At 44.7% G+C, this 116,951-nt stretch overlaps 1 protein-coding gene across 1 annotated transcript; it reads left to right on the forward strand.

Moving 5' to 3' along the window:
- Positions 1-13,947: 13,947 nt before the first annotated feature.
- Ercc6 (ERCC excision repair 6, chromatin remodeling factor) lies at positions 13,948-91,194 on the forward strand. Its single transcript, XM_059274118.1, has 21 exons — positions 13,948-14,039; positions 19,688-20,120; positions 21,739-21,859; positions 24,043-24,154; positions 31,059-31,788; positions 48,099-48,227; positions 53,862-54,020; positions 59,345-59,480; positions 68,427-68,597; positions 69,023-69,199; positions 71,779-71,895; positions 73,335-73,430; positions 76,200-76,415; positions 76,772-76,882; positions 77,484-77,603; positions 78,029-78,123; positions 79,653-79,798; positions 79,878-80,567; positions 87,151-87,355; positions 87,904-87,979; positions 88,941-91,194. Exons 2-21 carry the CDS (start codon positions 19,702-19,704, stop codon positions 89,355-89,357), a joined length of 4,443 nt encoding a protein of 1,480 aa, XP_059130101.1. The 5' UTR covers positions 13,948-14,039; positions 19,688-19,701; the 3' UTR covers positions 89,358-91,194.
- The last annotated feature ends 25,757 nt before the right edge of the window (positions 91,195-116,951 follow it).

Genomic DNA, 116,951 nt, shown 5'->3' on the forward strand with positions numbered 1-116,951 from the left:
TCCATCTCTTTGGTCCTCCACATTAATTTACTTCAAATGACACCAAGGGGCCGATATGTTGCACACACACCTTTACTTTGATGAAATTTTTTGCTTTCATTTCTAATCATTTGTATAAAAAGCTCTAGTTTCAGTTTGTTTAGACCTTTTGGGCAGGGAATTGAACTCTTCTAAATCACTTCCAAATTGCTCCCACTCTGAAAACTTGCTGAGGCCAGCATTTTCTCTGCTGGACCAAAAAAAGCTTCAGTTTCTTTATCAGTCAGAAAACACCACACACCACACAGGCTGTGATTCCCAATTCTCACCCTCCACCCCCACCTAAGGCTTTAAATCAGTGGTTCTCAATCTTCCTAATGCTGCGACCCTTTAATACAGTTCCTCATGTTGTGGTGACCCTAATGATAAAATTACTTTGTTGCTTCTTCATAACTGTAATTTTGCTACTGTTATGAATTGTAATGTAAATATCTGATGTGCAGGATATCTGTTATGTAACGCTGAAGAGGTTGTGACCCACGGGTTGAGAACCACTGCTTTGACTATTTTAATTAAAGCTGTGGTTCCTGGTGTTTGAGAGGACTTTGTGTCCTTTCCTCCAATATTGCTGATGCAGTTGGGGCTTCCCCTGGGATATCTGCTGGTTTCTGCACCCTGACTCCTGCTTCCGACCCGGGCCACTGCCATATTGCCTCATGGGCTAGAACAGCTAGTCACAAATATAAATGTTATATTTCTCCAGCGAGAGATGTCTTGAGGAAAAAAACTACCATGTCTAAACAATAACTATTCTGAAGAGTAGGACAGGCCAAGAAAGCAGTAGAGAAAAGTCAGGAAGTGCAGAGAATGTGGGGAAACATTGGACAACCAGGGAAGACATGGTGTGGATGAGCAAGGAAAAGGCCCTAGAGGACAGAGCCAGGTACCATGCCACCTGGGCTGGATTCTGGGGGCCGCCTCTCAGTACACCAGCTCTCTAGAAGAACTGGGGAGCAAGGCCTTTACCTTGCCAACCCTGGGGATTCTGGTTCTAGTGGCCTGAGGGGGCCTGGGAATATGTATTTGATGGTAGCAGTATAATGACTGATATTTTATGACAACTTTGTACCAGTCATCATCCTAAGAATTCATATGGAGGTGGTGCCTGACTTGATTTTCAGCTTTAGAGTTGAGCAGGCAATAACTTATACTTCAGGTTTTGAATGTTGATCTTTTCTGGAGCTAATAATGCACAGTACCGCTTTACTGTGCTCTCTGGGAGCTGTGGCTGCCAGGCAGCCACATCATCGAAGGAGTAAAGCACTGGTTCTGTACAGCACACTATGCGCTAAGCTAGGCTGCCCATTCAGGATATTAGTCGTACTAAGCACGTTCAGCTTGTGATGTCTTCTATTTGTGATTTTTTTTTTTCCGACACAACCCCATCAGGAGTTAGGACTTGTGGCGGGCTAGTAGCCTATGGTTAACAGTGATGTATCTTCGGAAGCAAGCTCTTGGGAGTCCAAATGACTGCTTCTCTGATCCATTATGGCAATGGTGATGACTGCAATGACTGTGATGTAAGATGGTCCTTTAAAAGAACAAGAAGTTTTTCTTTACTTTCCAGTTCTAAAGACCTTGCCATATGCTGGCTCACATCTCCTTCGTATTCCTGCCTGGATAAGGAACGCAATGCACTGCACTGATTTTAAAGATGAAGGACAGAGGTGAACTGCCCAGTGCCCGCCATCGGGAAATTTGTAATCCTACATTCTCTGCTGTGACATGAAAGTACTTATATTTTCCAAAGTCTTTATTCTAATGCATGTCTTTCAAATTATGCACAGTATGATAGGCACGTCCCCAAGAAGGTAATAGATGCTAGCTGTAAAAATTATTCTGCCATCAAGTAAGTTTAGAAACACTGGAACAGTGTTGCAGAGGCCACATTATGGCAGGAACTGAAGACATCTCTCATGTGCAGATGGTCATGGCAAATCCCGAAAGGGCTTTATGGAATGGAAATCCCAGTGACCATGTCTTACTCCATCATTTCTTTTCTTTAAAAAAAAAATCTTTTAAATTGATAAGACATAAAATAAAAATTTAGCCCTGTTTAGTATCTTTTTCCTGAATTTTTATTTTAAAAATATTTTTGATTAGCATATGTTCATTGTACATGGTACTGGGTTTCAAAGGGACATTTTATGCAGATTTAGAATAGTATAGAATGTACTTTGAGCATTTCTTCTCCTCTCCCTTGTCTCCCCACCCACTGGTCCCTTTTGCTCTCCAAGATAGTTTTGCTTCTACTTTGATATCAAATATACATACGTGATAGACTGTATGTAATTTGCAAATAAAAAAATGTTTGCCTTTCTGAAACTGACTTAATTAATTTAAAATTATTATCCCCAGTTGACTCCATTTCCCTTCAAGCAGCATAACCTTCATAACTGAAAAAAGAATCACACTGTGTATACAAATCACACTCCCCTTTCTTTCAAAACATCTTTTAAAAAGATTTATTATTTGTGTGTGCGTGCATGTGTGTGTGCATGTGCAGAAGTGTGCACATGCACGTGTGCTTGTGTGTGTGCCTGTGTGTGTTGTTGCCAAGTAGTCTCTCCAGCTCCTACTTGAGATGATTATAAGTTTCTAATTTTTGTAGGATTTTACTTGTAATTGCAGAGCTAATATACCCTCTTCAGATTTTAAGCACCAAGTTGGAGATGTGGCACAGTGGGTGAGTAGTCAGCTTGTGTGAAAGCCTGGGCTTGGTTCCCAGCACCACGAAAAACTAACAAAAAAGGTCGATGGGTTCAAAGCAAAAATGGGAGACACGGGATTGTCTGCCTGGTTATAAAGTGCTGTAAAGTGCGCTCGGTTTACAAGATGAGACCCTCAGCCGTCCTTCCCAGGGCCTCATTTATTTCACTCAGGAGTGCTCATGAGCATGTCTCTGCTGAAGCGGCAAGGCAGTTGGGGAGGACAGCTATCGCAGTACCTGGAGAGGCTGCAGGGGCTGGGGCAGTGATCCCAGGACCCTAAAAGGGTCTGGCCCTGGGGGGCACAACAGGCCCCACTCAAGTGACTGGAGCCCAGAGGCTGTGATCACAGGCAAGGTGCCCGGGGAGTCACAGCCCAGTGCGCGGTTTCAAGCAGCATGCATGCTCTCCAGCGGCAGCTTGCGGTGACTCTATGTAGACCTGGTACAGTCATGAGGTTGCAGTCCGATGTGGGCCAGCTCTGCCAGAGCCGGTGAGAGACCTCAGGAAAGAAGACTGTGAGCCACATGTGAAACAAGGGCAGTTCCTCTCTTCCCAGTGATGGTAAAGCTGAAAATGGCTTTTCCACTTTTCATTTTGATCAACCATCCCAGGCGGCCTGAAGTGCCCCACACAGCACTTCAAGTTCCTTATCCTATTCTGGATGCTTCTTCTCGGTTGGAAGCTGGGTGGCTGCTCTCTAATTCAACCTTGTCTTTATTCAACAAGCTGGCTTTCAGGTTGGCAGGGTTTTTCATGGTGATAAACGTGAATCACTGAGGCATTCCCTTTGCAGGATTAATTTGGGTCAATCAGCTGCATTGTGCTTAATTTTTCTTGTACCGATAGATAAGACAGGTGTTCTGGGTAGTGCATTTCCAAGAGTCTTTGCTTCCATGTAGACCACAGGTAGATCCCAAAAGGAAATGAAGCCATGTCTTCTTTATCAATTCTTTTAAAGCCTTTTATTATTTTACATGTTTTATCTGCTAGCCCAGAGCTAGCCTGAAATATCAGCATGATCCAGCTGTTTGTTTCACATCATCGTGACAGCATCTCTGAAGGAAGAAACAGGTGGGGAAGGATTTATTTTGATTCCTGGTTTCTGGGAAGGGAGTCCATCAAGGCAGGAAGGATACGTCAAAGAAGCTTGATGTGTGATAGGATCAGTTGGACCTTTCCCGATATCTTGCCCAACCAGGAAGTAGAGATAGGACCTGGCAGTAAGGTCAGGGTTGTATCCTTAAGAGCCTACCTCTGGGCGGTGGTGTCACATGCCTTTAATCCCAGCACTGGGAGGCAGAGGCAGGTGGATCTCTGTGAGTTCGAGGCCAGCCTGATCTACAGAGCGAATTCCAGGAAAGATGCAAAGCTACACAGAGAAACCCTGTCTTGGGCGGGGGGGAGCTACTTAATAATATAAATACTCATATTTGTCAGTTTCAAAAAAAAAAAAAGAGCCCACCTCTAGCAACCTTCCTCTACCCAAATGTTCCATAACCTCTCAAAACAGTGCCACCACCTGAGAACCAAGGGTTTCAATATGTGAGCCTGGGGGAGTATTTCACTATTTATATCAATCCACATGAGTCTATTAAATGTGTAACAGAATTTATTAAAATATAAATTGAAGAAATACACTCACAATTACAGAATGGACTAGACAGCAGAAGTCGTCCTCTGATCTGACCAGGAGCAAATCTCGCAGGCAGGAGCAGGGAGAAGGGGCATGTGACCCTTCTCCCTTTCCTTATAAGAGGTCTCATACAATGTACAATGGCAGGAAGTATGGCCTCCTTTGGGCTGTATAGCCCAAGGTCATGGGCAGAGCAAATACCACTACATTTCACACCCAAACAACAACACACTCTCACCCTCAAATAGCTTACACACCAAAAGAATTCCAAGACTTTGGTAGTGTATATCTTCAGAGGCCTGGAAAAGGTGCAAGTGACCCCAAAGGATGTTAGACAAAAGATGGGGATGTGGCACTAGATCAACTCTAATCCGTGGATGCAGCTGCATAGCAACAGGAGTGATACTTACCAGAGAGTCTTTCTCACAGTTTTTCCTTCGGTTGACTGAAATATGGATACAATACTAACCTACATTTAATGAAGACAGAATTCTACAGCTTCCCTATCATGATATAAAGATGGGAATGCAAAAGCCAGGGAGATAAGATTTATCATGTCCAAACTGTAACATCTGCCCCAACTAATGCTCCCAGTGAAGGCCCCAGAAGACGCGTCCTCCACAAAGGCATGGACAAATGCATTATTGAACAGGACACCTGCCCTCCCAAGCAGCTGTGTGCTTATTCTCTTTGTAGGTCAGCCATATCCATAGGGGATGTCAACACGGCAATGAGTTCTCTGTTTTCAACTGAGAGTCCAGAACAACAGCAGCCAGGAGTCCTTTGCTGTAAGGGGCAGCAGGAGTACACATGTGGTCAGAATTCCCCGCTCCCAAGAGATCTGTGGCAGTGGCCAACTTGTCATGGTATTCCTAGAAATTAAATAGGCACACAAGTTACTATAGTATTATTTAATGATATAAAATATTCTATATAATAATGATATAAATATTCTAAATATACATAAGAGTAAATCTTATGCCAGACCTTCTCCAAAAGGTCCCATTTATTAGAGTGGCAGCCTTTGAGAAGAGGACATTTCTAGGGCTTCCTAAGATTACTAGACATTAACCCTAAGTTGACTCTGATTCCTGGGGACCTGAGATACCATGTGACCCACCAGTCAGGAAAGGGGTTGATGGTAATTGGGAGGTGGAATCTGACTCTTACAGTGGGCCTGGTGAGTCCACAGACACCAACTCTAACACCCCATTTCTTGCATCGATAACTGCAACATGTATGCAGAACACGTGAAAATTTCCACAGAGCTCTGGCCCATGAGATGAAGATCATTATGACAGGAATTGTTGCCCAGTCTCTTCACAATTGGTATAAGCTGATGTACCATAATCCCAGAGGACTCTATATCCTCCTACAGAGACACTTTGACGTTTATGTTTATTGTTTCTCTTTTCACAATAGCAAGGCAATGAAATCAGCCTAGATGTCTATCAGCAGATGGATAATGAAAATGTGGTACACATACACAAGAACTTTTATTCGGTTGTAAAGAAAGGTGGAATTTACAGGAAATGATAAATATTATATTAAGTGAGATAACACAGACTCAGAAAAACAAATACCACTTACTCTTTCTCATATGTGGATCTTTCTAATTGCTTTGTTTATATATTTAGGTGGGAGTAAGTGTTGTTAGAGGCTATGGAACTAGAAAGGACCCTCTAATGTAAGGAGGGAGTAAGGAGAGACTAGAACATGTGTAATATGAAAGTAGAAAGGGGAATACTGGGGGCAGAAGGGTGCAGTGGGGATAGGGGACAGGGAGGTAGGGGAGAGGAGCTGAGGAGTGGAGAGGATCAACCAGAACTATGTATAAGAATGCCACAAGAAAACCTGTTACACTGTATGCTAAATAAAAATTAAAAGGAACGTTCTACTGAATACAGAACGTTATGTATAGGAAAAAGATAACAAGCTGGAAGCAATACTACCCTTGGGAGAACTTTAGAGACTGATGACATTATATAATATTGAAGAGAAACAGGAGTAATGATGGTTCTCACATTCCCATGGAGCTTTCAGTTTGACCTAGAAAAAAGTCAAAACGAGCCAGCGGGGTGAGTGGCACATGTCCCCAGCCTCAGCATTCTAGAAGCTGAGGCAAGGGTGATTGTGAACTTCAGGACAGCATGGGCATAGAAAGACCCCATCTGAAGAAAAGAAAAGGGGCTGGAGAGTGGATGAGACTGGTGGATTGCCGTAAGTTACATATAAATTAATGCCATTTTCCAGATACATGGCTCTACTAGACAGTAACAGCATCTGGTGGTTCTAGAGCTGTCAACTTAAACTAGTACCTCTGACCCCATATTTGTTGCTATGCTTTGCCTACAGTCTGACTGTCTGAAAATGTCCTTGTGGAAGTTTTGTTTCCCAGAGTGCTGCTGTTGGGAGGCCCTCAGGAGGTTCCTAGTCACAGAAGCGTCGTCTTGAAGGTACCGTGGGAGGGACCCCAGCTGTCCTCTTCTGTGCTTCAGTTGAAGGTGGAACCGGATGTTCTGGCATGTGCTCCTTCTACCGCCATGTGGCCCTCACAGGAAGCGGCAGACGCAGGGCCCTTCAGCCTCCGAAACTGTCTTCCCAGTTGCCACAGTTTCTGCACTGCAGTAATGTGAAACTTACAAATGTATTTACTTATTGGAATCAACAGAAATGGTTAGCTATTAAGTACCAGGGCCAACAGCATACATACTTAGACTTTCCTCTCAAAACTGTGTTAATTCTGCTTTTCTGCCTCGTTGACAAAATTATTCTAACTAGATTTGATGATGAAGAGCCAGCAGTTCTTTAAATGTTCTCTCTATCTATCTATCTATCTATCTATCTATCTATCTATCTATCTATCTATCTGCACACACACACACACACACACACACACACGCCTGGGAGTCAGAAGCACGTGGATCTCTATGATTGCGAAGCCAGTATGATCTGTGTAGTGAATTTCTATGTGTAATCTTCATGGCAACATCTGCCCAATGTACCTATTGATAGAACAAATGTTTCTTTTCATACACACACACACATATACACACATAGACATACACAGACACACACACAGAGAGAGAGAGAGAGAGAGAGAGAGAGAGAGAGAGAGAGAGAGCAAGAGAGAGAGAGAGCAAAATCAGTACGATGACTTGGCTGAAGAAAATAAGAGGGAAGCAACTAATAATAAAGAATATTAATTTCAACACTTACGTGCTTGCAAAGGCCTACATTCAATGATAAATGAGTAGCAAGTAGCAGGTGCCTGTGTGTAGTTATAATGAGGTTGACAAGCTCCAATGTCGACTGATAGAAGTGAGGAGCTGTAGACACTAGGAGGGATGCTACCACTGCAGCTGTGGTTTTAAAATGATGCCAATGGTGGTGTATGCTTGTAACCCGAACACTTGGAGGTTGAAGCAGGAGGGTTGCAAATTCCAGGCCAGCCTGGGCTACTTAAGACACTGCCTCAAAAAACAAAAAAGAAAAAAGAAAACATTCTCCCTGACTTCCAGATCACCTCCATTCATGGTTTCATTTCTAGAAAATTCATTCCATACTAAAGCTGTGCAGAATGGACTCCATGCTTACAAGGACTTTAAGGCTACACTTAGATAATTATAAACATGTTTCCCACCTACTAGTAGCACATTTAAACATCAAGCAGGATACAAGATAATTCTTTTGGCATCCTGTACATTGGGAAAATTAGAATTCCTGATTCTTGCCCCCTAAATGTCTATGGTGTGGACCTATCATTGGATGGAGAATGGTGTCTTGTGTGTGACCTTCCTTTTGGAGGGAGGAGGGCTAGATTGTGTATTTATTACAAAGTTAATCACCAGTGCAGTAGTGTGGAGCGGAGGGAGGGGGGCACTTAAATAAGCTGATTGGGTCACGGGAGCTCTTCTCTTATGCATGGACTGAGGCTGTGGTTGGAGGAGTGGGTTAGTTATGGCCAAGGTAGGTTTATTATAAAAGTGAGTTTGGCATCAGAAAGCCATTGCCAAATGCTGCTTTTGGACTGGATGACCCAGCGTCCGGAGCTGTAGGAAACAAATGTCTGTTTTTTAAAATAAATTACCCCGTATGTGGTATTCTGTTATAGTAGCACAAGACAAAGGCCAACCAGCAAACTGGAACAGTTCCTGCAGAATTAGTTACTAAGAAACATCAGAATGGGGATTTTACTAGCTTGCAAATTACACCCAGGAGGAGGAGTGCTCTGTGGCCTCCTTTCTGCTGCCCTTACACTTTGCTAAAACACATCACTTGATGTGTGACACTTTCATTATTTACTGCTCTGAGGCTCAGAGAGCAGAGCAGCCAAGCTGGTCTCCGCTCACTCGTTCATTAGTTTTAATTAAAGCCTCTAATTTTATTTATGCTGCCACAAACTGATTAACAATTTGCCGGTACAGAGCAGGAAGCCTTAAAAAGTACCTTGAGGAATCTGTGGGTCTCTAACCACAGCCCTTACAGAAATGAGGGGGTCTGTGGAGGGTCTCCTTGACAGTACAGCGAAGCAGTACAGTGCAGTTCTGGACAGAAAACCAGGAAGGCTTCAGACAGCCCAAAGGTGTGGGAAAGCTTCCAAAAGGCGAGTCATGAGGAGATGAACCATGGAGGACTCTCGGAGCATCCCAGACTGACAGCTTAGCTGGAAGAAAGTGAGCAGAGACGAAAACATTTATCCCTTCACTCTCTGAGGCACAGGCACTGTGCTAGCTCCAGATGTTAGGGAAAGAAAAATGAACGGGAGAATCAAACAGGCTGAATTGGGAAGTTTTAATCCAGCCATATGCAAATGTGGCTATGTACACATCCTGAGTTGATCTGGTACCCATCGGGTGATAGAGGTGACTTGGCTCATTCACATGGAGACCATCACATAGAGGTGACTCGGCTCATTTACATGGAGACCATCACAGAGAAAGCTGTGGCAGTTCTTACAAAGCACAATTGATCTGGTTTTCTTTCTCTGGTCATGCTTTGGTGTCATATGTAAGGATCCACTGTCAACTGCAAGGTCGAAATTGCTAACTCCTAAGTTTCCTTTAAAGGTCTTATGGTGTTATTTAGTACTTACATTAGCTCTTTGGTTTCTCTTGAATTATTTTTTTGTAGTGGGAAATAGGGTCCCAAATTCATTCTGTTTTGAATATTTTTCACTCCCCATTATCCTCTCTTCCATTTTCAATTCTTTTGCAAATGAACATCCATTATCTCAGCACCATTGTTGAAGAGATTACCATTTCCCCATTGAATGAATGGGTTTGGTATCTTCGCTGAAACCCAGTTGAAAACGGATGTATTAGTTCTATTTTCTTGATCTATATGACTATGCTTATACCAGAATACTCTTTTCTAAATGTAAATCCAATCACATTTCTTCATTACTTAATAACTAAAGTCAATCTAAATTCCATGTCTAGCTTACAGAATTTTAGATTTTGGTGTTTCCCGATCCTGGCCTCAGTCAGAGGCCAATGCCTAGTCTTTAAACATGCCAGCTTCCAATGCCTAGTCTTTAAACATGCCAGTTTCCAATGCCCAGTCTTTAAATACGCCAACTTCCACTTGTCTTGCTTCTTTGCCTTGCTGCTTCCTGTTGAGAATCCTTTCCATCCAACCCTCTCATAGCTGTCTTGAGGAATTCCTGTCACTCAAACTGTTGAAGTGTCTCCTATTTAGAAACCATTTCATACTTGCTGTAGTAGTGTGTACATTTCTCTCAAGTTCATGTGCTGGGATGTTAATCCAAAGGCAACTGTATTGAGAGGCAGCGTCTTGGAGAGGTGATCAGGATGAATTAAGAGATGATGGATTAATGTTTCCCAAGGCATGCGTTTGTTACAAAGGCAAGTTCATCTTCTTCCTGCCTTCTTGCTCTTCTGCCTTCTGCCATGGGACAACACATCAGGAAGGCCCTCACCAGATGTGAGTGCTGTGATGTTGGACCTCCTCTACAGCCCTAAGAAAGCAACTGGTATTGTTTGTAAATGATCTAGGCTCAGAGATTCTGTCATATCAGTACAAACCAAGCTATCCACTAAAAGTTAGCTACTCACTGTGGTCCTGTCTCGTGGTCCTCAGTAGCATTTTTTACGTAGACTTTTCAGCCTTCAGAACTTTCAGAAATACGTGTCCAACAATGTTGTGGAATAATCTTTTTGTACACTGTGAAGATGTGCTACTCTGATGGGTTAAATAAAAGGCTGAAGGGCCAAAAGCTAGGCAGGATTTCTAGGCAAAAAGGATGCAGGGAAGAAGGTAGAGTCACCAGCCAGATAGAGAGGAAGCAGAATGGGGAATACAGAGTAAAGATAACTGAGTCACATAAAAGAATATAGATTAAAAAATATAGGTTAACTTAAGTTATAAGAACTAGTTAGGAACAAGCCTAAGCTAAGGCTGAGCTTTCATAATTAAAAAGTCTCCCTGTCATTTTTTTGTGAGTTGGTGGCTCAAAGAAAAATCCATCTACACATCAAGCCACTGAGAAGTGCACAGTGGCATATTTAGGAGTTGTGGAAGAATAGCAGAGCTCGGGACACTCCCTGGCTTATCCCATTCCGGGTTCCAGGCTCAACACTGGTAGCCACAGGTACTTTGAGCATCCTGGTCCTGAGTCATGAACTTTTCTCAGTCCATGTTCAGGATAGACAAGGGCCCTGGATCTCCCTAAACTGTCCAGGAAGTTCAGTGTAAGGGAGCAAAGCACACACCTATGTCTCCAGGCAGTTAGTAGTCTGAAGACAGAACATGTGATTCAAGGTAAGTATTGCTAGCTGTCAAACTATGCAGGGATTCCTAAGCTGGGTTTAAATTGGAAATCAGACATGTCTGAATAGAAAATCCTGTCTCAGACCCCACAGTGTCATTGGTGAGATCCTCAGGAACTGCCACAGAAGCAAAGGATCATGGGGTACATGTACATGTGCGTGTGCTTGTGGAGGAAACGGGCACGGTGTCTGCCCTGTGGGAGACACATTTTTGTGTACGAAGCTAGAGGTGGGCACAGATCTGTGGGACTGAGGATACACGCAGAAGTGCTGTGGGCTAAGGTAATAAAAACAGTGGAGGTCAGTGAAGACCTCAGAGAAGGCCAACTAGAGTGGCTTTGGCAGAGTTCCTGGACTCCCACTAAGTGACAGGCAACAGGACCCGACGTGGCTCTCACAGGAGTGTCCAGCCTGCAGCATTTACAGTGCATAAGCTCCAATCTAGCTGTGAATGTGGCCCAACACAATTATAAACTTACTTAAAATGTTACACATTTTTGTGACCTTTTTTTTGGTAACTTGATCACATAGTTCTTTCATGAACTTTGTAAATAACAATGTCATGTCACAGTGACAAAAGATTGACATGCCTAGTGGAGCATGTGTGAATGACAGGCGAAGGAGGCCTGAGCAGACAGCGAGGCTGTGACACCCAAACTCCAGACATGACAAGTGAGATTGACAGAGAAGCCAGGAGTGACGATATTAGCAGTTGGGAGGGACAGACAGGACGCTTTCACATTCTGTGCTATAAAGACATACTCGGATACCATACGCATAAAGCAACAGTCAGTACATCACACACTACTACATAACACTCCACAGCGACTGGTTCTGAGTTAACTGCCTCTCAGCCAGAGGCCCCGGAGGAGTTCAAGGTTGATACCAACAACATTGCAAGAAGTTATTGAGCCCACACTTCCAGAGTGAGGGAAGAGTGCCAGGGATGCTAATGAGCGAAGCAGAGACATCACAGGTCTCAAAAGCCTGCCTCACCACCTGGCCTGAGGGGCAAGTCCAAGCTCCAGAATCATTAACTGCCTTTGTTCCGCCCCCCCCCCCATTCCTCCCCATATAATTTTCAGGCTGGAGAGTAATGGAAGATAGATCTCTATGACGCTAACCTCCAGTCTTCTCAGATGGCTGGCTCTCTGAATGGAGCACAACTTTAAGATTACATTCCTGTCTCTGCTTATTGGCAGACAGGCAGCACAAAGATGTCTGTAGTACTCAGGTGGGCACAGAGTCATCCTCTTACCATAAACAATCCTCCTCTTATTTTGTTTTTTTTGAGACAGGGTTTCTCTGTGTAGCCTTGGCTGTCCTGGAACTCTGTAGACCAAGCTGGCCTTGAACTCACAGAGATCTGCCTGTCTCTGCTTCCCGAGTGCTGGGATTAAAGGCCTATGTTACCACCGCCTGGCTCAGATCCCGCCTTTTAATGTTGGGTAGGGTTATCAGGTTACCCCTCCATCAGACCTATCTAAGGAACCTCATGAGTGCATCCGTGGTTCCATTTGTGCGAATATTCTGGTGCAGTTAGGAACGGAAGTCCTCGACTGGTGCCTGGGTAAAGACACGAGGAGTACCAGCAAGAAAAAAGAAAGAGTACCAGCAAAGGAGAAGTGGAATTGGAGCCAGCTGAGCAAGGGAAATGATTCCATCCCTCTAGGAGAAGGCAGGAGTTTATATAGCCTAATATTACAAACCCTAGACAGAGCCCAGGAGGAGGAGAACAAAGATCATTTTAATACGTGGCGGTCAGAGGACAAGTTGTGGGAGTCGCTTCTCTCCTACCACGTGGGGCTTGGAGACAGAAATCAGGTCCTAAGGCTTGGTGGCAAGAGTCTGTACTCCTTTGGTCTCCTGGTCAGCTCAGACTCCTGTTTTTACTTTAAGATTCTATCCAAGGCACCTCCAGAGTTACCCTATAATCTCGTATACTAACTGAAAGGGGGAGGGGAGAGAACTCGTCGCCGCTTTGGAGATGCAAGATTTATTTGGCTAATACTAAGCCAATCACAGCTCGTCGAGAAGCCCACTTATGCCCTCATGCGGGCCTTGCTTTCCGAGAGCCTCTCCTTTTCTTAAGTCTTGAGCTTAAGCCCTTTACAAAATATCATTAACAAAGGCTTTCAACTCTGCTTCATCAACGGGCTAGTTCTAAAATTCCTTTCAGCACTGAAGGCACGAATCTTAGTTTAGCCTGAGTCTAGGTGCCTTGGGTTGCTGAGGATGGCAGTACGCAGCCTCTCACTGCTGACATTCCCCATTCCCAAACATCCCTCCCTCAATCACGTCCCCTCACACAGGACTTTGTGCCATGGACCCTGACAGTTCCACTCTCTTCATTGTTGGCATGCCCGGGATTCCCAGTTTAGCACCGCTACTTCACGGGAAGCCTCCTCTTTGTAAATTCTCCAAGCCAGACTTCTTGGTTGGGCGAAGAATTCTCCTTACTACCGAGATTCGGGACAAATATTAAATGAGTTAATGCAATCAAGTTATCTATGTGTGTCCACTGTGCCTGAAATGCACGCACTCAGGTGCCCTGCCCAGGTGTGTGTGTTGGGGTAGCGGTGGTGAGCAGTGATAAGGGTTCTTTTACTATTGTTAAAAGATATGCCAGCACAGTCCCCACTCAGCCCAGGGGACAAAGGCCGCGGTGCTGCTCTCCGGGGTCAATGCACGTGGCACGCCCTTGCTTACAAACAAACAGCACGACCGGAGCGCATGCGCTGTTGGTCTCGCCGGCCTTAGGGGCGGTGCTTATCGCAGACCTAAGGCGCGTGCGCCGAACTCTCCACTAACGCTCCCAGCGGCTGTGGAGACTAAGCTTTCGTCGGGGCAGCCGCGTGGTCCCGGGTGAGTGTTCGGCCCCCGGACTGAAGGTCCGGTGGGGGTGCCTGCCCTTCGGGCTCCCCATGCGGCCGTGGCCTCGCGCCGTGGGCTTCTAGCCTTCTGCCGCAGAGCCCACCGGAGCCGTGCTTTCTCCAGCCCTCGGGCCGGCTGTCTTCCGGTGGGCTCACCTGCAGCCGGAAGTGACGCGTGGCGCACGCTCTCACCTGCGCGGCGGGCGGGCGGGGGGCTGTCGCGGCGCCGGGCCGGCCTCGGGGTCTGTGAATGGGGCCCCGTGTGCAGGGCCGGCAGGGCCCGCAGGGCCCGCAGGGCCGGCAGGGCGCTGTTGGGTCCGGATTACGATAATGGCGTCCCTTGAGAGTCGGGGTGGTGCATGCCCGGGCGCCTTCCGCACTGATGCAAAGTTGAGTGGGAAGGATTGAGATGTGAACGCTGTGACCTGGATTCCCTCGTGTGTCATCTTCACTGCGGTCGCCCTCTTCCAAGCGCTCGTCGTTTGCCTCCTGACTACTTCGTCTCAGCTGTTTTTGCTAGACCGCCTCCTATTAGCACTGCCTTGCTATTTCTCCATTATCCGTACAGTGGTCCAACCCGTCTTTTACGACTATTCATTGGGTCCTGCCGTTGTCGCCCATCCCGAAACTCTTTGAGAGCCGTTTCAGTGCACACTTGAAATAAAAATCTTTTTTACAAGCACCTTTTCTCCCAGACCTGTGGGACTTGGCCCTTCTTGCCTGCCCGTTCTCAAAACCATGCTTACTTACAGGTAGCTCTCCAGACCCTAATCCAGCTCGATCGTGGGCCACAGAACTCCAAGACGCAAGTCTATTTTCCTAGCCTTGTAAGTCTTGGATGTATCTGAAGCGATTCTGTAAGATTTACATAGTAAGCGAGACTATAATCAGCTATCTAACTTGGTTACAAATAAGTTCTAACTGTGTCCCATCCTCTTCATTATTTCGTTGCAAGATACTAACTGCTTTTGACCTTGATTAAATCCCATTCATACTTTAGAATGTTACTTTGTCAGAGAGGCCACCTCTACGTCATGCCTCCCTTCACAGTTGAGGTCTCGTTTACTGTAGAGTTCTGTACTTTCTTTTTATAGCCATCACCACAATTGCACTTTTATGTATCTATACTAATGCCATTTTTTTTTTAAATGCCTGACCTCCCAAGAGACTAAGCTTTGTGCACAAAGGAACTTGTGCGCCTAATACCTGGTATAATTGAGTCAGTAACAGTTTGTGTGTGATTTATTTTACCTCTGAAACCATAGCACTTTGATCAAAGCCTTCAAGTTTACATCCCCTCCACTAGAAGCTAATGGCTTGTGCCCTCTGCCAGTTTCTTTCTGACTAAAAATAAAAGAAAACAAACCCCCACCCCACCGTGAACTCCAAGCTGTTACTTCAGTTGCTTTTCTTTTTTTTCCTTTTTTAAATTTTTTTGGATTTTTTCGAGACGGGGTTTCTTTGTGTAGGTTTTGGTGCCTGTCCTGGATCTCGCTCTGTAGACCAGCCTGGCCTTGAACTCAGAGATCTGCCTGCATCTGCCTCCTGAGTGCTGGGATTAAAGGCGTGTGCTACCACCGCCCGGCTTCAGTTGCTTTTCTTCAGCTTTAATACTTTGCTCTCCAACTCCTACTCTGCCCATCCCAAGAACTGACACTTCCCCAGGCCTGCTCGCTCAGGAGGGGCTGCACAGTGCTGGAAGTGTTGGCCAGCCACAGTTTTGGACCGCACGCACCCACAGTATTCATTTCTCATCACCGGCTGTCCTTACAGGCATTTGTTCCAGACTCTCATTCTTCTCTCACCCTGTCCCAACTGTGACTGACTGAGGAGACACCCAGGCTTCTTCCTTATGGAGTTATTTTCTCTGTAGTCCACCTCAGCTTCCCTTTGCATCTGTAGACTTAGTTACGCCAGGAATCCCTCTCCAGCCAGAGGCAGATAGACTTGAGCTGCCTTCTGGTCACTTCTATTCGGACCGTCCCTGCTTGCTGCACAGTCTTCTGTTCAAGTCATCCCTTATGTTCTCTCTACCCATCACATCATATTGTTTTCTACCATCACGTTATATTTTTTCTCTTCACTTTCCAACAAACCATGCATTATTTTATCACTCTGTCTTTCTCCCTTATGTAGCCAAGGTCCTTAAGGGTAGGTTGCCTCCCTGTGTCCTTCTTTGCCCTGTTGCCTGCTGACCTTGGACAGTCTGGTGTTGAGTTTTTGTGTCTATTGCTTCACTGATTTGTTCATTTATTTTCCCCTTTTCTTCTTGTTTTCAAATGGTATATATATATTATATTTCATGGTTTTCAAATGGGAATATACATCTCATATATATATTCCCACTAACAGCATGATATATTTATATCTATATCTATATCTATCTATATATATCTATCTATATATCTATATATCTATATCTATCTATCTATCTATCTATCTATCTATCTATCTATCTATCTATATCTATATCTATATTGTTCGGGCTGGCCTTAAACTCACTGTCCTCCTGCTTCAACATCTTAAGTGCTGGCATTCCAGTGTGGCCGCCATGCCCAACCAGAAACTTCTTTTCTTAGCATCCTCCTTGAGCTACCAACGTCCTAATCTACTGAATCCTGCTTTCCTTATGGAATCTACTCAATTCATTTCTCTTAATCAGTACTTTATTCTGTTTAAAAATCATCAGTTTCCTTAAAATTTTTTTGTAAACTTATCTTTGACTATAATAAAACTATTGATAATTTTTGTTTAATTGACATTTTAACTTAAAAACAAATCCCTTTATACATAAAAGTTGAGCGCCAGGCGGTGGTGGTGCACGCCTTTAATCCCAGCACTCGGGAGGCAGAGGCAGGCAGATCTCTGTGAATTCAAGGCCAGCCTGGGCTACAGAGTGAATTCCGGGAAAGGCGCAAAGCTACACAGAGAAACCCTGTCTTGAAAAACCAAAAAAAAAAAAAAAAAGATGAGCAAATTTCTTTAAGCTCTGAGTATGTGTATTTTGAATTCCAGCTCTTACAAGGCTCTGAACCAGAATTTCACCCTTGTGTTGGAGGGTGACTTTTCCTCTAACTATAATCAGGAAGCCCCCAAAGGGAGGAATAGTCTCTTTTCGATGTTAACTTTTACCATTCAGTGTTTAGTGTTAGTTTCTTCTTACCCTCCTAAGTCATGATCTCTGGCACTGTCAGAGCTTTGGGACTTCTGGGGCTTCTTGCTCTTAGAACTGTGTCCGCATCCGCCCAGCCCTTTCCCCTTGAACTCGGAATTGCATTCAGACCACACAGTGTCTCCGTGTTGTGACTTGGAACAAACTCAGCAGCACACACACACACACCCCAGCTTCCTGTCTGAGAGTCTTCTTGTGATTGAAGTCACTTGTGACTTGGTGGCCTAGGCCACTCTTGTTTTGGAGCCCTGTCTAAACCTTCTTCCTTTCAGCAGATATGGGGTGTCCCCTCACGTTAACCTCTGGCCGGGGATTCAGTACCAGAGATCAACTCATCTCTGCTCTTCCTGGGTCCTGGAGAAGCTCCCTTCCCTGAGCTCAGGTGGTGTCGTCTAGTCCGTACTCCCACCAACTGGCTTGTACTGATTGGATTCTCCAGTAGAAAGTGAGCCACCAAAGGCAGAGGCTGCTCAGTTGTTGGCACTTTACATCCTAGCATTTGATTGCTGGGATATTTTATCCCATGAGGAATGAGTGGGTTGTGCTTGTGGGAGCAGAATTTGTGATCATTTCTTAGAAATAAAGTTTCAATGCCTAAAGAAAGTTTATTAGTTTTCTACAGCTAAATAGAAAGTATGACTGTCTCTTGGTTGTTTTTTAAATGTGTCTATTTGGTATTATACCAGTAATACGGTGAGTATGTTCTTTTGTGAGAAGTTCTGAGTGTGTGATAAGATGTGAAAGTTCATTTCCCCCTCACTGCTCCTGAGGCATCATCCAGCTGTTGCAGGTGTTGAGTGGTCTTTTCAGATGTTCTATATGCATCCCCCACACACAGATGCACATCCTCTTTATCGACACTGTAGGACATAGTTGGTATCGTCATGTTAGACTAGGCATTCTTGGACCTGTGTGTGAGTAGAGACAGTCTCTGTCCCATAGCTTACACCCCATTGATGTGATGATGGGGTAAAAGCAGAGCATGCTTTTTGAATTTGATTCTTCTCAAGCTAGTGGTATGTGGTCCAGTCCTCTCTTAATGATGCTGGGCAGTGGCAGCGAACTGCAGTTCCCAGGCAGTCACATGATCACTGAAGCCAGCAGAAACAAACTGAAAATAGCATTTTGTGTTTGTCTGAGATAAATGTCTTTGGGAACTGGAATTGCTGAGCAGAGGTTAGTTACGTTTAGACGTTTGACTGACATTTCTAAATTGTCTCTGAACAGACCTATACTAATGTATAGTCCCACTAATAGTATGCGAAGTGGGTTCTTCTTACTTACATTAGTGTCTGTTGTGCCTGCCAACCTGACAGGTGAGAAATTATATTGTACACGGAAATGGAGTTAGTTTTTAAATTTGTATTTAAATTTGTTAAAATCGTGTATATTTTGATACTATTTTTCCCTCTTCCACTTCTCCCCATCATCCCCACTTCTCTACCCTCCCAACTTCATGTTCTTTTTCTCTCTCAACAAATAAAACCAAGAAAAACATCAGAAAATAAGAAACAAAAACTGAAAGTCAGACTAGACAAACTAACAACAACAACAACAACTCAGTGAGCCCAAACAATTACAAGACATAACAAAAGTGCACAAAAAAACATGGGGTCAGCTGTATGCTCAGCAGCTACTCCTGGGCGTGGGGCCTGCCCGGAGTGTGACTCATGTCCCAGGGACTCTCCGTTGAGGAAAGCGGAGTTCCCCTTCCTAGCAGGTATGGTTGCAGATAGCTTCTTGGTTAGGGATGGGACTCGTGTCTGCTTCCCTTCTTAGAGCTGGGGTTTTGTCTGGTTTTCACCCATGCAGACCCTGTGCATGCTGTCAGTTTGAGTTCATATGGGTCAGGCCTGTTGTGTCCAGAGACACCGTTTTTCCTGGAGTCATCCACCACCTCTGAGCCAATCAATCCTCTTCTTCCACATAGATCTCTGAGCCTTGAGGGTAGAGATTTGATGAAGACATCTGAAATGGAGTTATCTTTTGAGGATGTTTTACTTAATCTTTGAGATTCTGATATGTTCCATTTATTGGATGGGTGTTCAACTTTGAAGTTTCTATTGTTATTCCCATAGGAGTTCTCACATTACTGATGCTGTTGGCCATGCCACTCCAACATAAAGCATTCGTGCCACTGCCCAGTGAAAATGCTAACTGGTGAAACAGCAGCTGGGTCACTTCACCTGTCTTAGAACGTTCTGTGGATATCACTCAGGATTGGGCCGCTGACTTTCTCAGCTGCTGTCTATGTGTCTTTTGTTGCTGTTACTGTATTTATTTTGGTTAGCTTTTCTTGTTTATCATAATTTGTACTCTTTAAAGAAATTAATACTTAGAAACTTGAATTTATTTAATTGGAAAGTTATTGATGTTTTGAGAAATCGTGCATTTAACATATTTAAGAAATTGTATACTGATAATTCTGTAAACCAAAAGGCTCATCAGTGTTTTTCTTTTCCTTTTAGATACTTTGTAGAGGATGCCTCATGACGAAATCCCCAACTCACCTCAACCTCAGGAGCAAGACTGTTCACTAAGTCAGCATGTCAGTGCTAATGAAGACATGCTGGTTGGGCAGGAGAGTGGTGGGGACTCAGAGGCTGGGGAGTACCTCTCTACTTCCTGTGAGTATGGGCCATCCACATCTGCTGAAGCTTGTGTGTTGGCAGCCACAAGGCGAGGGCCAGCCCTGCTACACATTGATCGGCATCAGATCCCCTCAGTGGAGCCCAGTGCTCAGGCCCTGGAGCTGCAGGGCCTGGGTGTGGATGTCTATGACCAGGCCGTCCTGGAGCAGGGTGTGCTTCAGCAGGTGGACAGTGCCATGCATGAGGCCAGCCGTGTGGCCCAGGTTGCTGATGCGGAGAAAGATTATCAGTCAGTCCTGGATGACCTCATGTGAGTGTGGGCCTTGTTTTTTCAGAACTTGAGTTGAAATATGACAGGGAAATTCAGGGAATAGAAAGCTGAGATTTGGAAACAGTTGGTTAGGATAGCCCTCCATTTGCATTTTGAGCTCCAGTTCCTTCAGGAACAAAATTGCCTATAGGTGGGTGATCGGATCAGCTCCTAAAGTCCTGTCCTTGCCGAGGGTCTGGGAGAGAAAGGCTGTCCTAAAGCACATGCTGAGTGCTCCTAGGAGATATCCATGGGAGTTTCATGCTCGAGATACCAGAAGTGTGTCACCCATCAGCACCTTTCTCTCTTCTGTAGTTTGTAGTGTGCTCTTCCCAAACTTAATGTTTATTCCTTTGGCAGTTTTTCAGATTCTCATTTATAAAAATATTGAGAATAAACTCCCTGCCCTTCATTTCCTTTGTCCTATTTTTGACTCTAAAGAAAGATTCAGTCCTGTAGAGACTTCTTTTGTGTTGTAGAGGAGAAAGACATGGGTTCTGCTGAGAGCAGTCCTCCCGTGGGGAAGGTGGTAGGCCAGCCTGGGGGAGAGGCCAAGAGTTGGGAGGTAGTGGAGTGTGGAGCTCACTTATGCTCCTGGGGGATGTCTGGGTAGGGTCAGCCATAAGGAAGAGCAGCGAAGGCCTGGCTTGGGGGAGGAAAAGACGACCCCGGTGCATGGCTGGGGAACGACGACGAGGCAGGTGAGTGGCCTGATGGTGGTGCTGCCCAGCTGGAGAGGCCGGGAATAGGTTGCTACAGACGCTTAAAGGGCACCTTTTCTCTTAACACTTCCTTGTCTCTAATTGTTTGATTTGTTTTAGTTCAAGTGATTATTATTGTTATTAGTTAGTTTTGGCCCCCTGAGTAGCGCATCTTTTTGCTTAGTGTTTTGAAACCGTTAGTGTTCCCTGCAATGATCCACCTTCTGTGATTGATCTTGGAACTATGTCTGCTTTCTATAGAGGTGTCAGAGGAGAATGCTATGGAGTTACTGCCTTAGATAGCTAGTAACTTGCATCGTTACCCTGAAATCTGTAAAGAATACAAACAGCAAATTATGACATTGATTTTTTCCTTTCAAAATTAGAAGCAGTAATTTTGTAGCATTTTAGGAGCAACTAATTTTCAGTTGTTCTTTTCTCTTTACACCATGAAGTTTATTGTTATGGTAGAAGAATTTCCAGTTCTGTGAAAGGAAAACATTTTCACAGATAAGCGATTCACTTAAGGAAAATGATTAAGCACTTTTAGGACTTTGTCAAACTTTGGGAGGCTTCTGTGATGTGTATGAGTTTCTTCATATATAAAGGAAACTTAGATGGAGTTCTGTCCTTACCCCACTGTCTTGAATAAAGTAGACACTAAAAAAATGCTTGTAGAAAAAATGAGTCATTTGCACACAGGTGTGATAAGTGAAGCACCCAGAGAAGAGAACAGCATTAGTACTTATCTTATGCTTCTAATCTATTTGTAGCTATGAAGAATGCATTCTGCTTTAGTTTTGTTTATATTTCAGATCATAAGAAGTAAAATAGATACATTTTTATCATTTTCTCTACTTTATGCTATGAAAATGTTACCACGGAAAAAAAAACAAGCAATTCTTCTTACTTTTCAGGTCATGTACAACATCCCTGAGACAAATCAATAAAATTATAGAGCAACTTAGCCCTCAAGCTGCCACCAACAGAGATGTCAACAGGAAACTAGATTCTGTAAAACGTCAGAAGTATAACAAGGTGATGCTAAATGACATGCTAAGTACTGCATTTAAACAAAGTTACAGGTCAAGATCATTTACCAGCTTAGGAAGTGTTCTGGAGAGAACGTGTGTTATGTGAAACAATATTATAATAGAAAAACATTTTTTTAAAAAAGGTGTATTTTTACTTTAAGTGTATGAGTGATTTACCAGCATCTATGTATGTGTATCATGTGTGTGCTTGGTGCCTGCAGAGGCCAGAAGAGGACATTGGATCCCTTGTAACTCGAGTTGTGAGCCACCATATGGATGCTGGGAACTGAACCCAGGTCATCTGCAAGAGTAATAATTGCTCTTAACCGCTGAGCCACCTCTCTAGCCCCACAATAGAAAAATTTGGGGTGCCTTTTTTTTTTTTTTTTTTTTTTTAGTTTTTTGAGACAGGGTTTCTCCATGTAGTTTTGGTGCCTGTCCTGGATCTCGCTCTGCAGACCAGGCTGGCCTCGAACTCACAGAGATCCACCTGGCTCTGCCTCCCAAGTACTGGGATTAAAGGCGTGCGCCACCGCCTTTAATTTGTGTGATCTGACAGCTCTGCTATATAGTATTTTTAATAACCCATACACACAGATACATATCCATATATATATATACGTATGTATATACATGCATGTTTCCATCCATTCATCCATATTTGTGAGTAGTTCTTTTGTGGTTTTGCATGCTTCCTCACTTCTGTGTTCTTTCCTGGTCTTCCCTGTCACCATGTTACTCTTCCATTCCAGCCTCTGACTGGGATGTGGCCTCTCACTCAGTCCCTTTGCTTTGTCGGCCTTCGCTGTCCTGCTTAGGTCTTGCTGAGCCGAGAGTCTCCCTTTGTTTCCTGTGGATGCAGCCATCACCCCTCACAGGCTCCGTCTCTGCTTTGGGTGCAGTCAGCACAGCCACGTCGGGGCTGCCTCTAGAGGCAGAGAACTCAAGGGGAGGAAGATCTGTTACCTAGGATCCTGCTTTGCTCAGGCTGGAAACTTTGGAGAGTGGGATTTATCTACAACTTTGTGGATTTGCACACCTCCGTGTGGAAAGGAGTGGCAGTAGCTAGGAAGGACGGCATTGATGGTTCAGTTCCTGGGCTTGTGGCTGACTCGTTGCAGCACATGAAGTACTTACGCTTTTAAGTGTAGGTGAAGGCTGAGGGGAGACTCGGTTCTTGTGGCCCTCCTTTTATTTTCCATGTCCTAGTCCGTTATTTCACCCAGATGTCAGAGCTGGCGGTAGTTCAGTGCAGAGGAGTCTTCATAAATCAAAAAGGGGGCATTTGGCTTCTTGGGGATTGGGATTTTAAGGATGGAAAAGACCAAACTTTAGGTGACTGGGTCATGGCGTGACCTAATTATATTTCCCCATCTTTCTTTAGCAAGACCTCGGTGTTTGGGATTTTCAGAGGGAAAGTGTTTTAAGTAGCTATTCTGGATGAGAGGAAGACTGAGAAAACAACAAATTAAACGTCGTGGTAGCATGCTGCTGTTTGCGTTCACCCTTGTTCCCCCCCCCCCCCACACACACACACTCCAATGCTAAAGGAGGGCCTTGTGTGCTAGGCAAGAGCTCTTTTCTCCATGAAGATAATCGAAGCACTTTGGTCTGGTTAATTGAGAGGCTTTAGAAAGGCCACACATCTGAGTTCTGATATGCCAGGGGAGACAAAAAAGGAGTCTGAGGTACATGGAGGAAAAAGGCACAATGTCTCTCAAAGCTTTTGGTGGGGTAGGGTACTGTAAAGGATGCCATTTCTGGGCAGTTCTCAGTGGGCATGACTTTAACCATTTAAGCTCTTGTGTGTTCACCACTCTAGGCTGTTGCGTGCCTTAGCCGTTTGGCTGCCGAGGTCAGAGACTGAGTTTAGTGATGTATCCAGAGTGTAAAGAGGGACCCAGAGAACGTTTCCACCTTCCACATCAGCGCACGTGATCTAAGTGCTCAGGCCCAAGGGTGAGGGCAGCCTGTGGGCATGGCTGGCTGCCTAGGAGCGCTCAAGCCAGTGTGCTGCAGGGCAGGGAATTGCTCAGATACGGCTCTCTGGTGGTGTTACCTGTGGGCTTTCCATTTCATGTTTATTTTACTCTTGACTAAAAGTTTAAAAATTTTGTGGTACAATCCTTTGTATTTGACAATAAATCACTGCATTTTATGTCTTGTATTTGGGGTTTACAATTCAAGGAACAACAGCTAAAGAAGATAACTGCAAAACAGAAACGTCTCCAGGCCATCCTTGGAGGGGCCGGGGTCCAAGTAGAACTGGATCATACCAGCCTGGAGGAGGAAGACACAGGTGAGGATGCTGGGGACAGCTTGCCATGCTCTTAATTGATGCTTGGTGCCTGTATTCAGGGGAGGTGTTGTAGAACACATTGCTTTCCTTAGTGTCAGATGGGTCTGGGGAAATCTTGTCCTCCTTCAGAACCAGAGCTCTTAAGTGACACAAGGTTTTTAGAGACTGAAATAAAATGTTAACCTAGTTCTCTGGAAGTTAACTGATGCACATTTAGTGTTAGGCTTAACAAATTGGAAATTTAAACATTCTTATGCATTTAACTTGATAAAGAGAACTAGCATCGTGATTAAGTCTATTTTGTAATCCCAGCATCATCAGTCAGCCTCTGTAGATGCTCACACTGTCCAGCATCATCAGTCAACCTCTGTAGATGTTCACACTGTCCAGCATCATCAGTCAGCCTCTGTAGATGTTCACACTGTCCAGCATCATCAGTCATCCTCTGTAGATGTTCACACTGTCCAGCATCATCAGTCAGCCTCTGTAGATGCTCACACTGTCAGCATCATCAGTCAGCCTCTGTAGATGTTCACACTGTCCAGCATCATCAGTCAGCCTCTGTAGATGTTCACACTGTCCAGCATCATCAGTCATCCTCTGTAGATGCTCACACTGTCCAGCATCATCAGTCAGCCTCTGTAGATGTTCACACTGTCAGCATCATCAGTCAGCCTCTGTAGATGTTCACACTGTCAGCATCATCAGTCAGCCTCTGTAGATGTTCACACTGTCCAGCATTGTCAGCCAGCCTCTGTAGATGTTCACACTGTCCAGCATCATCAGTCAGCCTCTGTAGACGTTCACACTGTCCAGCATCATCAGTCAGCCTCTGTAGATGTTCACACTGTCCAGTATCGTCAGTCAGCCTCTGTAGACGTTCACACTGTCCAGCATCCTCAGTCAGCCTCTGTAGACGTTCACACTGTCCAGCATCATCAGTCAGCCTCTGTAGACGTTCACACTGTCCAGCATCATCAGTCAGCCTCTGTAGATGCTCACACTGTCCAGCATCATCAGTCAGCCTCTGTAGATGTTCACACTGTCCAGCATCGTCAGTCAGCCTCTGTAGATGTTCACACTGTCCAGCATCGTCAGTCAGCCTCTGTAGACGTTCACACTGTCCAGCATCATCAGTCAGCCTCTGTAGATGTTCACACTGTCAGCATCATCAGTCAGCCTCTGTAGATGTTCACACTGTCCAGCATCATCAGTCAGCCTCTGTAGATGTTCACACTGTCCAGCATCATCAGTCAGCCTCTGTAGATGTTCACACTGTCAGCATCATCAGTCAGCCTCTGTAGATGTTCACACTTATCTTTAAGGAACATGGTGGGCTTTCCAAGTATTCATTCTGTTAAGGAAAGACTTTCAAGTTAGACCGTGGCCAGTATTCCTTTCAAGTACTCTTCAGGGTGGTTGTGCTTTGGAAAATCTCTTGGGAAAATGTATAAGCTCTGGAACTAATTCTTTCTTTGTTTCTGTATTTACACACTGTTGGCGTTGCTTGGCCAGTACCTGCTTGAAATGTAAAGACTGAAGCATCTTAGACTTTAGCTGATGAAGCAAACATTCTCTTTTAGCTCCTAGAATGTTTTCTTCATGTAGCCTGGAGGACTAGTGTGAAGATTATAACAATGGACAACAGAAAAAATAAATGTGTTTTCCTCCCCTACCCCAAACAAGATCTCACTTATAACTCAGGCTAGCCTCAAAATTGTGATCCTCCTGCATTGTGTGTATGTCTTCACTCATGACCTTAGATTTATTTTAAAGCTCAGTCTCGTGTGCTTCATTAATCTTACATCGGTGTTTTCTGCCGCTTGGGCTCTGGCTTTCCCACTAGTAAGGGAAATCTATTCCTGTCTGTTTGTCTAAAGCCGGCTGGTCTTTGGTTCTGGTGATGCTTTAGTAAAGCTTGGTGCAGAGTTCATCGGTACCTCCCTAAGTCCTGCAGCCTCTTTTCACCTCTGCTGAGTCAGCCTCTTGACAGCAACTGGTACTGCCTGTGCCTTGAGAGAGCCTCAGAGGCTCGCTGCCTCCTGGCTTCTTTTCTGCCCTCTGATTAGTTCTGGTTAGTTATTTTGGTTAGTTTATCCAGCAGTATATCAAATGCTGATATTGCTTAGGACTTGTGTAGTGCTCCTGTTCTGTTTTCTCTCCCTGAGTATCTCATCCCATGGATCTGGTGTCTTACAAATCTGTAGTCCCCTTTTTTCTGAACTCTTGGTTTGCAGGATACTTCTCCATCTGACCACTAGCCATCGCTGCAGACTGGTTCTTCTCTTTGTCCTTTGCCCTTGTCCTGTCTGCAAAGGCCATAGAGCTGAATGCCAGAGTGGCCAGGCTTTGGGGACCCAGCTCTGTATTGCTGAGTGTGGACCTCTCTCAGCCCTTCAGGGGTCAGGGAAGTATGCTGCCCACATGCTTCCCTGAAGCCTTTCCTGTGGTGGCTATGAGGTTAAGAAGTCCTTTTCCTGGGTGTAGGTGGTATAAAGAGAGACTACAAACACAGTGAGGCCTGGCTTTGCCAGTGTGACCTGGAGGGTAGCAGGCGTGCTTACCACCTTCTCTGTTCAGCAGCGTACTGGGTACTGTAGGGATAGAAGAAGAGAAGCTCGAAGAGTAAAGGTGGGAAAGAGAATCCATCGTTATTCATAGCCGTGTGATGGTTTATATAGAAAATTCAAACGATTGATGTGGAATCATCCCATGACTTTTAGTAAATAGCATTGAATACATATACATAAAAGTTAGTCACTTTTGTATGCCAGGAGAAACAAAAGATAAAGTTTAATAAAGGTGCCAGTTGTAATCTAAATACCTAGAAACAAATCTTAGTAAAAAAGGTAGTTCTACAGTATCTTATACATTTAAAACCTGCAAAATGTTATTGACAAAGAAAAACCTAAGTAAATGGGAAGATATACTGTAGTTGATAGAGTATTATAAAGATGTTATTTCTTGCCAGTTGTGCAACTGTAAGTTTCTCCAGTCCTACCTGGTTCCATGGTCACATGTTTCCACGGTCCCGCTCTGGCCCTGTGGTCCCACAGCCACTTATAAAATAATCACTCAGAGACTTACTATTAATTGCAAATTATATGACCTGTGGGTCAGGCTTCTTGCTAGCTCGCTCTTATAACTTAACTCAACTCATTTCTATTAATCTATAAGTTGCCATGTGGCCATGGCATTACCGGTCTGCTGGCATCTTGCTGCTCCTTGGGCAGCAGCTGGCATCTCCCTTTACTCTCCTTTCTCCTTTCACTATCTTGGATTTTCCCACCTGGCTCCATCCTGCCCTGCCATGGGCCAATGCAGCTTTATTTATTAACTAATGGGAGTAACACATATTCATAGCATACAGAAAGACATCCCACAGCACAGTTGTAGTTTCAGTGCTACCCCAATACAAATCTGAGCCTTTTTTTTTTTTTAAAATGGCAAATGGCATGTGTAAGACATGTAGGCTGGAAGTAAAGGTCATTAACAAGCTGATGCTAAAATCTGCCATCCCAGCTCTTGGGAGGCTGAATCAGGAGGATTGCTGTGAATTTGAGACTAGCTTAGCCTACAGAGTAAGACCTGTAGTCTTACCCCTCCTTATTGAAGAAAAGAGAAAGAACACAATGCCAAACTCTATTATAAAACTGTAGTGATTAAGACGGTGTGGTGTTGGGCTCAGGGATACTCAGACAAGCCAGTGGATGGAAGAGAAGACTCAGGAAACAGGCCCACCTATGTATAATCACTTGATTAGGACAAAGATGGTAAGCAGTGTTATGATGAACAGTCTTTTTATCAATAATACTAATCTACATGAAAATAAAATGAATCTTGATCTGTTACATTGTGTATAAAAATATATCTCAAGCAGATCATAGATCTGAATGTAACGATAAAAGGCTTTGAGAACATAACACAAGGAAGACATTATCACAATCCTGGGTGTAGGGGAGACAAAGACTGAAGCAAGAGCAAAAATGTGCACATGGAAGAAAATGGTTTGTTAAGTGGACTCTAATGACAGCCAAGAGCTGCTTGTCGAGATGGTGTTTAGACTGGGAGAAGGGGAGCTGCAGAGCAGGTGGGGGAGGAATCTGTAGGACATGCAAAGGACTTGAATTATAGTGCATTAAAAAAAACCACACACACACACACAAACCCAGAAAAAAGGGTTTAAGACAGACTAAGAACAGTGGGTCCAGGATTTTGTCCACAAAAGTAGTACATGAGGTCAGTGAATCTGAAAGGCCTTCTATTTTCAGTGGGAATCAGTAGAATGATGTAATGACAAGAATGTGGACCAGCTAGAACTCTTCAACACTTTTGAAACTTAAGCTAGTACCACTTTGCAAATCAGTGAATCGGATGCACATTATTATTAAAGGATGTCTACCAGAGTATTCATGGCAGCCTTGTTCTAAAATCTAGCAGCCCAAACTTGGAGACTACCCAAGCTACATTAATAGTAGAAAGAGAAAATTGCCGTACAATCACAGAATAGTAGCAACATTAATTGAATAAAGTTCAGCTCAGTTTAGCAAATCAGTATGGATCTCACATGCAGAATGCCAGGCATGGCAGGTAGACATGAATGCAGCCAGCATGAGTCATCCTTAGAGTCAGGCCTGCCACTATCTTGGGAGGCTGGAAGCTGAGAAGTGGCGTGGAGGGTGTTCCAGGAATACTAGTAATTTCTGTTACTTGGTCTGGATGCTGATATATAATTGCAGATCTTGTTTTTGTGTGGATGTTCACAGAGCTTATGACTTGTGTACTCTGATGTATATTTTATTTCGGTGCAGGGGTAGTGAAAAACTGACTGGTGACATTGCCTCGTAGGTCTTTTATTTTCTGACTACATGGTAAAGTATCTTGCTGGAGGTCAGCTTCAGTTAGTGAGAGGGGTGTTTCTGGGTGACTATACTTGGCATGTCTTCATGTTTAGTTCATCTGTTCGTGTTATTCACATCACATGTCTAGCATGGTGTCATCCAGTAGATCTGTGTGTGTGTGTGTGTGTGTGTGTGTGTGTGTGTGTGCATATGTGGAAGCCAGAGGAGGTATGTGTGTGTGTGCATATGTGGAAGCCAGAGAAGGGGTGTGTGTGTGTGTGTGTGTGTGTGTGTGTGTGTATGTAGAAGCCAGAGGAGGGGTGTGTGTGTGTGTGTGTGTGTGTGTGTGTGTGTGTGTATGTGGAAGCCAGAGGAGGGGTGTGTGTGTGTGTGTGTGTGTGTGTATATGTGGAAGCCAGAGGAGGTGTGTGTGTGTGTGTGTGTATATGTGGAGGTCAGAGGAGGTGTGTGTGTGTGTGTGTGTGTATGTGGAGGTCAGAGGAGGTGTGTGTGTGTGTGTGTGTGTGTGTGTATGTGGAGGTCAGAGGAGGTGTGTGTGTGTGTGTGTGTGTGTGTGTGTGTGTGTGTAGACCAGAGAGGACATCAGGACTTGGCCCTGTCATTCTCTACCTTATTTCTTGAGACAGAGTTTCACGTGAACCCGGGGCTTGCTGTCCCAGCTAGCCTAGCTAGGCAGCGAGCCTACAGGATCCACTCGACTCTGCCCCTAGTGCTGGGGTTACAGCACTTTGTGGCCATGCCTCACTTTCCACGGGTACTGAGGAGTTAAACTTCCGTCGTCATCGTGTTTTCACAGCAGGCCATCTTCCCAGCTCTCTGATGGCCCTTTCTGCAGTGAGGGGATCTCTTGTCGTTGGTCAGTGTGCTGGCCATTGGTCACATCTAGCTGTTGAGCACTTCCATATTGGAACTGTGGGATTCAGTTTTCCCCTATCTGAACTGACCAGGCATGTACCACCTGTGTCCTGTGGGCCACATGTGTCCTGGGATAGCTATGAATGCAGCCCAACACATCTGTAGATGACAGTGCCTTGTGGCAATGTCAGAGGGTTAGACAGCTGATCTAAGTGACTGGTAGTGACATGACGGCAGTGCAGAGTAAGTACTTCATGTCTGTGTTAGCTAGGCATGCTGACCCCGTGAACGGAGGTCATCTGAATGTTGGGCAAAGCAATGATATGGAAACGTGGGGGATCGTTCCTCATGGACCGTTTCTTAACTGATGAGGAAACACAGCTAAGTTTGTCTATTTATAACCAATAGTGTGTAGATAAGCCTGCCTTTGACAGGGAACAGGACTCTAATTGACACATTTTTACTCAAATTCAAAGGTAGACAAAAGAACTAGTGTATAGTAGGGTAAATATATTTAGTGTATGTATGAGGCGTTGTGATTTCTCAATGATATATATTGTGTAGTATGTAAATTAGGTTAAACATGGCTGTTTTCTCAAACATCATCATTTTTTTTTATGGTGAAACATCTAAACCCTTATTCCACTATTGAAACACACAGGAGTTCTTGTCTCTGCACTCCTCCTGCTGTGGAGTGGCGCCACAGACTTCCGCTGCTGTTTAACTGGGATTTAGTCCCATGGATCAGCCTTCCCTGTCCTCCCGATGTTCTTCTCAGCTCTTGATGGTCCCATCCTACTCTCACCGTCTGTGAGATCAGCTCTTCCAGATGTACATGTGAGGGAGAGCACACAGTGCTTGCCTTTCTGCGTCTGCCTTGTTTCAGTTTGGTCTCCATTCTGTGTTGTCACAGGTATAATAATTTCATCTTTTAAAAAATGGCTGCACAGCGTTCCGTGGTACCTACGTGTACCACAGTTACATAGTGTCATATTTTGGAGACAAGTTACTGAGAAAATACCTTTTTAAACAGGAATATATTATATAAACGCCATAATAAACTTTGCTCTGCTTCAGTCCACTGATTATTTTGTGAGTTGTTGGAAGTTCTTACTGTCTGTGAATGAGTGGTTGTTTCCTGTGCGCTGTCTCAGAGTTTACTGGAGTCTTCCTTGTTTCCTTTTCAGAGGCGGGGCCATCATGTCTTGGCAGTCTGCTCATGCCCGCCCAGGAGGCCGCCTGGGAAGAGCTGATCCGCACTGGCCAGATGACACCATTTGGTACCCCAGCCCCTCAGAAACCGGAGAAAAAGCCTAGAAAGATAATGCTCAATGAAGTATCAGGCTTTGAAAAATATTTGGCAGACCAGGCACAACTGTCTTTTGAAAGGAAGAAACGAACTGCTAACAAAAAAGCAGCTAGAAAGGCCGTGGTCATACCTGAGTCAAGCGCAGGACCAAATGAGACCAAGCCGGACCAGAGCAGCCAAGTCCTCTCCCAAGCAGATAAGCGGTTGAAGAAGCATATCAGGAAGCTCCAGAAGAGGGCGCTGCAGTTCCAAGGGAAAGCGGGATTGCCATGGGGGAAGAAACGTCTGGAGCCTGCTGTGAGGCCAGAGGCTGAGGGAGACACCGAGGGGGAGGAGTCTGGGTCCTTTCCCACCGATGGGGAAGAGGAGGAAGAGGAGGAGGAGGAGGAAGCGGTGGCCAACCTGTCTTCTGATGACATCAGCTATGAACTGAAGCCTCTGCGGAAGGGCCGGAAATACCAGAAGAAAGTCCTAGTGCATGAGGTTGATGATGACTATTTCCCAAGTTCTGGGGAAGAAGATGAAGCTATGGAAGGAAGAGGAGGAGGTCGCAAGGTAGCGAGGTGCCGAGATGACGGCGATGAAGATTATTATAAGCAGCGGTTAAGGTTAGTGTGCAGGGGCTTGTGCCCCTTACAGGCTGTTAGGAGGAAGCCCTTTGAAGACCTTAGCACTCCAGATCTACATTGCACTAGACACCACATGTGCAGAGCTGGACTTGCTGCCGCAGCCCACAAGAACCTGCACAGGACTCCTTAGTGGAGCTGGCCCCAAAGACTTCAGAGTCTTTATTCTAATTCAGAGGCAAGTCTGGGATGAGGAGCCGAGGGGAAGGCTGGGCAAGAGCTGAGAGGACTGCCGTGAGGTGCGTTGACTTGGCTCAGAGTGGCCACTCTGAGCAGGTGCCAGGAGAGGAAAAGGGTGCCTTTGGTTTTTTCCCTTCTGAGGTAGGATATTCATTTTAGAGAAATTTCCTTTGGAAAAAGTTGGAGCTTGTGCTGTGGCATACAAGCAACTATACTCTCTCTCAAATTTCCCCTTCCTTGATTTTGAGAAAATAGTTGTCTACAGAATTATAGACTGCCGTAATGCTGAAGATAGATTGTGTGCACAGCACACATTCCCCCTCGCTGCCATTGGGCATTGCTGAGACTGAGTTGGCTTTTATCTTCAGGACTTGGTCAGCACTTGGTGTGAGAGAAGAGGGAGGTGAGTGTCTACATGGAGTTACAGTCCTATTTCTGGGTAGTTTCTGTGAGCCAGGAAAAGCACTCCACACACCACAGGCACAAGGTTTCTACGTGAGCTGAGAGGACTGACGTGAGGTGCGTTGACTTGGCTCAGAGTGGCCACTCTGAGCAGGTCCAGGAGAGGAAAAGGGTGCCTTTGGTTTTTTCCCTTCTGAGGTAGGATATTCATTTTAGAGAAATCTAAAAAATCTGTAGGAGGTCTGTAGAGGTCAGAGGGGAAAAGGAACCCCAATACTTTTTAAATGTTTACCATTGAGGTGGCTTTGGCCAGTCAGCAGTGCTTTTATTTGCAATGAGAGGAGACCTGATTGATAGTATTTCCAGTAGCTTTCCATTGGCCGTCCTGGGTGGAAGTTCCTACTGATTTTCTTTAGCTCAGAAATGCTTTTAACTCTAGTCCAAGCTCCACATACATTGCATAACCTTTTCAGAGTTTCCTTTTTTCTTCAAGACAGGGTTTCTCTGTGTAACAGCCCTGCCTGTCCTGGAACTCACTTTGTAGACCAGGCTGGCCTCCGGCTCACAGAGATTGACCTGCCTCTGCCTTCCCATTGCTGGGATTAAAGGCGTGCGCCACCATGCCCAAGTTTCTTAAAGATAACTTAGGCCCAGTGACACTGCCATCCTAGTAGCTCCTGTATGGTAGTACATTGATGGGGAGGGGCTTGTGTTTGTCTTTTCCCACTCTGACATTAGTTATTGTGCACTCCTAATAGCTGTAATGTTTGAGGAATACTGCTCGATGCTTTTAAACAGTGAATAGTGTCAGTCTTTACTGTAGAAAATTAATAAAAGTGTTAATCATAACATATTGATTATAAATGGAGCAATATATAGTCTTCTCATTAAACTGGGTCAATATTAAATGTATTTTAAACATAGCAATTTATTTTGATTGAATTTTAAATATGGATATAGTTTAATTTCATGGCAATAAGTTTTTCTTAATAATGTTAAGATTGTAAAACAATTTATTATTTCCAAAGCCATATCATAATCCATTTTTTTGCTAAAGTTACAGTAAAATCTCAGATGAATTTCAGAAATATCAATAACTCTTAATTGCCACCAAAATACGATCGCTCTTAAAATTTTATAGCTAGTTATTAAGGCTGTTAAGCTGCAGATATACACATTGAAATGTTTATATTACATCTCCTTTGGTACTCTTTTGATTGGGAGATGTTAAAAGAAAATAAAATGCTAAGTATTGAGAAGCATATTAATGTTTGAAATTTGCCAGTCACCGAATTCTGTTATGTGTTGCTGATCTTTTTAGACAGATTGAATTGTAGTAGTAGTCCTTGGAATGAAAAAGAACTTCAGGGTTGTTAATCATAGAATGACCAGAATAAATCCATACTTTCCAGTATAGAAAACAGTTTTTAAAGTGTTTAAAATTAAGCATATGTAACCAGGCTAAGAACTTTATATAGAACTTAACAAGTACAGATTGATTATAGCCTGCTGGTTACGATGCTCTTTTACACTGTTGAATGTGAGGGTGGGAAACTCCTGGAATGAAGATCCCAGGACTTAGGTTCTCTCAGCTTGAGAGTCACAGGCTTCTCACTAGCTCAGGGCTCATCTTTACAAGGTATCTTTGTTTAGTGCAGTGGTCCTCAACCTTCCTTAGTGCTGTGACCCTTTAACACAGTTCCTCTTGTGGTGGTGACCCCCAACCATAAATGATTTTCACTGCTACTTCCTAACTGTAATTTGGCTACTGTTGGAATCGTAGTGTAAATTCTGATATGCAGAATATCTGCTACGTGCCCCTGTGAAGGGTGGTTGGACCCGAAGGGTTGCCGCCCACAGGTTGAGAGCTGCTGCTTTAGTCAGCTGCTCTGTGGGAACCTGTCGGCCGGCCGTTCCTGCACCTGTCACCTCCTCCAGATTGGACAGCAACAGGCACAGTCCTCCTCCTTTCTTGGATTCGGCCCAGGCTCTCAGCTCAGTCTTAGATGTTTGACTGTTTGTCAACTGTGTCTCCCTCCGCTGTCCCCTTCCGTGTGTTCTCATTCCTTCATGCACTGAGATCCTCAGGTGGGACCCAGGAGCTGCTGTAGATCAAATCTCTGAGTATTCCTAAGCTGGAGCTTCAAAGTCGGTGTTTGTGGGCCCTTCCTCTTGCTGGATGTGTGCAGGTATCCATTAGCATTGTCTTTCTTCACATAGTGCCTGTGCTTCAGAGAGCTCCAAGCTAACTAGACTTTCTGGAGCTGATACACAGTCCACACTTTAATTACTGTGTCCTCACAAGACGCAGATCCTTCCGCTTGTCTAGTCAAGGCTGGAAGCTAGCACCAGATGGTAACTTCTCCCAGCACAGTGGCCAGGTCAGCTGTACCTGTGCCTGGCACTTGCTACCTAGGTGCTGTGTGCTCGTTTCCCAGTTGTGATGTGAGGTTAGCTCCGCTGCTTGGTCTTTGCTTCCACGTTCGAGTGTATGTCTGCATCCTGGGACTGGCTTCTTGAGTTCTGGCAAAGAAGCCATAGGCTGTTAGTGGACATGAACCGATACAGAACCTGAGTATGAAGAGGGCAATGGACACAGACCAGGGATGGAGGAGACTTTCTGGAGGAAATGCATTGCAGTGCAGGGCCTTGTCTATGCACTAGCTCAAACACGTTGGCATGGTCCTTGTGGGATGTGTAACATTTGCCTCTGAGTCTCACATGTGTTCACTGGAAAGGAAATACTTCATGCCAGCGACAATAAGGAGGTGCAGCCCAACACTGCTACCCCTCAGATTATGCCACAGGAAAGCATTTGAGGACAAGTCAGTGAAACAAAGTTAACATGTTTAGAGTGAAGATGAGGGATGGTACACATTTCAGCATGACGGACAGAGATGTTTAGCAAGGGCATATGCACCCGAGACAATAGAGAGGAGCACTTGGGGGTCTCTGTGGTTTTTATGCATGTGATTTTGTGGCTTTCTAAATTACATTGTTCAAAAGATAAAATTCGTAAGGATTAAAGATTAAGTAGTTTAAAAAATAAGTAAAAACACATGAATTGGTTTACTTATTTATGGTAAAGAATTTCCACTTGTAAATAAAGTTGTACTCTAGTTTTATGAGGTGTACTTTTTGTGTTTAAGGATGAGAGAGGAGTCAGACATTCTGGCCTTGAGGAAGCATGGCTTATTTGTTGTTTTACCACCCCATTAGCATCTTTAGGAACCATAGAGTTTCCTCTGTAGGACTTTTTTTCTTTTCTTTTCTTTTTTCTTTTTTTCTACTTTTTTTATTAAGAAAAATTTTTTTATTCATTTTACATTCCAATCAAAGATCCCCCTCTTCGCTCCTGCCCCTCCAGCCTCCCCCTCCCAACCCCCCCCCCATTCCCTCCTACAGGAAGGTAAGGCCTCCCATGGGGAGGTACATTTAGTAGAGGCAGGTCCAAGCCCCTAAGACTCTTGGTTCTGCCAAGCAGGAAGGACAGCTGAGAGCCCAGCCTGAGGGGCTTCTTTCCTGTCTCATGTCCTTGTAGTTTATTTTCTTTCTGTCTCACTGTGTGCTCTGGAGGCCAGCAGTTCCTCAGGGTCTGATTTGTGTTGCCTTAGCGATGTGGGTGATGGTGGTGATCTGTGGAGAGGCCTGACATCCAGGCTCTCCCATCAGAACAGAAACTCAGCATCTTCTCCACCTGCCAGCTCCAGCTTCTGGGACTGGTCTCTTTTCCAGGAGATCCAGGCCTTCTTGGCGGCTGGGGATGTCCCTCAGTGATGTCCATCCTGGTTCCACAGTGTGGGTAAGGGACATCAGTCAACAGCGTTCCCACCAGCTCTTTGACCTTGAGATGGTAAAACAGAGCTTCTTCCCCAGCAGTAGTCATCACTGCTCAGATAGGGCCGAGAGCATGGATTTCCAGACTTTCTGTTGTTGGTTTCTGTCGGTGAGAGTAGGGTTAGCATTTACTGCTTAGCTTTAATTCATACCCAGAAGCCCTTGCTTCTGGTTCTGTCCAGCTGTTCTTTAAGTTGCCCAGTGAACTGCCTGCACATCCTTAGTAAGTAGCAGGTGCTGCAGCAGGACTTAGCAGCACAGACTGGTTTTGCACAACCTCTGGGAACTCTGCTTCCAGCGATGACTGGACAGGTTAGGCATGGAAATTCCCCCCAAAAGCTTGTCCAGGTGTGCTGTGGCACTGGCTGAGTTGGAAACTGCTAAGTTGTGTATGTTGGTTGCTGTTTCCCTCCTGAGACCATAGCTTTTGGCTGGTTTGGTTTTCCTAAAATCTTTCCTAGTGTGCCTTGGTAATTGTGCTTATGTAAGAGAGGGCCTGGGGTAGAGGAGAGTCTCCGCCTTTGAGGCCATTGGAAAACATTGGTGAGGACCATGGGGTCTGAGGTGCAGTGCTTTCTGTATTCAACTCTAAAGCAATATGGCATTGCTTTGGAGGTAGCCCTTCTCCAGTCAGTTAAACCCAAGAGAGGCCAGAAACACTGTTTCAAGTGATGGGCTCCTCAGACCATCTGGCACACAGGGCTGAATGCTAGGTCTGCAGCCTGAAACTGGTTCCAGTTTATCCTGCTGCCGGGCTTACAGGCTTTCCCTCTTCTTCCACTTGTTTTTAATTGTAAATGTATAGCAGTATTAAGATGGGAAAAACCTGTACATATTTTTCTTCATTGTTCCAGTCTTTGAGCTTGTACAGACCTGCTTTTGCCTTGTTACAGTTATAGTGGCCCTCACAAATATGTTATAGTCAACTTGCCCATGGTCTCACCACTAAGCTGAGGCCGGAAGCTGGGAGATGTTGGAAATGTTTCCTTCCTTTGTGGGGTTGGTGGAAAGTACAGTGTCCACGTGTGACCACAAGGTGGTGCCAAGAAGCAGCGCATAGCTGCCTCTTTGATGGCCTCAAAAGCAAATGGGAAACCTGGAATCTGGGAGTTGGAGATGGTTTAGGGCGATGGTTTCTTAAACTTGGCTCACTGTCAGCAAAAGATATAGTCTCACCTCGAAAGAGCAACAGAGGCCCAGAAACAGATTTAACTCACTTTAGTGCATTTTTTGAATTGTACATTTTTATCTTCTTGTGCCCTATTTTTTACTTTATTTTATGTGAATAAACTGGAGTTGAAATGGCTGATATAGGCTCAATTCCTTGTGTAAATGTTACCAAATGTCTTCTGGTTGTCTCAGGCTTTATCATTTGGGAAGCTAACGCTCCCCACTGCCCTTCACTGCGGCTGGGTGAGCTGGACCCTAGTATGGAGATTTGACATGCACATGGGCATCTGGTGCTGCCAAGGATCAGATCCTGAAAGGGTTCAAGCTGTGAACTTGGAGGAGTCCTCTCTGGTTTTCAAAAGGATAGCATCTGATGCGATAAGAACAGTCCAAGTAGCGGCACTCCACCTCAGCAGTGCAGCCCTGGGAGCCCTGGGAAGGAAGGCCGGGAGAAATCCACCTCTTCTGTGTCTGCTCCAGAGGACTCACAATTTTGTCTCCTAGATGGGTTTTCTCTTCACTAGGGGCGGTGTGTAGGGATGAGGGGCAGTCAGCTCCACCCTGTCTGGGGTCCAGTTCCTGCTAAAGACAGTGCTCTCTTGAAGGCCTGTTCTCCCAGCCTTCGTGCTTGGATCCTTTCTCCCCATTTTGCCAACATCCAGGTTGCGTTGGTTTGTCTCTGTTTGTTCCTCAGTTGGATCCTTGCTTGGATGTGGGGGACATTCAGCAGTTTTAGACTGTACATACTTAAGCAAAATCCAGTTGTTTTACTTGTAGAAAGGTGCAAGTAAATTTGATTTCTGGAAATCTAAGATTAAAGTTTAATCTCCATTTGTTCTAGAAACCTAAGTATAACAATTTGAAGATTGTTCTTTGCGTATTTCCAGGAGCTCAATTCTTTGTCAAGGAAATAAGCTGGGGTTTTTTGTTTTGTTTTTTTGTTTGTTTGTTTGTTTGTTTAACTTTCTTTGTAGGAATCTAGGTTTTAAAAAGAAAAGAAAGTTGATCCTCCCGCCCCCCCCCCCCCCCCCCCGCATGTTTTCTTAGAGAGCATGCTGGCTTTGAAATGACAAAACCGAGACACAGATGAAGACTAATTCCGCTTTCTGCTCTGTGCACACCTTTCATTCTCGGCTCAGGGCATAATTGTCAGCATCAGTCTTAATTTACCCCGTGAGGTCTGGACTCCTAACTGAGGGCATTTCGTCTGCTCAGATGTACCAATTAAGTCTACCCAGATAGCCTGTAAAAAGGGAGAGAAGAAAAGTGAAACACCGACCGGGTCCCTCAGTTTCACAAATGAGGCTAATCTGCAAGGGAGTCTTAGGTGTCTGAAACAGAGAAGCCATCGCAGCACACAAATGCAAACTATATTAAATACCCAGCTTGGTGTCTGGCTATACCTTCAAAAATCAGATTGTACTGCTGCTGTAGAATTTCCTTCATGGAAATTGCAGTGAGTGGAGAGTGATCTTGAGTTTGAAATTTCACAGTATTAACAGTGATTTGACTGTATGGTATGTGTTCTTTCCCCACTTCCAGTCTGAAATTGTCCTGGGCCCTGGGCTCCTTGCAGCTGCTCAGGGCAGTGAGGGCAGGGGGTTTGGGAGGGGCCTGCTCATGTTTTGACTGTACAGCCCTGGGCTCCTCCTGTTTGCCAGTTCCCGTTAATAGGCATACTCTGTCCTGTTAGTGGGTTGGTGTGGGCAGTTGTGTCCATCGATTTGTCTGGTGTTAAGTGTGTCTCATGGGATGGTTCAGCTCAGATCATCTGCAGTCAGAACTGCCAGGCAGCTTTTCTGTTAGGTTGAAGAGTCTGTAGGTGTCAGGTGACAGTGGCCTGTGACTTTCCCTGTGTATTCATAAGTGGGGGTGGAGTCATGCTCCTGTACAGAAGCAATCTGTAGTATTGCTGATTTTTTTGGTTTTTGTTTTTTTCGAGACAGGGTTTCTCTGTGTAGTTTTGGTGCCTGTCCTGGATCTTGCTCTGGAGACCAGGCTGGCCTTGAACTTACAGAAATCCACCTGGCTCTGCCTCCCAAGTGCTGGGATTAAAGGCACGCACCACCACAGCTTGGAACTGATTTTTTTTTTTATAATAAACTTTATTATAAAATTTTGTAAAAAATCACACAGTGATTAACTAGGCCCAAAGTCTGTACAGCTAACTGTACAGAAGGTCATTGAGCACTGCTTACCTTTGGACAGACATTGAAGATATGAGCATTGGTTTACCCTTCTTACAAAGGTTGTCAGTGACCCTTGTCTGGGAGTTTGGAAAACACCCATTTAGAGTGCTGTAATGAAATAGAGAAACATTTTAAAAAATATGTAAATCTTTATATAAAATGTATGTGTAATCTCAAAATTTGTCCAGGAGGCTGGGGAGATGGGTAAAAGTTCTTATCATACAGGCCTGATGACCTGAGTTTAGTTCCCTGAAGCCCAAAGCTGCATGTGATGCTGTACATCTGTGATCTAGTGCTCCTGCAGTGAAATAGGAGGTGGAGACAGAATTTGCTGGGAGCTCACAGGCTGGCTAGCCTGGGGTACCCTTCCTGCACAGTGGTGGGAACCACAAGCACGTCCTCAACAAGGTGGACAGAGAAACCAACTCCTGCAAGTTGTCTGTACTCCCCCAGGAGAAAAACAAAAACAGAAACAAAAGAACCCCACCAGTACCAACAGAAAACTTGTCCAAGGCTGGCCAGCTGCCACATCCGAGTTGGAAGTCATAGGTCATGAAGTCAGCGTGTCAGGCTCGCAACTGGTAGCCGTGAGATTGGGTTTCACCTGTAAAACAGGGATCCAAGTAGTACCCTGCCCACGGGAGAAAGACTGCAGGAGACAAGTAGTACCCTGCCCACGGGAGAAAGACTGCAGGAGACAAGTAGTACCCTGCCCACGGGAGAAAGACTGCAGGAGACAAGTAGTACCCTGCCCACGGGAGAAAGACTACAGGAGACAAGTAGTACCCTGCCCACGGGAGAAAGACTACAGGAGACAAGTAGTACCCTGCCCACAGGAGAAAGACTACAGGAGACCAGACTACAAGGAGGGACTTGTAGCTGTTGCCTGTTGAACTCTTGTGCCACAAACCAACACTGAGGGCAAGATTCTGTCAAACGAGGAAGACTTGAAAAGATGTTCTGAGAGAACAGTGAGGACATTAGACACTGTGCATTTGAGGTGACCGTTCTCAAACACTGCATTTGAGGTGACCGTTCTCAAACACTGCATTTGAGGTGACCGTTCTCAAACACTGCATTTGAGGTGACCGTTCTCAAACACTGTGCATTTGAGGTGACCGTTCTCAAACACTGCATTTGAGGTGACCGTTCTCAAACACTGCATTTGAGGTGACCGTTCTCAAACACTGCATTTGAGGTGACCGTTCTCAAACACTGCATTTGAGGTGACCGTTCTCAAACACTGCATTTGAGGTGACCGTTCTCAAACACTGCATTTGAGGTGACCGTTCTCAAACACTGCATTTGAGGTGACCGTTCTCAAACACTGTGCATTTGAGGTGACCGTTCTCAAACACTGCATTTGAGGTGACCGTTCTCAAACACTGCATTTGAGGTGACTGTTCTCAAACACTGCATTTGAGGTGACTGTTCTCAAACACTGCATTTGAGGTGACTGTTCTCAAACACTGTGCATTTGAGGTGACTGTTCTCAAACACTGCATTTGAGGTGACCGTTCTCAAACACTGCATTTGAGGTGACTGTTCTCAAACACTGCATTTGAGGTGACTGTGTAACCACTGCACATTTGAGGTGACCGTTCTCAAACACTGCATTTGAGGTGACCGTTCTCAAACACTGCACATTTGAGGTTGAGACGGGCTCAGGTAGACCAGAATGGCTCTAAACTTGTATTTGAGGCTACCTTGAACTCCTGATTATCCCTACTCTAACTCCTAAGTGCTGGGACTAGGGGTCTCTGCTGTGATCCCAGCTGCAATAGATGTTTTGATACTTATTTGTTGTTCATGTTTAAACTACAGTTAACTAAAGTTTCTTGATTTTACTGTTTGTTTGTTTTTAAATTAAAAGCAAGCTGGAGAGATGGCTTAGCAGAAGAGCAGAGCTGCTCCTCCAGAGGACTGGATTCAGTTCCCAGCAGAACACCGTTCTGTGGCTCTGTGGCAGGCATGAGGCCTGCAAGGGGTGCACAGACAGATAATGTAGGCAAAATACCCAGACACATAAAATAAAGGTAAATAAAGGCTTAAAAAATTAAAAACTTAAAAAAAGATTGGTTTTGTTTGGCCGAATAAATGTATGTATATGTCCCACATATGTGCCTGGTGCCCATGGAGTTCAGAAGAAGGCTCCATCCCCTGGAGCTGGAGTTACAGATGATTGTGATCCACCATGTGGGTGCTGGGAACTGAACCCAGATCTCCTGCAAGAGCAAGAAGTGCTCTTAACTGCGGAGACATCTCTCTAGCCCTTGAGTTTATATCTTTTGTAAAGATTACAGAGTAGAATTATCAGATACCACCTACTATGTATGTGGTTTCTTTGATATTTTGTACAGATCCTATCTCATTTAGTCTTTGTAACAGACCACTGTTGGGCTCATTGGTCAAGGATATAAATGCAGCAGTGGGGAGTGATATTTTCTGGAATGCAGGCCTCCCCTTCCCAGTTAAAGGCCTCTAAAACAGCTTGCTGTTTGTGTCTGGTTCTCTCTTATCAGAGCTCATCTCACTGGGTTCTACTCTAGTGGCCACCACTGGAGTCTGACGGGTTACAGGAAGTAAGACCACCCCAAGAGAATACAATAAATACCCATGTTGTTCACTTTGCTGCAGCAGCACCTGTTACAAGAACAGGTACTTGCATAAAGGAAAACATGAGGATGAGTTCATCAAAAGCATCATTCCCTTCCTAGTCGTATAAATATAGGTTAGGGCTAGCAACTCGATTCCAAGAATTCTTTTCAAAGTAGAGGAATATTTTACCTATCCTTTTCAGATGATCCTGGACAAACTTGGAACCAAAATTGGGTTCCCTGATTCTTCCTACTGTCTGGGGTACAGAAACCAGTTTTGTTACCAAGTGGACCCATTGGGGATTCCGAAAGTGGAGCTCAGTTTTGAAAATAAGAAATTTTGAAGCCAGGCAGTGGCGGTGGCACACGCCTTTAATCCCAGCACTCGGGAGGCAGAGGCAGGCGGATCTCTGTGAGTTCGAGGCCAGCCTGGTCTACAGAGCGAGTTCCACGACAGGCACCAAAACTACACAGAGAAACCCTGTCTCGAAAAACCAAAAAAAAAAAAAAAAAGAAAAAGAAAAAAAAAAGAAAAAATTTGTTTTATGTATTTTGTTTTTAATCGTTGAAAGTGGTGAGCTTCCCTTTACCTCTTTTTAAATTCTTCTTCTCCTAAGATTCTAAGTTAAGAATTTCTCTGACATTGTAGCTAGCTGCCCGCTTCCGTGGGTCAGTCTTTGTCCCAGACTGTAATCATGCTTATCTAGTAGGCAAAGTAAGTAAGATACAGGGCCTTAGAGTAATAAGGTGGGTGGGAAAGTCTCTAAATGAAGTAGAACAGGAAGTTTCTAGAAACATTTCTGGATGGCCCACTTAGATAATTTTCAAATCAGGCTTCTCTGCCTCTGTCTGCCTTATCCTGAGCCCAATTCCGAGCATTATTCACTGCCCAGCATTTATTGAGTGTCTGCTGTGAGCTCTAGGCCAGTCTCTGCCCTCTGATGGCTCCCACCTGAACTGGGAGGCAGAGAAGGGTTTCGCTCTATGCTGGATTTCACTCTATAGGCACTGTGGATGAGACTCCTGGGGAGCCCAGGATGTTGGTAGACAGGACGTCTAACTACTTGGTCAGGAAAAGCCTCCTCTAAGGGAAGGGAGCATGGTATCTGAAGGGCCTGCCAAACGTGAAGATGTGCGTGTTGGAGGCCAGAGGCTGGGCGAGGCCACAGATATGGCATGGCAGAATGTAGCCAGCTGTGGTTTTCCACTTCCATAATTTGACTGCTCTGGAATGCTAGGAATGCTGAAACAAACAGTAAATGGTGGCATTTAGCTTGCAGGGACCGTCTTAGGGTTCCATTGACAAAGCACCCCGGTAGCTTCTTTGAGCTGAGCCTTGGTGTAGTTCAGGCGGTTATTCTGGGTCTGGGTTGCTTCTCAGACATTATTGCAGCATCAGCCCAGGGCCCCAGAGCGTGGGCCTGGGCTCATTCCTGCAGGCATGCAGGGAAGCCAAGGAGTGTTTTCTGTGCCTGCATCTGATGAGAATTTAAGTTTATGTTTGTCGCTGGCTTCCCCTCTAAGTGGCTGCCAGTGGAGTCGGCAGTGGGCTGAACATGGCAGTTGTATGAGGAGTTAGAAGCTCTGCCAGGGAACACCAGGCACTTTCGCTTTATGTGGCTGCAGCTGTGACTATTACATGTGTGGATTTTTTTAAATGAGAGGATGGAGAACATGAAAAAGTTATTTTCTGAAAAACGTAGATGTTGGACCATTTATTGCCATTTTTTAGTACTACTGCATGTGCCTTTTGTTACTGTCAGATAAAAGTCAGCCGTAATTCAGACAGTATACAAATTGATGGTCAAATTTTTATTTCTGTTTTGGGTTCTGGAGATTGAATTGAGAGCCTTGGCATTCTAAGAGTGTGCTCTGCCACTGAGCTACATCCCTAGTCCGTGGCAAAAAAAAATTTAGTTTAGGTATCTAGCAGGCGCCTTCTGAAGGGTAGGTGTCCTTCCTTGGTCACATCATTGATAATAATTAGCTGTACACCCATTTGATCAACTGTCGTAGTTTTCGCTGATGTACATTCCTAAAGAAATATAGTTCTGTGAAACTGTTGAGGGCCATTGTATTACTGCATATTATTGCATTGCATTACTGCATATTATTGCATTGTATTACTCCATATAGATTGTGTGGAAGTGCATATTGCTTCTGCTTCTTCTCGAACTAGTGGTACTTCCCGTCACAGAGTGAGTGTGGTGATTTTAACAAGCATACATGATGATATACAATTCTGTTTTAGTTAAGCATGTAGATTCTCACTCTTGTGTGAACTGCTTTGCATGTGGCACCCTCAGTCAGTCCTTCACACAGCCCAGTGAAGCAGATGTCGCTTCTTTCTAAGGCTCTTTGGGAACGTTTAGTTGCAAGGTTAAGTTTCTTATTGAGGGTTAAGGGTGCCTGTCATGGTTGGATCTGGAATGTTCTCCAGAAGTTCATGCATTGAGAAGCTTGATGCCAATAGCAATACTCAGAGGTGGGGTTTTGGGGTAGCTCTGGCCTCACCCATACATTCATCTATTGATGGTCATAATTTGATGGGTTATTGAGAGGAACCTAGGAGGTGAAACCTAGTTGAAGGGAATAAGCTATGCCTTGCTCCTACTTCCTCCCTGTCTTTTCTCTGCTTCCTGGCTGCCTTCACTATGAGATGAGTAACTTTGCCTCACCTCTTGCTCCCTGCCGCCAAGCCTTTCCCAGAAACATTGGAGCTCCATGACCATGGTGTGAACTCTCTGAAGCCATGAATTGAAATAAGTCTCCCTCTTCTACGTTGATTTTCTGTTTGTTTGTTTGTTTTGTTTTTTTCACACAGTGACAGAAAGGTGACTGACATGGCTAATAAATGCAGCAGGGTTTGCTTCTAGCCAGTGTGTACCCAGACTGTGTGGGGTCTGGGCTCCTGTCCCCCATGCAGGATATTCATAGCACAGTTAGCCCCTTCACATTTGCTGGCCAGACAGATTGCTCAGCCTGTCAGGCTGCAGAACAAGCTGGATTCTAGAGGTCATGCTAAGAAGGGCACCCTTCTGATGATTCTTGGGCTGGTGGCCTGGCTTAGGAAGTACAAATGCGTGCAGCAGCCTGACCACCAGTGTCTGATCCTGCAGACAAGTGGAAGGAGAGAGCCCACTAGGGAAAGTTGTCATCTGACCCCCGCTCATACACCACAGCACGTGTGTATCTACACTTACACGTACACATGCAGAATAACAGAAAGGCTCTGGGCAGCACCTCACATGGAAAGCTGTGCTGCTTTCTCTTTTTTTTTGAAGAACTGATGTAGAACTCAGGCCCCCCGCCCCATGTCAGACAAGCACCCTATCACTGCTCGACGTCTTTGTTTCTGTCTCTAGGTGGCTTCAGCTCTCCTACCTTTCCTGGGTGTGCCCTGTCCTTGTGGGTACTCCTCAGGTGGTGATCCCCAAGCCGCACAAGGAAGTATTGCTGTCTATAGCCTGAGCCACACATGCATGAGGTTGTATTTTCTGTCTTTTAGATTCTTCTCAGGCTATTTGTCTTCACAGTGGTTCAGGTGCTTGTTGACCATAATGATTTATCTCCACCACCTTTACTCATTCTTTGGCCAAACTGAATGAGCATTAACGGCTTTCATCTTTCTTTATGAAGCGGAAAGCTCTGGGATGTAATCATTTCTGTGGTGGCTTGTGTGGTTTCCTAGGTGCCGAGTTCTGTGGCAACATGATGCCTGTATATTTTAGGACAGAGAGAGGAAGGCAGGAGGAGAAGATGCAGTCTTGTCAGTGCAGGATGATGTGGTGGGAAATTTAACAGCCACAAACATCGAGTGGTGGAGTCGAAGGAAAGAGCTGTCATCTGTGAGTGAAACGTACTGTGTAGTACGGAAAAGCTGTTGTTCATCTTGTTGTGCCAAACTGCTAAAGCCAGTACCTCTGGGATTTCTATTTCCCTCCTTGCCAAGTTATTGAAGAAAAATGCTAGATGAAGTCTCCTTGAGTGTGGTGGTAGCTTTTGTGATTCTTGGAGTGTCACCTTACCCACAGAATTTGCTGAGTAGAGGCATCTTTATAGATGTTTGATGCTTAGTTCTGATGCTCAGGGTTTGGTATGAAGGATTATCTCATTACCCGAAACTGTGGCTGTGCATCAGGAGAATGACTACATCTCCCCAGCATGTTCTCTGGACATTCCTGCTCATGAGGCTCTCTTGACATTATTGACATGTGAGGTAGGTAACATTTTTACTGGAGGATTGTCCTGTCCTGAGTCTGCCATCATGTCTTGACTTGTCTGGAGTCTCCTCCTCTGAGACTTGGACCCCAGTCACCTTCATGATAGGTAAGAATAGTCACTGTACTCCTGAGGAGGACACGTGGTAGCATGGCTAGCAGCATGGACCCCCTTGCAGGAGGCCAGCTATGTCTCTAGGTATTGTCAGATTGCCCTGGGTGGGCGGAGGGACACAGTTGTCCCTGTTGAACCACCGCAGTACAGCATGGCACTAACCTAAAGTTGTATATGACACAGACATGGGAGAACAGCAGACTGTGGCCACCCAGAGAACTCACTGGGTCAGCTGCATGGAAGTGATTTTTAGGGAAGAAAAGTAATACAGGGGAAGAAGAGCAGGTCTTTGGAAGTGTTTATGTAAAGAAGTACCATAGTTGTGCATAGGTGTGCGACAGCTGTTTCTCTAGGCTTGGCTGGATAGTGCCTCTTCTGTTTGCTGCTCTTCCCTGGAAACTGCTGAGAGGACTTTGTTGCTCTTTTTGCTAAGTTCTCACTGCAGAGAACAGTTCCACATCACCATCTAGTGCTTTCTTACCGAGCACAAATATTAGTTACTTTGAAGAGCTAATGTTTTGAAAGATGGAAGGATGTGCTTTACCATCTGCTAGCAGCTTCCTGGGGGGGGGGGTCGCCCATCACTCCGGCCTGGCCTCTGTGCAGCTCTTGTGATTGGCTCCTCAGCCAGCACCGGGACCATCTTAGCCTCTCACCTTCTCTTTGCCCTCCTTCCCTCAGACATCTCTACTACTCTTGCATAGGCCGTGGAAGTTAAAATGTAGTTCCAGGCGTTTATCAGTCCAGGCTTTATCCCATTTCTACCGCTTTGTGACAGTTAGAGTGTCAGCTGTATGCATGCTAAGAAAGTCACACTTTTTTTTAAATAATGGAATCCAAGATTATTTACAGTTATTTACTTTTTTTAAAATTGTTTTTCTTTTTGCTCACAGCATCAGCGTTCATTCTAGTTGTGGGAATGTACAATTAGCCTAGCTAATGGCCACAGCCTCTGTAAGCTGTGGTGTGTCGCAGGACCTTCACAGCTTGCACAGACATGGCATCATGCTTCTGAAATACAAATGTTCATCTTTTTTAAAATTTAAGTTTATCTGATTAACACATTCTGAGTGGTATGATTGTCAGTATAATGGCACCTTTGATCCTCTTCAGATGAGTAACTAGAAAAAATACCAGATACAGAAATTTTGAACAGAAGTTCATCTTCTTTTCAAAATAGTATGTTTTTATCCTGTGATTATTATTTTTAGCAGAGAAATTTGGAAATTCTCATTTATATTGAAAATTTCCTGAGTGTTTTAGGACGAAGGTCATGGACCTTAGAAGCTAGTAGAGAAGTCTCCCCGTAGGGTATGCTGAAGAGGAGTAAGTGGTTTTGATAATGAAATGAGAGATACAGGGATCCTTCTAGAGGAGCTGTAATCATTCTGGTAAGAATTGACTTGAGGAGGCAGGAGGGAGAGTCGGTTTTCCTGGACGGTTAGTGTTGGGTAGTGATGGCCGCGGAGGCCTGAGAGGCCACCCTGATTAGCCCGTTCTTCCCAGTGCGTAATCTAGAGCTGTCTGTTTTAATCTACCTTACAATCAAGATAATGGAAATGTGATTTCTTTTTCACTGTAGGAGATGGAATAAACTGAGGCTGCAGGACGAAGAGAAACGCCGGAAGCTTGAAGAGGATTCTGAGGAGAGCGAGGCTGAATTTGATGAAGGTTTCAAAGTGCCAGGTTTTCTGTTCAAAAAGCTCTTTAAGTATGTGCCATTTGCGCTGTCCTCTGTCTGTCACCGAGCCATTGTGTACAAATTAACATTTAGAAATTACACAGTAGTTACCTGTGGGCCCTTAAGGTACTTGCAGCAATTTATTGCAAATCCAGACACTGTCAAATGAAATTTTAGCCACATGCTGTTCATTAAAATTAGATGATAATAAATTGACTAAGGTGCGCATTGGGTATGTTTGTAAACTGATGAATCTGTGTGGACTTGTCTCAGCAGACTAAAAGCAACACATTTAAAGCCTCTGCACCAAATTATGTTTTTACTCTTAGTAATTTTAAGGCATCAAACCTCTCATTTTAAAAATTAGATTAATTTATTTAAGAAGACTTTTATATTAAAATCACAAGAGGAGTTCTATATATTAAAATCAAACCTTGGGGAGAATTTTTGCTTTTCGTTTTCACTTCTGTGTGGAAATAAAAATTATTGATTGTTTTCTGAGGATCTCATATCATACCTACGGGTATAATATTTTTGAGCTGACCAAATGTGCATCTAAATATTTTATGTGGATGTCTTTCTGCATAATGTCAAAAGATAAGACATAGACAACACCTCGAGTTTTAAGTTGCTCTTGGAAGCTGACTTAAGTTCTATGTGTAAATGGCCCATTGCCGTGATGACTAGATGCTGCATGATAGATGTATGCTTGGTCTGTGCGGCTGGGCAGGACTCCTATGGTGGATGTAAATGCCGAGGGGCATTTTCAGTCTCCTCTGGCCGATCCACTTAACAAGATGCTTTAGGAAAGCTTCCTTAGAGGTGTGAGGAAGTTGAGCCACCAGGTATCTTTTTTCCTTCCCACCATCAGCTCATAGAGCAGGATGCAAACTTCTTTCTGTGAGATGACGAAGTGTAATGTCCTTTATAGATTCAACTGCCAGCCATGCCCTTAACTTAGGGAAGTTATCTACTTAAAAATAGTGTGCTCTTCCTGTTTCCTCTCAAAGAGCTTTTTTTCTGTGTGTGTGGCGTGTGTATGTATATGTACATGACAAGCACTGAACTACTGAGTGACATTACCAGGCAAGATCAAGACCTACAAATAATATTTATTTATTTCATTATTGTGCCAGGGAGGTGGAATCCAGGGTTTTGCTCATGGTGGGCAAGAAGTGCTCTACTACTCATCCCCGATATTATAGTTTTATGTTATAATTTTAATTTCTCTTTGCATTGGAAGACATTTGGGTGGGGGAATTAAGAGTAGTTATTTATCCCATTAAACACAGTAAAACAGGTCCTAACTGAGCTGACGTGGTTGGGTGGCCTGACTAGATTAGAGGAGGAACCATGTAGAAGGTAAAACCTCCATCTCTGATAGTTTCTGCAGAGAAGTCAGTTCATAGCCCAGAAAGGCAAATAGTTTGTTTATTGCTACTCCCCAATGCAAATTAACTGGAGAAAGAGAAATAAAGATGACATTTATTGGCAACTCTTTTTATTTTCTCTGAAGTGATTGTTTATTAAGGAACGAGTAAAATAGTGTTCATGTTGCACTAGCAAAAAGTAATACCCAAATTATAGGTTAAGCTGACATAACAAGGACCGGCCTCTCTGTGTGTTTAGTGAGTGATCTAGTAAATGTCCTCAGGAGTCAGGCTGGATGCTCAGTTTTGGATAAGTCAGATCTTGTAGCAAAGACGTCTCACAGGTAACAGAACCAAACTTTGCTTTATTGAGTGGATGTAAGAGTCACTGTATTGGCTAGTAACTTTCCTAGAGTTGGTATAAATCCATGCTTGTTAGTGTTTTAAGTTTGTCTTAATTATACCTTTCTGGAAAGTATTCTGTTTTAAATCTACAAGAATAATTTAAAATACTTTACAAATGTTATTAGGATTCATATCTTCTATTGTCAGAAAAAGGAGAACTAAGAGAATCCCTGTTTTTAGAAAGTTTATTTTATGTGTATGGATATTTTGCCTACATACATGTATGTGTGTCATGTGCATTAGTGCCCACAGAGCCAGAGGAGGGCACCGGGTGCATTGGAACGGGAACTGCAGCCGGTTGTGAGCTGCTGTGTAGGTGCTGGAAACCAAACCCAGGTCCTCTGCAAGAGCAGCAAGTGCTCCTAACTGCTGAGCCTGCTTTCCAGCCTCTGATTGCTACCATTTTTAATGGTGAAATTTTACCCAAGCCAGTTTACTTTTAAGTTGTGAATATATTTTTATTCTGTTTACTACACTCAGTGGAACTGAATTAGTGGGGTGTAGTTGCACCCCAGGGAGCCAGGAGACACCGTTTTCCATTTAAGTGCTATTTTCTGCAAGATAATGTTTAACTTCTAAATTTCAGTTTTGAAAGTTTGCCCAGCAAATGTATTCATCTGTATAATTTAACAGCCTCACGACAAACTTCCATTTGTTTTGACCTTACCTTCCACCAAACTAGTAAATGCAATCTTGGGTTAGTGTGGCAATGCCAAGATCCACCATTATCTGTGGTTATTTTCTGATGCTTTGTCCCACTGGGATAAGAGTTTAGTAATTTCCTTACTGTTGTACAGTAACTTAAAAGACTACTTCACTTTCTGAAGAGTAAATTTTATATGCTTCTCAAAGATTTAAAAACTGCATTCTGTATCCTGTTTTCACTTGAACTGTGGAGTTGTTTGTGGTGTTTACTCTTCAGAGTGTAAAGCAGTAAAACCAGGGCATTTACTAGTTCCGGGGGAGCCAGAGACCGGGCCTGTCGTTCCCCACTCATCACACATCCCTGCTGACCTGGGTGCTGGGTGCTGGGTGCTCCTCCATTACCTGTTTTCAGCTGAAGTCTGAGGGCCTGATATGGTTGGGTGGCGAGAGCCAGCTACCTTACCCAGCCTTTGTACAATCTTTGCTGTTGAGATACAGTCCCTGGGCTGCCTCCTAAGTATTCCTCCTTGTGTGGTTGCTGTAAGACTTCTTACCTTTTGTAAGCGTATCATTCTGTACCCTGTGAAAACCCTTGGAGTTTTAGGGTAGGAGATGTCAAAACACGTAGCCCACTGTTGCTGATTCTCCAGGGTCACGTGGACGCCAGTGTCCAGTTCATTTCCAGATTCTTTCTGAGAGACACCAAACTGATAAGTATTCCTTTCATAAATCCCAAGTTGCTGATTCCCAAATTCTTTCCATTTTAACTAAATGTGGGCCCTAGAGAAGAGGAGTGTTGGCCCTGTGTTGGATGGATTGATTTCAGGGTGGCCACTAGGAGGTCCAAGGCCTGCTGGGAGCTGCTCCCATGGCTTCTCTGCTTTGGTAGGAGAAGGCTGATGGCTAGAGGCCAGTCTATTTTGTTTTATTTCATTATTTTTAATTTTTATTCTTTGGAGACAGGGATGTAGCTCAGGGTGGCTTGAAAACCTCTTGTGTGTTGGGATTATAGGTGTGTAGAGCCAGTTCAGACACCAGATTTTCTTCCAAGTCAGGGCTGCCTCAGCCTTGGCACTTGACATTTTGGGCCAAATTGTTTTCTGTAGTGACTGACCACAGCATTAGAGAATGAATAGCATCTCTGGCTTTGGCCTATTAGATCCTAATTCTTCTTTCCCACTTGAAAAAAAAAGGTCTGTAGACATTGCCAAATGCCCAAGGGAGCGGGTTATCCCTAGTTCAGGGCCACTGTGCTGGATTATCTCCAAAATGGGATCCTTTGGAGTCACATACTTGTGGGTTTCCAGTTTGCTTGTGTTCTTGTTTGTGTATCACTCCCTCCCCTTCCCCTGTCTCCTCCCCTTCCCCTGTCTGCTCCCTTCCCCTGTCCCCTCTCCTCCCTCCCCTCCCCTGTCCCCTCTCCTCCCTAACCTCCCCTGTCCCCTCTCCTCCCCTTCCCTTGTCCCCTCCCCTGTCCCCTCTCTTCCCCTTCCCTTGTCCCCTCCCTTGTCCCCTTTCCTCTCCTGGTTCCTCCTCTCCCCTGTCCCCTCCCCTCCCTCCCCTTCTCTCATGCCCTCCTTTCCTGAGCCTTTGCTTCCTGCCTATAAAATATACCATGAACCCGCTCCGTCCAGGTTGACTGTGAGGCTTGTCTACCTGGGCCAGAGCTTCCCTGCAAATAGGGTTCTTGAGTGGGAGCCATTATTCTCTAGGGCATGCCATGCATTTACAGAACTTGTCTTTCTCTTCAAATTAATCAATCTTATTTTCATACCACATTGGGTTTTGATATTTAATCCTTTTATCCAAAGTGTGTATTCAGTGTATTTATTATAATTAGCCAAACTAATAAGCAGGAAATATCCCAAAGTTTTTCTTATACTGTGAGCAATGATGTTACCACCTGGAGTCGTACTGTTAAAGTTGACTTACAGAATCCTGAGAGTAAGTTAACTGCGGCACATCTACTGAAGGGACATTAATAACGGGCCAGGAGCTGAGGTCCACAGTGAGATGACTCATCTCTCTGTCCTCACCTATCTCCACCCCCTTGATTCCTCCTTTCCTTCTTTCAAGACACACCTAGAACTCCTGGAATTCTCCTGCCTCAGCCTCCCACGTGCTGAGGTTATGGATAGGCACTACCATACTTGGCTCAGAAGAAGATTTTAAGTAGGCAGAGCAGATACCAAGTAGTGAATTCTGGAGCGGTCAATCAGGAATAGTAACCCTCCTGTCTCTTGGGGTAGCCCTGTGGCCATGGTGTTTCCTTCGGGTGGGTTTTCCTTTAAGTTGGCATATAATCTTCATTCCAGTCCATGGTATCAGGTCGTTATTAACTACTGAAAATATTTTTGCTTTATTACTTCACAAACAAACAAACCAAAAAACCCTTAGAGGTTGATAGAGTGATTGGTGAAGAAAGGAAAATACCAGCTGCATGTTTTTCTTTTTTTGAGAGAGAGAGAGAGATAGGTGAGGGAGATATTGTTTCTTTTTTCTTTTCTTTCTTTCTTTCTTTTTTTTTTTTTTTTTTGCATTCCTGATTTAAAATTCTAATAGCCCCGATCTTGTTATCTTTGATAAAATCCTTGAATCAATTTGTGCTTTAAAACATTAAAAGACCTCTTACACTGTTTGGCTTTTATAAACAGTTATTTTTTACATCTGTGAGTCACACTAATTTTAAGAACAGCCCTATTACTCATACTTGTTTATGGCCTTAAAATTTAATTTAATTTTCCCTATAAAAAGATAATATGTCTACAAAGTGACTTTACAACTGTGTAAGCTATAAATTGTGGTGTTCTCTGCCCTGCTTTTTTGATGCTATTTAGGTGAAAGTATCACTTCTGTTTTGTAGAAAAACTTACGGAACTTTATATACTTAGAATATTTGAGATTCTTATTTTACAGAAAGTGAATTAAAGCTAGTAAGTTTATGCTTTTTTATCAAGCTATATCTAATGTTGTAAAAGAAATAAAATAGTCCTTAATTATCCCATCTATCAGTTTAATTAGAAATGTGTTAACATTCTATAACAAAAAATTACGATTTTTTTATGCCTAACTGATCAAAAATGTATGACCTTATAAATATAATAATCATATAAAACACGCATCCGGCATGTTCCTCTGACTGGTACTAGAACCTAACCAAATGATTAATTCATAAGTACTTTCTGTTACACTCTGTATCACCCACCATTTGCTGTTTTCTCTTTTCTTGTGTTTGTTGTTGTAGGTATCAGCAGACAGGTGTTAGGTGGCTGTGGGAATTGCACTGCCAGCAGGCAGGAGGAATTCTGGGAGACGAAATGGGATTGGGCAAGACCATCCAGATAATTGCCTTCTTGGCAGGTCTGAGCTACAGCAAGATCAGGACTCGAGGTTCAAATTACAGGCAAGTGCTCCTCTGCAGACTGTCAGTCTGTGGCGCTCAATTAATATTTCATCAGATGTATTGCTGTGGAGGAGGGTCTTGTGAATTATTGATGACATTTCAATTACAATATTCCTTTAATTCTTTTAGTGGGGGACATCAAAGGAAAAATTTTACGAGACAATGGAGCTGTAGGGCAGGAGAAATTAAACATGTAACACTTGTAATGAATTCCAGGCGTTGATGCTTCATTTTGCAGATGGGCCCCACTAGATATTTTGGGTCAATACGATGTCTAAGGTTAGCTCTTGCAAATGGATTGTTTACAAACTCAATTATGTTAATATCAATAGTTTACACAATATGGAATTTTAAATTAGACATAATACCTTTAGTCCCATTTATTAAATTTTACATTAAAATATTTGTTCTGGCAGAAGACCAGGTGAGCATTACAGTCAGTACGAGTCTGCTCATGGGCAAAGTTGGAGCTTTGAAGAAGCCGTTCTCTATGGTTCCTTTAGAGTCTGTGTGCATGATAGCTTTTAGAGGCATGCTCACTCTTTTGGAGTGAAGTTTCTTAATCCTCTCCCAAGGTCAACACCTACGTGACTTCCTGAAAGCATAGGAAGTAATTTTAGTCTTTTTCTGCTCATTTTGTAATGCACAGTTAAAGCATTAGTATTTTAAAAGGATAAATGTTTAATCTGTTTGGAGGTAGCAATGAAATGTTTGTTCTTGCAATAAAGAGTTGTGAGCATGGCCTTGTTTAAATTGTAAATTAGCTTCATGGAAATCTATATTGGTAAAAATGTTGCTAGATAAGTTACGTAGGATGTTCCATCTTGGACACACGTGAACCAAGAGCTCCCTACCTTTCAGTAGGTTTATCTAATGCATAGCAGTGATGGAGTTACCAAGTGGTTCTGTGTCCTATGACTTGAGGCACCCATTGTATACAGTTTGGAGATGTCTTTGAAACAGTGTTGATGTGTTCAAAGTCAACTGCAGAACATTACTGCCCACATTCTAAGGAACTGGCACAAAAATGTGCAGTAGGGAACAGATGTGGACCGTAAGCTCCTGACTGAAGGCTGTTACTGAGTCTTGCAAGCATCCTGCTTTGCCTGCATTTGTCACTCTTTCTTCAGAGTCTTTTACTCTTTGCTCAGTATCAGGTCAACACTTGTGAGGAGTGTTTCAAGTTTTTAGAGTTTTTAAGAAAAGATTTATTTTTAGTGGGGTGTGTGTGTGTGTGTGTGTGTGTGTGTGTGTGCCTATGTGTTGTGTTGGGGTATGTGCATATGACCACAGGTGCCTATGAAGTCCAGAAGAGTGTGTTGCCTTCACTGGAGCTAAGAGTCATAGGTTGTTGAGTCATGTGAGTGGGTGCTGGGAACGGAACTCAGGTCCTCTGTAAAAACAGTGTGTGCTTTTAACCATTGAGCCATCTCTCACCCCTAGATATTTTTGAAAGCTGTAGGAGGAGGAAATATGTTCAAAAGAATTTTAGAAACCAAGCATTGTGTTGTTACAGGGAAGCTGTATTGAAGCAGGAATTCTCCTGTAGCTATCAGAATACTTCTTCAGATGTAGGATAGATTTTGCCTGGAAACACGAGAATATTCTAGCCTAAGAAAAAAGTCAGCTGAAAATGGGCACCTGAGGTTTTCCTATCTGTGACTGTCATTTAGCATTTAAAAATGACCTTTTCTGTCCCCAGTGGGCGTGGTCTCCACAGCTCTTGAGGTTTCTGGTAACTAGAATGCCCTGACTGTCCCAGATGTTTCTAGGGCTTTCTCTCCTTAAATGATTTCTGCAGTTTTCTTACTTCCCCCTTCTTTCTCCTCTTCCTGTCCTGTTGTCATGAACCTTGTGTGGAGTCTTAACATTCCGGGCGTAGGAGACTCGGCTCATCCCTGCAGTGCAGTTTTGATCTAGAAATTAAAACATGTCCTCTTGAGTGGTGGCAGTCCTGTGAGGAGTGAAGTTAGGGCTTGTAATGAGCATCAGCTGCAATCAATTAGCTATCAATGCTCATATTCTCTTTCCATAATGAAATAGTGTGGCGTATTGGACTGGCGCCCGGATCGTCTTTATTAAAATAGTATTGGTGGAACTGGCTTCTGAGAATGTGGCAATGTATCGGCCAAACTACAGGGCTGACTGAGGAGGGTTGTGCTGAGGGGCTCCATAAAGAGTGATGTAACATGTCTTTCTGTACTAGGTGAACTTAGGTCTTAAAGAACAATCTCTCTTAGAGCAACAGGACCATCTGTGTAAGTTGGTATTGCGTTGTTAGCTGTTTACTTTTTCTGTTTTTTAAATAATTCTTGCAAGCTAGCAATGTTGGAGTCCTCATTGGAGGTGGTGACCTAGTTTTAAGGTCTGTGAACATTGTGAAACCGCAAGTCTCTGTGACATCAAGAAACTTGTGGTAAAAGCAGTTCGTTGTATCAGTTTATGTTTTGATGGAGGTTGAAGAACTGCTTTTGGAAGAGGAAGAAAAGAAGCATATTACATGGATGAGTAAGTGAAAATGGCAGCTGCGTTCCCAGTTCCCAGTGGATGCACTGACCTTTTACTTGACCGTTCTTACAGGGATGGGCCCTCTGATTTTATAATGGAGAAGATGTAAATGATTTACCTCTCACATTTCAGTTAATACTTGACTTGATTGTCATTTAATTAATTTCTAATGAAGAGTTAGTGTTCTAAAAAAGCTAACAAACCTTGGAAGGTAAATGTTACAGTTTGTAATTCCCAGTAAGTTCTAGGCTATAACTAGTAGGCTTCCCACTCATAAGTTGAGTATTTGACCATGGAGCTATTGATTTGTCCTAAATTCATTAAGTAATCAATGATAATCAAAGATGAAAGGAGCTATAGTGTGTTTGGTAATTGATGCTAATCACTCTAGTACATTTAGCCATTTTGTATCATCTCACTGGTATTGAGGCTGGGAAAGTGGTGCGCTTGCCTGCTGATGGGTTTGAGTGCCCCTTCTCTGGTCCCGGAATAGTCTGCCCAGCTTGGAAACCTCCCTGCTATTCTAACAGAGGGAGAGTGATAGAAATTAAAGGACACGGTAATGCCAGGGAGCAGTTCAGCTGGGATTAAATAGTCATTCTAAGTGAGCAAGTATGTCATGGACATAGCAGTTTATAGAAGGTCTAGTATAAAGGAGAGAAAAAGGTGTACAGCCTGAAAAGGCACATATGTATATACATTCAAACTCATTTGAAAGTGAGCTTGTTTTAGACTCTTTAGACTGCTGTTGATTGGCTGTTTCTTAATCCATACCGAGTGCATATTGATGACAACTCCTTTTTATTCTCACTGGAGGATATAAAGAAGCTGGCACATTTAATCCTTTTAAGAAGGAATGCTGCCATAGAAGGGGCCAGAGGCCAGGGGCCAGGGCAGAGTCCTGCTCTCCCAAGGGTGAGTAGAGACACCCACCTGGGCCCTGCCTTTGGTGACAGCATAGCTTGTGGGAAGGGTTGAGTTTGTTATGACCCCTGGATTCTCTGATCCAACCTTGAGGGCCAGGGGACGATGAGCACATACAACAGGAGGTGAAGGGTTCACAAGTGGACAGAAGCATTCCATTGTGTTGGAGTACAGGAGTAAAGCTTGTAGTTGGTCAGTTCTTTCTTTTCCACCAGACCAATTTTCTTTCAGTTATATAGATGATTTTTGAAATTTCACGTTTTGTGTGGTTCACATTGAAATTTTAAACATTTTAAGTTTAGGAATCATTTCCTAAGCTACAAGAAGAAAACAAAAATAATGCATGTCTTTCCAACTTAAAAATAATGCCTTTCACATTTCCTTCCAGTCTTTAAATACATTTTGTTGTGTTTGTCCATTATATGCTGTGGGCTGGGCCCTGAGGTCATACCACAGAGACTGTCCAGACTTCTAAAGAGCTGCAGGCTTAGCATGGGTGCGGCAAGGAAGGCTCGTCTGCCTGTCTGGAGAGGAAGGGCAGCTCTAGCGAGGATGAGGTGGTGAGAGAAGGGAGAAGAGGGAAGGGTCTAGAAGACAGAGTGTGTGCTACATAGGGCCTGAGGACAGTGCAAGCTGACAGAGTTCAGGGTCAGGTGCTAACGGTGTCAGTAGTAAGGCAGGTGAGGCAGGAGCCAGATCTGCATGGCCTCATGGCCAGGCCAAGGTGTAGATGCTGTTCCAAGAGCAGTGTGCAGCCATGGAGGCCTTGAGGGAGGACCTGGGCCATCCAGATTTTACTTCCAGAAAGTGCCAGAAGATGCGACAACATAGATGAGATGATAGTTGCTGCAGCTGGAGCGGTGACACTGTACAGGGAAGGTGATGGTGACTTGTAGACTGAGGAGGTAAAAGGATGTGAATTTATACAGGTGTCTTACGGTGGGAAGCAAGAGGATTGATCAGAGAACAAACGGACTTCTGGTTTGGTGTCCTGAAGATGACAGTTCTGTCCTTTGGATTGGAAAGCCACGAGGGAGGGGGTGGCATGTGGGGACGCCACTATTGATTTTTGACTTGTGTTTCATCTTAAGCACTAAATAGCATCCATACCCACACAGGAGAGAGCAAGAAAAATGGGTCCCCTAACCTGGGGTGTGGGTTCTTCCTGAATCAGGCAGTTCTCCTGCAGGAGCTTCAGGGCATGCTGTGCTGTTGGGCTGTGGATGGATGGGATCCCCACTTCATGGCAACCAGTGCTTAGGACCCCATAAAATAAATCTCTCTGGGAGCCAGAGTTCCGTCTGCTCCCAGTGAGGCTGAAGGTAGCAAGGCAGGAGAGAGGAAGACCATGTGGACCAGTGCCTCTTCCTGCCTCCTACTGCCCGGGTGTTAGGAAACTGCAGTGATCTGTAAGGCTTTGTTATTTAAGTTTATTATAAGCATTTTCGCAGGCTATTAAATAATTCTCAAAAACTGAAAATTTTAATGGTTTTAATTTTAATGATTATCTGATATTCTGTCTCAATAAACCCTTTTAATATTAGTATTTACTAAATGACACTGTTGTAAACATTTCACAGATGTTAGCTGTCTTAACATCTAACAGGAGGGAGAAAATGTTTTGCTGTGTATTCTGTTTGTCCCTTTACTATAAATGTTGAGTTCCAAGTGTGTCATTTACTGCTGTTAATTCCTGCATCCACTAAGTAATGAACAGATTCATACAGACTCTAGTTACCGTGAACCTCGGCAGCTTTTCTTGTTAAAGAAAGCATCAGTACATTTTTATAGATTATTTTCTTTTTTGAACCACTCAGGGGTTTTAGTTTGGGCTGTTAGTCACTTTCTCCACTGTCTTTCATGGTTGTGTTTTCTTGGACTTTTGGGTGCAGGTTCGAGGGACTGGGCCCCACTATAATTGTTTGCCCAACGACAGTGATGCATCAGTGGGTGAAAGAATTCCACACGTGGTGGCCTCCATTCCGAGTGGCAATTCTGCACGAAACAGGCTCCTATGCCCACAAAAAGGTAATGTTACAGTGCTTGACTGTTTGGCTTTTTTTTTTTTTTTGAACCATGCATTTCTCAAATGTATTCGCATACGTTTGTTTCATCTTAGTTTATTTAATTATTGACTCGAAGTTCCATATCATCAAATAGATATGAACAACGGCTTTCTTGTTTATTAGTGTAAGTAGTGGTGTGATGTTTTGATCCAACAAAACATAGCCGGGCACAGACAGGGACCACAGGCTGATTGTGTGCACAGGATCACCAATCAGGTGATCTACATGACAGTTGACTGGAGGGACTTTTGTCAAACAGTCTGAGAAAAGTAACATACAGCTTGAGCATCCCTAATCAGAAATCTGAAGTGCTCCAAAATCTGAAACTCTGAGCAATAACACTACAACTGGAAGAGTCCATACATGACTCAGGTGACACCATGAAAATATAGGTACACCAAAATCTTTGTATTAAAAACTGCCAGCAGGTAACCTGTAGAAGATCTGTATGAGATGTAATGAGTTTTGTGTTTAGGCTGGGCTCCGTCTCCAAGGTACCTTAGCACATATATGCAGACATTCCAAAATCTGACATACCCTTAGTACCAATGCATTCTGAGTAAGAAATATTTACCCTTGATTGATAAAATGCATCTGTAATTATGATTTTTAAATATGTTTCTGATGCAGGAAAGAAAGCCTGCTACTTTGAGACTTTCCTAGATACAGATAGTTTAATTTTCTTACATGGTCCTCCTGGATCACAATTTAGTGGACATTGAAGGGATTTCTTTTTACCATTTATTAAAGAACAAAACTCATGGACAAATATCAAAGATAAAAACCTGAGGCGAATCACAAGCGACTGTGAAAACACCTGCCACCACTTGCCTCCGGCTCCGAGAGCAAGCCACACTTTCTTGCCCTGCCTGTTCTCCTCTGGGCTCAGCTCAGCTCCTGAAGGAGCTCCTCTGCAGCCACAGAACTCCTGGCCCTCTGTAATTTTTCTCTGTGTTCTTCTTTTTTCCGGCAAATCCATGCACTCAGGATTTTGGCTAAGCAGAGTTTTTGATAGAAGTGGATCAGAAATATCTATGATGGAGTCTCTCAGATAAGCTGAGTTGGAATCTCGCTTACTACAGCCAACTGTCTTTGCCCAGGATTTTAGAAGATAAGTAGAAAACAAATTGAGTTGAGAGAACTAGGAACATAGAGCAAGTGCTGTGATTTAAAAGAAATGATTTTTAGCAGTATGAAAACAGAAATGGTTTGAGTTGTTTTTCTAGTCAAACTCTCAGCTGCTAACTGGTTTCATCCATGTGAAACATTTCTCATTCTGCTTTAATTTTCCTGTTGCTTGACATCTCTTAATGTCATATGTTGCAAACTTGTATAAAGAGTAGTCTTCATGTACACCACATATATTGACTAACTAGTGGAAACATAATTGACAGTGAGCCTGTTGGAGAAACTTGGGTCCCTTACCTGTCTGGTGGCAGAACCTTAGGGATAATGTTCACCTTGGCCCACAGTAGTGGCAGCTTCTTTGCTGGTTTCATTTGTGGTGGTGTGTGTTTTTTGAGATAGAGTCTTGTTTGTAGCCTTGGCTGGCTTGAACCTGTGACCTTCCTGCTTTCCCTCCGTCATGCTGAGGTTTCCCCTGCTAAGGGAATTTTACCCACATTCATGGGCGTGCACGTGGCTGTTACTCTTTTTTTTTTTTTTTTTCATTGTTTTTCATTACAGTTTATGGTTCTCTTTTTTTTCTAACAGAAAACAATTGTAGATGAGTTGGTAAATATATATTTGTGGAACAACTATAAATGTTGTATTCCAGGTGTTTCATATTGTTAGGTCTCAGGAAAAAAGAGGCTATGATGTTTTTAATTAACCTTGAAAAGCTAACTCTTTTCTTGGGGAAAGAACATCCATGAAAGATAATGAAAGAAGGCAGTTTGTGGTACTTATCCCCACAACGCACAGTGGGTGGTGGCGTCATTAGCGCTGTGCTGAAAAGCTTATTTAACGATTAAGGAGCTTCCTTTCAGTTTGCTGGAAGATGTGTAATGAGAGATTGCCTGTATTCCGGAATAACTGTCACTGTCTCCCACCTTCTCCTGACAGGTAGGACTAGTGATTTTGTGGACATTTTAGATAATCCAGAGTTTTGTCTCATTTTGATCAACTCATGCCACCAGAGTCCTAGGAATGGAAAAACAAAAACCAAACACCCATCTCCTAAAGCTTTAGGAGGATAAGGTTTGTTTACCACAGCAGGGTTTGAGCTGCACACCTGCTGTCATGGAATTGAAATTGATTGTTTACTTGGCTTCTCTGAGCCTGGTGATGATTTTATGAAGGTGTATTGGGTTGATGTACATGCATGAAGAATATTGTGTGTTCCCTGATAACAGTTACTCAGTTAGTTATTTTCTTGATAGTAGCACAGCATATCTCAGGCTTTGATCTTAGTGGTTGCGAAAGATGGCCCTGCAGACCATTCAGTATACATTCTAGATAGGAAAGTTCAGACCTTTCTTATCAAAAATGTTCACGGCCAGTGTCTGGATCTTTTTTCTCATGCCCTACATGGAAAGAATGAATTAGAATGTTACCATTCTTTTTGGAAAATACAAGGTTAGGGATGGTTCAAAAGCAAATTGCAGCTGTATTTGACCATCGGGTGAAACTCTGACAGGCATTCTTTAAAAAGACCTGCAATCTGGACCACGAGCCAGACCCTGGATTTAAAAAGTGGGAAGGGAGGCTGCTGAGATAGTTCAGAGGGTAGAGTGTGTCCATACAGGGTTAGCGATCGGGGTCCATCCCTGGACCTCACAAGGTGGCAGGAGAAAACCGACTCCAGAGAGGTGTCCCCTTACATGCATGCTGTGGCAACATGTTCAACTGTATAGACAGACAGACAGACAGACAGTCTCTCTCTCTCTCTCTCTCTCTCTCTCTCTCTCTCTCTCTCTCTCTCTCTCTCTCTCATATGAGACCATTAACTGTGCAAAGAGAGAGGGAAAAATCAAAGGGACACATGAGAATGGAAAGAGTGGCCATGTGCCCCTTCAAGCATCCTGAACATTTCAGACCCCTTCCAAGTACACGATTATAAAGCAAAGCGTGGTGTTTCCTGTGAACTTGAGAGTTGCTATAGCACCTGATAGGAAAACCCGTAGACGCTCGGTTGGTTCTGTGAGCTATACTGTAAAATTACGTTGCCGGAGCCCTTTTTCTTCATTGTCAGCACAAATCCTTGTTTATTAAAGATTTAGCTTGAAGGAAATTTTAATTAATTACAGGTGCAGTAAATCCTGCCTGGGAAGCTGCCGCACCGTGTTTACTGTGAATGGCCTTCATGTGCCTGTGCTGCACTGTTCTCCCCGCTGCCTGACAGTGTGATTTATGGCTGTTGTTTCTACCAGTCCACTGTTTGCCCTCTAGGAGGGATTGGTCTCCTGAGCCTCCATAATAACGGCAGCACTTCCTCAGACATCTTTTAATGACAACAGCACTACATTCAGTAAGTCAGGCTAATTGCAGATGTACCCTATTAATTGCAAAAACTAGGAGAGGTTACATATTTTACAAGCTTTTAATTTGAAACCGCCCGAGATGATTTGTCTTAAGTGTTTGGATTGAGACGTCCATAATATTCAACAATTCACCATTATTGAAACTCCAGTCCAGGCGGTTGTAGAATTCTGAGATTGAATCAGGTGAACATCAGTAGTCATAAATGGATTGTTACCCAGTGGAGACTGTGTTTTCATTGTGGACATTTTGTACACCTTGTTCTTTCTGTAAAGCATCTTCCAAATTCTTTAGAATCATTATACATCTTTGTGAACACAGTATAAATAGGAAGTCTGCGGTTCTGTAGGTAACATGTAGAGTGCCCCACATAAGTTCGTAAGCAATCACAAGAAGCTACACATTGCTCCAGTGGCATACATTTAGCAGGCTCAGTGTCTCGTTAGCTTAACTATGATAAAGCTTCTAGCTGCATCAAGTGATTCCAAGAACTCGTTTTGGGATCGGGCAGTTTTGGGGTGACTGTGGTGAGCCTGTGAACCTGCCTTTGCAGGGTTTAGTCAAACACAGTCAACGAGTGTTTCATAAATGTGAGTGGTGGTTTAGCTTCCACTCCTATTTCAAGCCCCGGGCAACTGTAATTGTTTTCTTTGCTGTCTCTCAGGACGGCAGGCATGTCTTATGGCTGACACCTGGACAGCAGTCAGTCCTGGAGTATCCACTGCTCTCACTCCATGCTCTTCCTGCTCTCCTAGAGGGATGCAGGGGTAGACCTGGGGTGTTGCCTGCCTGGAGTCTCGGTAGGGAATGTGGATGTGGAGGAACTGAGGGAATTAGCTCTCAGGTCTCAGAGTTACGGGGTTCAGGGTGAGGCTGGGAAGTCGCATCTGCTCCTTCCATGGTTCTTTTTCTGTTCTGAGCACCAGCAGCTGAAGGAGTGGTACTCTTGTCAAGGAGGTGCGATCAGGGTGAGTCTTAGTTCTCTGCCCGTGTTTTCAAGGCTCTCCACCACAGTAATTGACTTATTCATCAGAATATCAAACTAGGGAACTGGTTCAATAAAGTGGTGTAGTATTGTGCATTAGACATTGAACTTTTCAATGTGGCAAAACAGTAGTCACGATAATAATACGGGTCACACTCTTGAGCCTTTACTGTGTCTTTGGCTTATAGTCTAAAAAGCAATTTTATTATCTCCTTGAATGCCTTGTGTGTTATGGCACATGAGCAGATAATTTCCCACTTCAGTGCTTTTTGTACTTTTTTACACTTTACCAGACACACACACACACACACACACACACACACACACACACACACGTATTGTCTACATACCTTGTTTGAAACCAGGTCTCACTGTGTAGCTGAGGATGGTCTTGAACTTCTGACTCTCCAGCCTCCATCCCCTGTGCTGAGATTACTGGTGTGCACCAACCAAGCTCAGTTTATTCAGTTCTGGAACTTGAACCTAGAGCTTTGTGTATGTTAGGCAAGCACCCATACACAAGCTGTGTGGTGGTGAGGACAACTTGTGGGAGTTCTCTCTTTCTACCTTGTGGATTTGGGGAATTGAACTCAGGTTGTCAGTCTTAGCAGCAAGCACCTTTACCCACCGAGCCATCCTCTTCCCTTTGAGCGAGGGGTTTGCTCTACAGTGCAGGCTGGACTTCAGCTTGTGAGCGTCATGCCTCAGTCTCCTAAGAGTTGAGATTACAGATGCGTGCCCTCATGCCTGGCCTAGGAAATTTTAAACTCCCAGTTCCTTAAGATGACATTAATAAAATTAGCTCTTTTGGAAGATTTTTGAATTATAAACAAGGTGTGAGTGTTATTAGACTTTCTTTATCTGTAAAGTAATAGCTGTAGATTTGGGTTTTTCTGCAGTTCTGTCAGTTTGGAGAGCTGGGCTCTGCTGCTTATAGCACCAGTTGGACCAGTTTGAAGAACCTGTGGCCCTTAGGACACCCTGTGTGAGGTAATTTGCAATGGGAAGAACGTGACTCCCTTTTCCAGTCCTTCTGCTCCCCCAGTTAGTCTGATTTTTCTTGTGTCCATTCTCTTTTGAATAATTCATTTTTGTGACTCATTTTGAGGTTTTCTGATATGCTATTAGTGGTGTTGCATTCTTTCCACAAGTGACATTTTTCAAGCTACAACTGAATCCGTTCTTTGGTTTGTCTTTTCAGAGTTACTTGTTTGTTCTGTCCATTGTTATTTTGGCTTTCTTTGAGACAGGATCTGGTTCTGTGACCCTGGCTGGCCTGGGACTTCCCATGTAAACCCTCTGCGTTCTGAGTGTTGGGCTGTAGGTGTGTGCTGTCACGCCCAGCTTGCTCTGTCTACCCCGGTCCTTTCTCTAAGAGTCACTGGCCCTTCCTCTTTGGCTGTCGTTTTCCCTCCCTTGCCCATTGAGTTGCCAGTGCATCCGAGGTGGTGTTTTCCGGAGCGCACACGTGAAGGATGGGTGCTCTGTATGTCCAAGCTGCAGCGGATGAGACCGCATGAGAAGGAGCCTGACCGCATGCTCAGCTCTCGGGTCCTCAGTGTGAAACTTCCGTTTGCTTGGCTCAGTGCTTGTCTGTGAGAAGGTTCCAGACCAGGGGTTCCAGGAGCTGTCCTGGTTGCTCTGGGGGCTCTGTCCATGTTTGTTACAGTGTTCTATGTAGGGAAAGGCTTGTAGTCTTCTTTTTTAATGTGTCCTACCCTTTTAAGAGATAAAATAAATGGTATGAGTTATTTTATTGCAACTTCTGTCCTCTTTTATTTGCATTTCTTTGGTGTGTCTTTACTAAGTCCCAGGTCGGTGTCCCGTGTCATCTGGTTTAGGTGTCCTTTAAGCTCCCGGCTGTTTTTGTCATCCTTCCTCATGTGTGCGCATGCATGAGAGGCACGTGGAGGTCAGAGATAACTCGTCAGACTCAGCTCTCCTTCCACCGTGCCTGGGTGGGGATCACACTCAAGTCACCAGGCTTGTTGGCAAGCATATTTACTCACTGAGTTGCCTCACTAGCCCAAGACCTTGTCTTTAAAGAAAAGGTGGACACAGCTCCAGAGAAGCTAGCTAACAAGGAGGACCCAAAGAGGGACACATGGGTTGCCCTGGAAAGGGAAAATAGATGAGATCTCCATGAGTAAACTGGGGATGAGGGGTGGGCAATGGAGGGTAGGGGATGGGGGATGAGAGCATAACAGAACAGGATGGTCGAGCTGGAACAGGGACAGGGTGCGAGAGCAATGAAAGAGATACCATGATAGAGGGAGACATCGAGGGAACAGGGAGAAACTGGGTGCTAGGGAAGTTCCCAGGAATCCACAAAGATGACCCCAGCTTAGACTACTAGCAATAATGGAGAGGGTGCCTGAACTGGCCTATCCTAGTAATCAGATTGGTGAATACCCTAACTGTCATCAGAGAGCCTTTATCCAGTAACTGATGGAAGCAGATGCAGAGATCCACAGCCAAACACCAGACTAAGCTCTGGAGTCCAGTCAAGGAGAGGGAAGAGGGATTCTATGAGCAAGGGGCATCAAGATCATGATGGGGAAACCTACAGAGACAGCCAAACCAAGCTAGTGGGAATTCATGAAACCTAGACCAACAGCTGTGGAACCTTCACAGGACTGGCCCTGGCCCTCTGTATAAGCAAGACAGTTATGTAGCTTGATCTGCTTAAGGAGCCCCCTGGCAGTAGAATCAGGATCCATCCCTAGTGCATGAGCTGGCTTTTTGGAGCCCTGCATAGCCTTGAGGCAGGGGGAGGGGCTTGGACCTGCTTCTACTGAAATGTACCAGGCTCTGCTGACTCCCTGTTGGAGACCTTGCCTTGAAGGAGGGAATGGGGGGTGGGGTGGGGGAGGCTGGAGGAGTGGGAGGAGGGAAGAGGGGGACTTGTGATTGGTATGTAAAAAGAATAAAAAATTTCTTAATTAAAAAAAAAAAGAAAAGGTGGACAGTGCCTGAAGAACAACACTGGAAGTTGTCTTCTGGCCTCCACGTTGTGTGAACACACACACACACACACACACACACACACACACACACAAGACACAAGACAGTATCTGGAAAGGGTGGAGGTTTGGGTTTGGGTCCACTTTTATGTTCACTCCCCTGATTTCCCTCCAGGTTTCATAAATTAAACAGGAATTACAGTAATACTTAAAATATACCCCTTTTCATTATTTAAAAGTATTCTGTATTATACTTCATGTATTAATGGGATTTTTAAGGAAATGATATGCATGTAGTACAGAATTTTCACCCTTAAGTTTTCTTTTGTGATATGGTGAGCAGCAGTGCAGCCAGATCTGCGGGACCAGATCCACGCCAGAGTTTCCATGTGTAGGGGAGAGTTCATGGTGGTCACTCTGTCCTTACTCCAGAAGCGGTGTGAGCATGCTTTCTGTAGGGAGCCCCACCCTGGCCCCTCTGCTGCAGCAGGTTTCTGTGAGGTACCCCACCTGCACTTAGCAGTGTGCCTAGCTTCCGAGTGGCCTGGTTCAAGCCCAGATCAAGGAGGTTTTGACCTTTCCCTGCTTGAATGGATTTCTTTTTGGTTTTTTCAAGACAGGGCTTTTCTGCGTAGTTTTGGTGCCTGTCCTGGATCTCACTCTGTAGACCAGGCTGGCCTCAAACTCACAGAGATTCGCCTGGTTCTCCCTTCTGAGTGCTAGGATTAAAGGCATGTGCCATCACTGCCTGGCAACCTTTCCCTGCTAAGAGTTATGTATTTCTCTGTTTTCTGACATTTGTAGGTCTCAGAAATGATGTTTGATGTGGACTATTTCCTCGGAAGGAAACCTTTTCCTTATGTTCTCATGCCTAGACTTTCTCTCTATTATTCTTTCCTTTTAGGATTCCGCCATCTAGGCAGGTGTGTCTGGAATAAGGCCTTTTCGTGTTTTTTGCTTGACATTTGGGATGTTTTTCTCCACAGATTCAGGTGTCCTAGTTATGTGGGATTTTAGCTATTATTCTTTTAAGTTATTGCCTTTACATCTTTTCTGCCTCACCTCATACCATTCAGTATGTCTTTTGTCTTCGGTGTTTTCCTTCATTTTCTTGCTTTTCTTATAAAATAATCATTCTTCATCAACTTTGTTTTTAACATGTAACAGGGACAGACATAAAGAATGAGGTAGAAAAGTAACAACTGAGTAAATGGTTACATTATTATAAGCTACCTTCTTTGAGGGCTGGACTTCAGTGTGTTTACTATTTTGCAGGTTAACCAAATGCAAAGCACTGATGTGTGTTAGTAGACGTATGTGTGGTTGTATATTCTTATAGTGTGGTTTAGGTGGTCTCATGTTAATCCAAATCTCACCTTTAGATTGTCATTTTAGGTCATGTTTGTTTTTCCTTTTTTCTTTTTCTTTTCTTTTTTTTTGCTTCTTACTTAAATCTGCCCTTCTGATGTTGTCGTTATAGGAGAAGTTGATCCGAGATATTGTTCATTGTCATGGAGTTTTGATAACCTCTTATTCCTACATCCGACTGATGCAAGATGACATTAGCAGACATGACTGGCACTATGTGATCTTAGATGAGGGACACAAAATTCGAAATCCAAATGCTGCGGTCACCCTTGCTTGCAAACAGGTATGGCTGCTCACAGTGAGGGGGTTTAGATGGGCAGTGGTATTTAATTTTAGAATAGGCTGTTTGTTTTATGAACACACTTACTGAATTCTGTCTTGATGTAGAAAATTCTTTATGCCTGTCCTTTGTGATTTTCATTATTTAGCTCTTTTATAAGGCTCAGTTGTTAGAATGTAGCCACACCCAATGCTAAGGTGGTGTTCGACTTGAACAGTAAGATAGAATTCTTCCAGTGTTTTCATCCATATGCAGTTAGAAAAGTGGACAAAATATCCACAGTTTGGGAGGTCCAAAATAACGGACAAACAAAAGTGACTACTAAATGTGCTAAGTAACTAACTATTCCTTGGGAGTGCTTTGGGTTGGATGGTGTTTGTGTGTTAACAAAGTCAGTTTCATAAAAGATGTCTCATTTGCCCAACTAGTTCCGCACGCCTCATCGGATCATCTTGTCGGGTTCACCGATGCAGAACAACCTCCGAGAGTTGTGGTCACTCTTCGACTTCATCTTCCCGGGAAAGCTAGGCACGTTGCCTGTGTTTATGGAGCAGTTCTCTGTCCCCATCACTATGGGGGGCTATTCCAATGCTTCCCCAGTACAGGTAATATGGTAGACAGTGACACCTTTGGCATTTCCCCAAACATGATACTTTGTAGCAAAGTCTGGCCAGGCTTATAAATTGGTATCTAATAAAAATCAAAAATTGTCTTTACTCATTAGATTGTATTTTTGCAGATAAGGTTTTAAAAATATCAAGTACACCTTTTACTAAATGAAAGCAGTAGGCTAAAATTTCTCTTTTCACAATAGGAATGAAATGGTTTCATTGTTGGCTTTTCCTGGGAAGTGGCTCTCAGATGAGAAGTTTAAAAATAGTTTGGAAGTGATCACCAGAGCAGTGAGAAATCATGAAAAAAATTGAGCAGTTCTGGGCAGTGTGCACTGTAGTGCCAACCAGGGCAGTGTGCCTTTTACAGTGAGAAGAGGTAGACTGGAAGCTGAAAAGACACAAGGAGCCACTCCTGTGGTGATATTGTGTTCCCCAATATATTGTGCACCCTAATAAATTTATCTGGGGTCAGGGTACAGAACAGCCACTAGACAGACATAGATTCATTACCCTGATTTTCCTCCAGAGGTAGGACAGTGTTCTGTTTCTAGCCTGCTCTTCACATTATGCCAGTGCTGTCCAGTCTCTCTGCCCCTTTATCTGCTCTGAATGAGGAACAGTTCTAAGCATCTTTGCCTGTCGTGACCTTGATAATTTTGAAGGCTATAGGCCTGTTACTTGTGAACTATACCCTCCTCTTGGGTTTGTCTCACATGGCTTCCACATTGTGTTCAAGCTACACATTTCTCAGTATGTAGAGTCTCTTGCTTTGTCCTATTACTGAGGACTGCCTGGTAAAGTTGTTTAGGCCAGATTTCTAAACTCTAGATTTAATATTTCTGATTGGGAATTAACAAGTCTTTTGTGGAGAGATATCCTGAGAACAAGAGCATATAGTGTGTTTCTTGAAATCCTTGTCTCAGAAGTTTGTGTGCAATAATACCTCCTTGTGTATAGGAGATACATTCAAAGACATCTGGCAAGTGCCTGGAATTATGAAGACTACCAGTCCCTTTCTTCGAGCCCCGTGGCACTGGACAGGCAGTCTGATAACTGAACTCACTGCTGATGACTAATGGGTGGGTGTCCTACACAGTGGGATACACCTGGCAGAGGAATGAGTTGTGTCTTGGATGGAACAGAGCAGAGCTATACAAGATTTTATTAAACTACATAAAGAACACAGAATTTAAAACTAGTGAACTGTTTTCCTTCTGTAATTTTCCATGTAATATTTTTGAGTAGCAATTGGCTTCACAGAAAGCAAAACTGGGTAAGAGGAAATTGCTGAGCATATTGTTCTTAGTTCTGAATGGCAAGGTCTGAATGTGAAAGGGGCATTGCTTTTATTTGCTCTTCTTGCTTAAGGCCATGTTTTCTATATGCCGTTGCATCCTGTGAAGATAGTCTGCCCACAGGTAACTATGTGTCAGGCTGGGGCTAATATGATGGGAGGTGACTAGAGACTAGAAGCCTCCCTAGAAATCCAGTGGCATACCACAAGGAGAATGTGGAAAGGGACATCTAGAACAAGGCAGTGAGGCTGTAACTATAGGAGATGTCACATCCAACCCTGAGACCAGAAGTTTTCAGTTTAGACTGTTGGTATTCTAGGTACTGCCTGTGTTTTATAATTATTCATGTCTGTTCACACAACATCTGCACAAAGACAGGTGGACACACGCAATGCAGACGTGAGTGAGGAGTGCTTGGGGTCTTTCCAAATATTTCTAACATGTAATGTGTTTAACTTGAACTTTTCTGTGTTGACTATGCTCAGACTTCTCTTAAAGATAAATTTCTTACCTTTAAATTTTAGATTTTTCTTCTTCTATGAAGTGATAATTTACTAAATTGTTAAACCTATTTTGAATTTTTTAAAGTATCAATAATTAATTGAAGCCTTTGCTTGCCTGTAAGTGAATTAGAGAGGGTGTGGCTTCCTGGGCTGTGGGTCTTTGTTTTTCTGTGTACAGTTAATACCCTCTCATGTGGCCATGTCCATTATGGAGCCATATGCTCCATTTTAGGCCAGAGTGACCTTTCATTTCTAGGATCATAGGACTCCTCTTGAACTTATTCCCTGAAGCCTAATCGCCCCTTATTAGCTGGTGACTCCCACTGCTCCAGCTCCCCCCACACTTAGCTTTTGATCTCTGCCCTTGTGAGAGGCCAGTTCCTTTGTAGCTTTTGGAGAATACAAGATTATATTATAAATAGGGATTTGTTTGAAACTAGTTTTTCCCCTAGAGGATGTAGGATGTAACCAAATAAATCTCTACTTTCAGACCTAACTAAATAGTACAGTAATAATTAAAACAAGTATAGAAGAGGAGCTAAAGCATGGTTAAACAGGTTTTCTCTTGTGTTATTTTGGCTAATGAGGTAATTTTTTTTCTGATGTTAATTTGAGAGATGTTACCCTGGGAGCATGTAGAGCTAACTAACTTGATTTTTTCTAAGTTGAATTTATATACCTGTTGATCATTCTTTAACTTTCAAGACATGGAATCAATTGGGAAAAGCACATGTATTCCCTAAGCTAATATCTTTCTTTCTTCTGTTAAAAGGTTAAAACTGCCTATAAGTGTGCATGTGTCTTAAGAGACACCATTAACCCCTACCTACTCCGGAGAATGAAATCAGATGTCAAGATGAGCCTTTCTTTGCCAGATAAAAATGAACAGGTCTGTGAATCTGGGAGGTGACCAAGCATTACTCAAGTGTGCGTGTGTCTGTGTAACTGACCAGGTCTATAGCTCTGGTCCTGGGCTGTGGACAGCCTGGTTTGCTAGTCACTGTACCCATCTTTGGTATCTTCCTGGCTGTATGTTGCTCTAGTTCACAGGCTTTGGTTTCCCTCTGTTAACACGTGGGCCTAACCCTATAACTACTTGAAAATATTTCCATGTTTTTTTAAGCCCCTGATGCATTCCTGGGACACAGCAATGAGAAGAGCAGTCTTGTTACCATAAACCTCGTAGGGTCACAAATAAGTAAGGTGGGGGTATGTGGGTGTTTTCACTAAGTCGGGGGTAAGACACGTTGAAGGAATGGGCTTTCTCCAATGGATGGTCAGAGGAGACCTTTGACTCGCTAATCGTGCTGAGGCTTAAGGAAGGTCAAAGAACGAGTTGTTTGGGGTTTGGAGAAAGAACATTGCAGGGGATGGGTAGGGCAGTGTATTGATACTTGTGGGCCAGCAGGGGTGCCAGGGTGGCTGAAACTAGAAGCAAGAAAGAGTGTAGCTAAGGAGGTAGTCACATGGCCACTTGGAGGTCAGATTTTGGGTTCTGCTGGTCATGAGAAGGACTGGTTTTACTCTTTATGAACATATTCCTGAGAATATACTGTGGAAGAGGTTGATGGCATCTGAGTTGGTGTTACAAGGATGACACTTGAATCCATCATGATGTTATCTTAATAGATGATTGCACCTTCTGCTCAGGGCCTTGAAGTGAAATGCATTGTAGATTTTTTAGGTTGAAGGATCCCAGACATCTGTCACCAAGGCCACCTTCATCCCTGCTTCTTTCTTCCCCCATATCTCAGCTTATTTTATCTTTGTGTCCTCCCAAAGCCCTTGGACAGTGAGATGGGTCTGCTGTGATAGAGGCTTCCAGAGGACAACCAGCTGATGAGTTGAATTTAGGATATGCTGAAGTACTTAGGCAAGGTCCACTGACATCAGAAGTTGAAAGTTGGGAGAAGGTTCTAGGCTGGTGGTAGCCAGCAGTGAGTTGGGAAGATGTTACAGTTCTGAGCAGAGACTGGTTTGCTCAAAGAGCATGTGGAAACCAAGCAGAGAAGCAGCTGCTCTCCTCAGCAGCATCAGAAGAGAGCACAGAAAAAGCAACTAGCTAGGAAGATAGAAGCCCAGGCCGACAGGCTGAAGTGAGCTAGGAGGCAGGGCTGGAGCTGTAGAGTGGAGGACTGCCTATGAGCAGGAAGCCAGTCTGGAGGGGCTGCTGAGTGATGAGCTGGAACTAGATGGATGATATGGAAAAGGAAGAAGTCTCTTTAGCTGAGAGATGTATCATTGTAGTTAAAATTGTGTACATTGTACTATTTTTCTAGGGAATCTTATTGATAATTTAATCATTGTTTCTTTCTTTTTTCCTTACAGGTCTTATTTTGCCGTCTAACTGATGAGCAGCATAAAGTCTACCAGAATTTCATTGATTCCAAGGAAGTTTACAGGATTCTCAATGGAGAGAATCAGGTCAGCCAAAGAGCAGACACCAGAGATCTAAGTTGTTACCAAGGAGGGTGGGGCAGGAAGAGAAGCTGCTGTTTAGAATGTGCCAGGCTTCTTGTGTCATGCCGCCTTGGTTCACTCCCCTGCCATCTGTGGAGTGGCTGCGGGGTCATAGCCACAGCTGGAGACAGGTGTGGTGTGAGGAGCAGGGTCACTGGTATGAGGGTGGAGCCCTGAGCTAGGAAGCTGGATCCAAGGTGGGGATGTGACCGTGAGTCCTGCTACCTAAGGCTCTTAACCTGGCAGGGGGTTGTGTCCAGCACTGTGATGGGTTTTCCCAGAAATTATAACCAAAATTACATTACCAGGGTGTGGTCATGAAGACTTGTAGATTGTATCAGCTTCTCAGTGAGTCTCATGCAGAGCACCGCCATCTTAGAAACTAGATTTTTCAGGTTCGAACCCGACTATCCCCAGTGTATGGGAGGAATTTATTTATTCATTCTCCTCTTCAGGACTGTGAAAGCACTTTCTAGTACTGTCCAGAATTTGACAGTGTCTACTCAGAAATCCCATTATGTAAATCATGCAGATCTGGAGTTTGGCTTTCTAGAATTCCTTGTCACTGTGGTGTGTTCCCAAGTGCTTGACATGAGAATGTGATGGCTGGGACTGCACAATGGCAGGAACATCATGGACCAGTTGAGTCATGAGTACTGGAAGCTGGGTGTCTGAATTGTACTTAGCTGGAACATACTGCCACAGGGTCAGGTGTTTTCTGTGCCCTTTGTGAAGACATTTTGGGAGAACTTTAACTGAATCTGCAGCCCTTCCTGAAGTGCGAGAGCTCATTACACCGGAGAACATGCTGCTCATCTCTACTGGATTATAGGCCTGGTGCACTTGAATCCAGCACTGTGGTCTAGTTGGGAAGAGCACTGGGAATGGGCCCTGCAGGACTAGGAATCCCATGCAGAGTGTAGAGAAAACCCAGACCATTGGAGTATAGGGGCATACTGAAGAGGACATTTTCACATGTACCTATAGCCTCATTGTCAACATTCAGCATGAGTGTGCATCTGTTTAGGGAGTGGTAGGTTTATAGTAGATTAAAGCTGCAAATACACTTATACCCTTACATAGTTTCACTGACTTGACATGTAACTTTCCTAGGGCCAAGTAGAGAAGTTCTTCTTTCTGTTTATCCATATGACGCTGTTTCCATGAGTGCTTTCCAAACAAGCCTTAGCAGTCCAGTGCATTTGGGTGTTGTGCCTTTCCCCTAGCAGGTGCATGCTTGCATGCCCTTAAATGCATGCTGAGCCTTGCAACCATAATCCTCCCTCTGCCCCATTGTAGGTGCATGTGAGTGTGTTCACAAGTCCACTCTGTCCTGCTCCCAGGCTTTGAGGTGGACAGAGATGAACTCACACCATGTGCCTGCCCCAGGCTCTGCAGTGGCCGCTGTTATCCTTACACTCAGGTGCCTGTACTTTCAGATTTAGATGGTTTGTCCTATTAATCACTTCTCAGCAGTTTGTTTGTTTGTTTGTTTTGTGACTCTTTGGAGAGTTTTGACCATGTTCCTGACTTACTCAGGTCTTCTGTTGTTAGTATAACTGTTGTTTAGTTAAATCTACTATACTCTCTGAAAATTGGCTTAATTTATGATTCTTCCTTTTTACTTAAACTTTCAAACCAGTCACAGCCTGAATCTTCCCCCACTCCCAAGACAGGGTTTCTGTGTGTAGCTCTGGTTGTCCTGGAACTCACTCTGTAGGCCAGGGTGGCCTCTGCCTGAATCATCCTTACACTTTCATAAGCACCCTGTGTCAGGGTCCGGCCTGGGGGCTGGGGCGAGCAAACCTCAGCCTCTAGTCCTTTTCTGTTGCTGGACCCAATCCTGCATATCTCTTCTGTTCATGTATTTGTCATGTGTGTTTGCTTTCTGATGCAGTAGCAGTAAAGGGAACTTCAGCCTCTGGCTCACACATTAAGCCTTTAGGCTTTAGGGTACTTAGATATGTAAGATTAGGAGACATTTGATAAGGCACGGATTGGTATGACATTTCTGGCCTGTGTTTTTAAGGTAACTTAGTTTTTTATGTCATTTTACAGTGCTGTGGACTAAATACCCTTTTTTCTAGTGAAGAAATCGAATTATCAGCAATTGACTATGAGCTCTGGGGACATGTTCAGTCCACTGAAATTGTTTTCTTCCAGGGAAGTTGTCCACTCAGGATAAGAACATGAGTGAAAGATGGTTTCTTCCAGCTGTGTTTGTCAGTTTTCTGTCACTATGACAACATACTTGAGAAGTCAACTTAAGGGAAGGAAGGTTTAGGGGCTCATGGTGTCAGGGTTTTAGCCTATGGTCACCTGGCTGTTGTTTCTGGCCCTGGGTGGGGCTGCAGGTCATTGCAGGAAGCACATGGGAAGGTAAAGCTGCTCCCCTGTGGGGCTGGGGGTTTGGGCTCTCAGAAAGGGAGCTGGAACAAGGCATACCTCCAGGCCACTTCCTTCAGCCAGTCCCATCAATGGATCAGTCTGTTGAGCAGGTCAGAGCCTTCCTGGGCCAGTCACTTCCGAAAAGCCCCATATCTGGACACCGCCACACTGGGGACCAAGCCTTCAGTACAGGACATTTAAGACCCAGACTGTTTCTCATGGTGTTGACATTAGAGAGGAAATCAACAAGCTGGTAAAAGTGACTCCATGTAACATGTCTTCCTCCTTTCCTGTTCTTTACACAGGGTAATCTGAACTTGTGTGTTCTTGTTGTTTTAATCACAGATTTTCTCTGGACTTGTAGCTCTGAGGAAGATCTGCAACCACCCTGACCTCTTTTCTGGGGGTCCCAAGAATCTCAGTGGTCTTCCAGAAGACGAGCTAGAGGAAGACCAGTTTGGTTACTGGAAACGTTCTGGGAAAATGATTGTGGTTGAGTCTTTGCTGAAAATATGGCATAAGCAGGGTCAGCGAGTGCTGCTGTTCTCCCAGTCAAGGCAGGTGAGTGCCCAAGCTGCATCCAGCAAATAGGTCGCGTCTTCGGACTCATGACCACAAGTGCAAAAGATAGGATGTCCCCTGACAGATAGGAGATCTGCCACGATGCCGAGGTGACAGCCCATGGGTCACTTCAGGACTGTGTGGGAGTTTGGCTGTAGGAGTCTGGCATCCTAGTCAGGTTGGAATACTTACATCATAAGGAATTAGCAAAAATTCTTTGGTAGCAGTATTATTTCTCTTCCTGAAAGCAAGAAACACTTTGAGTACAGGCCCACTGGGGAAGGCAAACTTACACAGGAGAAGCACTCGCTTGGGGCATATTTGGTTTGCAGACTGTCTCCTTCATCCCTCAACAGATGCTGCACATACTGGAAGTGTTCCTGAGAGCCCACAAGTATTCCTATCTCAAAATGGATGGGACCACTACCATAGCATCAAGACAGCCGCTGATTACAAGATACAACGAGGTAACAAGGGATTTGACAGGAGGCAGGAGGGGTGCCTGTGTGGAGGGTAAGGAGTGCGCATGTCCGCCCCCACAGCCCCCTGAAAGGTCTTTGTCTGGCTAAAGGGAAGGGGGACATTATCCTTTTGAGTGTTTTGTTTTGTTTGTTAGTTTTCTTTGAGACATGGTCTAACTATGTGCCTCTGGCTGGTGTGGAGCTTGCTATGTAGACCAGGCTGTCCTCAAACTCACAGAGATTCACCTGCCTCTGCCTTCCAAGTGTTGGGATTAAAGGTGTGCACCACCATGCCTGGTGACATTTTGCCTTTGACGTGCACTTTAGGGTTTGAGAAGTAGGCATATGAGATTTAGAAATGAAATGTTGAGGTTTGAAATCTGGTGAAGCATGGCCAGTGAGAGTGTCTGCATGTGTCTGTACTTGACACAGTTATTAAAAAGTGTCAAGTAGGAGCTCTGAGATGAGAGCTTGATTCCCAGAGGATTCTGGGACATGAGATTTGAGTGTGTTGGTAACCAGCAGAGCCTGTGGAAGGGCTGTGTGGGGAGTGCAGAGCTGTAGCAGTTCTCAACTGTGCCCACTCTGTTCTGGATCTTTCCTGTAGGACACGTCCATCTTTGTCTTTCTTCTGACCACACGGGTGGGTGGCATAGGAGTGAACCTGACCGGGGCCAACAGAGTCATCATCTACGACCCTGACTGGAACCCAAGCACTGACACACAGGTCTGTCATTCCCACGGAGAGAAGGTGTCTGCAGAAAGATAGCTTGCTGTTAGCAGTTCTCATCAGGAGCTCTAATGTCATACCTGGCTTCAAGTGCGTCTGCATTCTGGTCACATTCTGTTGTCTGGAGTGAAGGAACACACAGTCACTCATACAGACTGGGAGAGTCCTCAGCTGTTTTTCCACAGCATCCATGTGAGCCGTGGTGTGCAAAGGGCTCACAAACAGTGGATGACTTTTTCAGTCACGCAATCTTGGTTCTCTCTTTGTAGCCTGACTGTTCATCCATCTGCACAGGCCTCAAGTGTATGTTTCCTCTCAGACAGAATTTGGACTGGGGCTGGAAGGCAGTGATCAGCTACTGCTTTCTCTTTTTGGCCCTTGGTCTGGAAGGGCCCTTGTTAATGTACCTCTCTCTGCCTCAGGCCCGGGAGCGAGCATGGAGGATAGGTCAGAAGAAGCAGGTAACTGTCTACAGGCTTCTGACGGCTGGCACCATTGAGGAAAAGATTTACCACCGGTCAGTACACACGGCCACGGAGCCTCAAGTTCCTAACCTAGAGTTTTCACCAAGAAAGGTTGTTACCATTTCAAGTGTTGGTCTAAAAGAGTCTTTCATCTTAGAGGAATAATTACCATAACCGAAGGGGTATCACTGACTGTTTTGTGGTTTTATTTTTTCTTTGCCATTAGAACATATTTTGAGCCATTACTTTTTTGTTTGTTATTTGTTTTGGTTTTTTTTGAGGCAGATTCTCACTGTGTACCCTTGGCTGGCCTACAGCTCACTCTGTAGAGCAGGCTGGCCTCGACTCAGAGATCAGCCTGTTAAAGACATGGGCCTCTATAGCCAGCCAACCTTACTGTTTTTTAAAATATCTGAACGTAGTAATTATGTGTCTTAATCTAAATCAGGGACTCCTTATATGTAAATTTGATGTTGTTTTCTGGGGGAACATTCCAGCTTACTGTAGTGTGCCACTTGCTTTTAGAAGAATTGAGAAGTGTCAGAAGTGAAGCCGGGACATTCAGGTGACCTTCAGAGAGGGTGGCAGCATGTGCTTCTTCTTCTGTCTTTTTCTTGTAACTAGACAGCTTGAGGCAGTGGTAACTACAGGGAGAGTCCAGACACTGACAGCTTCTCCTGTGCCCCTCAGACTCCATTCTTGTCCCATATCCAACACCTGCACCAACACTGGGCTGTTCCAGAAACATTTTGTGTTCTTAGGGGCTTCTTGTAGGCCTGGAGATGGTGTGAGTCTTGTGAAAAGAAAGCTTTAGGCTGAAACACAGTGGCTAGGAGGGGATGGCGTTCCTTTTGGTAATGCTGTGTGGAAAGGACAACAGTATATGACCTTACAGAGTGTAGACCAGCAGGTGGGGGCTGGGGAGCAGGGAGGTGAGGGCTATGCAAAACCCTGAACCCATCACAAGAGGGCACCAAGGAGGGCAGGGCAGACCTTGACCCATGAATCAGGGAAGACTGACTGGCTCCTTACAGCTTGTAGAGGTTGGGGCACATAAATGTGAAAGGTGGGTTTGAAATGTGATAGATCTTAGGGGTTAAAAAACAAACAACTCATTAGGCATGAATAATAAGGTATCATTTCTGATTTAAAATTTATAAAACTTGTGAGACCACCTGATGTATTATATATGTCGAGTTGTAATTTTCCATGGCTGAAAGTTTTTTTTGGGGGGGCTTTTTAATCATTCATAGACCTGCTGTTAGCATCTCTCTCATATTTAAAACAAAAATTAACCTTTATCTTTATGTATAGGTGTCCTACATGCATGTATGTCTGTGCACGATGTTCATGCAGTGACTACAGGGGCCAAAAGAGAGGGCATTACATTCCCTGGGACTGGAGTTACAGGTGGTTGTGAGCTGCCCTGTGGGTGCTGGGAATTGAACCCAGGTCCTCTGGAAGAGTAGCCAGTGCTCTTAACTGCTGAGCAATTTCTCCAGCCCCATCTCTCATGTTTTATAAGTGGAATTTTAAATTACAGCTAAACATGTTTCATACCAGTGTAATTTTATCTTTTTAGACAAATCTTCAAGCAATTTTTGACCAACAGAGTGCTAAAAGACCCAAAACAAAGGCGCTTCTTCAAATCCAATGACCTTTACGAGCTGTTTACTCTGAGTAGTCCTGACGCATCCCAGAGCACTGAAACAAGTGCTATTTTTGCAGGTATTACATTAAGTCATTTAATTAACCAATTGCATAAGAATTCTGCAGTGTAACATTAGCCGTGTTTTCCCTGTTTCAGGAACAGGCTCCGATGTTCAGACACCCAAATGCCATTTAAGAAAAAAGACTCCACCAGCCCCAGGAACAAATTCCAAATGCAAGAAGTTCCCCGTTTCTGACACAGCTGTAAATGGTGCCACCCTGACTGAAGAAAAGTCTAAGGCGATGGGGCCTGCAGGAAGTGCACCTTCTACAGAAAGTTGCCCTGTGCAGGGCGACTGTCACCCGAGTGGGAGCGGAACCAGCAGTGTTGTCTTTGGAGAAGAGACAGGTGCAGGGTCCAACCTGGAGCAGCTGTCAGAGATGAGTGGAGATGGGAAGCGTTCAGATTGTCCAGTAGTCGACCAAACATCCGGGCCATCTGGTGAGGCGAGCACCAGTGAGAAGCAGGGTTCTTCCTCCAAAGGGGAATGCTACCGAGTTCAGACAGGACCTGCTCTCATGAGTGAACAATCAGAAGGTCATTTTTGTAAGCACAAATCAAAAAGGAAACATGATGCAGCAAAGGAAGAGACCCCAGAGAAATGTCTGCAGCCCAAGCAAAAGGCCAAGAACTCCAAGCATTGCAGAGATGCCAAGTTTGAGGGAACTCGAGTTCCACACCTGGTGAAGAAAAGGCGATACTGTTCACAGAACCCTGAGCAGGAGAGCGTGGCCAGGGGGCGAAGCAGTGATGACTATGTCTTGGAAAAGCTTTTCAAAAAGTCAGGTAATGATGTTGATGAATCTCTCACCTGGGTGCTAGGAACGAATGTGGGAGTCATTCCTAGCACAGTGGTCTTTCCTAATGGTGCTGACATTTTGAAAGTTGTATTTATCCCCCTTTCTGAAGACCTGAACGAATTTGAAACTTTAGGAAACAATAATACTTAACATATGACCACTTACAACAGATCAGAAACCACAAATAGACTTGTGCTGCCTGAACGTTAATAGGCAGTTTCCTTACATGCTTTTCCAACTATAGGAGGTTAGAGGAACAGATCATGGGAGAGAGGTGGGGCTGTGGCTAGGCACAGGCAGAAAGAGAAGCTGATGGCCAAGATTAAAGAGAAAGCATTAGAGAAATCAAGTAACAGTTGCTGAAGACAGTGGACATCAGCCTGCCCTGCTCAGCTTTGGTATCTCCCGAGTGTCGTTGTCTTTGTCCTTTGCTGCATTATGTTCAGTGGGATGGCCATAGTTACCAAAGATGGAGGCAAGGCACTCTGTTTGAGAAGGCAGGTTTATGTACTGCTTCAGAAAGTCTTTGAGAGAAATTATCATGAAGAGTATACGAACTCGACTGTAGCCTTTAATGCCACCATTCACATTTTCCAGCATTTGCCTTTTCATTCACATGCATATGTAAACACGCCTACAAATATACATGCATGTATGTTTGTGTACAAATTAATATGCATACATCCCTTTACCTCTTTGTGTGTCTGTGGATAAGAACCATGGACTTGGATTCCAGTAAGGATGGAGTGATGTTTACCTCCCACAGCGCAACAGCTAAATTATTGATACCATGTGTGAAGCAGTGGTACCAGGAGGGCACCGAAGAGTGGTGATCTCTCTGAGATGGGAAACGAACTGGACTTGGGCTTGTTGCCCTGAGAGACATGAGAGGAGATGGAATCCTGGACAGACTGTGTTAAGCATGCAGGGAGACCCAGGTGCTGGAGTTTATGCAAAAGAGGGTGATGAGTGGGGGCAGTACAGAGAAAGAACTCTGCTTTCATCTGAGAGGGCTCCTTTAGAACCCAGCTGGATGCTGGTAAGTACATTCTTCAAGGAAGCTGTTTGAGGCTGCAGAAAGGCCCACTCAAAAGGATTAGTGGAAACATTTCTGTGCACACCCTTAGCAGGGGGCAAAGCCTGTGCCTACCAGCTAGCCTCTTGTATTACATAGGAAAGTATAGTATTGCCTCAGAGTTAGCACTGTTTCAGCCTCCCCTGAATCCTTACAGGACTGTATAGATAATAAATACTGGGCAAGATAAAATTTATGATGTTTTGCATCAAATACAAAAATTATTGGGCACAGAAATAAGCAGGAAAATGTGACTCGCAATAAGGAAGTAAATTGGGAATTAGTACAGGCATTAAATCATTGTAACTGTTCCATATATTCAAAAAGAGGCATGAAAGATGCACACATATATTGAAAGTGAACTTAGGTGAAAATGCAATATCTGGTGTGAAAAATGCCTGGTAGGAGATGAAGGCATATTAGACGTAGCAGAAAAAAAGATTAGTGAACTTGAATACAGAGCAGGAGAAGCAATACAGAGAGGAACACAGTAAATTCACAGAATCCAAAAGGCCGTGAGATGTCAACAGCCTGTTATAATAATAGTAGTTAAGGTCCTGACCAAGAAGAGAGAGGAGGAGATATATCAGTCTGAAGAAATACTGGTAAAGAATATTCCAAATTAGATGAAAGCTGTATATCCATACATTCAAGAAACTTAATAAAATCCAAGCCTAGAAATGAAAGAAAACCATACCATAATAATAAAGTGGCCAAAGATGGCAAAGAGAAACAATGAAATGTGAAATGCTGTAAGCCGGGGAAGAGTTTAGAAGAAACAGAGTTGTGAACCTTGAAAACCAAGATGATGATAAGTCACCTCAGTAGAATAAAGGACAGAATCCACATGATCTTCTCTACAGTGGGGTAGGATGTGGGAGGGCAGGGTCCCATGTGCCCATGGCTGTGAAGAGGACTTTGCAAGTCATGGTATCATTGCCTTGACTGGTGTAGCTCCATGGTGTATCCAGGTCAGAGCTTGTCATATTGTTCCTTTTAAGTAGGTGTGCCTCATGGTACATCATATACTTCAGTAAATCCCATGAAGCAAAGCAAAGGAACTGATACTGCTCTGTCTTGTTTCCATCAACATTGTAGAATCCTTCCCATGTGTCAGACTCCCTTCTTCCAGAGCGCAGGAAATCTTGACCTCCTTCTCAGCATGATAACATAGTTGTACAATCATACCATGCACGGTCTTAGAATATACAGCCCATACCACCACCACCACAGCAACAAAAAACATCTAACAAAAGTTTAATATTTATATAACTTTTTATCTCCAATCTGAAGTTGTTAGTCAAAACACTATTCAAAAGTTTCTTGGGTTTTTTTCCCCCCTCTCTTTTATAGTACAGTTAGATTAATATATTTGTGTCTGTTTCAGGATTTCTCTTATGCTTCTTGACATTATTGTATTTTACTTTTGGTCTATAACATACATTTACAAAAGTCAAGACTTGCCAGCTACCCCATCCCTCCCTTGTTTATCCCACGAACTCATGGCATTTCCTCCCCGCGTTCCTTTTTGTCCGTGTTTTTCTTTCTCTGACACAAAAGGCTATCTACTGTGTGTCCTCCTTTAAGAGCCTTGTCTATCCTGATAGTCCCTTCCTAGCAGTTCATAGAGACCCTTCTCTCTTTCTGTGGCTGTTACACGGGCACACTATAGTTTCTTCACGTTGAACACTTAGACTGCTAAGCTTTTTTCAGTCATAGGATCTCGATAAATAACCTTGTGTCCATGTGTTATTCTGCTGCTAGACACACAGCTTCTTGAAAATTCCCAGAAGTGAGGTCACTACATCAGAAGATGTTTTTAGGTTTTTGAAATGATGGTACCCCCCCCAAAAAAAGGAATTTATAATTAGCATTTTTCCTCAGCAGTCTGTCTCCATAGCCATGTCAGGACTGTGTGTTACACCTTTATTTTCTGCCAGTATAAATATATGAAGCCAGGAGCTGTGGCACATCCCGTTAATCCAGCACTTGAGAGGCAAAGACTAACAGACTGTGAGTTCCAGGCCAGCCAGAGCTGCAGAGAGACTCCGTTTCTGGTTGGTTGGTTGGTTGGTTGGTTGGTTGGTTGGTAGGTTGGTTGGTAGGTAGGTAAGTAGATAGATAGATAGATAGATAGATAGATAGATAGATAGATAGATAGATAGATAAGTTGTCCATGTCTGAGGGGTGGATAGACAGACAGACAGGTAGAAGTCCATGTCTGATGGGTAGAGGTAGGAAGTACAGCTCCCATCTGGCAACCACAGCAGCCTGGGGAGTTCCCTTAATCTTTTAGGGACCTTGACACAGATTAAGCTTCATTGGTGGCTTCAATGCAAAAGAGTTTGAGTTCTAGCCGGTGTAAAGGGGAGTTGGGCTTTAATAAAGCTATTCTAATCTAGGTTTAAGCAGGAGGTGTATGAGGAAGGGAGTTGCTCAGGAGAAAAGGTACTGGAGAGCACAGATGTGGCTTCAAGCGTCACAGCCACCCGTCTCGTCTTAAATGGTAGTCATGTGCAGCTAGAGTTTTTCTGCCTGGACCAAGGTCAGGGCAAATCTCTCTCACCCGCCAGTCCCACAGCCTCAGACCCGACCAAGTAAACACAGAGACTTATATTGGTTACAAACTGTATGGCCGTGGCAGGCTTCTTGCTAACTGTTCTTACAGCTTAAATTAATCCATTTCCATTAATCTATACCTTGCCACATGGCTCGTGGCTTACCGGGATCTTCACATGTGGCTTGTCATGGTGGCGGCTGGCAGAGTCTCCCTCTGCCTTCCTGTTCCCTCAATTCCCCTCTCTGTTAGTCCCGCCTATACTTCCTGCCTGGCCACTGGCCAATCAGTGTTTTATTTATTGACCAATCAGAACGTTTGACATACAGACCATCCCACAGCAGTGATGTGTAGGATTCGGATAGGGTTTAAATTAGTATCTTCAGAGTCGTTAAGAAACCCGAATGAGGGCTTGGGGATTTAGCTCAGTGAGTGCAAGGCCCTGGGTTCGGTCCTCAGCTCCAAGAAAAAAAAAAAAAGAAAAACCCAAATGAGAGCACCAGGTGCTTCCTGAGGGCAGCTGTTGGATTACAGATTACAGTTGCTGACAAGGAAGGTTAGGATGTCTTCCTGTAAACAAAGATAACAATTTTGTTTGAGATGCTCCTGGATGTCTACGGAGAGGAATGAGCCCCCAACCAAGAGGTCTTACACATCAGGCCTCAAGCTGGGGTCCATATTATTTGTCATGAGGTAGATTTGCACCAAAGGAATACTCATTGTGCCAGCAGCCTTTAAGGCAAGAGTGGATTGTCTGGGGCTCTTGCTTCTCAGCAGTCAAATCTAGAGTGGGGAGGGTCCTTTCTCGTCTCTGTTCCCATAAGTTCCCTTTCCTTCTGTCCTGACTCTTAAGTGGCATCTCATTTTATTTTACTTTGCACTTATTTTATTAGTGAAATTGAATAAAAGTAATACATTGATTCATATCTTTCTGTTCTTGTGAATTTTTTTAAGTTTTATCTTCTGTTTTCCAAACTTTTATAAAAATTTTATTTAAAGAACAGTTTTTTCATTTATTTTACATACCAACCACTGTTCCCTATCTTCCTCTTCTCCCAGCTCCCCCCATGTGACTTATGTTCATTGTTATTGTATATGGGGTTTCCCTACCATTATGTTCTTTAACGACTTTTTAATTGGAAGGTTATAGGTTTATTTTATATCTCATTCTTTCCTGAATGGTTTTTTGATTTTATCATTGATTATCTAGAGCCCTCTAGGTTTGTATCCATTAAAAACCTCAAAAGAGAGAGGGACTGGAGTTGTATATTGATCAATGGCAGAACACTTGAAGGGGGTTGGTGAGGGTAGGGAAGAACTAACTCAAAAAGGAAAATTGTGTTTCTCACTTTTTGTCACTTTTTGATTTTCTATTATTATTAGTTTAGTAGCCAACAATGCTAGCAGAATGTTACATAAATGTTAGAGGTGCTAGACATCACTAGCAGAAATAACCTGTAGTGTTTACTCATTGAATAAGATTGTGGATTTAGGGTAAGGCTCATGTTTTATTAAGGAAATTCCTGATTTGGGGAATGGCTTTACAGGCCTAGGTAGTGAAGTTTGTCATGGATGGCATTGAAAAGAGCATTGTAAAGCTTTTTAGATGGTGAATTTCTTAACATTAGCCAACTTTAGATTCCCATGACTCTTGCCTGAGATTCTCTATTTTTATGGCTATTGGTTCCTGTGTTTTAATGTTGTGCTTAGTATTTTCTCACTGATGTTCATAATAATATTGGTCTGTAACTTTATTGTCAGTAACTTTATTTTTTCTGTATACAGTACTTGTCTGTTTTCCTGGAAAGTTACTTATTTTATGTGGTTTTTAAATTGGCACATGGGTATACATAATATGCCTATAATGAGTTTTAAGATTTGCCTTTTTATGAAGATAACTTATCTCTTTCGACTTTATTCCATAAAATTTTCTTTTCTTTAACCTTAAGTGAGTTGTCCATTTTGCTGCTTTTTTCTAGTAATCTAGGATTATTATTTATTAACAGGTAAATAGATCCATAGTTGATCTATTCTCAACTTCATTATTTTTTTTTAAAGATTTATTTATTTATTATGTATACAGTGTTATGTCTGCAGGCCAGAAGAGGGCACCAGATCTCATTACAGGTGGTTGTGAGCCACCATGTGGTTGCTGGGAATTAAACTCAGGACCTCTGGAAGAGCAGTCAGTGCTCTTAACCTCTGAGCCATCTCTCCAGCCCCATTATTTTGTTTTATAATTTTCTTCCAGTGTTTTTGTTTTTATTATATTTTGGTGAGAGGTTTTAGCATAATTATTTCCTTGTATTTGTGTCTAGTTAGAAATTTATTTCATTTTTATCCTCACTTAATTTTAATTGATTAATTAATCGATTAATTAATTAATTTTTGAGAGAGTATCACTGTGTATCCCATGCTGGCCTTGAATCTCTGACCCTTCTGCTGGAGCCTCTCAGGCGCTGGGATTGTAGGCATGCATAGGCATGCATCGCCTTGCATCGCTGTTTCGTTTTCACTGAGGCAAACATTCAGGATTATGAACTTCCCACTGATTATTAAGTGTATTTTGATGGTTCTGATATGTAGCACTCTCACTGAATGTTAATTTGTTTGAAATTCTCTATTTCTGCTTTATGTTTTCCCTCCACTGAAGAATTTATTAATATTTGAATTTTTCACTGTACAGCTAGGAAGAATTAAATGTTAAAATTATGATTAAAAGCATTCTGCTTCAGGTATTTTAAAGCAAGGATAATTCATAACTGTCCCTCGTAGGGTAGTGGTAAGCGTGAACAGAAAGCATTTGTGAAATTTCCAAGTCATAACTGCCACCCAGAAAATAGCAGCCGTAAGTGCTGTGGTTTTTTTCTCCTGTGACACTGGAATTGCAGTGTGTACCCTGAGTTACCATTGTTCTTCCTTTCTCACTCCGCTTAGTGGGCGTGCACAGTGTCGTGAAGCATGACGCCATCGTGGATGGCACCAGCCCGGATTATGTGCTGGTGGAGGCAGAAGCCAGCCGAGTGGCTCAGGATGCCTTGAAAGCTCTCAAGTTCTCTCGCCAGCAGTGCCTGGGGGCAGCATCTGGTGTCCCCACCTGGACCGGCCACAGGGGTAGTTCTGGTGCACCAGCAGGAATGAAGTAAGAGACCACCCCCGGCATGCTCCCAGGGAGCCCCAGAGGTTGAGGCAGACAGGCTTGTCTCTGTGGAACAAAAAGTTCCCTGGGGAGGATAATGTGGGTCAGGTTTGAGTGACTTGGGAAAGTCCTGTTGTCTTTCTTCTCTTTCATTTATTTCCTGCTTTCAGGAGAAGAAGCGATCAGTTTTGCTTGAGAGATGATGTTTAAAGTAGTGAGAAATATAAAAAACGACTAAATGTTAGTAAGACAATTAGCCAGTTTATAGCCATCAGTGATTATTATGCTAATCATAATATTAGCATATTACTGTGTAGTTATTACCCAGGATGCTTTCTCCTGTTCAGTGTTGAGTGAGGATGCTGAGTAGATCTCACTCTGAGAGGAAGTGCTCACACCTCACAAGAGCAGTGTAGCAAGCAGTCAGTGTAGTAGAGCAGGAGTGGGGACCCAAAGGCAGCGGTTTTCCCAGGAGGGGTTAGCTGTTGAAAGTCCTCTGCCCTCTGTGTCACAGCACCTAACCTATCTACCTGCCTCTCTTCCTTATTTAGGAATAGGTTCGGTAAGAAGAGGAACTCCAACCTCCCTGTGCAGCGTCCTTCTTCATCACTAACAGAAAAGTCTCAGGTAACAGGGTAGCCTGGCTGCCTCTCTGTTTTCTTGGATGGCCAGGAGAATGTCATTTAGATGTGAAGAAAATGGTTGTACCTGGCATAGTGACAGCTGATAATATAGATTCGGAGTTGTAGTGTACTTTAATATAAATCTAAGGGCCAGCTAACTTCCTAGAACACAAGATCTCTCAGATTCTCCGTTTGGTGCTTAGAAAATCAATATGCACCTATCTGGAGGGGACGCGTTGGCTCTAGAGAGACCACTGTCTAGACCGAATGGCCAGCGAGCCTTGAATGTTGGGCACAGCACCATCCTTCACCACACTGCAGCAGTGGCAAAGCGGGATGGGCACCACTCTGCCTTTTGATGAAGGACGTGCTAATGCTCAGACTTGAAAACTCCCAGGTTAACACCCTAGTTTTAGGTCCATGTGAACTCCTTTAGGAACACAGACCCTGTCCAGACTCCGTGTTCTGTGCTCTTAGCAGCAGGAGCTTGAGGCCCTTTCCAGGTCAGAGCTGCGTTGTTTTAAGGAAATGTAAGATGAAGGGTGGGAAAAAGGAAGGAGGATGAAGAGTGAAGAGAGTGCCAGCTGTTGTCCCACTGTGTGGGTCAGGGTCCACGTGGGAGACAGCGCAGGACAAGTCAGTGGCCATCAGAAGCGGTCCTAGACCTCTAGAAGATCGGCCCAGGCTGGGCCTGCAAGGCGGCTCTCCCTCAGCCCCTCTGCTCTCACGCTCTGGTGTCCAGGAGGTTACTTCACTTCTCTTCCTTACTGCTTATGTCTTTAGGAAATGCCCTTTATAAATGGGTAGATTCATGTCCACATCCTTTACCTTGGCATTAGATGGGGTCCCGATCTTTCTCCCACATCTCACCACATGGCATTTGTGTTATACTGTGGGTCCTTTGGGGAAATAGGGAGGGGAATGAGCTGGAGGTTCAGTTTGTTAATATGTGGTCTTCTTTCTAGAACAATGTGAAGAAGGAGGGGAAAGCTCCTGCCCCTGAGCACTTTAGTGGCAAAGAAGATGGAGCATCTTTGTCTGGAGCCCCCAGTTCCTCCTCACTCTTGGCCAGAATGCGAGCAAGAAACCACCTCATCCTGCCGGAGCGCCTGGAGAGTGACAACGGGCACCTCCCTGAGGCTGCTGCCTTGCCTCCGTCCAGCACAGAACATGATGACCTTCTGGTAGAGATGAGGAACTTCATTGCTTTCCAGGCCCAGGTGGATGGCCAGGCCAGCACTCAGGAGATCCTACAGGAGTTCGAATCCAAGCTGTCTGCGGCACAGTCCTGTGTCTTCCGAGAACTACTGAGAAATCTGTGCAGTTTTCATAGAACTCCTGGTGGTGAAGGGATTTGGAAACTGAAGCCAGAATACTGCTGAACAGCAATGCCCCTAGACTTTTTCAAATGGGAACCTCAGCTCACCAATCCTGGATGAATGATCGTGTGTGTGTGTGTGTGTGTGTGTGTGTGTGTGTGTGTGTGTGTGTGTCTCTGTCTGTGTGTCTGTCTGTGTCTGTGTGTCTGTCTGTGTGTGTCTATGTGTCTATGTGTGTGTCTGGGTGTAAGGGCATGGCTGCAGTCAGTGTTTACTGTGTCATCTACCTCAAAGCTAAAACTTGAAGAAGAAAATACTTGGAGAATTTTTTGTTTTGTTTTTTATTTTGGTGACATTATGAATTATGTCATAAAACCAGGGACCTAAGAGTTACTTCTTGGAACAAATATATTTCTTAATCCAAAAGATGCTGTCAGGGAGCATACTACTTAAGAAGAGTCCTTGGTTCTTACTGGTGCTGGGAACATGTCTTCTGTTTGTCCCACCTTAGCCCATAAGTCACTTCATCAGTATCTGGTCACCTTGGTACCTTGATACAGAACTGTAAAGGTTTCTGTCCCACTGGCCACATACAGAAAGAGCCTTGTTATCTATTAGATCATTAACTACCTGTAAATAATGCTTTGCAGCACTGTTAAACTAGTGGGTTTGGTTTTTGTTGTTGTTTGTTTTAAATGGTTCTGGAGATGGACTGGTGCCTTGTGCATGCTAAGACTGTGCTTTCCCACCAAGTTCCACCCCAGTTCCATATACACATACATTCCCTATACACATACATACATACACACACATATATGGATCTCAAAGAAGAGTCTGCTTTCTGTTCTCTGTCATCATTATCTAAAGATCGTAGAAGAGGTTGTTTAACTCAGTCAATAAGTTCTAAACATTCATACCTGGCTCAGAAGGAAGTCCCAATGCTTGTTTGTTTCTGGGAGATCTTTGGTTATTTTTTCTTCTAGTGATTAGCCTGCAAGGAAATGATGATGCCCTTGTTCTTGGGCTGAAGTACTGACCTGACTCATTAGTGTGAAGCATTAGTACATTATGCCTGGAATGTCTGAGATCTAAGTTATATCGAGCTAGAGAAGGCATAGATATTCCTTTAATTAAAAATAGCCGTTGAAAGTTTTTTATTGTGCAGCCAGGCAAGGAATCCATGTTTCAGCTCTGCCACTGCCCTGCCCATCCTGGGTGGGTTGAGTCTCAGGGTAGTGCTCTGTAAATGTGGTCATCCAGCCAACCTGGGAGAAACTTAGAGAGCAGCTCTGAGTTAGAATAGTTTTTAATAACATACAGCACCTTTATACATTGTGCTGTAATCTGGATTTTTGAACATTAAATACTTTGTGCAGTGTAAATAGATTAAATGTATTGAACATGTTATATAATTACAAATAAAGGGTTTTCAAAGATGCCAGCTTTTTACTGTATTGTCACTGTGAAAAGCCTCCAAGCAGTCCCCACCTTCCCACCCCACACCGGTCTTGCTCTTCCAGAGCCCTGTGCAGCTGCCCGGGCATTTCCACAGCTGCTGGCATGGGCTGCTCCTTCCAGTGTCGTCTCTGAGTTTTACCTGGACACATGACTGCTCAGCTAATAATTGCTTCTCAGCCTCCCTGGCAGGTAACTGTGACCACATGACAGTTGTAGGCAGTGAGATGGAAAACTTCCAGCTTGAAGCTTAAGCAGAGAGTCATGGTGTGCACTCCCCTGAAAGGTCCCTGTTGTGCTGGCGGGGATGTTTGAGAGCCTCAATGGGGCTCCTGGTGTTTCAAGAGGGTGTGTGTTGAGGTTTGAGTAGTTTGCCTTCCAGTCAAGAATGTCTGTCTTTGGTCTGTTACTTAAGAGTGAAATAAATGAATACTTTTTAACACTGTTTTAGAGATGGTTTTAGCACCTAACTTATTTAATGTATGTCACATGTTAATGGAATAAAATTTTTCTATTATATCTAACTTTCACATTATATAGGCCTTTTCACTCCTGAGATACAACTCTACTTTCTCTGAACCACTCAACTCTAAACCCATTACAGGCTCACTTTTCCCTTACTTGCCCACACCAGGTAGTTTCCATCTTGGTAGATTATTTTAAAGTCAATCTTGTGATTGAAAATGACCTTATTTTAACCTGAATTTCCCTGACTTCTTGAACACCAGACATTCCCATGTTTATTGGTTATGTGCAGATTTTTGCTGTATCTTGCTTATTCATACCATATTCACATAGTTTTCTAAACAGAAGTGAAGGGCAATTATGAAATAGGCAAACATGAAAAGTCATAATGGAATAAGTCCATCCCCCACCCATTTGAAACACCAACTTTTGATTCATCACACTGCACTGTATTGTGGTGATATATTGTGTACCATAATAAATTTGCCTGAAGATCAGAGGACAGAACAAGCCACTAGATTAAACATAGAGGCCAGGCAGTGGTGGCTCACACCTTTAATTCCAGGAAGTGATGGCTGGGCAGAGAAAGATGTAAGGCGTGAGGAGACGGGAACTAAAGGCTTTTCAGCAGAAGTGTCCCTTTCAGCTAGAGGCTTTTTCGGCTGGAGCCTTTTGGGTGAGATCTCAGAGGGTTTCAGTCAGAGGATTCATGGAATTGGTGAGGTGAAACATGGCAGTGGCTTGTTCCTTTGTCTCTCTGATCTTTCAGCATTTACCCCAGTATCAGGCTCCTGGGTTTTTTTATTAGAAGACTATTTAGAATTCGTGTTACACTGCATAGCTGATGATCACACTAGCTGATGATCACACTGCACTGCACAGCTGATGGTCACACTGTTCTGCACAGCTGATGATCACACTAGCTGATGATCACACTGCACTGCACAGCTGATGATGGTCACACTGGGCTGCACAGCTGATCACACTAGCTGATGATCACACTGCATTGCACAGCTGATGGTCACACTGCACTGCACAGCTGATGGTCACACTGCACTGCACAGCTGATGGTCACACTACACTGCACAGCTGGTGATCACACTAGCTGATGATCACACTGCACTGCACAGCTGATGATCACACTACACTGCACAGCTGGTGATGGTCACACTGGACTGCACAGCTGATGATCGCACTGCACTGCACAGCTGATGGTTACATTGGGCTGCACAGCTGATGATGGTCACACTGGGCTGCACAGCTGATGATCACACTGCACTGCACAGCTGATGGTTACACTGGGCTGCACAGCTGATGATGGTCACACTGGGCTGCACAGCTGATGGTTACACTGGGCTGCACAGCTGATGATGGTCACACTGGGCTGCACAGCTGATGATCACACTATGCTGCACAGCTGATGATCACACTACGCTGCACAGCTGATGATGGTCACACTGGGCTGCACAGATGATGGTTACACTGGGCTGCACAGCTGATGATCACATTGCACTGCACAGCTGATCACACTACGCTGCACAGCTGATGGTCACACTGGGCTGCACAGCTGATGATCACACTGCACTGCACAGCTGATGATCACACTACGCTGCACAGCTGATGATGGTCACACTGGGCTGCACAGCTGATGATGGTCACACTGGGCTGCACAGCTGATGATGATCACACTGCACTGCACAGCTGATGGTCACACTGGGCTGCACAGCTGACGTCAAACCCCATGTCTGTTTTTTCCTTCACACTCTACATGCCACCATTTGGTTTTGTACTGTTGCCAATTGTGAGAAAGTCTTCCTTTTTCTCTCTTCTTCTGGGTCTTATTTTTGTGCATTTTCTGTTCCAAGCAAATGATAGAATTAGCTTATTAAGTTCCACTAAAGTCGTGTTGCTCTTTTTGGCCAAGATTGCATTAGTGTATCCATTAATTGGAGGATAATAGACTTCTTCATAATTAATATAATTTTCCATTAGTATTATGATAGGCCTCATTTTATTTAAGTCCTTTATATACTTGGGTAACATTCCTCATAAGGGTCTTGCACATTTTATATTATCTTTGTTCTAGATGTTTTATAAAATTTCAGTTTAGGTTAAGGATCATTTACTTTCACATAAAAATCTGGATAATTGGAACATTCCTCTATCAACTTTATGTTGCTTATCACCCGGAAGCTTCTACATTTAGTTTTTTCAGTTTTGTGTCCTTATTAAGAAGCCACTACTGGGCTGGAGAGATGGCTCAGAGGTTAAGAGCACTGCTTGCTCTTCCAAAGGTCCTGAGTTCAATTCCCAGCAACCACATGGTGGCTCACAACCATCTGTAATGAGATCTGGCACCCTCTTCTGGCCTGCAGAGATATGTGCAGACAGAACACTGTTTACATAATAAATAAATAAAACTTTAAAAAAAAAAAAAAGAAGCCACTACTTAGCTTAGCTCTGCACTGGTGGCACATGCCTTTAATCCCAGCACTCGGGAGGCAGAAGCAGGTGGATCTCTGTGAATTCCAGGACAGCCAGGGCTACAGAGAAACCTGTCTCAGAAAACAAGGTCATAAATACAGTCTCATGAATGGCCTTGTTAGTTACCTATGTGGTTTGAATGTGAAGTGCCCCACTATAGTCTCGCGTGTTTGAATGCCGGGTCTCCAGCTGGTGGCATTCTTGGAAGGTTGTGGAAAAACCGGAGGTAAAGTCTTGCTGGCAGAGGTGGGTCTCTGAGTGTGGACCTTGAAGTTCACAGTCCAGCCCCACTTTCTGTTCTCTCTGCTCCCTTCTGACTGCCAGTGCTATGCACCAGAGGACCTCTGGAAGGCTGCCATGGGGGACTACCATCTGCAACTGTGAGACGAAGTGAACCCTTCTTCCCTTAGGTTCTTCTGTCTGGGTATTTGTCAGCAATGAGGAAAGTGACTAAATACAATTATATAGAGAGTTATTTCCCTAACATTTGAAAAACCGATCATCCCTTCCTCCCTGATTTATACATTTATAAAGCCACCACTGCCATCATGTCCTATGTCCATGTAATTATGGGAATGTTTCTGGGCTCTATATTTTGTTAGTTTTGTCCATTCATCTTTACCAATAAGCCACTTCTAACCATGTGGGTTTCTAATTGGTTGTCAGAAATTGTAGAACAGCTCTTAGATCTTTGTTCTGTATATATGGATCATCCTGTCATTTGTATTTTGTGATCACAGCAAATGTGGGGACTGGCTGAAGATTATTTATGATGCTGAGTTCCATGCATCTCTGAATAAGTCACAGCTACTTATTTTTACTACCTGTTTAATAAAGAAGTAATTGCATTATATCTCACACTTTGTAGTAGAGTCATGTACAACTTAGACTTAGTCCCAACCCTGATCTTATCCCTGTAGGGAAGGACACCTTCTAAAACTGTACATGTTCTCATTTACAAAGACGTGTCTCCTGGTTCTCTGTAAGTTGGCTTTGCTAACTGATACTGTATGTATCTAGCAACTTTACTGAACTTGTTCTCTGATGATCTGTAAGTTATTCTGTAACACTAGGGTCAGCGATAATAATGATGATTGTGTTTCAGCGCTTCTTATCCGTGATCTATGATAAGGAGTATACATACTCACGGTTGGCATCCTTGTTAGCCATCTCTTTTTCCTGCCATTGAAGAGAAGCTTTAAAACCTACAGTTGCTTCCATTTTCTAATAGATGGTTAAATTGGGTTAAGGGAATGTTCTTCTCAGTTTTGAATCCAGTGCTGAATTTTATTAAATGTTGCTTCTGCTTGTATTAACAGTTCTCTTCTTTAACACCCTTTCCTAGTATGGAGAAGTACACAGTCAAATCTTCCAACATCAAAACTGCTCTTAAATTTCTATCAGTTTGGAAGTGGGATGAGAGTGATGTACAGATACACTAGCCAAAAATCACTGTCACTGGGGAAACTGGAAGAATAATGCCTCCCAAATGAAACCACATAATGCCTTTGGAAATTGTCCTTAGAGTGTATAGAAAATGAGTATCATGCAAGCAAACTTATGAAGTCTTGGTGAGAACAGTGAGTCTGAAGTGAACCATAGACCCTCAGTGTGATGACAGTAGTCATGTTTTTCTTTGGGTTGCCAGCTCCCAAATAACAACATGGAGACTTTTTATTAATTATAAAGGCTCGGCCTTAGCTTAGGCTTGTCCCACTAGCTCCTATAACTTCAATTAACCCATTTATATTAGTCTATGTTTTGCCTCATGGCTTTTTACCTTTCTTTCCCAGTCTGTGTGTCCAACTCATTCTGTGTCTCATTTGTGCCTAGATTCATCTCTTCTTTTCTCTCCCCAGAAATCCTGCATATCCTCCTGCCTAGCTATTGGCTGGTCAGCTTTTTATTACACCAATCACAGCAACACATCTTCCCACTATGTACAAATACTCCACAGCAGATGACAGAACACCAAGTGTTATCAGAGTCATGTCTGCACACAGAGCTTGTGCCACGTAAAAAACAATGCCCAAGAGACCACTCCTGGGGAGAAAGAAAGACTAGTCAGTGACCAAAGGATGAAGTGGGAGTTTTTTCAGCTCCAGGGTGGAGGGGTTACAGACACACAGCAGAAATGAAGGGGAGAGGGATGCTAACAAATGAGGAATAATGAGAAATGGGTTGGAACCTTCCAGGAACTCCATCGCTACTTCTTTTCTTTTCTTTTCTTTCCTGGTCTGATGTTTCTGGTTGTGGCAGCTGGTGAGTGTCTGTCGTTAGCCTTGAAGTGGAAAGTTTAGGTCAAGGAAACTGTATGACAGTCTTGGGTAAAACAGTTCTCAGTGATCAACATGTCTACACGCAGAGCCGGAAAAAGGAGAGGCACAGACGTTGTTTCTCAGGAAAAAGCATCAGTGGAGGCCAGTTGACAACAGACAAAGGAATAACAACAACAATCAAGCCAGCATTTGTCCCAGAAGATCATGTTCTATTGTAAAATCGCAATAGACTTTTAAAGCAAAACCAAGTAGAAGTTGTTAATAGAGCTATCAAGAAAAACTAAATGCTGCTGTCCAGGACTCCATCTGAAACAATTCAAGGCCACACAGAGAACACTTGCAAGTGAGTATACAAAATGATAGGGAATGCTGTACGGTGTATATTTCTCTTTGCCTCTCTAAACTGTTAAAGGGAGCTGTACAAACTAATGGGTATCTAGTGCTTTGCTGTCCTTGGATACACAGAAATGTAATATATGTTTAATACATTTGCTAAAACGTCACAAAGGAGGTGGGGGGGGCAAAACTGATGAAGTGGCTTGGTTAAATGATGACTGATAAAGTCATAATTATCAAAATGTATTGTTTTTAACATAATATTATGTAAAGTGGGAGAGGAGAGAGAGCGTTATGGAAGTGATGTTTTTGTACATAGTGTAAGTTTGCAGGAGATTCTGGTGTTAGTGTGTGTGTGTGTGTGTGTGTGTGTGTGTGTGTGTGTGTGTCCTAAGCCCTGGAACAACCACTAAGAAAATAATGACAGAGATACAATGGAAAAGTCATGAATGAACTTAAAATGTTGTATTAGAAGATATTACTCAGTGCAAAACAAAACAAACAAACAAAAAAGCCACCTGTAAAAGAGGTTAGAGAAGGAGAGAGAAGAATGTGAAGGTAGGGGACCTGTTTGTGGGTGTGGGGGAAGCGGGAAAGAAAAATTGGGGGTAGAGGTGGCCGTGATACATTGTATACCTGGATGAAATTGTCAAAGAATAACAAAAGATATCCCCCAAAGTCTTTTTTTTAAAACAGATCCAGAGGTGTCAGCTTCCCTCTCCTCTCCCCTCCCTTCCTGCTTCTCTCCCTGTGCTTTCTCTCTCTCCTTGTCCTCCTTCCTCTCTCCACAGCCCACACTCCCCTGAGTCTTGGAGCTAAGCCATAGCTCCATACCACACTGCTTCCCGTGCACCTTGACCTTTCAGTGTGTCTGTTTTCCTCGAGAACAAGACAGTCTCTTAAACAGCCACAGTAGTCAGTGGGCGAGCACATCAAACATCAAATCCTAGCGTTTGAGACGCGGCCACAGGCGGCTTTCCCTGGTCATCCGGACTCCATCCTCTGCAGCTGCTTGCCTGTCTGCTCAGAACCACAGCACTGGGTTTGGTCGCCATCTGCAGCCACCTGTGGCTAAGACAGCATCCACTGTCCTCATCCCCTGTGCCCATCACAGGATGAGGCTGTACAGTGTGTCCTTGTCATCGGGTGAACTGGCCTGGAGAGGCTCCTCCGGTGCAGTCCATCTGTCCCTGGACGGCTGATGCTCCTGTTGGGTCCTGTGTATGGTGGGCTCCTCAGGACTCATTCACCATCAGCAATTCTTGTTCCCTCTGAGCTTAGTAGGTGACACGTGGGGAATTTTTTTAAAAAAATAAATGAGTATTTTGTTCCTCATCAGACTTTTACCCACTGTTTTAACCTTCATTGATGCTTTTTTCCTAAATCCATTATGACCATGGTGCCTGCCAAAGCATCCTTTGACTCTATCATTCACATTTATTGGCATTTACTGGAAGGAGGAGCTGGCTCTATTATTTATGTACTTACATCAGAATGGACGAATAGCATCCTATGTTATTTGGTAGATTATAATCCATTGATGCTGTCTTTTATTTTGAGGTTCAGACAGACCCAGTTGTGGCTATGGCTACTCTGAGCTGGCTCTGGCAGCCTTTGATGCGCCCCCATGGGCTGCCCCCTTTCCTCCTGGCACTGACTCCTTGTTACTTATCTGCCCTTGCTGGAACCAGCCGTTGGCCATCTCTCTAAGGAGTGGTTGGTCATCTTTCTAGGGAGTTGTGTCTCCTCCTCTTCCTTTCACCCTTTCCTGTCCTCATTTTACACTGTTTATTCTGGAATGATTTTGAACTTGTATAACCTTTGCAAGACTGGCCCCTGACTCAGTGGAGAATGGTATTCAGAAACTCTGCCCTATGTGCTGCTTGCCATTGGAATATCACCTGTGTTTATTTTGTGTCTATCCTCATGAACGAATGGTCACCAAGTCAACAATCTTGTTATAAAACATCTGTCATTTAAAATAAGTGTTTAATGACCAGTGGAAGGAATTGGAAGAAAAAACGTGAAGTCAGTAACAGATCGTGGATGCGATAAAACTGCCATGGTGGAACAGGAGGGATTGGCATCTGGGAGTGGAGACAGAACACCAGCGAAGCAATGAGCCCTATGTTGCTGGACTTTTTTTTTTGTTTTGTTTTGTTTTTGTTTTTGTTGTTTTGAGACAGGGTTTCTCTGTGCAGCTTTGGAACCTGTCCTGGAACTCATTTTATAAACCAGGCTGACCTCGAACTCCTGAGTGCTGAGACTAAAGGCGTGTGCTGCCACCGCCCGGCTTGGACTCTTTTTAAAATGTAGAGAGGCAGCATATGTCCAGCTGTTGGGAAAGCTGACGTAGGCTAAGAGATTCAGCACATTCCTGTCAGAACACATGAGTCTAGTACTCTCCACAGGCCTAGGAGGTGTAGACATCATTATCACCATCCTAGTTAGTATTTCATTGCTGTGATAAAACTCTAACTAAAAGCAGCTTGGGGAGGAAAGGGTTTATTTAGCTCACAGGTTACAGTTCATTGTTGAAAGTCAGGGCAAAAACTCAAGGCAGGAACTAAAGTGGAGACCACGACCATGGGGGAACACTGCTTAGTGGCCTGTTCCCCATGGCTTGCTCTGCTGATCTGCTCTCTTATACAGCTCAACCCTACCTGCCCAGCGGTGACACTGCCTGTATTGGGCTGGGCCTTCCTACATCAATGATTACTCAAGAAAATGTCCAACGGACATGTTCACAAGCCAGTCTGATGGAGGCAGTTCCTCACTTGAGGTAGTCTCTTCCCAGGTACTTCTAGTTTGTATCGAGTTGGCAAAAATTAAGCAGCGCAAGTGCTATTGTACAGATGGAGAAACTGAGGCACAGGCCACACAGTGAGACAGAGCCCCTTGATGCCACAGGAACTTATCCGTAATGGTGTCCAGGAGTGCTGACCCCTGGGTTTCTGTTGGGCAGCACAAACTGAAGGTCTTCTGCATCGTTGATGGGTAAAGACGAAGGAAGCGTGCATTGGGTTGCATTTCCATCATACATATGTGCATGGGCTTGGGTCTGCTGAGGCGGGAGGCCATGACTCGCCGTTCAGTTTGCTTTAAGATGAATGGTTGCCATTAAAGGCTTTTTACTTGTCTCTTTCTGTCTTATTACTAAATTAACACGTGATAATGAGAGTAGTTGTGGGGTACAGGGTGGCTACTTGGTACATAGTATGTGCAGGTCAAATCAGGGCAGTAAATGTTTCCCTTTCACTCAGGAAGCTGTGAGCTCTTCCTCTCTACATGGTTTATAAACTTCTGCGTGAGTTGTGAGCTGAGGTCACATCACAGTGTTGCCCACCACCCACTGCTGTGTGTTCCACGTACGAAGCTACCTTCTGGTGCCTGTTACCCAGCCTTCCTCTATCCTGCTCACCCCATCCCTTTCCAGCCTCAGGTAACGGCTGTTCTACTCTCTGCCTTTGTGAGATCAGGCTTCTGGCTTCCACAGATGGATGAGCACACGCAGTACTTGGTTTTCTCTGCCTGCCTTATTTCACTAAACAAAATGCTCCAGTTCTGTCCCTGCAGCCACCAATGACAGGATTTCATCCTTTCTAATACTCTTTACTGCATATGCAGTTTTGAAAGAAAAAAAAAAAAAGCCGGATGATGGTGGCTGGTGGCACACATCATTAATCTCGGCACTCAAGAGGCAGAGCTGAGTTCGAAGCCAGCCTGGTTTACAGAGCGAATTCCAGGACAGCTAGGGCTATACAGAGAAACCTTGTCTCAAAAAAACAGAAAACAAAACAAAAAAATACATGATGGAAGTCCTACCAGTTCCTCCAGGGCACTTTTCACTTAAGGCCACTCAATTTTCTGGTTCCCAAACCAACCTAAGATGCCATTTGAAGACTGTCTCCCAGGTCCTCTCGACTCTTAAGTGAAGGCAGTGATGTCTCAGACCTCTTACACTGAGGACAAGGTCAAAGTCTTATGTTTGAGTATCACCCCTTTCAACCAGCCGTGTGGTCTTAGGGAAATTCCTTTGCCTCTCTGAGTGACCAGCACATTGCAGGTATAGAGTGTGGAATACTGCATCTCTCAGTGGCTCCAGAGGAGCAAGGTGCTGTTGAGTGAACAGAAGGGAAATTGACCCTCAACTCTAGTGAAGGAGGAGTCAACAGCTCATAGGTAATGAAGATGGTGTGGGCTGGGGCAGAAGCTCTGTAGACAGGCCTGGCAGAGAGCTGCATTTGGGATAGGGCTTCTACTTAACGAAGTTGAGGGAGCAGAATAGGGCTATCAGAAGGGAGAGGAGGTACCCTGTGTGTGCACCTGGGGCAGGGGAAACAGGTAGCAGAGAGGACCTGAGAGCTGGCACGCAGGCAATGTGTGTGAATGCATGAGTGAGTGAATGGGCATGCTGGCCCTGGAGCCCGGTTTCCCGTTGGCTCTTGGAGCTGGGTGATGACCTTTTGTTGGGAAGAGGGGGTGTTCTCTGCATTGTAACAGCATTCTTGTCCCCCATCTACCCTGATAGAGAAGGGACTTGGCTCATACCCTTCCCACTTCCCCCTAGGCTCTGCCCTCTCTCTCAGCCACAGTTCCCCAGCAGTGTCCTGCAGGGCCTCACTGAAGGCCGAGTTCCTGAGCTGACAGCCCAAGCTCAGTCATTTCTAGTCACATACCCAGGAATTGATAGCAGTGGTTGGGGAGGGGGTGGTGGCATGTCTGCTCCCTGCCCCAGCACTGTCCCTTCGTTGCTCTATGGCTTACCTGCCTCCCCTACCTTCTGTGAGGCCTGGAGCTCTGTGGAGCTTAGTGACAGTCACTTGCCTTGGCCTACGGGTTCCTCTGCTGCTGGCCACCAGTGTACCCAGAGAGAACCTTCTCTATTCCACAACAAATGGGGACGGCTTCTTTAGCAGCCTTACATAGACCCTGCCACCCACTGCAGATGGGCCCTGGCAGATACCCTGCCGTATCTGCATCCTTTGTATGTGATTACAGCTTGCTGATCCAATAGCTAGACGCATGTGCGGTAGCTCCTGGACTGTTATTAGGAGTCAGGTAAGTTCCTGCTTGCTGACGCCTTCTCCAAGTTTTCATGAGCCTAAGATCAGCCTTTGGCTGAGCCAGAAAACCCACACAGAGAGGTTGGCTCTTCTTCTGGGGCTTGGGCTCTCTGGGATCAGCTGTGAGTGACATTTCAGAGTCCAGTGTCACCTGTGGCCTAGACTTTTCCAGGGTCCACCCACCTTTTCTGCAGCTGGTACAGCCTCTACAAACATCACTGGATGGCAGAGGCCCAAAGGAGCTCCCACCTCCGACCCTCCCCTCACTAACCACAGGCCACCACCGTATGCAGAAATCTCGGAAAAGTAAAAGGCTGTAAGTGAAGGTAAGCCATCATGCTGGGTGATTGCAGGGGCAGTCTGTGGATTTTATTTGCATGCATTTACCTTTCAGGACCCCTTGGGTTCCCAGATGTACACAAATGCTGAAAATCCATGGATGTTCAAGTCCCTTACTTACAGTGGTGGAGTATTTGCATGAGGAGCTCTGACACACTGTGAAAACGTCAACAGAAAATGGGGTGAGAAGACTCCCTATTCTGCAAAAAAGTCCCCCCCAAATATATTATAAACTACAGAAACAATAAACTGAATAAACCAATAAAAACTTGAAAAAAATGAGAGAAGGGAGGTGCCTTTTACATGGCTTGTTGGCTTTCTGAGTTTACTGTAAAAGTTGACTGTAAAGATGGTCAACAGCTCCAGGCACCTGGCCCTTGGGAAATTTCCATTGTCCCTGTTCCTGGGCTCCTGGTGGCTCTCCAGAAGGTCAACCATCCGGCCAGGGTGGCAGGCTTAGAGCCAAAGGCAAAGGAATGAATAAATGATGGGATTTCTGGGCAGAGCCAGCCAGAATTACAGTTAACGAAACCTGAATCTCGAGGTTCCTATCAGCAGAGACCCTGCCTGGTCCCTCACCACTGGCCTTGGCCCTGGAGGTGTCGCTGAAGGACATCTTTTTGTCTACTTTCATAATGGCTCATTGAATGGAGAAATGACTACAACTATATTTGGTCTGTTTATTCTAGCCACTGTAAGGAATTGAGATTGAAGACTACAGACTCAAGGTTGGCAGGGTCACTGGGAATGTGTGTGCTGGGAAGGCTTGCTTGCTTCTCCTGGTATTTCAAAAAGCCACACTCAATCGAGTACAGACAGCACTGTAGGTTTGGTGGCATCTGGGGTTTGGAGAAATGGGGCTTGTCAGCCCAAGGGCCCATTTTTGTGTGCAGAGCCACCAAATTCTGGGGCTGTAATGCACAGCAAGTGATTGTAGGTCAAAACATTGTATTAGATGTTTGACATTTTAGGAGTGAGGGTATCATAAGTACCCTAACCATTTTTATTAAAAAAGGAACTTGTAAAATGACAGTTATATTGATTAAATACCAACTCACATATACATGCAACATACTATGTACCTTCAATATAAGTCACATTTATTTGTCAATCAGGCCTCAATAAAGTTAGAATTTCTTTCTTTCTTTTTTTTTTAAGGAAATCTTTTTTTTTTTTAAAGGTTTATTTATTTATTATGTATACAGTGTTCTGCCTGCAGGCCAGAAGAGGGCACCAGATCTCATTATGGATGGTTGTGAGCCACCATGTGGTTGCTGGGAATTGGACTCAGGACCTCTGGAAGAGCAACCAGTACCCTTAACTGATGAACCATCTCTCCAGCCCCTAGAAATTCTTTCTTCAAAGCAAACAAAAACCCAAATACTCACCTTGTGGTGGGGAGTTCTGGTTAAGGATGGTTGAGAGGACCAGGGGCTTCCTGGTGCTGGCCCTGTCAGAGAGGGCTTGAGGGTTGATTTAGATTACAAATTTCAGTGTGCAGGATTCTGATGTAGATGTCAGGGTACACCATGCAGCTGGCATGCCACCAGAGAAGAGCTCTCAGTATGTACCCACAAAACATGCAAAAGAATTCCCAAGAAGGAACTCAAAGCAGGAAAGCCTCCAGAATGTTGGAAGGCAAGGTCCAGGAAACCTTAAGGAAATGACTTGGAGCTGAGACAAGATGAGGTAAGACCAATGGCCTGAGTCTTGAAGGCCAGTCACAGGTGACCTTCTGTAATGACAGGGTGGGGAAGGAAGGGTGCTAAACACGGCTGGCCAGCTGGGTGGCTGCGTGGCTGCAGGGAAGCCTTTTCTCTGATTGCCCCAGGGGACATAGATGCAGTGTGAGACATGCCCAGTGCCCTCTTGCTCTTTATTCTCTGGAACAGGGTAAAAGACCCGGTCCCCACCAGTTTGTGCAACCGTGACCCTCTCTTCCCGATCACAGCACCCCTGTGAAGTGAGAGAATAAGACATCTAGAAAGGCCTGGGCAGGCACATAGACGGCTTCATTACAGTGTCTACTCTAAAGAAGGAGTAGTGTCCAGTCCCTCAGGGAGAAAAATCAATTCTGTTCACTTGCTTCTCCATCCATCCATCCACCCACCCACACACCCATCCACCCACCCACCAACCCATCCACCCACCCACCCACCCTCCCACCCACCCACCCATCCATCCACCCACCCACTCATCCACCCACCCATCCATCTACCCATCCTTCTACCCTCCCTCCAATCCATCCACCCACCCACCCACCCATCCATCCATCCACCCACCCATCCATCCATCTATCCACCCATCCACCTACCCACCCATCCATCCACCCACCCACCCACCCACCCACCCATCCATCCATCCACCCATCCTTCCACCCTCCCTCCAATCCATCCACCCACCCACCCACCCACCCACCCATCCATCCACCTACCCACTCATCCATCCATCTATCCACCCACCCACCCTCACTTCCATCCACCCATCCTTCCACCCTCCCTCCAATCCACAGACATGTGCACATTGTCTGAGCTCCACTCTGCACCAGGGCCAAGACTGGAGCCAAGAACACCTGAACAGAGTAGCTCCTGCCTTGTCCTGAAGGAGCCACTGCAGCTAAGACTAAGGAACTGCTCCCCTTTGCAGTTTGGTGCCACCTAGCGGCAGCTGGTGGTTACGACTGAAACAGATGGGCGTGATTCTGAGCTGGGTGACTCTTGACTGCAGGGCTGCAGCGTTGTCTGTTCCAGAGTTTTGCACGGTCGATTCGTGCCTTTGTCTTGGTCCCATCTGGGGACATAGAGCTGAGAAAATGCTGGGGACGGAGAAATCACTGTCTGCCTCCACTCCTGTGCTTCCCAGCCTAGTGCTGGCTAGATGGCTGTCCCCTCCCCACTTGGCACTAGCCGCTATTCTGCTGAACTAACACTTTGTAAGGTTTACATTACTGCCTAGTCACCCAAGAACTCTGGTCACTGAGGGAGCTTTCTTCAGGACTATAGGCAGACAGCCCCATCTGCTGGTAACAGCTCCTTGGACCTAGGAAAGGCACTGACGGGCTCAGAAGCCCAGTCTACTGCTTGCTGAACTCATGCTATTGGACTTTGCCTGGAGGAGAAGTGGCCTGGGCTCCTAATTCCTGTGGCATTTGACCTTGCCTATCTCTGTAGCCTTCTAACCCCTTACTAGGAGTCCTTTGGCCTTGGACTGCTGATTGCTGCCTCCTGGCCCTCCCTAGTCAGCTTCCAGATATTTGGGTGCTTGGCAGCTTCTGTCTGGACTGCTGACCTCTGCTGATCTGTCTGTCTGCCTATCTGTATCAGAGCGTGTGCATGCCTAGACATGGTTTCTCAGCTTCCCGACCAATGGGGTGTGGTCATCACCGTGGCTAATGGGATGAAAGCAGAGAGAACAGCTTCAGAGCCTGGAAAGAGTGTATTCTTTAAGGATGGCTATGTCTTTGGGGGCCCCTTTCCCATCTCTCTGGGGACTACAATGCAAATTGGGTGTTAGTGGCTCTGCCTCGGGGATGGTAGAGAGAAGGTAACAAGTAGGTTGGACAGTCTCACAGGGCAGAGCAGAACTATGGTGCCATTGGCATCCACTTCATAGGGTCATAAACAGCTGTGTTTAAGCCATTGTTATGGCCTCTGTTACAGCAATTGGATAAATACCCTACCTACTCATAGAAACACTCAGAACATGTGCAATGACAGTTAATAACACAGAAAGATATTTGCAATACGGCCTTAAATGGAGAAGTGCCCAATAGGAGCAGGGGGTGCTGCCTTCTCGTTTAAAATGATGCGTGTGATAAATTAACATAGAATATTGGCAAGTTACCTGCTAGCGTGCTGGTGATGTTTATCTTTGGGTAGTAAGGTGTGAATGAATTAATTCATTGACTGACCCATTTTGCTTTAGAAACCCTCTCCAAAAGAGCACAATAAAAGGAAAGTCAACCATGAACCCGGCGCTTAAAGTCTATTCAAGGATTGTAAGTTCAGATGTTTTCAGACATGAGAGAGCAATCAGCGCTGCATGAGGGGTGAAATGCCGCTGCACAGGGGCAGCGTGGGAACCATGACCTGCTGTGCACTGTGCGATTGTCTCATACTGTAGACAGGAAACTAACGCAGGTGTAAGACAAAGCCGGTGCTGAATCCAGGCAAACAAGAGGGCCATCTTCTCTTCGCTCTCCATTGCTCCTTCTCCCCTCTCAGCAATATCCTGACTAAAAGAGTGAAGACAGGAGGGCCAAGCGGGTGCTCCCGGGACAGCAGAGACAAGAGGACATGGATCACTGAGATACAGCTGGGCTTAGCACGGGCATTGCTGGGTGGACGCTGTGTTGAGGTGGTGGGGTAGGTGAGAAATGCTAGGTGAGAACATGGAGGAAAGTGGGGAGGAGAAGGATGGGAGGAGGAGAGAATGAACCCAGGGAAAGTGAGGAGAGGCAGTCTCTTACTTGGGGCTTATGGGCAGGGGTTACAGAAGTGATGGGCTGTCAGCATCATGGGCCTTCACCTTTGGTTTTCAGAATAGGAGTAAACACTAGGTAACCGCGGCCACTGTGGGAGATCATGTCCCATTTCATGAGGAACTTCTTCCTGGATGGGAATCATTTCTCATTTTCAGGTGGGAAGAGTGATTCTCAGGAAGTTAAGATGAGCCCAGAGCTGGAAAACAGCCACGGGGACATTGACCACAAGGTACCAGATCCGTCTTCCCACTGAAGGCTGTGGGGTGGGGAAGGAGCACCTGGGGGGGCTTGAGGGAAAGTTGGGGAAATGGGAGGAGGGACATACTCCCTGCCTTTCTCGCAAGACCAGACAGGTGTCCCTTTGTTTGTGAACTCAGTGTCCTTTAAGCCACCTTGAGGCATCACCCTGTGACTGTTCCAAAGCCTTCCGCAGCAATTAGCAATAGGTATAGAAAAGAGATGATTGACTGAAGGTGTCTCTTTATTGCGTAAGTGTGTTAAAGCCATGGCGTGGCCTGGGGAGCAGGGAAGGGCAGGGGGTAGTCATGCTGGGAGGCACTTGCAGCCACATGCTTTGTTCATGTCCCCATCCTCTGTGACTTGAGGCCATAGAGTCTTTCTGGTTTATCTATATATCTTTACTGTGTACCTACCGGGTATGGGCACTGATGAACTCAGGCTGCCCTGCTTCCCACCTTCATGACCTTTAAAATCGAATATTAAGGAAAAACCACACACAATTGTTAGAAGGAGACTAAGGAGTTGCTTCAGTTAGTGAAGTGCCCACTGCACAACCTTGAGAACCTGAGCTCCCCCACAAAAAACCAGACACAGTCCTGTGTAGATGTGCTTCACCCCAGCACTAGGGGGATGTCTAGTCAAACTGATGAACTCCAGGTACAGCGAGAGACCCTGCTTCAAAAAATTAGGTGGAGAATGATAGAAGAAGACACCTGATATTGACTTCTGGCCACCACACATGGATATATGGAAGAGCGCACCTGCATACATACATGCCCATACATGTGAACATGTACATATTACATGCACACACACGCAGTGTTGTAGAAAATTACTGTGAAAAAAAAAAGTTGGGTCTTTTTGTTGCACTTGGCGTAATACACCTGGTGTATTAGTTTCTTTTCTGTAGCTGTGACAAGACACCATAACCAAGGAAACCTACCAAAGAAGAGGTTAATGTGGCTATGGTTCCAAGGGTTAGCGTCTGTGATGGTGGAGGGAGGCTCAGCAGCAGGTGGCTGGAGCAGCAACTGAGAGTCACATCTTGGTCCATAAGCAGGAGGCGGAGCGCACACTGGGAAACCTCCAAGCCAGTGATGCTCTTCCTCCAATAAGGCCCAGGTTAACTCCCTGAACAGTACTACCAATAAGGACCTAGTACATAGACACATGGGCCTTTCGGGGCTGTCCATTCTCATTCAAACAATCACATTACACTTCCTGGCCCCCATAGGCTGGTGGCCATATCATAGTGTAAAATGCATTTAGTCCAAATTCAAAGGTCTCCCATAGTCCTTTGGTCTCAGCACTGTTTAAAAGTTGAAAGTTCAAAGTCTTTTCTGAGACTCAAGGCCATCTCTTAATTGCAAGCCCCTGTAAAATAAAAAAGCAAATTATATACTTGCAACATAAAATGGCACAGACTATACATTACCATTCATAAACGAGTTGGGCACAATAAGGAAATACTGGACCAAAAGCAAGACCAAAATCCACCAGGGCAAACTCCAAATCCTGTCACTCCACGCCCAACGTCAAAGGGCTTGGATGGCCCTTCCCTTCCCTTCCAGCTTTGTTGATGGCAACAAACTCTCTTGGGTTTACCCCACTCTCTGTGTGCAGTTCTTGGCGGATACCCCATGGCTTTGTCACCTCTAACATTTTGTGGGGCTCCAACACAATCTGAGCTCCACTTTCACAGCTCCACACCATGGCCTTTCAGGGTTTCCCTGCAAGAATTCCCCTCCACACACTTGGCTTCTGCAGCTCTCTTTGACCCCAGAGGAAGATTCCATAAGCCCTCTGCTCATGCATCCTTCATGATTCTAAAGCCAGAACCATGTGAACAGCGCTGCTAGGTTTGGCTACCATTGGCATGGAGCGGAGCCCCTTGAATAACATTTGTAGCAGCCTTTGTTTTTGTTGTAGAAGCTTCCTTGGGCCTGTTCCTTTCACAAGATGGAAGCTTTGCCGGGCAGCCTGTGCCTTAAGGGACACCTTCCCTTTATTCCATTTCAAGTCAGCTTTTATCTCTTTATCTCTTCCAGCACGTGCCTTGGGTCCAACATTAAATTTCCTGGTGCTCTTTTTCTCCCCGAACTGTACATCTTGCGTTTCCGTTTGCCTTGCTTGCTCTTTTCTATTGTAGACCTGAATAGCAGTGACTACTCATAACAATATGACAGAGCCAATATTGGGCTGTCTTAAAATCTTCTCCACTGAAGAAATTAGCCCATTACTCTTCAATTTAACCCCAGGAAAGTTCTGACAAAATGGGCATAAGGCAGCTACACTCTTAGCCAAAATATCCCGAGTGTTTTCTAGCCCAGTTGCTTATTTTGTTCCCCGTGAAGCCTCTTGAGCTGGACCTCTACGGTCTGCATAGTTCTCCATGCTACTGTCTTCCAGGATCCTAGGATGGTCCATTAAGCTCTGCTTAAAGTGTTCAACTGCTTTCCTAGACCAAAGCCCCACACTCTCCCCCATTCCCCCCAAAAGCAGCACGGTCATGTCGGTCACAGCTTACTCCCTGGTACCAACTTCTGTATTAGTTCCTTTCCTGTTGCTATGATAAGACACCTTGGCCAACTCATAAAAGAAAGAGCTTAATTGGGATTGTGGTTCCAGAGGGTTAGTGTCTATGATGGCAGCGTGAAGGAATGGTGATAGGGGGCTGGAGCAACAGCTGAGAGCTGACATCTTGAGCCACCAGCAGGAAGCAGAGAAAAGCATACTGGGAATGGACTTTTGAAACCTCAAAGTCCACCCCCTGTGACACACCTCCTCTAACAAGGCCATGCCTCCTACTCCTTCCTAAACAGTTCCACCTGGGGACCAAGTATTCAAACATATGAGCCTATGGGGGCCATTTTCATTCAAACCACCACAGCTGGCATGAACATGGCTGTTGGCATGTATCTGCTGAAGAAATGAGAAGGTAAAGGAAAGGAAGAATGTGTGGGTCCTAGAATGGACCTCATCTTCCCTACTTAGGTTAGTTGGGGTCACAGTCTCCAGGGGCATACACCAGAACCAGCACCTACAACTTGACCTCTGGGTTTGATCATACAGTGTTCTGGCCCTCTAGGCTCTCTGGATCCTGAGAGTCTACCAGAGCATCTCTGAGATGCTATGCAGCTCCACAGGCTGGTACCCAGCTCTTTGAAATCAGCAAGATGAATATAAAGGATGCTCCCTGTAGGTCATGGTCACGTTGGGCCTAATTTCTCTCCATCCTGGTCAGTTGGGGCTGTGAGATAACTGCCGAAGGGCTGAGAGTGGTAAGTGACCCAGCCTGGCCCAGATGCCAGCAGTCTCACTTGGTATTTTTACTGTGGTCCATACGTGCTCCGCAGACACTGCTGTCCCACGAGGCCACTGAGTTGGGAAGGATGAGGTTACCACCTCTGGGGTGCACTGAGAGGTTCTGTCATGGTATGGCTATAGTAGGCAAGTGCATGGGTACCACAACGTCAAGAGAGACCCTCAGGGGAAGCAGATAGTGGAGCATGGGGAGTGGGCTACATCCTCACGGTTTGCCTAAGGTCAGATGGGAACAGTGCAGCGAGCTGGCAGTAGGGTACAAGGAGAGTCTTCAAGTCTAGGTTTTCATGAGCGCCACAGAAAGTCAGAGCTATGGAGAACTCCCCCACCCCCGTGTGTGTGTGTGTGTGTGTGTGTGTGTGTGTGTGTGTGTGTGTGTGTCTGTGTGATGCATGTCTGGGTGTAGGAGAGAGAGACAGGAAAGGGAGGTGGTGGTGGTGAGGGAAATGCTGAGTCAGATACTGAACAGCAAAGCATTTCCAATAAAGGAGGTTTGAGAAGCCAGATTTGACCCCAAGTCTGCCTGATTGGAAATCTGCTCCTCCCCCTACCACAGTTTACATAATTTAAATCTCTTAGAAATGGGAAACCCTCATTGTGTTTACTAATCATTCATGTAGTAAACTTACTTCATTTGTTCAATAGTCATTTCAATTAAACACTGCCCACTTATTGAGCACTTAGCATGGGCAATTGACTGCGCTTATGTTTTAGGAGAAACATGTCTTATTTAAGAGGTGTGGTGGGGAGTGTGGGCCTTGGCTTCAGAAGCGCAGCTCTAGCCTGCCTCTGTTCCTCACCAGCTCTGAAAGCCATTCCAGTTCCACATTTCCCAAGGCTGTTCCTGCTTTGTTTCCAGGAGCTGACTCAAGGTGACTGGTTTCTGAGGGTGAGCTGCTGTTTCCTGTGCTTGGCTGGATTGGGTTGGTCTAAGATGCTGGTTTCTGAGGGTAAATTGTTTCCTGTGCTTGGCTGGATTGGGTTTGTCTAAGATGCTGGTTTCTGAGGGTAAGCTGTTTCCTGTGCTTGCCTGGATTAGTCTAAAATGCTGGTTTCTGAGGGTAAGCTGTTTCCTGTGCTTGGCTGGATTGGGTTTGAGATTTCCCTGGATTGATTTCATTTCCTCCTAGCGTTTCTGACTATGTTTTAATAACAGTCGAGACCTGTCAACTAAATGCTTATGGAGCAATATTGTTCTAATCCAGAGCGCATCAGATCCACGAGGGATGCTCTAAATGTTTGGATGTGAACACTGACCTTTTGACTGTAGGTGAAGTCCTAGGACATACCCCAGAAGGATGCAGCCCAATCTTGGAGACTTCACTGTGGGTGGAAGGCAGGCGACAGACAGATCTCTGCCAAGCTCTCTTGACTTGCTAGAAAGACTGGGTGATCTCCTTCATTCAGAGCAGCAGGAGCTAATGTGAGGATGAGAGGACCTCCCAGAAGAGGTGGGCTGACTTCTGATGCTGCCCTTCCAGAGGGCCGGCCCATGCAGTGGACAGAGGCCTAGGAGATCCAGTGCTTTCTTGGTGATACAAATTCTTTCTCCCTGATTATCTCTTCTCAAAGTCCAGATCCTCCAGGGTCTGGAACCTGAGGCCACCATGAGCTCAGGTGGATGTTCCTTGTTCCCAGATAGACCTTAAAATGCCAGAAGCTATATACTTGGTCTTCCTCAACATAATCAATTCCTATCCTAACATTTGACAAGAGATCACTATCAGTATGGAAATCATGAGTGTCCCATGGTCTGTAAGGAGGTCATATCCTAGAGCAGAGGCCTACAAAGCAGCGAAGTCTGTATTTAAGCAGAGGTGTCACACTTAGGTCAAGGGCATCAATGCACACTTCTAGAACACTTCTATTGCCAAATAGAACATCTTGAACCCAACACAAAGGTCTTTGTTTGGATTTTCTAGCCAATTTCTAGCCAATAGATGTGCCAAGTAAAACTGAACAAATGTAATTAAGTGTGGAAAGTAGGAAATAAAGGGATCCATCATGCAGACAAGCGAAGAGCTAGGTTGAGAAGCCACAGTAGCGCTCTCCCCAGGAGACTGTTGCCTTGGCCCATGGGAAATTCATCTTGGAGACCACAGAAGACTCAGGAGTCATCTTGACCACCCAAAGCTGTGTAGCTCTTTCTAGAAACATGGCCCCTCGTAGCCTGGAAAGTTAGACACTGTCATTGTAGCGGGATAATGACAAATGATGACAGCGACGATGATGTAGTTCACTGAGTGATTGCTGGGTGCTGGCGTTATGTATAATTTGTATTTTCAAAACTTTAAAAAACGGTCTTTAATTTTTTTAGAGCTATTTTCTACAAGTGGCAAAATTAAACAGAAACTAAGGAGCATTCCCTTATGCCCCCTTGCCCTGACAAATATTTTCTTCTATAATTGATACCTAACACTAGAAGGATCCATTTGCCCCTATGGTGACCCATCTTTACTATCCAGGTGCAGGGTTTACAACACAGTTCCTGCTCGGTCGGTGCGAGACATTCTGTGGGGTTTGTATAAACGTCAAATGACATATTTCCACCCTACAGAATTACACAGAATAGTTTGAAGGTTCTGAAAATGTTCTGGTATGGCCTTTTGGTCTTCTCATCAGCACTGGAGGTAGGCACTGGTGTCCCACTCACAGAATGTGCCACAGAAGTCAGAAAATGAGTTTCCTCAGCTTCTGAAGACCACAGCAAATGGAACTAGCGGTGGACCTATTCCTTCCATTTGAGGACTGGAGGCCTTGGTCTCCCCTCTAATCAGCAGCAAGGCCAAGGCCAAGAGCTGAAGCTGAGCTGTGAGATTCCTGGGAACCATATAACATCACTGTGGTCCTGTGGTCCTGAACTGTGGCAAAGGAGGTTATTAGAACCTGGTTTGCATGTGAACAGCTTTATCGCTCTCACATGACAGATAAATGTGTGAGTTACAAAGAATGTCTAAGATAATAAAAAGCATAACTAATCTTTTCCTTTACACACGCATCCTGTTCAAAAGTTAACTGTTCATTCAGAATTTCAATTAGGCACTGTTTTAAAAAGTTTATTCTACCATGTGTAGCAAACTCAAGCTTTATTGACCATTTCCAAAACTACAAAATGACCCCACCTTTGCCTATAACTAGAAAGAATGACACATTCTCTCTAAATACAAGTAAACACACCCTGAGCTTTCTTTCCCTTCCAGAGTGCAGCATGCTCACTCAGAATAGCACTGAAACACAGTTTCTAAAACTGTCATCCAAATAACAACACAGATCTCTTGGACTCTCCAAAACTAAGTAGTTAGGAGTTCAGAGTGTTCTCTCTTTCTCCTGGTTTATTGAAGTATTTTTATTTGTCACCGTTGTTATGGATTTAAGCAGTGTCTACTGGAATTGGTTTTGCTAAAGGTAAAATTCCAAAGGAAAACTGGGACTATCCCTCCTGAGCACAGTTGCATGATCAGGTCCAGTATATACTCACGGGTTAGGTAGCACAAGATGTGCACAGAAGTGCTTTCCCTGAATTTCCTTCAACAGGGCACATGGGAAGAAGCACAGCTGTGTATGGTGTTGGAGAGCTCAAGCCAGCATCCCGAACTCCTCCATTTTCTAGGGATATAGGATTCTTTCCAGGAATCAATTTAAAATGACTCACAACGTAACTGCGAACAATCGAGGGCTTGCAGGTAGGATGCTCCCATTTCCAGCATGTTATTGCTGCTCTCAGGGTTTCTGCAACGACAGTTTTCCCTTCAATAGAACCAGTTTAAAATTAGAAAAATCAAACACACATTAGAGAAAGCAGATTTGCTCTTTTCTTAATTGATAGGGGATGTAAAGCTCCCACCCTCTGGGTGGGGGGCCAGCACTTCCCCTGCAGAGCCCTGGTCATCAGCAGCCCACTCCTCTAATCTGGGAGCTGCTGCCTTTTGGAACTCAGACTTGAGTTTCAAGTGCTATGACTACATTTGCACTGGCAAGCTGCCTCTGCAACACATCTGCACACACAGTCTCTCGTGTGTGTGTGTGTGTGTGTGTGTGTGTGTGTGTGTGTGACTCTCTTCCTCCTTTACTTAAAAACCATGCACAACCTTGAAAGTTAAACTCCCCACTCTATTCTGGCTTCTCTATGCCCTGCTGGACAAGAGGTAAGCTAGCATGCCCTATGCAATAACCAGAATATGATTCTTATAGGGAATGCAGCTTGAAGCTGATGGAGTTAAATATTATGAGAAGGAGCCTCTAGGACCACAGAAGTGTCTCCTTGTCTAGGTTGGAAGCAACCCAGGTAGGTGGGGGTGGGGAGGGCCCCAGTAGAAAAATGTTGAAATATGACCCTGCGTTTCAACTTTAAATAAGCATTTCTGTCCTAATAGAAGTCCCATCTAATGTCTCCTGCAGCTTTGATTTTGGAACACGTCACATTCCTCATTAAAGCAATCACTGTTAAAACATAAAGCAACACAGGATTTATTTCTTCATTAAACTGATGATCCGTATATGAAGCCAATTAACATTATGAGTCTGGTGAACATCAAGTGTAAAGAGGTTAGAGAAAATTAAAAGCAGTCACCTTGGTCTTTAGATAAAGAAAGTACACTTTTAGGTTGTAAATTATCAGAGTGTCCAAGCGGGACAGATCGGCAAATTTGGTTAATTGGGAAATACATTTTACTGCACAAGAATTGAGGAAAACTAAGAGTTTCCTAGCCAATACTCCCACCCCCTCTTTTTTGGTGAGGGGAGATCATAACGAATATCTGTCAGTCACCTTCTCCAGGGCCCCGAGTATCAGAGGCAATTGGGGGAAAGGGGTTCACGTCATCAAAGTTTACTGTAGCTTTTTCGTTTCTGCAGTTGTTTGGTTAGTTGTTTATTCTCTGTTTTGCCATAGGAACGAGCCCAGACTAGTGGATATGGAAAAGGGACGTCGGGCGAATTGAGGTTGAGGGTCCCGAGCTGGCTTGGAGACCCTCGCAAGGTGGGTGTTTTCCTGGAGCTGGGTTGGTTGTCCAGTCAAGGACGTGGTCAGGCTCGCGTCAAGGGGCGCTGGGAGGGCCGGGCGGGGAGGCAAGGGGGTCATGGGTTGTTTCTCAGCTGTAGCCACCGGGTAGGAGCCGTGCATTTGAGACTGCAGAGTCGGGAGTTCTCTTCCTGCTCCTAGCGCTAAGTGCGCGTCCCAAATAACTTTCGAAGGTTTGGACTGGGAGAGAATTAGGATCGCCTGGAATCGGTTGCGCGGGCCTTGATGCTGCGCAGTGCAGGACCCCACAAGGGCCCTGGGGAGTGGTGGCTTCTTTGGCCAGCAGAACGCCGGGCAGGGTGGGGACGCTTGCCGCTGTCCAAGGTTCTGATCAGTCGGCTGATTTGGAGCGAGGCTCAAACACCCCGGACGAGTCTAATCAGACCCGGCACAGATCAGGGCTTCACAGGAAGCTCTGAGGCTCCATGTCAGCAACAGGGAGCTGATCCGAAGCTTGGAAGTCACTGTTTTCTGGGGCCAACGCGGCAGCCGGCGTTAGGTTTCTGGGGCCGAGGCTCCCTCGGATAACGCAAGTGCGCGCTGAGCCGAGCTAGCAGGGAACCCTTTCTCACCTCGCTTCCCCGGCTCTCGACTCCCGGAGCGCACAGGGCGCCCGCGGGAAGCTGCAGCCCAGGGCAGGAGGGCATCCGAGGGGGTTCTCGGCAGACTCCGGAGTTCAGGGGGCCTTCGGCTCATGGAACTGGTTGCAGAGAACAGGGATGCTTCCTGAGCCGGACCTGGAGGGAAGCCGGCGCCCGCGAGCCAGCAGTGGCCTGGGACGGAGAAAAGGTCTGCTCCTGGTCTCGAAACTGTGCACTGCCCCGCTGGCCGCGCCATCCACCGCGGGGGCCCACCCGACTCGCCGGCGCTCTCCACCCGGGCCCGCTGCCGGGACTCTCGGAGTCTGTGGCCCTAGAGGAGAGCTGGCGCGGCGGTGTCTGGCCGCTCCAAGCCGAGAAGGAATTTCCAGCTTTCCTTGCTCCTAGCAGGGCCGATTCCGGCCAGGGGCGGTTGAGCCGAGAAAGGGACGCTTCAGGGAAAGAGGTTCGACTTGCGTCGGCCAGAGCGGTGCAGCGTTTCTTCCTGGCTGTTGTCCCTGGGGTGTCCACCGCCCGGCCAGGGCCTCAGCGCTCAGTTCTCCAGCTCCGCGCTACTCGCCCCGGGCGCTTGTCCACGAGTGGGCCCGCCAGGCCTTTTGTTTCCAAAGCTCTGTGTCTTTAAGATCAAGGCTGGATCCCAGGCCGGGCAGGGACCCGACCCACCGCTTCGCCAAGGCTCTCAAACACAGCATTAGAATGTTTATAAAATATTCAATTTATGCAGTCTGTCCAAGAAGCCATCGTCCCAAAATAAAATCGGCAGTCTAGACGGAACACAGACACCAGAACTTATCAACAGTTGTCTGACTCGCATTTTCTGATGCATCTTGAGTGGGTCATAATACCAACTTTATTTTCAGTGGTGCATAAATTAATTACACGCATTTAATAACCAAAATATCATTATATTCCCCCTTTAATATCATAAAGGCTTTCCGCCAGGGAAGCACTTAATAGTGCAGGGGGCCGTAACGGGCTATTATCCTGGTGTAATGCTATTACAGAACCAATTATGCGCCATTAGACTTGCTTTTTTTGCAGTTTATGTGATTTGATCCAATCCCGCGCCCCTGACTTGAAAATTTCAACCCGGTACTTTAGAGTTTAATTTTCACCCAGGCAGAGAGAAGGGCGGTCTCTCTCCGCTGAGTGTCTGCCTCGGATGCATTTTAAAAGTAATTGCGAAGGGTCCCACCGCATATCATTTGCAGGGAGAAGCGAACATAAATTCAGGGACCCCTTGCTGAGAACAAAATCAAACTTTCCTTTTGTACGATCGCTTGGAAAGGAAAGCCGTGTGCAAAGAGTACCCCCAAAACCCATCCGGCGGCGACAATTAGCAGCGCTTTGGTAATTTTGCAGTTCAGGAGTCGCCAGGCCTCTGACAAGGGCGAGCCCAAATCCAATATCACTCAGAGAAAGAAGGTTTGAGTCTGAAGAAACCCAGAGGGGTGGGGTTGGGGCGAGTGTTTAGAACATAATCTCTTTGGGGAGGGATGATATTAGTAGCTGTTGTTTCTAGCTTCTTTTAAAAGAAAAGAGGAAAAAAGATTCCTGATGTTTGCTG

This window comes from Peromyscus eremicus, chromosome 9 (genome assembly GCF_949786415.1).
Source record: "Peromyscus eremicus chromosome 9, PerEre_H2_v1, whole genome shotgun sequence".
Classification (NCBI taxonomy): domain Eukaryota; kingdom Metazoa; phylum Chordata; class Mammalia; order Rodentia; family Cricetidae; genus Peromyscus; species Peromyscus eremicus.

Bases quoted from the DNA above. Each gene is read 5' to 3' on its own strand.
- Ercc6 (XM_059274118.1), top strand. From the start codon at position 19,702: ATGCCTCATGACGAAATCCCCAACTCACCTCAACCTCAGGAGCAAGAC. The intron at 48,228-53,861 runs GTATGTGCCATT...TTGTTGTTGTAG, and splicing joins CTGTTCAAAAAGCTCTTTAA to GTATCAGCAGACAGGTGTTA. The intron at 73,431-76,199 runs GTCAGCCAAAGA...TTTTAATCACAG, and splicing joins TTCTCAATGGAGAGAATCAG to ATTTTCTCTGGACTTGTAGC.